This window comes from Cynocephalus volans, chromosome X (assembly GCF_027409185.1).
Source record: "Cynocephalus volans isolate mCynVol1 chromosome X, mCynVol1.pri, whole genome shotgun sequence".
In the NCBI taxonomy this organism is placed as follows: Eukaryota; Metazoa; Chordata; class Mammalia; order Dermoptera; family Cynocephalidae; genus Cynocephalus; species Cynocephalus volans.
In genome coordinates this window covers 37,421,935-37,566,113 of record NC_084478.1, presented here as the reverse complement: position 1 = coordinate 37,566,113, position 144,179 = coordinate 37,421,935, and the positions used below count along the sequence as shown (strand labels likewise).

The window sequence follows — 144,179 nt, the reverse complement described above, 5'->3', positions numbered from 1 at the left end:
GCTTCTGCACAGCAAAGGAAACAATCAAGAGAGCAGAAAGACAACCTACAGAATGGGAGAAAATATTTGTAAAGTATACATCTGACAAGGGTTTAATATCCAGAATATACAAATACCTCAAATAACTATACAGTTAAAAAAAAAGTAATAATCCAATAAAAAAAAAATGGACAAAGGAGATGAATAGACATTTTTCAAAGGAAGACATACAGATGGCCAACTGGGACATGAAAACATGCTCAGCATCATTAGTCATCACAGAAATGCAAATCAAAACCACCTGGAGATACATCTCACCCCAGTTAGACTGGCCATTATTAAAAAGACCATGAATAACAAATGCTGGTGAGGATATGAGGAAAGGGGTACTCTTCTGCACTGTTGCGGACTGTAAACTAGCACAGGCATTATGGAAAACAATATGGAGCTTCTTCAAACAACTATGGATAGAACTACTACCATATGATCCAGCAAGCCCACTACTGTGTATATACCCAAAGGAATGGAAATCATTATTTCAAAGGGATACCGGCACTCCCATGTTCATCACAGCTGTATTTACAATACCCAAATCATGGAACCAAATTAAGTGTCCATTGGCCCATGATTGGATAAGGAAAATGTGGTACACATACACAATGGAATACTACTCAACCATAAAAAAGAATGAAATTCTGCCATTTGCAGCAACGTGGATGTGTCTGGAGAAAATTATGTTAAGTGAAATAAGCCAGACAAGAAAAGAGAAATACTACATGTTTTCATTTATAACTGGGTACTAAGAAGGAAGGAAGAAAGGAAGGAAAGGAGGGGGAAAGGAAGGCTGGAAAGGAGGGAGGAAGGAAGGGAGGGAGGGAAGACCACAACAATTTGTTGAGCTTTCAGAAGGAGAGAACAAACCTAAGGATACTAGAGATGTGGAGGAGGGAGTGGGTTTGGGAAGTGATAAGTCAGATAAAGACCATAAAGAAAAATCATGATTTGTAATAATGAATATGATAATAATAATAACTAAAGGAAAGAGAAAAAACATTTTTAAATCATATATCCAATAAAGGTTTAATGTCTAAAATGTATAACAAACCCTTACAAATCCATAGCAAAAAAATAAATAACCAGGTTAAAAAATGAGCAGGTAACCTGAATAGACATTTCTCAAGAAAATACATACAAATTGCAAACAGCTACATGAAAAGATAGTAAACATCATTATTCATCACAGAAATGTAAATCAAAATCACAATGAGATATGACGTCAAACCTGTTAGGATGGCTATTGTAAAAAAGGCAAGAGATAACAAGTGTTGGCAAGTGTGGAGTTTACTATAAGGCAAATGTACTTCACAGGGCCTGGTTGTCCAAAGCCTCACAGTTTCAAATATTGACCCTACAAAAAACAGGAAATTTTCCCCCGGTTATTGAGTTTCTGTTCTAAGGTAAAGTGCTGTAACACAACAAGGTTGCTGGCTCAAAGACAGACAGGTTACTGATTGATATATAAAGATACTGGGAAATTGCTGCAAGAAGGAATGTTTGCGAAGATCAAGCTTTTGTTGGTGGACCACTTAATTGCCTTAATGGAATGTCATCTGACTTGTTTTTACTGAATGTTACCAGCTTCTATTGTTAAACTTGTTAAAACTTTAAGCCCAACTATGTCTCTTCCTGTAACTTCCTGGGCTGGAGAATAAACACAGGAAGAGAACCCCAATTTGGGGTTAATTTCCCAAATGGAAGGAATGCCTCTCTCTTGAGGGTTCTGGGATATTAAGCACTTTGGGGCTTCTCACTGCTCAGAAGATGGGCTTTGAGTAATCCTTTGTGGCTCCGTCACCCAGGGGAAAACAGGGTGACAAATCCATCGGGGGGCAAAGCAAAAAAATGGTGCCCTGTGTGAGGAAGTTCTCCATGGATCAGAGAGTGACCTGCCAAGCATTGGAGAGGAAAAGGATGTCCGACTCATCCCAGCAAGGGAGTCAAATTAAAGGGAAACGCATCCCGGTAAGGGAACACAGTTGGCTCTGAATTAGTGATTGCACGCCTGCAGCAGGTCAAAATTAGGTCTTTTCAACCCTGAAGGTATTTTTCCCTTCTCTTTACTTTTCTAATATGGATAATTCTTTAACAAAATGGGAGAATGAACATACATTACAACTCCAATGTCTCCTTAAAGCAGCAGGCTGTAAGTAACTGAATGGCAGCTTGTAAAACTGTTAGTGGATATTAACAACCATGCCCTTGATACCTCAAGGAAGGGAGCCTTAACATAAAATTTTGGGAATAAATTGGTCACTGGTTAATTATGCAGTGGGTCTCATTAAGGCTTCCCACCTAACAGCTATAAATCTATGTCAAGTCACTCTGAGACCTATCCAAGACCTTAACAAAAAACTAAGACATGTTTATGTCACCAAAAAAGGATAAAACTTAATCTTTGCCAGTGACTGAGAAAACTTTAAATTGGACAATCTGTAGTAAAACAAGTTAATATTTCTTTACAGTGTTGGTATTGTTTGATCATGCTTTTCTTTCTTATCTGCACAATGCTTCCCTCCTCTCTTAAAAGCAGTTGTTCTTTTCTTAACTCCATGTCCTACTCTTTTTTGCTGAAGACTCTGGAGTTTTATGACGAAAAGTAGCCATGGCACCAACCAGACCGCTTTTGGGTCTACTGCTCTTCTCCTAAAAACCTTGAGTCAAATGGTTTCATCTCTGATTGGTGGCTCAGCTCTTGAGCTCAGTAACCAGTTTAAAAAACAAAAACTAGAGTAAAATCTACCTGTTTAACAAGATGGTCTCAAATTTTCTGGCATCCACTTGGTTATCTTAAACAGACTTCTAAATTCTCTTCTAGTCTCATCTATGTATTTCTTTGCAAAATCCTATGGTAGAATCCTATGCTATTTTCTTAAAAGGATGAAAATCTATGCATCTTCTTGAAAAGGTGTGCATACTTTGCTTTACAATGTAAATTTGTTACCTTTCTATAAAACAGGGAGAGGAATCCCTGATAAGTCTTTTAAAAAACACAGTATAAACCTGACTGTCCTTTTTACTAGTGAGCTTTTCTATTACATTTTAAACAAAACCTATAAGATCCTTATTTGTTCTTGTTGTTTATGTCTGCATATATGCATATGTAAAATGTATGTTATATCTACATGTTCATGTCTATATATGTTTGTGTGCCTGCATGGTACCAAATTGGCTTATAATTAATGTGCACTCACTAAATATATAAGCATACTTTTCAAGTTCATGTGACTTAAATTTTTTAAAGTTTTGACAAAATAAATATATTTTCAAAATTTGATTTAAACCTTTTACCTAAATTTGCCTCTAGGTCAACATGTCTCCTTGTTATCTCAGCTCTGCCTCCTGGCCATGCTGGGAGAAACAATATCTTTTTAACATTATTTTTGTAAATACCACTCTCTGTCTTTAGCTCCCCATAGCTCCAAATGCCGCATGGAAACCTGGGACCCAAAATGGCCAGTGAAAAGAAAACCTATGCCCAATATCACATAGGCCCTAGTTAACATTAATTGATACCCTTTATAGATCTAATACACCAAGTTTTTGGCTGGGAAACCATAAATATGTATTTGGTAAAAACAGCTAAGTCTCAAACAAGGGTTTTGTATAATTTGCTCTGATAAACAGACACCTTTTTACTAACCTAAATGTATAAAAATGTTCTTATCAACACACATTGTTGCCTGAGTTTACTAATCAAAAAGGACTACATCTGTCTTTGTTAGAGGCTTTTAAGTTGTAAACCCCACCAAAACCAAGAAACAAAATAGAAAAAAAAATCCTTTCTATATATAATTTTTAGACAAATTAGGCCAATTTAACATTGATAAAAAAAGTATTTAAAAAGGAGGTGATTTAAAGAAGGCTATGAGTGTGGGATATTGTTATGGTTGGAGGGGCTAGAAAGAAGGAAAAATAATTTTTATGTTTGAAAGCATCTGGTACAGTGTATTTTTGTCCTAGAGTAAAATGACTGGCTATTTAGAAAGTAGGAAGTATAGGACAAAAACAGAATGTCTAAGTAAATCATGATAATGGTTTATGTAGATAAGTTTGTTAAAAGGGTTTTACAGTAAAAAAATTAACTGGATTTACAAACAAATTATGTGTGAGTTTTTCTAATTATTAATGTCAAAAGTATTCTGATGCAAGGTTAGAGTTTGCTCTCCTGCAATGGAACAACAATATTTTCTAAAATCACTTAACTGCTCTTAACAGAAAATTGTAAAAGGTTTTCTTTGCTTTTAGATAACTGGCCTAGGAAGCTTATTTCATGTTTTATCACGATAATTTCTTGCGCTCTCTGCCTTTGAAATCCTTTGTCATTGTAGTTTTATTTTTATAATGATTTGTGATCCTATCTAATTGAATGTTTCAAACCTTTATTTAACAAACTTTCCAAAACCAAATTCTGAAAACTCAACCTTTTAACTTAAACTAACTTTGAAAAGTTCCAAGAGCCCTGAAACTTCTCAAAGCATAGATAGATAGATAGATAGATAGATAGATAGATAGATAGATAGATAGATAAAAGATATATCAAAACCAAACAAACCAGTCACAGAAGGACAGATACTTCATGATTCCACTTGTATGAGGTATCTAGAGTAGTCAAATTCACAGAAGAAGAAAATAGAATGGTGATTGCTAGAGTCCGGGGGTGGGAGAAATGGGGAATTGCTTTTCAACAGCTATAACATTTTAACCATTCAAGAGGGAAAAGTTGTATATATTTGCTATACAACATTTGCTTATTGTTAATAATACTGTAATGTACATTTACAAATTTGGAGAGTAGATCTCATGCTATTTGTCTCTTTTCCACTATAAAAAAATATATAATTATAACAAGCACTGAAAGAACAATGAAGGGTAACAAAACAAAATGAGAGCAGTTACAAAACACACAGACACATAAACACATACAAAAATACATACTGAGTTCCAAACAGTAATGCTTCTGAAATATTTGTTCAGGAAGGAGAATCATTATTTGGTAAATCTGCATTAACTATTTTCCATATATATGGCCCCCATTCAGCAAACCAACTCTTCCCCAAAAGATTTCCTGAAATCTGTTATCTTGCACATACCAGTAGCAATATTATTCCATTTCATTTTTTAAAAAAAGACAAACATGATGTTTAATATATATTGTGTTTTTTTTTCCATTCCGATAAATATGGATGCATTTTCAACTCTGAAATCCTACTCTTGTTAGAGGGTCTTTTGGAAAGTAGGAAAAATATGTCTAGCTATGTGTGTCAAAAGTAAGATATTTGTTTTTCTTTTCCCATATTTATGAGATAACAACAATTTTGAATTATACATAAATGTATTCATGGTGTATCCTGTGAATATATTTATAGAACTTCTCAAAACATCAATTTTTAGCTTAATAGTGAAATCCTGTATTCCAGTTTTCACTGTGTTCTCCATAGTTTTCTGTGCAACTGTCAAAGTGTTCTTTCTTTTATCTTCTGTTGAAATGTTTTATGGAGAGTAAAGCTTAACTTCGTGACTTCAGAGTAAGGAACAGGGAATGAAATAGCTTGGGGGAGAGAGAGATGTGCGAAAACATAAGCTGTTTCTATAGATGTATGGCAAAGCAGAGGATTGAAAATGGAATGTGGCAACTTCGTAACAGACACATAGTTTTTCCTCATACGTCCAAATTTATTTTAGAAGATGTTTTTTTGAAAGAATTCTGGTGAAAGAGAAATTATTTGAAACTTGGAAATAAGGCAAAAATATGGACAGCATGTTCACTCAGTGTCACGTAGTAGTAAGGGCCATGCATAGATCACATAAGGGAATACATTTAGCTCATTTTTAATCCTTGTTTAATAAATGTGTGTGTATGTATATGAATAAATGAGTTGAATTAAATTAAGTTTACAATTATTGTTTTTATATTTTCATGAAAGACTTGAATTTACCTGTTCAAAATTTATACTTACACTGGCAATTGTTAAGGTATATTGCAGAAATATTCAGATGGAAATAAACTCTTTTTTCTTTTCCCTCTAGGGGACTGATAGTTTTACATTTCTCCTGACAAATCCTATATATTTTTATCAATACGCATAGCCAGAAAGTTCTCAACCTTAGAGAATAAAGCCTAGTTGGATTAAATTCACATTCTCACCAGAGATTCCTGGGGAGAGGATGGCTTACACTTCTTTACACTTCTGGCTCTGAAATTAGATAATAGCAATACATAGAGTATTAATGCAATTTCTCACATCTAACTTTATAACAGCAAGAGGTATTTTTTTATTATTTAACAGATACAATGTTATATACAAACAATCGTACACACATTCTGTCAACGTAAATGAAATAACACAGTAGTATTAATGGAAAACAAGACATTTGATGAGAGATAAGAGTTAACAATTCATACCTTAATGTAAGCATTTATGAAACTTGTAAAAATGCATTAACATTATTTGACAGGAATCATTTAGTTCTGCACTTGCCATTGATTACATTAATGTTCTCTCCAGCTTTTTAAATCTCTCAACATAATTCTAAATATAAATCTACTAAATATTAAATATTGGGGTTTAATATTCATGTTTGTGTCTTTATCTACTTACAAAATTAGGCCTTGAAATCAAGTTGTCTCTTAAAAAAATGTTAAAGAGAAGTTTTAAAAAATCACTAAAATAAATTTATTTTTCTTTTGGAGGAAAAAATGGTCAATTTGCTTGAACTTTTGTATTTAAACATTTGTTTTATCATCTTTTAGTGATAGAATTTCCCAAGTGAATATAACAAAACACATAAAATAGAAAAATATTAACTAAATATAAATAATTGTATATTTTTTAAAACTGAATTTTATATAAATATGGGAAAACCATCTTTCCTCTAACAGTATTTCAATATGTCCTACAGTTGAAAATTTGATTTAAAAAATTTAATAATATGATAAAAGTATATAATTAAAACATCATAATAAAACAAATTATTCACAAAAATTTTATTTTTAACCTTACTCCTATGCTTCCTTCACAATTGGCAAATAATTTTCACATTCATTGTCTCATTAATTTTTATTTGTATGAGCTGCCTATTAGATAGTCTGGACAGGTAATATTATCACCCTTTTCACAATTTGGATAAATAAGCTCAGGCTCAAAATTTATAAATGGCTTAATCCAAGGTCACTAAGCAATCAAATGGCAGAGCCAGAACTTATTCTTTAGTACCGATCTTCTATAGAAGGTCCTGGAACACATAGTTTGCATTTGGAAATGTTTTGTTATCATAACACGTTACCTTCTTTAAAGCACTGATAATTCATCTTTCTCCTAATTCGTTAGAGCATGCAATTATTCTATTTTTTCAATTTATTAAAATTATTTCATAAGTCGTAACTAAGATTTTATAAGAAGTTGAACTGTTCTATTCCACTTATGTGCAGAAATATGAACAGCTGGTTGAATGCACATGTAAAACATTTCAATCTGTTTATAAGGGAGAATTCTGATGATTTTAAGGATGAAAGAATTAAATCAATTTACTTTTGAAAAGGGAAACTGCTCTGGGAATTATTTAAGGTGGTTAAATTACATAGCTTTCCCTCTAGAAACTAGTAACATTAAAGAGATTAAGACTTCATTTGCAAGCTTTATCTTTAATGTTAAATGACAGTAATTGATGTTTAAAAACTGTATGGTACAATACTTTACATGACAAAGGCAGAAACTTATACAAATTTGGAGCATACCTCTTGAACATATTTGCTTCACTTGTCTATTACAAGACCTGGGGCATTTTTAGTAGTTCAATCTTTTAAACATTATGTTCTCTATTAGAATGCAAAAACCCTGCTTATGAGGATACTATGGAAAATCAACTTAAAGACACAGTACATATTACATCAGACTTTTCATCTGCCTTTAAAACGGAGAGCACTAGTATTGGGCATGGCTAATGTTGGAATCCTGCTGACGTCACCAATTGTTGGGCCCATTTTAGAGCTAGGGCTGGGTCTGGAGCTCACAGACCCCTCAAGCCCGTTGTTCAGACTGGGTCACAAACCCTTCACATGCTAGGCTGGGTCTCCAGACTCCTCACATGCAGGTCTATAAGCTAGGTAACCAGCCAAAAGGTCCTTGGAGCTGTAGGTTGGAAAGCATGGCCGCACAGAACGGATGCCTGAGGCAGATGCCAGCCAAGTCCCAGCACAGCACATGCACACTAACTCCACCCACAACTTATTTACCAAGAATGCCCCACACCAACCCTAACCAGACCCGAGGTGAGGGGCCCTGATTAAACTATTCTATTTTACCAAAAATCCACCCCTTCAGGGTCCCTTGCCATACAATCTATGTGTCGGGAGCCATATTTAACAATAGCCGCCATTTTTAACAAATAACAGCCATTTTATGTAAGCCTTTCTCTTCCTCCTCAGAAAAGCCCGCGCTTGCCAAGCCAACACCCCTCCCACCTCCTCTTCTCATACCACGCCACTATCACCCCCCTGCCTTTCCGCCTATCATAAGCTGCCACACTCTGTGACAGCCTGCCCCTTCTTCACTATGTATATAAGCAATCGCCTAACAATAAAATTTTGAGGCTTGATCAGAATCTTGTCTTGCCTCCATTCTGCGTGTCTCCTGTCCCTCCCCCTTTTCACCAGCTACAGGTAGCCCTCCTCGAGCCCACGTTCTTACCTGTCCCGCAGGACGGGACATTTCTGGCGCCCAAACGTGGGGCCCGAGGCACGGAACAACGTTGCTGGCACCTACTCGGAAGACGCCTGGCCAGGCATACCCTGAGCTCCTGAGCTCGTTTCGAGCCCGTGGGTGATCAATCCTCGGGACAAGACTCGATTTTGATCGTCGCTGGACTAGCTGCCCCAGCGGACATCGGACCGGTGAGTAGGTGATTATCATGGGACAGGAATTGAGCTCTCACGAGCTCTTCCTTAAGGGGCTTAAGGATTCCCTCAAGATACGCAGAATTAAGGATAAAAAGAAAGATCTCTGAAGTTTTTTCAATTTCTTAACTGATGTATGCCCCTGGTTTCCTCAAGAGGGTACCATTGATCATAAATACTAAAAACGGGTTGGTGACTGTCTCAATGATTACTATCGTACTTTTGGCCCCAGCAAGGTCCCTGTGTCTACCTTTTCCTACTGGAATTTAATTAATGACATTTTACAAACCCATTCTCAGGACCCGGATATCAAAAACATAATACAAGTGGGGGAGACAGCCCTTAAGGATGGTTCTCGCCCCCCCTCAACTTGCCCCTCTGTCGTAATAGGCATGCCGGAGGGACTTAGCAGCCATGATGCTGATCCCCCTAAAAAGACCCTTCAGACAATCTGTCCTGAAACTAACCCCTCTAAAAAGACTCGTAAAACAGCTCCAAAATTATATCCCCTCCCTCAACCACTTCCTCCTTTTGTGGGCCCCCTATGCCCTGTGCCTGAGAAACTCCTTCAAAACAACCCCCTACAACAAATAAATTCTTCCCTGACCCAACAAATTTCCTCCCTCAAATCCACGCTTCAACAAAAACGACAACACGTCCAATTAGTCAAAGAAATAAAAGCCCTTGACCATGAACTTAGTTTGCTCCTTCTAAAAGATGCCACACCCAAAAAACGAAAGACACCCAGTCCACCAGTCTTAACTTTTCCCGTCACACGCAGCCACGCCCTCATAGATTCCAGTCAAGATAAGGGCGAAACCGAAGATCAAAATGATCCTGACACCCAAGACCCCCTCTCCACCGAGGAGGCCTCCGATATGGAGGAACCTGAGGTTGAAACCCTGAGTAACTTCTCCCAAGGACAAAAATATCGTAGACTCAATCTTAAACATCTTAAAGATTTAAAAGCTGCAGTTGGTTTATACGGACCCACTGCACCCTACACCCTAGCACTTCTCGAGGGCCTCAGTGATCGGTGGCTAACACCAAATGATTGGTTTTCCCTAGCTAGGGCCACCCTCTCCGGGGGCGACTTTGTTCTCTGGCGCACAGACTTTGTTGAAAACTGCCGGGAAATGGCACAGCGTAATACAGAGAATAAAACTTCTAAAACTTGGACTAGGGACAAGATGTTAGGGAGACCTCCTTATCAAACTAATGAAATTCAGGCTGCTTTTCCCCCAGGATTGTTGTCCCAAATTCAGGTCGCCGGCCTAAAAGCCTGGCGCCGACTCCCACCCAAAGGGTCCGCCACCACTTCCTTGGCTAAAGTTCGTCAAAAACCAGACGAACCGTATTGTGATTTTATTAGCAGACTAACTGATGCAGCAGAACCATTGGTTGGGGAAGGCGAAAACGAAAGTGCCTTCAGTAAACATCTAGCTTACGAAAACGCCAACCCCACCTGTCAGGAAGCTATCCGCCCACACCACGGCGGTTCTCTTGCTGATTATATTAAGCTTTGCTCTGGGGTTGGGGCCTCCCACACCCTCGGCCTTGCTATTGGAGCTGCCCTAAAACCCCTTGTTGCCGCAACAACCAACAAGGGACAACAATCCAAGACTTGTTTTACATGCAAACAGCCCTCGGGTTTTAATCTCTCTGATTGCCTCCAGGAACTTTCACAAAATAATTCCTATGACGTTGATGTCGGATTTGTCACCTTTTCCCATTGTCATACCATAACTAACATTTCCACCCCCATCTGCCCTTCTCCAGGACAGGTATTCCTTTGTGGAGGCAACCTTGCCTACACCCTTCTCCCTACTAATTGGACAGGCCTCTGCATTTCAGCGAGCCTTCTCCCTGACATTTCTATCATCCCCGGAGATGAGCCTGTCCCTCTTCCTAGCCTTGACCTTATAACAGGACGCCACAGGCGTGCTCTCCAAGTCATTACCTTGCTTATAGGCTTGGGGATTACAAATGCTGTGGCCTCTGGCAGGGCGGGGATAGGGGTCGCTGTCGACACCTATAATAAGTTATCTCGTCAGTTAATTGATGATGTTCAAACCCTCTCTGGAACTGTTAATGATTTACAAGATCAAATTGATTCTTTAGCTGAGGTAGTTTTACAAAATCGCAGAGGGTTAGACCTATTAACTGCAGAACAGGGAGGGATCTGTTTAGCTTTACAGGAACGGTGCTGTTTCTATGCCAACAAGTCTGGCATTGTCTGAGACAAAATCAAGAAATTACAAGAAGACCTCATCAAGCGAAGAAAAGAATTGTTCGAAAACCCGCTCTGGACTGGACTTAATGGACTCCTCCCTTACCTCCTCCCTGTCTTGGGCCCCCTTCTTTGCCTCCTTTTACTTATAACCTTCGGTCCCTGGGCGTTTCGCCATCTCACCAACCTAATTAAGAAACAAGTTGATGCCGTCCTTTCTAAACCTATCCAAATTCATTATCAATGGCTGGCATCAAAGGACGCGGGAGAAGACTACTATGGCTCCCTCCCTACGGGGACGACATGATAACCAGAGGCATGTCTACCCTCTCCCTTTAGGGAGAACAGGGTATGAGCACCGGGGTGAGTGTAAAACAAAGTATTGCAAGGGAAGGTCACAGAACTCCGACCTCCTCTGGGTTTCCCTGTGAGCACGCCTGGCTTGCATAGGGGTTGGTATCTAATCTATCAAAAAATCAATTTCGGCTCTGCCCCTCCCCCCAAAAGATACCAAGAGCCAAAGATGGTGGATTCAAAAATCAATCCACGGGGGAGCCAGGCCCCTACTCCCTCACCCGGTTAATGCTCGCCTTCCCTTCTGTCTTTGAACAGAAAGGGAGGAGATATCGGGAGCCATATTTAACAATAGCCGCCATTTTTTAACAAATAACAGCCATTTTATGTAAGCCTTTCTCTTCCTCCTCAGAAAAGCCTGCGCTCGCCAAGCCAACACCCCTCCCACCTCCTCTTCTCATACCACGCCACTATCACCCCCCTGCCTTTCCGCCTATCATAAGCTGCCACACTCTGTGACAGCCTGCCCCTTCTTCACTATGTATATAAGCAATCGCCTAACAATAAAATTTTGAGGCTTGATCAGAATCTTGTCTTGCCTCCATTCTGTGTGTCTCCTGTCCCTCCCCCTTTTCACCAGCTACAGGTAGTCCTCCTCGAGCCCACGTTCTTACCTGTCCCGCAGGACGGGACATCTATGCATCCCGAATTGTCCACGATATTCCCTTAGAGAGGATAAATGACCCTTACATTTACATATTACACATTCCATCCCAGTCCCAAAAGTTTTTAGCTTGCTGCAGCACCAACTCAAAAGTCCAAAGTCTCATCTGAGACTAAAGGCAAAACTCCTTTCAGCCATGAATCAGTAAAGAGTCAAAAACAAGTTTATCTACTTCCAAGATACAGTAGGACAGACATTGGGTGCACATTCCCATTCCAGAGAGGAGAAATAGAAAGGAAAAACAGGCCCCAAACAAATCCAAAACCCAAACAGAGCAAACATCAAGCACAATGGGGCACCTGGACCCCTAAAGCATTGGGCAACCTCTCTCCTACAGCTCTGCCAAGTGCAGCCCATTGAGCTGCCCTGGTGCCTACAGCTTTTCCAGGCTGCCAGCAGCCCCACAGTTCTGGGCTCCTGGTGGCAGTCCCATCATCCTAGCTCCACTAGACATTTCCTCAGTGAGGGTTCTCTGTGGGGGTGCTGATCCCATTTTTCTGCTCCACATTGCTACATAGATGACCTCCAAACCAGCTCCACCCCTGCAGCAGGTCTCTGCCTGAGTCCCCCAGTTTTTTCATACATCTTCCAAAATCTAGGTGGAGGCTGCCATGCCTCCATTGCTCTCACATACTGCTGGCCTGCAAACTTAACACAACATGAACGTCACCAAGGTTTTCAGCTTTTGCTCTTTGGAGGTGCTGATGCAGGATTGCTCCAGCCAGAGTGGCTGGGATGCAGGGAGCAGTTTGCCAAGGGCGGCAGTGCCCCAGGTGTGTCCTCCAAAGAAACAGTTCTCCCAGGCCTCAGGGCCTGTGATGGGTGGGGCACCCTTCCAGACTTCTGAAAGGCCCTCAGGGCCTTTTCATTGTCTTGGCTATTAGCATCTAGCTGCCCCATCCCTGGCTCCTGAATTACTTGAATCAGCTCAGCTTACACTGGCTATTCACTCACAGTCTCAGACAGTTCTGCAGCATTCGCCCACAGTTTGAACAACTGCATTCACTCAGGCACTCTTTCCTCAGGTTTATATAGCACTTGGCCAGCCATTGGATTTAAATGGCACCCTCTGAGCCTTCTACCTTTGGATAAACGTGACATGCATTTATTACATTATCTCTAGAGCACATTACACCATCCACTCCTAGGTCCCGTAGCTGCAGCAGCCAAGGGCTCTCCCTGTTTCTGCTGCTTTACTGTCTCCCCAAGTCAACCAGTTCAGCCTGGGTATACAGGACATAGGTGGTGAACTGGGTCTCTTGTGGATCACCCCCCAGTTGTCGATCGGGTCTCATAAGCTGTTCATGTCTCAATTTCTTGTGCACAACAGGTCATGCCTGGAGATGCACAGTCTCCCCAAACTCACCACCGGGTTTGTCATCTTCCCTGGTGTGAGAGGCAGGAGTGGCCAGTCACTGCATGTCATCCGCCAACAACTCTGCTTTCTGCTTCAAATCTCAATCAGCTTGCAGCATAGTGAGCAGCAACCAGATCCCGGTCAACAGGAAGGTGCCCATAGGGCAGAGCTTATTCATAAGTAGACACATTTTCTCCTTCTTCCAAGGGGTTTCGGCTCCTTTACCTGTTCACAATCTTGTCACAACTATGCTAATTGTAGCATGCTGGTTAATGTCAGAATCCTGCCAATATTGCCAATTGGGCTCTTTTACCTGCCCATAATCTTGCCAACTGGGCCCATTGTAGAGTTAGGGCTGGGTCTGGAGCTCACAGATCCCTCAAGCCCATTGTCCAGACTGGGTCACAAACTCTTCGCATGCCAGGATGGGTCACCAGACCCCTCACACGGAGGTCTATGACCTAGGTAACCGGCCAAAAGGTTGGAAAGCATGGCCATGTGGAGCGGATGCCCAAGGCAGATGCCAGCCAAGTCCCAGCACCATGCATGCACACCAACTCCACCCACACACAACTTATTTACCAAGAATGCACCGCACCACCCCCAACTGGACCCAAGGCAAGGGGCACTGATTAAATTATTCTATTTTCCCAACAGCTAGTATTCTCAAAGTTCAACATTCTATAAATCAGTTAGTCCATTTGCATAACTTGCTTTTCAGTGCAAAGTATTAGGCCCTGACCCAGATTATCTCAAAGTGAACTGTCAGCAGGCCAATAAAATATTGAGTGCATGGATGTCATTTTTCAAAATTTGGCTTTCTTTGACAATAATCATTCTTGATGTTCTGAGATAATAAGAATCAGTAGGAAGAATTAATCAAGCATTTGTTTATATAAATATGTATATAGCTTACATAGAGGACAAAGGATGATTGACAAAAAGCATAAAAATCTTTTCTAGTTTCACAAAAATAATTTGGATACAAATATATATAGGACAATGCAGTTCCTCAAAGTCCAAAAAGATAATATATTCCTCCTTGCTAAGTGTTTTAGAGCATCCCTCTTTTTTATCCCATATGTGAGTCAGGGAAATTTTCATGCCCATTCTCAGTTTACATATATGGTATTTTGAAGGCATAAAAAAGATAATCATATTTTATAAAGAACAATCTGCCTCCTCAATTAATGCCCCATACTAAATTTGAAATTTACATCCTACACACCACTCTAGTTACAAAATAATTAATTAGATTCAGATGTTTAATTAAGCATGATGAGAAGGCTTTAGTTTTAAGTTAAGAGGGGAAAAAAAATGAAAGAGTTGTCTTGGAAAAGCCTGGAGCATATTTTGCAGAGCATCTTGGAACAAACAGTTTTAACTAAAGACTTAGCCTATTCCTTTGATGACTTCATTAACAAGTCAAAATCTTCAGCCCTACCAGACTTTGACAGAGAATACTCTCATGGCTAGATGTAGGACACAGAGAATTTTGAGTTTTTGATCAAATTGTAATAAATATCTTTAATTAAGCAGGCTTTGCCTTGGGTATTAAATAAAGAAAAAAAAGAGTGCCTCATTTATTTTTTGAACCATCTTTTCCTCATTCTTTTAATTGAAAGGATCTTTTATTTACAGATATTATTATGACTTCCATAAATAGTCAATACATCCATTGTACACATATTCACTCTCTTCATGCTCTGTTATGTTGTACAAACTCTCTTCGTTGATATTCTAAACTATAATTAAAGACAAGTCTTCATGTTTCCCCTTTACTAACACATTTTGTTGTTAGCAAAAGAACAAAACAGTGGAGCTTATCATGGTGATTTATTTGATTCTCAATTTCAGTGACAAGTTTACATCTCTACTCACATAGAGTAGAGACAAATCAGTGCACATTCACAGAAGTAGCATAACTGCAAACTTAAATTTTTAAAACTAAAATACTCATTAGGCGACCTGCAATTGGTTCCCTATTTTTTTTAAATTTCCATTTACAATAATATTTCCTGTAGAACTATAGTCTCAATTAATGTCAGACAATGTCAAATTGACTGACAAATGTTCTCATATTCCAGAATTACAGCAATATCTATGCTCAGAATTGAAAGAGATATTTTTTAAGTCAGCAGCTTTATACAGATCCTTACAAATTAATCATGGATATCAAGTCAGGAGCTGAACCTCAGTTCAGTAATATTCAACAAAGGGAAAGGAGGAAAATACAATGGGGGAGACAGAGGTACTTGACAGGGCTGAGGGAGATGTTAAAATGTCAGTTTCTGAGTTTCTCATATGCTCTATCTCTCCACTCTGGCCTTCTGAAGGCCAGTGAAAAGCCACAGTTACTAATGGCAGAATGTTGTATCTACTATCTGATAACTGAGAATGAAGAAAAAAAAAAAACTTATAAACGATTGCTCTATTGGCACAATTATTCCTGGTATAACAGTGTGTTTTGTGGTCATGGCCTATCTTCAAAGATGTCTGAATATTTAAACCTAATCTAATCTTCCTTGCAACACTAACTCAAAGAATTTATGGGTGCAGATTAGATTTAAGAAAATCGTCCTGAATACTATGAACGAGACCAAGCATATACCTCATTGCCAAGGTGGCTTATCAAATGATGAGTATTTAGTATTGATGAGATGCAGTTACACCCAAGAACAGGTACTACTGTTATAGCCACAAGCAGCTAGGTAGCTAGCAATGTAAAACAGGTGAAACGTTTTCAGAGCCACTGAGTTTTCAGAACTGAAGTGGTCTGTAAAAATCCAATCACATCTAGTGTGATCACAAATGTTCTAAGGATGGACTGACTGGAGAACGAGAATTTGTGCTTACAAATCACAAGATCGCCATTATGTTGTTGCTGTGAATGCTATGTTGCTGCCTGGCTTATACCCCCCTCTTAAAACTAAATGAACATTATGCTGGGTAAAAGCTAATGTGTTTTGTGAGTTTGACTGTCAATCCAGACTTGGACCACTCACTTTGGATGATCTGATTGGACACTGTACACAACTATTTCTTTGAGCTGCTACTTCATGTTCAAAGTGCACCTTTGGCTTTCACACCAGAGTGTGATTCTAGTTTTTCTCCTGCATCGTTTGCTGTTTTGGTTTTACTTGAACACCCCTTGCCTCTTCTCCCATCTCTTAAATATGTAAATTTACCACTGTGGTGGATAGATCAAAAATGTTAGATTTACCCCGATCTGAATTTGTATCCTAGCTCTGCTACCCAAGGGCAGTTTTATGTTGAGAAAATTAGTTAGCTCCTTGGAGCTTCAATTTCTTATTGAAGAAATATTGGTATACTAGGTCTTATATATGTTATAATGTTATTTAAATTATATAACACATATAAAGTTATTTTGAATTTGTAAATGGTTAATGAATGAGAACAAAACTAGTAAATACACTTACATGTTCCTATATGCTGCAAAAATTAAGAAAACCTGCCATCTATCCATCTATCCCTATTACAATATTTGTGGTAAGGGAGTCCAGAATGTATTAAGGACATATTGTGCCATATTTATATAGATTACAGCATACAAACCATCCATATAGACACTATATTCATTTTACATGGGAGAATTAGAAGCTCTGAGTGTTTTTTTATAATCTGAACTTTATTAGATATAATTGCTAAGAATCAAGAACATTTTATCAATTTTATAGACTGCTGTATCAATACAGTCATATTTAATTTTTAAAACAACTTTACAATATCAGCACTGTTATTATCCTATTTCATGAATAAAACAAATGGATATTTAGAAGAACTATAAACATGTGATGAAGCAAGTATAAAAATCCAAGTTTGTCTGACTATGAAGTCTATAATCTTTCTTTTGTAATTTTTTTTATTGTAACATAGCTGATTATACATATCTGTGGTGTACAGAGTTGAGTAGCAATACTCATGTGCAATATGTGATGCTCAAATCAGAATAATTATTATATTCAAAAATATACGCTGTCATTGCTATTTGTGGACCTTTACCAATCCCCCCCCCCTTGCTAAATTCAGTGACTAGACCACAATATATAAGTAATATATACGGACATGTAATACTTCCATAGTTTGCTCCTTTTGGGTAATATTTTATTCTCGCACTCTAGAAGGGTGCCATATCAATCAACCTGTGGTTTACAGGAAAATATTTGGCTGATATTCTAACTACTTTATATTAACATAGTCTATGAAAGAAAATTTCACAACACCTGGAACCCCTAAAAATTAGAATAAATTTCAGAATGTCCTGTGTTTTTCTAAGACCAGATACAACAAAGAAAAAATATTCTGATTTAACAAATAAAATTTGTAAATCCTTCTTTTAAATGGAGATGGAACTCTTATTATATTGAATTATATAAAGTAAGCCCTGCTACAACATTATTACAATCTTTTGAAAGTTACAACAATTAGAATATTGCAGATAAAATATGATAGTAGCAAATTACATTGCAGAAAAGCGTTGGATCAGAGAAAGTATAATTTCTTTGATTGGAATAGAAAAAGTTGAATAATGTAACAAAGCCAAAGATGAATGTAAAAGAAAAAAAGAAAGATCTTACAAGTCAAAGGAAAAAAATGCTATCTGTCATGGGTTGAATTGTGTCCCCCCAAAAGATATGTTGAAATCTTAATCCCAAGAATCTTTGAATGTGACTTTATTCAGAAATAGGGTATTTGCAGATGTAACGAAGTGAAAACAAGATCATTAGGATGGGCCTTAATTCTTTATGACTAGTGTACTTATAAGAAGAGGAAAATTTGGACACACACATACAGGAGGATGCCATCTCAAGACACAGACACATGAGAGAAGTCAACAATGTGAAGATGAAGACAGAAATTGAAGCTATGCTTCCACAAGCCAAGGAACACCTAAGGCTGCCAGAAGCTGTAAGAGAAAGGGAAGAAAGAATCTTCCCCCATAGACTTCAGAGGGAGTGTGGCCTTGCCAACACCTTGATTTGGAACTTCTTGCTTCCAGAATTGTAAGAGAATAATTTTCTCTTGGTTTTAAGCCACCAGATTTGTGGTATTTTCTTATGACAGCAGCCCTAGTGAACTAAATATTTTTTAAATCATTGCCAAAAAAAAAAAAAAAAAAAACCCTCCACATATCTTTTTCTAGGCCATAGAATATACAAAGTTATTTTACAGTACAGAGTTGTGTGAAACTCTCAATTTTCACTCCACAAATATCGTAACATGGGTATGTTCTCATTTTGACAAAGCTTTGATGTGAGAATGAAAGTTTTTTCACTGGTTTATAAATCTGTGATAACATGATGTTTCTCTGTCTTCAATGATAAACAAATGTTTTTCTCATTGCTCTGTTTGCTTTAATATTGATAGACTAAGAATTAAGAAAGTTTGTTCCAACCTATATTTCCCTCTGAACTGCCAAGATTACTTGAAGCCTTAGCCTCAAGTATTTGATAACTGCATTAAATTCACATTTCACTTTGATGCAGAATCCTAGCCAAAGCTATCACTAGAATACATCAGGTTAAAAAGCATGAATGACTTATTTGTATGAATTATTTATAGTTATGTAACAAATTACACCAAAATTTAATAGCTTAAACCGACAACAAGTATTATCTAACAGTTACTGTGAGTTAGGAATCCAAACATGACTAAACTGGATCCTCTGGATGCATCTCCAGGCTCAACTGGGAAGGATCTGCTTCTTTCTTTATTCATGTGGTTGTTTCAGTTACCCATGGGTCGTAGGACTGAAGCCCTAGCTCCTTGTGAGCTGTTGGCCAGAGGCTTCCTTGTTTCTTTGACATGTGGGCCTCTCTTCACAGATCCTATGAGATGGCAGCTTGTTTTATCATCAAGTAAGAGGGAAAGAGAGAGTACCAGCAAAAAAGAGAGTTCCAGCAATATGGAAGGCACAGCCTTTTGTAACCGAATCACTTAAGTAACATCTCACCACTATTTCCATATTCTATTTATTAGAAGCAAGTCACCAGTTCAACCCATATTCAAAAGGAGGAGATTACACAAGGACATGAATACCAGAAAACAAGGATCACTGGAAGCCACAGCAGAAGCTGCCTACTGTATGCAGTCAAATGATAAATATGCACAATATCATTAAATGGTACACCTATGTAATTGAAATCATACATAAATAGCAATAAATAGCTTTTCATAAGCTGAAATCAAGAAGTGGGTGTAATATTCCTGTAAAAATACTTTTCAACCAATAACAAAGAAATTGCATAAATTGTAATAAAAAAGTAAAAGAGAGGGAATGAGAACCTCAAGTTAGTATTTTGGCAAATTCACATATCAATGCCAAGTATTTACCCAAGAGTTTTATATATTCTGTATTGGATCAGAGCAAAAGCTTTGAAGTCATACATACATGGGTTCAAGTCCAGGGTCAACCACCACTTACTAGTTGTGTGACTTTAGGCAAGTTATTTAAAACTTCTGAGTTTCTATTCCTTCATTTGTAGAGTGAAGATACAAATGCATGCGCATCATATATTTAAATCTGTCCTTACAAATAAGGTTCTTAACCTGCATAAATAGCAGCCATTTGTTATTTTATGAGTTATACTATTTTAGGGTGATCATTTGCTCTGCAATGAAAGAATTAGGCGAAAGGAGAAAGTTATTTAATATAAAAGGAATGGTATTTCAATATCCATGAAAATGTAACTGTTGATGCCAAGAGTAACAATTGGCAGAGGTAGAAGCCTAATTTATTTCAAGCAAAGATACAAAAAATCATTAAACAGGTGACAAGTTCTGCACATAAACTAAAATAAAATAAAGTCAAAGTAAGTACAAGGAGCAAAGTTGGGGAGTAGACAGTACACTCAGGTGTAAAGACATCGTGAAATTTGACCTTGATTCCTGACAAAAACGTCTTTCCCCCCAGAGACTGGTTTTATAGATATTCACACATATATGATATTTTTTTGACCTATATCATTCCAAATATTCAGCTTGAAATCTGTGATAGATTGCTTGCCTCCATGAGTCAGTTCAGTCCAATTCTTCCTTCAACTCCACTGGTAGGGGTTTTTTTGTTTGTTTTTACTGATAAGGGGTTGGGTCATAGGTGAGCTGTAAACATTCTGGGTGATGAGACAGTACCAGAAAAGGACTTCTAACTACTTCCTTCTCAAAAGTCCCCCTTATTTGGTTATCCTTAGACTCACTGGCCCATGTACAGAAGACTCTTCAAAAAACAATAAAGTCTGGCTGGTTAGGTCATTTGGAAGAAAGTGGTGCTGACAGCACCAGGGTCAAGGGTTCAGAACCCCATACCATCCAGCTACCCCCAAAAAACCAAAAAAGAACAGTAAGTACCCATGTCTTATTATTTGCCAGACATTTTCATGAATAACACACACACATACATACGCCGTACTATGTTTGGCTTTATAAGTCAACAATTATGTCATTTGTACAGAAAAGAAATCTGACTACGAGAACAGTTAGGTGATATGCCTAATATCAACACAGCTTGTCATTATCATACGTTGGGCTTAAACATAGGTTTTCTAGCTCCAAGTTAAGTGAGTTTCCACTATATTCTTTGTGCCTATAAAATTGCTAAAATTAGGGTCCGATTAGACTGATCTAAATTTAATCATTTAGGTTAAAAAAAATTACTGACAATGTACATTGCATTTTATTTATATGTGTTTATGTTGCAACTTATTTTCACACAACACAATGTAATGGATGTTGCACACTGATTTTTGCAAGTTGCGTGGTAAAGCCAGAAAATTTAAGTTCTAAATGCAATCAATCAATGGGTCTATGTTTCCTCATGTGTAACGTAATGGGCAGGAAAATGCAATCATAAAATTTTATTTTGTTTCTGAATATCTTAAACTGTAGAGAAAGTAAATTATTTCTTTTTTCTATGTTTAATGAGTTCTTCTAGAAAACCAGGAAGGAAGAGTCTATACATGTATATAATCTTATACGACAGATGGCAGATAACCCACAAAACACATATTTACTGGGGCTATATAGGCAACCTAAAGTGAACTAGAATAGCTAAAATAGTTTTGAGAAAAAAAAAGAAAGTTGAAGGTATCATGCTTCCTGATTTTAAGACTTTCTATAAAGCTATAGTGTGGTATTGACAGAAAAATAGACACATAGATCAATGGAATAGATGAGAGAACAAAAAAATAGACCCAGACTAATATGTCCAATGATTTTTTTTTAAGTGAAAAAGCAATTTAATGGAGAAAGAATAGTTTTTTCAAAAAATGGTACATGAACAGTTAGACATTCCCAGGCCAAAATAAAAAAGAAAGAAAGAAAGAAAAAAGACCTCAACCTAAACTTCACACCTTATACAAAATTAACTCAAAATGGATCACAGACTTAAATGTGCAATACAAAACTATAACACATTTAGAAAGGAACATAGGAAAAAATCTTTATTACCTCAGGTCAGGCAAAGAGTTCCTAGATATGCCACCAAAAGTGCAATCCATGAAAGCAAAAACTGAATAGGTTGGGCATCACCAAATTCAAATATTTTTTTGCACTGTGAAATACCCCAATAAAAAAATTAAAAGACAAGATACAGACTAGAAAAAATATTGAAATGTCACATTTCTGACTAGGGCTCATCAAAAATATATAAAGAACTCTAAACTCAACAGTATGAAAATGAAAAATTCAGTAAGAAAATGGGCATAGACTTGAACAGACACTCCGGCAAAGATATCAGACATGGACTTTCCTGACTAATGAAAGAGAAGATGATGATGTTTTAAACATATTTGTTTTTCTGATATGGGCACCAACTCTTCTTTCTTTGCCTTCCTGCCTAAAAAATATATGCAATGTTTGGAACTGTGGTATCCATCTTGAAATCAGAACGACAAACTCACTTGATCAGGATGTTGAACCAAAAAGATACAAGAAAACTGGCTTTGATAACGTTATTGAATTATCGTATGAGCCTTTTTCCAATATGTAGAGTTAAATTTCCTGTAACTCCCTTGAACATCATTCCAAGAAAAAAACATAGAAAATAAATACATTGGTAATGTGAGTTTTCTGTGTTGCTTAAGAACATTCAATTTTGTTAAAGGGGACAAGAAAACAAATATAATACATAAAACTCATAAGAAGTTTCAAGCATAGAAATTAAGTTAAGCAATTAGCTTGTGAAATACAGGTGACAATTAGAGGATTTGTGAAGAATCAAATTAAGAAAGCATCTAATAATCCATAGGCAAACTTCATAAGATGTGTTAAATTTAGATACTAATTTAATGTCTGTTTGAAGAGCCTGGCTCCTTGTTAGAAATCTATGTATGATTTTTCAGGCCTGATCATAAGCTATTATAAAGACTTCACAGGACAGGCATTACAGGAGAATGCTTCCTTCCTGATGGAGTTTGGATATGTTGTCCTCTCCAAAACTTGTGGAAATTTGATCTCCAATGTGGCAGTGTTGGAAACTGATTGTGTCATCAGGGGGATCCCTCATGAATGGATTAATGCTCTCCCTGGGGTGGGGGGTAGTGACTGAGTTCTAGCTCTTTTAGTTCCTGCGAGAACTGATTGTTTAAAAGACCCTAGCACCTCCTCTCTCTCTCTCTTTCTCTCTCTGGCTTCCTCTCTCTTGCTTCCTCTCCCCATTTGATCTGCTCGTACCCACCGGCAGCCTGCCACTTTCCGCCATGAGTAGAAGCAGCCTGAGGCCCATGCCAGATGCAGCTCTCCCAGAATCATAAGTCAAATAAACCTCTCTTATTTATAAATTACCCAGTCTCAGGTAATTCTGTTACAGCAACACGAAATGGACTAAAACAGAAAATTGGTACCAGATGTGGAGTGTTGCTAAACAGATACCTGAAAATGCGGATGCAGCTTTGGAACTAGGTAATGGGCAAAGGTAGGAGGAGTTTGGGGGACTTAGAAGAAGAGAAAAAGATGAGGGAAAGTTTGGAAGATCTTAGAGACTTATGTGGTGAGCAGAATGCTGATATAAATGTGGACAGTAAAGGCCATGTGGATGATGAGGTCTCAGATAGAAATGAGGAACTTATTGGGAATTGGACAGAAGATCACACTTGCTGCACCATAGCAAAGAACTTGGCCTCATTGTGTCCATGCCCGTGGACTTTGTGGAAGTTGGAACTTAGGAGCTATGAACCAGAGTATCTGGTGGAAGAAATTTCTAAGCAGCAAAGCATTAAGGACGCTGCATGGCTACTTCTAACAGCCTACTCTGAGTTATGGTGGAAAAGGCATGATGTAAAGCCAGAAATTAAAAGGAATGCAGAAAGTAAAGTTTTGGATATTTGCAGCCCAGCCATGTGGTAGAGAAGCAGAGAGCAGGAGAAAAACACAAGGGTGAAGCAGATAAACTAGTTGCTAAAGATTTTAAATTGGTGGTGAGGCAGCCAGATGCTAAGAACCAGGGCAATGGAAAAAATGTCCTAAAGGCATTTGAGAAGTCTGGAAGGGTGCCCCACCCATCACAGGCCCTGAGGCCTAGAAAGACTGAGTTGTCCCAGAGGACAGACCTACCCTCAGGAACCTGCTCCCTGCATCCCAGCTGCTCTGGCTAGAGTGGCGCAAAATGTGGTTCGTGCAGCAGCCCTGGGGAATAGAGGCCTGAAACTTCGGTGGCGTCCAAGTTGTGTTTAGTCTGCAGGCCGGCAGGTCATGAGAGCAGTGGAGCCATGGCAGCCTCCACACAGATTCCAGAGGTTGTATGGAAAAGCCTGGAAGACCAGGCAGAGACCTGCCACAGGAGCAGAGCCAAAACAGAGGTCATCTACTAAAGCAATGCCGAGCAGAAAAGTGGGGTTGGAGCCCCCACAGAGAGCCTCCACCAGGGAAATGTCTAGTAGAGCCAAGGCAGCGGGGCTGCCACCAGGATCCTGGAACTGCAGGACCACTGGTTACGTGCAACACCAGCCTGGAAAAGCTGCAGGCTCCAGCACAGGGCAATGGACTGTGCCTGGCAGAGATGTGAGAGCAAGGCTGCCTGAGACTTTGGGGGCCCAGATGCCCAATTGTGCCCAGGATGCAGGACTTGGAGTCAAAGAATATTATTTTGGAGCTTTAAGACATAATATCTGCCCTGCTGGTTTTCGGACTTGTTTGGGGCCTGTTTCTCCTTTCTCCTGGTCTATTCCTCCCTTTTGGAATGGGAACGTGTAGTAGATAAATCGGCAGTAGATAAATTTGGTTTTGTTTTTCAGGTTCACAGCTGGAAGGACTTTTGCTTTTGGTCTCAGATGAGACTTTGGACTTTGGACTTTTAAGTTGGTGCTGAAACAAGCTAAGACTTTTGGGACTGTTGGGATAGAATGATTGTATTTTTTATGTGAAAGTGACATGAGCTTTGGGTGGTCAGGGGCAGAATGATGGAGTTTGGATGTGTTGTCCCCTCCAAAACTCATGTGGAAATTTGATCTCCAATGTGGGAGTGTTGGAAAGTGATTGCATCAAGGGGATGGATCCCTCATGAATGGATTAATGCTTGGGGGAGGAGAGGTGGTGAGTTCTCACTCTATTAGTTCCCGTGAGAGCTCCTTGCTTAAAAAGACCCTGGCTCTCTCTCTCTCTCTCTCTCCTCTCTCTCTCTCTCTCTCTCTCTCTTTCTCTCTCCTCTCTCTCTCTCTCTCTCTCTCTCTCTCTCTCTCTCTCTCCCTCTCTCTCTCCCTCTCTCTCTCCCTCTCTCTCTCTCTGTCTCTCTCTCTCTTGCTTCCTCTCTCTTGCTTCTTCTCTGCATGTGATCTGCTTGTACCCACCGGCTCCCTGCCACTTTCCGCCATGAGTAGAAGCAGCCTGAGGCCCATGCCAGATGCAGCTCTCCCAGAATCATAAACCAAATAAACCTCTTTCCTTTATAATTTACCCAGTCTCAGGTATTTCTGTTATAGCAACACAAAACGGACTAATACACCTCACCACACCAGATGTGATGAACAGCCAGTGCACTGCAGCCTCCTAAGGCAGTTACAATCAATGTGTCCTGATTACAAGGTCTCTTTATCTAAGGCCTTAGGCAGAGGCCTTCTTCAGGTATCTCTGCAAAGTTCTCCTTATCAGGGGAAGGAAGGGGAAATACTGAAGGCAATTTTCCCTACTCTAACTCAGTTCTCAGTTCTTTCCCACTCCTAGCCCTTCCCTCTTGCCCCTCCCCCAACCCCACCCCAGAGTCCATAAAACTGCTGGAGCCTTTTGTTCTTGGCTTTCTCAACAGGGAGATGACCCCCACATCTTCACTGATCCATCTAACCTCTGATCTGTGCACCGTTCACTGGGGAGAAATGGAACAGTGTGGTTAAGCGATTTCTCTAGTTTTAGCCTCTTGCATATACCATCTCAGTAAGTGATTAAAGGCTTAACTCATTTATTTTTGGCTTGTTGCAATAATTGACTTCTCAGACACCTAATCAGATACCTCACTGCTCATCACTGTTTCTCCCAGTTCAACTAAACTCCTGACAGTGGTAAAATACATAAGTATGGAATATGGGATAGAAACAACAAGAAGGTTACTTACAGATAGAAATGGATGGAAAGACAAAGTCATAATTATGACAAATTTTGGCTGATGGTTGTGTCAATCACCAGTGAATGATACCCAGTATGGTCCCACTCTGGCTCCTCATGACATTTGCCTAAGCAATATACACACACGCACCATAGATCTTCATGACGTTAATTGGTGAGCTTCAGCTGTTGACTAGGCATATTTGCCCCTGCACATCTCCAACAGAGCAAGCATGTATGTGGCATAGAAAATTTATTTTGACCCACTTACTCAAAACTCAATTATTGTCCTCATAAACAACTTTCAGGGAAAGCTGATGCAGTAGCAGAGAAAGACATATGAACACTGCACAAACCATGATTCAGGCAGCACCTGAATTTGGAAAGCAGTCCTTTCACCCCCATTTCATATCCTAAGATGTGAAACTATCTCTTCTCTCCCCTCTTACTTTTAACATTGTGATTTAAGTGGATTTAGCAAAATGTGATTCAATTACTTTAATTTGGTCTGTTAATCTTTTGGTTCTATGGGACATCCGGTAAAGCTAGCCTGATACGTATGTGGAAGCAACAATTGCAACTATTGGAACTATTCCTGCAACTATTGCAGGACTATTTCTCAGGTAATAACAGTAAAGACAATACATTTTCCTTTGAAACCCATTTTGTTTTTATATGTAGAATATTAACTGCCATTCATTAAACATTTTTCTGTAGTTACAGTTTTAATAGGCTTTTTAGTCCCAAAGTAAATTAAAAGACTTTGTTTCTCTCATAATTCTCAGGCCAATAGATTGGGTTTTGCTTTTCTTTGAAATGTTCAGTCTCCAGGTAATCGTGATCACAGAAATTGATAAATTTTCTACATGGGATTTATATCAAAACCCTGGGTGACATACCACGTGTCTGATCTGTGAAAATTCCAACACTATATGAAAATTAATTGTTTAAATATTATTTCCCCTATCCCTTCCTCTCTTTCTCTCAAAGGATGAAACTATCATTTCAATGATTTCTATCTTTCTTTAATTTTTTACCAATTGACATGTTGATTTCTAAATATTGATGTTCCCCATGATTGTTTAATTTTGTCTCTTACTGCATTTTTAATGGATTACATAGGCTCAAGTCATTAATATTTTTGTGGATGATACTATTTTAATTAAAATTTTTATTTTCAGATAATTGTAGATTTGCATGCAGTCGTAATAGATAATACAGAGACATTCCATGTATCCTTTACCCACTTACCTCCAATGGTAACATCTTGCAACACTGTAGTACATTAGAACAAAACATAAGAGAAAAGCTTTATGACATTGAGTTTGGCAAGAATTTCCTGGAAATGATACCAACAGCATAGGTAACAAAGGTAATAATAGACAAATTAGATAACATCAAACTAAAACGTTTCTGCACAGCAAAGAAAACCACCAACAGAATGAAAAAGTTACTCACAGAATGGGAGAAAATATATGCAAACCATATATCTAATAAGAAGTTAATATCCAAAATATATAAGGAACTCATACAGCGTCATAGCCAAAATATAAATAACTAAGTTAAAAAAAAAATGATCAAAGAACCTGAATGGAAATTTTTTTTTCAAAGAAGAAATATAAATGGCAAACAGGTATATGAAAAAGTTCTCAACATCACTAATCATCAGGGAAATGCAAGTCAAAACCACAATGAGACATCACCTCACAACTGTTAGGATGGCAATTATCAAAAAATCAAAAGATAACAAGTGTTGCTGAGAATGTGTATAAAAAGGGAACCCTTTTGCATTGTTGGTGAAAATGTAAACTGTTACAGCCATTATATAAAACAATGTAGAGTCTCCTCAGAAAACTAAAGATTGAATTAACATATAACCTAACAATTCTAATTCTGAATAGACATCTAAAAGAAATAAAATCCCTACCTTAAAGAGATACCTGCACTCTCACATTCACTGAGGCATTATTGACAATAGCCAAGATATGGAATCAAACTAAGTGTCCACTCATGGATAAATGGACAAAGAAAATGTGATTATATTCCCATATATAAACTAATTGGCCCTCTGTTTCCTCAGATTTCATATCCCTGGATTCAACTAATCTTGGATCAAAAAATATTTGCAGATTCACGGGGTCCTAAGTAGGAGTCATAAACAGACCCCTCCACACAGCAGAAGGCAGGAGCACACAGAGGGTCCTAGATTGGAGCAGTGGGCAGAAGACAGTAGCACACCAAAAACACCACTTTCAGGAGGATGGTCCACCACAGCCATGGCTGCCACAAAAGTGGTGCACCACCATAGTAGCAGCCACATCCACTGTGCAGGTATCCTGCCAGCCATCCAAGTGCATTGACATGAGGAAAATTAACAACAGAGAACAGAGAGAGAAGAGGAAGTCTCTCTCTTCAAAGCCCACTCCAAAGTAATAGAAGAATCTGCTTTACCAGATAATCAGACATAAACATAGAAATACTAGAAATATAAAAATCCAAGAAAATATGACACTATCAAAAGAATACAGTAATTCTCAATTACCATTATATAGAGCAAGAAGACCTTGAAAAGAAAGAAAAAGAATTCTGAGCAACAATCTTAAGAAAACTCAAAGAGACATGAGAAGACTAAGTTAGATAACATAATGAAATGAGAAAAAAATCCAGGATATGAAGGAGGAAATTTAGAAAGAGATTAAAAACTTAAAGAAGAATGTAGTAAAATCCATGGAACTGAAAGATTCGTTCAACAATATGAAAACACAACTGAAAGCTTAAGCAACAGGCTTGAACAAGCAGAAGAAAGAATTTTTGATCTCAAAGATAACGTTTTCAAAATAACCAAGGTGGACCAAAAAAAAAAAAAAAAGGAAAAAAAAAAATTTTAAATGAAGAAAATCTAAGAGAGCTAGCAGACACTCTTAAATACAACAATATTCAAATCAAGGGTGCTCCAGAAGTGGAGGAGAAAAGAAAAAGCATAGAAAACCTTTTCAAAAAATAATAACAGAAAACTTCCTAGGTATAGGGAGAGACCCTGACCTTCAGATCCAAGAGGCTCAAAGATCCCCAGATTCAATCCAGAAAGGTCCTCTCAAAGACAAATTATAGTCAAACTGGCAAAGCTCAAGGAAAAGATAGGATCCTAAAAGCAGCAAGAAAAAAGCATCAACTCATCTATAGGGGAGCCCCTAGCAAAATAACAACAGACTTCTCAGCAGAAACTCTACAGGCCAGAAGAAAAGGGGATGATATAGTCAAAATACTAAAAGAAAAAAACCCTGCCAGCCAAGAATATTATGTGTAGCAAGGTTATCCTTCAGAAATGAGGGAGAAATTGTGTATTTTCCAGACAAACAAAAACTGTGGGAGTTCATCACCATACAACTAGCCCTGCAAGAAATCCTAAAGGGAGTCCTGCATCTGGAATCCAAAATATGATAATCACTACCATGAATACATAAGAATGATCAAAACCCATTGATAGAACAAAAATGCAAATTAGAAAGAAAAACAAACAAAATCTTACCACCTCAAAAACCAACAAGCATCAAAGACAAAAAATAAAAGGGGAAGGAAGAAAGGAACAAAAAATATTTAAAGCCTTCAAACAAAAATCAATAAAATGCCAGAAGTAAGACAATACCTTTCAACAACAATCCAAAATATAAATGGATTAAACTCCCAGCTCAAAAGACACAAACTGACTGATTAGATTAAAAAGCTAGATCCAACTATATGATGTCTTCAAGAGACTCACTTCACATGTAAAGACATACACAGACTAATAGGGAAGGGATGGAAAAAAATATACCATGCAGATGGAAACCCAAAACAAGCAGGAGTAGCTATTCCTACATTGGATAAAATATACTTTAATCCAAAAACATAAAAAGAGACAAAGAAGACCACTATATAATGATAAAGGGATCTATCCAGCAAAAGACATAACAATTTTAAATATATATGCACCCAACAGTGGAGTACCCACATATATAAAGTGAATGCTGTTAGGCCTAAAGAAAGAGATAGACCTCAATATGATAATAGTAGATGATCTGAACACCCCACTCTCAGCACTGGACAGATCATCTAGTTAAATCAATACAAATCACAGGATTTAGACTATACCTTAGACCAACCTGCTCTGGCAGATACCTACAGAACATTTCCTTCCACAAGTATAGAAGATACATTCTTCCATCAGGACATGGAACATTCATTCTATAGGATAGACCATATGTTAGATCACAAATCAAGTCTCAAGAAATTCAAAAAATTGAAAAATTTCAAGTATCAATTCAGACCACAACAGATTAAAACTAGAAATCGATAACAAGCAAAACTCAGGATACTATACAAATACATGGAAATTAAATAACATGTCCCTGAATGAGCTGTGGGTCCAAGAAGAAATTAAACAGGAAATCAATAAAATTTTTTGAAACTCATGAAAATAAAGACACATCATATGAAAACCTGTGGGATACTGCAAAAGCAGTACTAGGAGGGAAGTTTATTGCAACAAATGCTTAAATCAAAAGAATAGAAAGATTTCCAATAAATATCTTAATGCTTCACCTCAAGAACTAGAATAGAAACAACAATCAAATCCAAAATTAGTAGATAAAAAGACATAATTAATATCAGAGCAGAACTAAATTAAACAGAGACCTAAAAAATGATAAAAAGATCAATGAAACTAAAAATTGGTTTTTGAGAAGATAAACAAAATAGAAAAGCCATTAGTTAAGCTAACTAAAAAAAGAAAAGACCCAAATAAGAAAAATCATAAATGAAAAGGAGACATTATATTACAAAAACCAAAAATGAAAAAGGAGGCATTATAACCAATACCAGAAGTACAAAGAATCTTTAGATGTTATTATAAACAACTATGTGCCAACAAGTTTGAAAACCTGAAAGACATGGATAAATTTTGTACACATTTCAAACTACCAAGATTGAACCAAGAAGAAACAGAAAACCTGAACAGACCAATAACAAGCAAAGAGATGAAGCAGTATTCAGCAAACTCTGAACAGAGAAAAGACCAGGACTAGATTGATTTACTGCTAATTTCCACCAGACCTTTAAAGAGGAATTAATACCAATATTCTTCAAGGTATTCCAAAAAACTGAAACAGATGATATTCTCCCAAATTCATTCTATGAGGCTAACATCACCTTGATACCAAAGGCAGACAAAGATACAACAAAAAAAGAAAACTACAGGCTAATATCTCTGATTAATATAGATGCAAAAATCTTTAACAAAATGTTGGCAATCAGAAAATACCAATATACCAAAAAATATATACAACATGATCAAGGTGGGATTCATCACAGGGATGTAAGGATGGTTCAACATATACAAATCAATATATGTGATATGCCACATCAACAAAATCAAGGACAAAAACCACATGTGATTATCTGAATAGATGCAGAAAAAGCATTTGACAAAATACATCACTTCATGATAAAGAGTCTCAGTAAATTATGTATAGAAGAAAATTATCTCCAACCAATAAAAGCCATATGTGACAAATCCACTGAAAATATCATCCTGAATGGGGAAAACTGAAAATTTCCCCCTTAAGAACAGAAAGAAAAGGATGCCCACTATCACCACTTCTATTTAAAATAATATTGCAAATACTAGCCAGCACAATCAGTCAAGAGAAAGAAATAAAGGTCATCCGGATCACAAAGATAAAGTCAAACTGCCCCTGTTTGCAGATGGTATGTATGATCCTATATGTAGAAAAATCTATAGACTATACCAAAAAACTCTTAGAGCAGATAATCGATTTCAGTAATGTTACAGGATACAAAATCAACATGCAAATCAGTACCTTTTTTTTATCTCTAATGAGAAACTAGCAGAAAAAGAAATCAAGAAAGCAAGCTCATTTACAATAGTCATTGTAAAAAATAAAATACTTAGGAAACAATTTAACTAAGGAGGAGAAAGGTCACTACAATGAGAACTAGAAGTCCCTGCTGAAAAATTAAAGAAGACACAAAAAGATGGAAAGACATCGCATCCTCTTGGATTGGAAGAATCAACATTGTGAAAATATCCATAGTACCCAGAGCAATCAACAGATTCAATGCAATCCCCATCAAGATACAAATGACATACTTCACAGAAACAGAAGAAAACAATCTTTACATTTATATGGAACAGCAAAAGACTCTGAATAGCCAAAGAAATTCTGAGTAAAAAAATAAATAAAGCTGCAGGCATTTTACTACCTGAATTCAAATTATAGTATGAAGCCATAGTAACCAAATTGGCATAAAAACAAACACTCAGACCAATGGAACAGAATAGAGAACCCAGAAATCAACTCGCATACTTACAACCAACTGAGGAAAGGACTGCATCTTCAATAAGTGGTGCTGGGAAAACTGGACATCCATATGTAGAAGAATGAAACTAGACCTGTACCTCTTGCCATACACCAAAATCAACCCAAAATGGATTAAAGACACACACACACACACACACACACACACACACACACACATTGCCGGAAGCTTCAAAACTACTAAAATAAAGTGCAAACACTTTAGGATGTAGGACTAGGCAAAGGCTACATGAACAAGACACCAAAAGCACAGGCAACAAAAGAAAAAAATAAACAAATGGGATTATTTCAAACTAAAAAGCATCTACACAGTAAAGGAAACAGCAGAGCAGTAAGACAACCACAGAATGGGAGAAAATACTTGCGAACTATGCATCTGACAAGGGATTAATATCCAAAATAGATAGGGTACTCAGACAGCTTAACAGTAAAAACAAACAAAACAAAACAAAAAACAAGTAACCAAATTAAAAAATGGGCAAAGTAGCTGAATAGGCATCTTTCAAAGGAAGATATACAAATGGTCAACAGACACATTAAAAACTGCTCAACATCACTCAGCATCAAGGAAATGAAAATCAAAACCACACAGAGATATCATCTCATGCCAGTTAGACTGGCCATTATCAAAAAGACAGAGGATAACAAACACTGGTGAGAATATGGAGAAAGCAGAACCCTCCTACACTGGTGGTGGGGCTGTAAATTAATGCAGACATTATGAAAAATGGTATGGAAGTTCCTCAAACAACTACAGATAGAACTGACAAGTGATCCATCAATCCCACTGCAAGCATACACAAAGGAATGGAAATCATCATGTAGAAGGGATACCTGCACTCCTATGTTTATTGCAGCTTTATTTACAATAACTAAGAGCAGGCCCCAACCCAAATGTCCATCAACTGACAGCTGGGTAAGGAAAATGTACATATACACAATGGAATACTACTCAGCCATGAAAAGGAATGAAATTCTGCCATTCACAGCAACATGGATGAACTTACAGAAAATTAAATTACATAAAATAAAACAGGTACAGAAAGAGAAATACCATATGTCCTCACTCATAAGTGGGAACTGAACATAAATAAATAAGTAAATAAAATTAAAAATGGGGAAAAACAATACAACTATGGAAATATTACTAATTAAAAAACACTATTACAACTATTTACATAGCATTTGCATTGTATTAGGTTTTATAAGTAATCTAGAGATGATTTGAAGTATATGGGAGGATGTGTGTAGATTATATGTAATTACTGCATCATTTTACATAAGGGACTTGAACATCCTCAAATTTTGGTATCCTTGGTGGTTGTGGAACTAATCCCCTGTATATACCAAGGGATGACCACATACACAAACATATACACAAACAAACAAACAAAAAAGAAATATAATTTAGCCTTAAAAATATGGAAATCCTGCCATTTGCAACAACATAGGTGAACCTGGGGGACAGTATGCTAAATGAAATAAGCCAGACACAGAAAGACAAATACTGCATGACCTCACTTATATGTGGAATGTAAAAAAGCTGAACTCAGAGAAGCAGAGAGAAGAGGAATGATTACCATGATTTGGGGATGGGGGAAATGGGTAGATGTTGGTCAAATGGTACAAACTTGCTGTTATAAGATAAGTTCTGGAGATCTCATGCACAGCATGGTGATTATAATTAATAATAATGTATTGTATACTTGAAAGTTGCTAAGACAGTACATTTTAATTATTCTTACAACCATAAAAAGGCTAAATATTCATGTTGATGGACATTTTAACTAGCTTATCATAATTATTTTACGATTTATATGTATATCAAAACATCATGTTATACCCCTTGAATATATATCATTTTTATTTGTCAAATATACCTCAGTAAAGCTGAAAAAAGCACAATGAGATATCACATCAAACTTCTTAGGATGGCCATTATCAAAATAAACAAGCTGAACATACCTAGCGTTGGTAAGGATTAGGAGAAATTGGAACCCTTGTGCACTGTTGATGGGATTGGAAATTGGTGCAGCCACTATGAAAAACAGTATGCTGGTTCCTCAAAAAAATCAAAAATAGAACTACCACATGATACAGCAATTCCACTTCTAAGTATAAACCAAAAAGATTGAACATGGTGTCAAAGAGATATTTGCAAACCTATGTTCGAAGCAGCACTATTCACCATAGCCAAGAGCTGGAAGCAAACCAAGTGTCTATCAAAGGATTAATGGATAAACAAAGTGTGGCATAAACATACAATGAAATGTTATTCACCCTTAAAAAGGAAGTAAATTATTTTTATTTTTATTGGTTATGAATGTTCATGAGATACAAAGCTGATTGTCACCCCTTGTGCCGATGATGCAGGAGCTGGATTCATACTGGCTGTATACCCATTACCACAAATTGCATTTGTACCCCGTGTCCCCCACCCAACTATCCCCAACCTCCCTCCCCCTCTAGCCTTCCTCCCAAGTCAACTTTCTACCCCATAGAATGGTCTCTCTCTCTGTAAGTCCAACACACTACTGTGGTCTTTCCTTCCTTCCTTCTTTCTCTCTTAGCTCCCGCATATGGGTGAGTACATGTGGTATCTATCCCTCTTTGCTTTGCTTATTTCACTCAACATAAGTTTCTCCAGGCTCATCCATATTGTTGCAAATGGGAGTATTTCATTCTTTTTTATGGCACAGTAGTATTCCATGCTGTATGTATACCAGTTTCCTTATCCAATCACCCATCAATGGACATTTAGGTTGGTTCCATGTCTTGGCTATTGTAAACAGAGCTGCGATGAACATGGGAGTGCAGGTATCCTTTAGGTGTGATGATTTCCATTCCTCTGGGTATATACCCAGAAGAGGGATTGCTGGATCATATGGAAGATCTATTTGTAGTTGTTTGAGAAACCTCCATACTGTTTTCCATAGTGGTTGTATTAATTAACAGTCCCACCAACAGTGTAGGAGTGTTCTCTTCTCCTACACCCTTGCCAGCATTTGTTATTTAGTGTCTTTTTCATTATAGCTAGTCTAACAGGTGAGGTGGTATTTCAATGTAGTTTTAATTTGCATTTCCCTGACGACTAGTGATGTTGAGCATTTTTTCATGTACCTGTGGGCCATTTGTATGTCTTCCTTTGAAAAATGCCTGTTCAGCTCCTTTGCCTATTTTTAATTGGGTTATTTATTTATTTATTTTTTACTCTATAGTTGCTTCAGTTCCTTGTATATTATGAATATTAATCCCTTGTCAGGTGCATAGTTAGCAAAAATTTTCTCCCACTCTGTAGGTTGTCATTTCACTCTGTTGGTTGTTTCCTTTGCTGTGCAGAAGATTTTTAGTTTTATATAGTGCCACTTGTTTATTTTTTTCTTTTGCTGCTTGTGCTTTCAGGCTCCTGTTTGTAAAGTCTGTGCCCAGACCTAGTTGTTGGAGTGTTTCTCCTATATTTTCCCTTTGTAATTTTTCAGTTTCAGGACTTTATTTAAGCCTTTAATCCATTTTGAGTTGATTTTAGTATATGGTGAGAGATGCATATCTCGTTTCATTCTTCTGCATATGGATATCCAGTTTTCCCATCATCACTTGTGGAAGAGGCAGTCTTTTCCCCAATGTAGTTTTTTGTTGCCTTTGTCCCATATCAGACAGCTATAAGTCTGAGGGGTGATTTCTGGGTTCTCAATTCTACTTCACTGGTTTGAATGTTTATTTTTATACCAAAACAATGCTGTTTTGGTTACAATAGCTTTGCAGCATAATTTGAAGTCAGGTAGTGTAATGCCTCAGACTTTATTTTTTTTGCTCAGGATTGCTTTGGCTATTTGGGGTCTTTTGTTGTTCCATATGAAAGCTAAGGTTGTTTTTTCCATTTCTGTGAAGAATGTCATTGATATTTTGATAGGGATTGCTTTGAATCTGTAGATCACTTTGGGTAGTATAGACATTTTCACAAATTTAATCCTTCCAATCCAAGATCATGGAATATCTTTCCATCTTTTTCTGTTTTCTTTGATTTTTTTTCAAAAGTGGTTTGTAGTTCTCATTGTAGAGGTCTTTCACCTTCCTTGGCTAAATTGATCCCTAGGTATTTTATTTTCTGTGTGTGAAAATTGTAAATGGGCTGACTTTATTTCTCTTTCTGTTAGTTCATTATTTGAGTATATAAATGCACCTGATTTGGGGGAATTTATTTTGTATCCTGCAACATTACTGAAGTTATTAACCAGCTCTAGGAGTTTTTTGATAGAGGCTTTAGGTTTTCTATATATATAGTATCATGTTATCTGCAAATAGAGATAGTTTGACTTCATCAGGAAATAAATTTGGACACATCCTACAACATGGATGAACTTTAAGGTTGTTATACTAAGTAAAATATGTCAGCCTCAAAAAGATATACTGTATAGTTTCATTTATATGAGGTATCTAGAGTAGTCAAATTTATAGAAACAGAAAATAGAATGGTGACTGCTAGGGACTAGAGAGAGGGGGAAACGGAAAGTTATTTAATGGGTAAAGAGCCTCAGATTTTCAAGTTGAAAAAGTTCTGGAGATCGGTTGCACAAAAATGTGGATATTCTTACCATTACTGAACTATACAATTAGTAGTGGTTAAGATGGTAAATTTTATGGTATGTGGGTTTTACCATTAAAAAAAAAAAAAAAAAAACTATAGTACAATACTATAACCAGGATATTAGGAAACTGACATTATTATAATCCAGAGTTTTAGTTGTACTCCTATGAATGTGTATTTGTGTCTGTGTACAGAACTAAACCATCACCCTAAGAATACCTTTTCTTGACTTTTCATAACCACACCAACCTGTCTCTTGAAGAAGCTTCCCCTATCCCAAACACCTGGAAACCACTAATCTATTGTACATTTTTAAAAATTTGCCTTTTCAAAATATTAGAAGTGTAATCATCTAAAAAGTTACTTGTTGTTATTGGTTCATTTTCAATCAACATAATTTTTTTGATACACATCCAGGTTGTTCTGTGCATCAGTAGATTGTTTCATTTTATAAAGGGGAACTTTCAAGCCTTTGTGGTGAGAATAAAAACAGATAAAACCACGTGTTCCAATGTCATCAAGATGGCAAAATAGAGAGTCCCGAGAGTCACTCTCCCTTACAATCAAACAATTTACAACTATTAAAAACCAAAGAATTCCAACCTAGGAACACTGGAGTTCAGGGGAAGAGGATAGACCCATGGAGTCTGAGAAGAAGGGAGAAGCTGTGGCAAGAGAAAGAAGAAATTGCTCCAACCACTTCAAGCCCTGGCTGTTTCAGGGATGACCCCTGTCAGAGGCAGAAAGAAGCTGCAGCACACACTGGTCAGGAGACAGCAGAAGCCACGGCTGAGTCCCTTGTATGAAGTTGCCTGGAGTCTACAGGGGAGAAGGGAGCTTTGGAGCAAACCATACCAGTCCCCAGGCCACTGACACTGTGGACCCACATAGGAGTGAGGAACAGCAGCCAACTGAAGAAAAAGACCACCCAGAGGCCATAGAGTCATCACAAGAGACTCACAAAGATCCCACTCCATGGGAAGCATTTGGTATACAGGAGGGAGGCTGGCCGGCTGGGAGAACATTGGGGTGCAGAGGGGCAGCCGATCTGCCTTTTGATTGGCATAAGCCCACTCAGTGGAGACTGTTCAGGACAACAGAACTGCAAGGGAAACAGTTTGCTGGAAATGCTCAGTACTGGTCCAGAATTTTCAAATAACCCAGGTGTATCTGAACTCACAAGACTGAAAAGTGATTAAAAGGTGAACAGTTAAAATCTAGTCTGGACAAAAGCCTTCCCCAGAGAATCAGCAGCAGAGCAGCAATCTAGCACACCACAGAGCTCAAGTGCTGGTTCCCACAGGAAGTTCCCTCAATTTTGGCATTAACCAAAACTAAAGACCAGAAATAAAACTCTGATATTAACCAGTGAAGATCTTACACCACCAAAGAACACCTATAGAACCTAGAAGAGGTAGTAGTCTCATCAAATGCTCAGGCATCAATGTAAAGACACAAAGATGGAGAAAGAACAGAGAAATTTGACACCACCAAAGGAAACAAATAAAGCACCAGCAACGGACCCAGAGGTATAGTAGATTTATGAAATGTCTGACAGAGCATTCAGAATAACCATGTTAAGGATGTTCAGGAGTCACAAGAAAATACAGATAGAAAATTAAATGATGTCTAGAAAACAGTCCCAGAGCAGAATGAGAAACTTGACAAAGGAATTAAATCAATTTTTAAAAAACCAAGTAGAAATTCTAGAAATAAGCAATACATTATTGGAACTGAAAAACTCAAAAGAAATCTCCATTAGCAGATTCAATCAAACATAGGAAAGTATCCGTGAGGTCAAAGATAGAACATATGAAATTATCAAATCAGAGGAGCAAAAAGAAAAAAGAATAAGAAAAAATGAAACAGAAATACATCAAGTATGGGACTCCCTGAAGCAAAATAACCTATGAATAATTGGCATACCTAAAGGAGAAGAAAAAGGAAGAGATGTAGAAATCATATCCAAGAAAATAATATCCAAAAATTTCCCAATTTGGAGGAAAAGAAGACAGCCTCCAGATACAGTTGCCAATCAAATTCAATCCAAGGAGGAACACCCTTGGCACATCATAATCAAATTATCAAAAATCAAAGATAAAGAAAGAATACTGAAAGTAGCAAGAGAAAAGAGACACATAATATTCATCAGAACCCTAATACATCTCTCAGCAGATTTCTCAGTAGAAACCCAACTTAGGACAGAAAGGCCAGAAGAGAATGGTATAATATATTCAGAGTTCTGAAAGAAAAAGACTGTCATCCAAGAATTCTATATACAGCAAAACTAATCTTCAAATATAAAGGAGAAATAAAGTCTTTTCCAGATAAATAAAAGCTAAAGGAATTCATCACTAAACCTGCATTATAAGAAATGCTAAAAGGAGTTCTTCAAACTGAATGAAGATGATGCAAAGGAGCTGCAAGAAAACACTTGAAGGTACATAACTCCTTAGTAAAGTAAGTTCACATACAACCTCAGAATTATCTAGTGTAGAAAGGGTGATGAGTAAACCGCTTACATCCTTAGTATGAAGATAAAAGGACAAGCCTGATAATGTAACAACAAATACAATAAACATGTAAGAGAAAGTCAATATTAAAAGATGAAACTTGAAACAACAAATTGTCAAAAAGCGGGGGAAATGACACCAAAACCTAGAGTTGGATTTGTTTTTCTTCTTTTTTCCTAGATGTCAAAGTTAAGTTGTTATTAGTCTAAAATACTATCACTATAACTTGTTTTTTTAAGCCTCATGGTCGTCTTTACACAAAAACTTAGAAGAGAGATATGCTAAAAATATATAGTGAAAAATCCAAATAAACTGCTAGAGAAAAATAATCACAAAACAAGTCAGTAAGATTAGAGAAAAGTAAAAAGAGATTAAACAAAAACAAGAAAAAAAAGGGAGAAAATGGCAGTAACAAGTCCCTGTACATCAATAATAACTCTTAATGTAAATGGATTAAACAAACCAACTAAAAGACACAGAGAGGCTCAGTGGATTATAAAACAAGATGATTCAACAATACTCTGCCTACAACAAACTCACTTCACCTATGAAGACACATACCATCTGATAATGGAGGCACGTAAACAGATATTTCATGCAAATGGAAACCAAAAAACAGCAGGAGTAGCTATACTTATATCAAATAATATAGACTTCAAGCCAAGGAAAGTAAAAAAAAAGATAAGGAAGGTCATTATATAATGATAAAGGGATCAATTCAACAAGTGGATATAACAATTCTAAATATACACCTACCCAATTCTGGAGCACCCAGTTATATAAAGCGATTACAATTACAGCTACAACATAATAATAGTTGGGGACTTTAATACCCCACTTTCAGCAAAAGACAGATCACCCAGATAGAAAATTAACCAGGAAACATCAGAATTAATCTCTACTCTAAGACAATGGGTCCTAATGGACATATATAGATAATTTCACCCAACAGCTGCAGAATACACATTCTACTCAACAGCACACAGAATATTCTCTAGAATAGACCATATGGTAGTATGCAAAGCAAACTTCAACAAATTTTTTAAAATGGAAATTATAGCAACTAACTTGTTTGAACAAAATGGAATCAAATTTTTTAAAATGGAAACTATAACAACTAACTTGTTTGACCAAAATTGAATAAAAATAGAAATCAATAGCAAAAGGGATACTAGAAACCCTTCAAAACTGGAAATTAAAAAAAATATTCTACTAAACAATGAATGGGTCAAAAAAGAAATCAAAATGAAATTAAAAAATTTCTGAAGACATATGAAAATGAAAACACAACATACCAGAACCTATGGGATATAGCAAAAGCAGTTCTAAGAGGGAAGTTTATACTAACAAATGCCTACAACAAAAAGAATAAAGATTTCAAATAAACAACCTAATATTACATTCAAAGAGCTGTAAAAACAGGAAGAAAAAAATCCAAAATCAGTAGAAGGAGCAAAATAATAACACCAGAGCAGAAATAAATAAATTAGAGATTTAAAAAAATTACAAATTGAAAATATAAACAAAATAGATGAAACTTTAGATAGACTAATGAAGGAAAAAAAAAACAGAGAAGATGAAAATAAATAGAATTGGAAATGTTGCAATGTTTATTTATTTCACATATGTAAATATGGAAATGGGCACATCTGTGGTGCATGTAATGTTCTTTTTCTTTCTCTGAGTGCTGGTTATACAAGGATTTTTACTGTGAAAATTCAACAAGCTTAAAATCACAAATTGTAAATTTTTTCTGTATGTATGCTGCATTTCAATAAACAGTTTATTTTTTTTTAAATGATGATTAAATGAAACAACAGCAAATTTCTTGTCCCACGGTAGAAACTCAGTCAATGTGTGTCAGTGGAAGGAAAAGCAGTTGTTGATAGTATTAAGTCTAACATTTCCCCCGGAGGAAAGAGAGCTGTTTTACCTTCCATAAATGAAAGGCACTTGGGAGAGGTTTGGATTTAGCTCGTTCCCTGAGAGGTGGATTCAATAGCTCCATGATCAGTTCTCCAAGAAAGGCACCTCAAAAAAAAAAAAAAAAAAAAAAAAAAAAAGGTCATTACTATTGATTCCACAGAAATACAAAGGATCATGAGACTACTATGGACAACTACATGCAAACAAAATGGAAAACATAGAAGAAATGGATAAGTTCCTGGACACATTCAACTTACCAAAGTTAAATCATGAAGAACTACAAAACCTAAATTGACCAATAATGAGTAATGAGATTTAAGCAGTAATAAAATGTGTCCCAACAAAGGAAACACCAAGACTGACAATTTCTACCAAATATTTAAAGAAGAACTAATAGAAATTATTCTCAAACTCTTCCAAAACATTTGAAGAGGAGGGAATACTAACAAACTCATTCTACAAGGCCAACATTAACCTCTGAATTAGTCCATTTCCATTGCTTATAACAAAATACTTGAAACTGGGTGATTTACAAAGAAAATGAAATTTATTGCTTAGTTTCTGAGGCTGAGAAGTCCAATTTCCATCTGGTGGTGGTAACAGTGACCCAAGAGTCTCACACTGCAAGATGGTGGAAGCAGAGAGAGCAGAGAAAGAGAAAGACAGACACTCCTCTTCTTTTAAAGCCCGCAGAACCACACCACCATTTTTAATCCATTCACTACTGCATGGTCCTACAATCCAATCAACTCCTTAAGGCTCCACCTTTCAATTACTGTATTAGGATTTCCCACCCTCTTAACAGTCACAGTGGGAGCTAAGTTTCTAATACATAAAATTTGAGAGACATTATTCAAGCTTCAGGAAGTTTTGGGGGGACATAATTCAATCCACTATATTATGCCTCTGGTCTCCCAGAAACTCATGTGCTTTCCACATGCAAATACATTCATTTCATCCCCAAAGTCTTAACTTGTTTCAACTCAAGAGTCCAAAGTTCAAAGTTCCATCTATGAAATAAATACAAGTTATCTACTTCCAAGATTCAATGGTAGGACAAACATAGGGTATGTGTTGCCATTCCAAAAGGGAGAAATAGGCCAGAAGAAAGGTATAACAGGTCCCAAACAAGTCTGAAACCCAGCAGGACAGGCACTAAATCTCAAAGCTAGTGAATCATGTGCCTTGACTCCATGCCCCACCTCCTCTGCATGCTGGTGTGGAGGTCATGTCTCCAAGTCCTTGGGCAGCTCTGCTCCTATGGCTTTCCTATTTGCAGGCTACACATCAGCTCTCCCGGGCTGGGGTTCCACTCTGGTAGCTCCAAAGATCTGGGGTCTCCATGGCAGTGCCTCTCTCACGGCTCCACTAGGTGTGGCACTAAGGGGGTTTCCCTGCTGCAACTCTAACACCATGCTTCCACTCAACATTGCTCTATAAAAGGCTCTATGTGGTGACTCCACCACTGTGACAGATGTCTTCCTGGGCTCGCAGACTTTTCCATATATCCTCTGTGATTGGGGTGGAGGTTCCCAAGCTGCCACAGCTCTAGCATTTTGCAAGCCTACAGACCTAGCACTACATGGATGCCACCAAGGCTTCCAGCTTGTATTTTCCAAAGCTGTACATTTAGCCACACCTGGGGCTAATTTACCTACAGATGGAGTACCCAAAGCAGCTGGAGTGCTGGTGCTAGAAGCAGCTTCTTGTGGTGGTCCTGGGCAGTGAGCTTGTGGAGGGCTCCTCAAGCCTGTTCCCCTAAACCATTCTGTTTCCCTAGGGCTTTGTGCCAGAAATGGAAGAGCTGGCCCCAGAGGCTTCTGCAATGCCCTCAGGGCCTTTTTCTTCTTCTCCTGATAATCCCTTTCCTTTGTACTAAACTTCTCAGGTAATGGTCACTGGTCTGCACCATTGAATGCTCTCTGATTTTCTACCACATGGCCAGATTGCAGACTTTCCAAATCTTTACACTTTGCTTCCCTTTTAAATTCTGGCTTTATGTCCTGCCTGAAATAGCTGAAAAAGAAATGAAGAAAATAATTCCAATTACTATATTTACCAAAAAAAAAAAAAAAAAATGAAATACCTTGGAGTAAATTTAACCAAAGAGATGAAAGACCTCTACAATGAAAACTACAAAACACTGGTGAAAAAAATTGAAGGGGACACAAATAAATGGAAAGATATCCCATGTTCTTGGGTTGGAAGAATTAATATCATCAAAATGTCCATATTACCAAAGCAATCTACACAGTCAGCACAACCCCTATCAAAATACTAATGATATTCTTCACAGAAATAAAAGAAGTGTTCTTAAAATTTTTATGGAACTGCAAAAGACCCTGTAGAGTGAAATATATCTTTAACAAAAAGAACGAAGGTTTAGGCATCACACTCCCGACTTCAAAATATACTATAAAGCTACAATATCCAGGACAACATGGTGCTGGCATAAAAACAGATGAATAGAGCAATGGAACGTAATAGAGAGCCCATAAATAAACCCACTCACTTATAGCCAACTCATTTTCAACAAAGATACCAAGAATATACTGTGCAGAAGGGACAGCCCTTTCAAGAAATGGTGCCAGCAAAACTGTATATCCACATGCAGAAGTTTGAAACTAGACCCCTATCTCTCACCATACACAAAAATCAACTCAGAATGGATCAAAGACCTAAATTTAAGACTAGAAACTCTGAAACAACTAGAAAAAAACACAAGAGAAATGTTACACAAAATGGGAGTGGGCAGTATTTTTTTGAGCAAGACTACAAAGGCACAAAGCAAAAATATTCAAACAGGACTATATCAAACTGAAAAGTTTCTGCACTGCAAGGGATACTATCAACAAAATGAAGAAACGGCCTTCAGAATGGGAGAAAATGCTTGCAAATTACACATGAGACAAGAGACTAATATCCAGAATATATAAGGAACTCAAACAACTCAATAGTAAGAAAACAAATAACGCAATTAAAAAATGGGCAAAGGACCTGATCAGACATTTCTCAAAAGAAGATGTACAAATGGAAATAAGCACATGAAAAAATGCTCAACATCACTAATCATCAGGGAAATTCAAGTTAAAACCACAATGAGATACTGTCTCACTCCAGTTAGAATGGCTATTATCAACAATACAGAAAATAACAAATTCTGGTGAGGATGTAGAGAAAAGGGAACCCTCCTACATTTTTGGTGGGAATGTAGATTGGTACAGCCACTGTATTGAGGATTATCAAAGAACTAAAACTAGAGCTACCCTAAGACACAGCTATCCCACTACTGGGTATATACTGAAAGGAAATGAAATCAATATATATATATATATAAAAAAACAAAACACCTGCACTCCCATGTCCATCGCAATGCTATTCAAAATAACCAAAAGATAGAATCAACCTACATGCCCATCAACAGATGAATGGATAAAAATACCGTGGTGTATATACACAATGGAATACTACTCAGCTGTTTAAAAAAACGATGTCCTATGATTTGCAGCAGCATGGATGGAACTGGAAATCAACATGTTAAGTGAAATAAGTCATGCACACAGACAAATACTTCATGATATCACTCATATGTGGGGGAAAAGTGGTTCTCATAGAAATAGAGAGTAGAATATGGCTACCAAAAGTGGGAGTGGAAAGGAGGAAAAGTGGTGGACTAATGGGTACAAAACCACCTACTCTAAGTGAGTCATTGTGCAGTATATGCATGTATTGAAACAATACACTGTACCCCACAAATATGTACAAGTAAATGTTAAAATACTTTGAATAAAATTTTTTAATAAAAATTATAGTATTATTTTAAAAAATCAGGATTTGTACAGTAAAAAGTAAAAAACAAAAAATCACTGAGAGTAACTGGAGATAATCTAAGTACATGGTGCAACATTACATGTTCATGGATTTGAAGAGTTACTATCATTAGATGTCAATACTCCTCAAAGAGATCTATAGTTTTAATATCATCATTCTCACAATGCCTGCCAGAGGTTTTAGCAGAAATGTACAAGCTGAACATTGGATGGAAATGCAGAGAATATAAAATGGCCAAAATAATTTTAAAAAGAACAATGCTGAAAGTTAACACTTCCAGATTTCAAAGCAAACTGCAAAACTACATCCATTTACGGAGTGTGATACTGGCATTGGCTTAGCTATATAAATCAAGAGTAGAGAACTGAGACTCATGAAGTAAAAGCCATTACATATTTAAACCATTTGTTTCGGAAAGTATTACCAAAGAAATTCAATATGTAATGAGTAGACTTTTCCGGAAAAAATGCCCCACTTGAATATTTACATGCAGAAAGTTGAATATAGACAGTTCACACCAACAAAATACTAACTCAAAATAGATCATACACATGAATGGAAAGAAAAAAATCTGTAAAATCTTCAGCAAAATCATTGAGTAAACACCTGTAATCCTGGGATATGAAAAAAAAATTTTGAATAAAGAAAAAGTACAAATAAAAGGTTAAACCATACTTCAGCAAAATTAAAAATTTTGAGTTGTAAAAGTCTATATTAGGGAAGTTTAAATACAATAAACATACCGGAAAATATTTGCAAATCACATAACAAGTAATGAAGAGTCCTGATTATATAAATATTAACTTCTACTGAATAATTAGAACACAACCAAATTTCAATAACTAGAAAAATTTGAAGTGACATTTTATAAAAGCACAAGTACAAATGACCTAGAAGTACATGACAAGATGCTGAAAAACATTAGTTAATAAGAAATTCAAAATAAAATAAAAACAGTACAACACTTTTGCCCAGAACCGCTATAATAAAAAACACCGGACATCGCAAATGTAGTCAAACATGTTGAGTCACAGGGGCCCTTCTACACTGGTGATAGGAATGTAAAATTTTGCAACTACTTGGCAAACAGTTTGGCAATTTCTAATAATGATTTCTGACAGGACACAACAATAGCAGGATTAGTGAACTACACAAAAGAAATAAAAACTGATATTCACCCAATAACATTGACACACAGGTCATGACAGCATTATTCATAGAATCAAATAAATGGAAAGAAAAAAATTTCATTCAACTGGGAATTATATTTTAGAAGGTTACATACAGTGGTAAATAATTTCATGGAGTAAAAACTTATGTTTATGAATTAGAAAATTCAATATTGTTAAAATGTCAATAAAATAAAGTAGATTTACAGATTCAAAACTATCACTATTAAAATCCCATTTGAGTTCTCTGCAGAAAATGACCACCTGATGCTAAAATTAATATGGCAATGCAAAGGTCCCAGGACAGCCTAAAGAATCTTGAAAAAGAACAAGAAAATGGGAGAACAAACAGTTTTTAATTTCAAAACCTACTACAAGCCTATAGAAATCTAGACAGTGTGGTGCTGGTATTAGGATAGAAATATTGGTCAATGGAATAGAATTAAGATCTATAAATAAACCCATATATCCTGGTTCAATTGAATTTCAACAAAATTGTCAAACTAATTTATTACAAAATGGTAGTCTTTTGAAAACATGATGCTTAGGAAATTGGATATCCACATGCAAGATATGAATGCAGACACTACATTCACAGCAAATAAAACAATTAACTCAAAATGAGTCATAGACTTAAATGTAATGTCAAAAATTTTTAGAAGAAAATATACATGCACATCTTCATTCCCCCAACATTGCAATGATTATTTAAATACAATATCAACGCACACTAAAAAACACATACATACATATATAATTTTGACTTCACAAAAAAAACCCCACAAGACTTTTTGCTTCAAAAGCACACATCAAGAAAGTACAACAATAAATTACAATATAGATATAATATTTGCAAATCATATATCAAAAAATGACTTGTCTCCAGAAAATGAAAAGAATCCTTTTTGTTCAGAAAGAACACAGATGGGCCGACCCCGTGGCGCACTCGGGAGAGTGCGGCGCTGGGAGCACAGCGATGCTCCTGCCGCGGGTTCAGATCCTATATAGGAATGGCTGGTGCGCTCACTGGCTGAGTACCGGTCACGAAAAAGACATAAAAAAAAAAAAAAAACAAAAAACAAGAAAGAACACAGATAACTCAGTTATATAGGAGTGAATGTTTTAATAGACACATTACTCAAGAAGATATATAAATAGGAAAGAAGAATGTGAAAAGATTTTCAATACCATTCTTTGGGCGAGAGGGGATGCAAGGTAAAATGCCAAGGAGATACCAATTCACACCCACTAAAATGATAATAATAAAACACTCATAAAATAGCAGGTATTGTTGAGGACATAGAGAAACTGGAACGCTCACACAATGCCAGCAGAAATATAAATTTTACAGCTACTTCGGAAAACTATTTGCCTGAGTCATAAAATGGTAAACAAATATTTAGTACAGGATTCCATAGTTTAAAATTTAATTTTCTACCCAAGTTAAAGACTTGTACCTGAAGTTTTCTAGCAGCTTTATTCATAATAGCCAAATATCCAAAAAAAAAAAAAAAAAAAGAAAATCAATAGAAACAGAAAGTAGCATGAAAGTACCTAAAAAATACTAAGTGAAAGAAGCCACTAAAAATTAACAATTATATGACATGTCCAGAAAAAGAAAATTTATAGTTGATTATTGGTTGGCTGAGGCTGTATGTGTGAATGAGTAGTGACTGAAAATACACCCAAAGCTTCTCTTTGATAAAAATTAGATTTTGGAGATGATATACAACTTTGTATATTTATTAAAATTGTACAGTAAATAACTGTGAATCTTATGTTCTGAAAACTACATATCAATAAAGCTGCTAAAAAATCAATTTTATTTCTCTATATCAGAAATGTAAAATCAGAAATAGAAATTAAAAAGTCATTACCATTGTCAGTAGCATGGATAAGAAGAGAATAATTGGTGTAAAGTAAATATAACTATAACATAACGTGTGTACTAAAAACTAAAACACGTTACTAGAAAAAACTAAAGATGATCCAAATAATTGGAAACACATTCCATGTTCATGGATTCAAAGGGTCACTGTGGTTTAGATATCAATATTTCTAAAAGAACTAAAGATTCAACCCCATTGTTATCAAAATACCACTTAACTTTTTTTGCAGAACTTGGTATGTTGAGGGTAAATTTCATATGACAGCATAAAGGGCACAAAATAGTTGAAACAATCTTGAAAATTAAAATGAATTTTTTTTTTTTTTTTTTTTTTTTTTTTTTTTTTTTTTTTAAAGATGACCAGTAAGGGGATCTTAACCCTTGACTTGGTGTTGGCAGCACCACGCTCAGCCAGTGAGCGAACCGGCCATCCGTATATGGGATCCGAACCCGGGGCCTTGGTGTTATCAGCACCGCACTCTCCCGAGTGAGCCACGGGCCGGCCCGAAAATTAAAATGAATTTAGAAATTCGCTAAAAGATTACAAAACTTACTACAAATCTACATTAGTTATCTAGGTAGGGTAGTACTCATGTTAGGATAAATATATAGATTAGTGGAACAAAATTGAGAGTCGTAGCCTGGGGAAAGTATTTGCTAATCATATAGCAGTTAAGAGAATTGGGTCCAGAATACGTAAAGAACTCTTTCAACACTAAAGGAAGAACACAAATAATACCGTTAAATGTGTGAAAAATAAGTGAATAGACATTTCATTAAATGCACAAAAAGCACATGAAAAGATGGGGTAATGGGTATATTCAAAAATTAGATTTTAATGATGGTTTCACAACTTAGTATATTTATCAAAAATTATTGAACTGTACACTTAAGATGGAATAATTTATGCTATACAGATTATAGCTCAATAAAATTTCATAATGAATACAGTTCAGTATAATAGCAATAAAGCTGAAAATGAAGTTGAGAAAACGCTAAAATTTAGAATTATAAATTTCTTTGTTATGAAACACATTCATATATGCTACTTTCATTTCAAATATTGAAATCACGTTTTTGACTCTTTGGGTATCCTTTTTTTATTGCTAAAAAAATATAGTGAAACATAACACAAAATTTTATAGTAGTTCATATTTTGATTAAGGCAGAATTCCTACTAAATTGAATTATCCTAGTATCAACAAAACTATTTTAATAGAATGCATTATATAAAAAAAACTTCTACAAGTTTTCTAATTTGCCACATATCCTATAGTGACTTCAAATATTACAATGTAAGATAATGCTTAATATATGGAGTTCTGATTAGAATAACATTTGATTCAGGAGTTTTTGGTGTCAAAGAATTATAATTAACAATTATCTAGAATTACTCATGTTGAGAGACTAAGCTAAATTTAGGATGACCCAACTATTAATGTTTAAAATGCTTTATTGATTCAATCTATTTTATCAACTTGTTTATTTGTATTCTTAATTACAGTATAGAATAATTAAAAATTGTAGGTTATTTTTACTTTATTCTTTGGCTTCTAGATGATAAAACCACTGAAGGTGGCTCAATTACAGGACACTGAACTTCAGCCCTTATCGACTTTTATGTCAACTACCTAATAATAAGAGCATTTAGCTGATGAAATTTGGCTCACAGCATGCCTTTTCTGTGGTTGTGTTTCTTCATCATCTCTGCTTCATTGTAGCTCACCAATATGAAGAGCCATAATATAAATTTCTTTAGATAATGCATGCAAACAATTGAATACATTCACATAGTAGCTCAATAATTTAATTTAGCAAAGCTCTTTATGTAACTTTACCTTTTCAGTTTTAACCACATGATTGAGAATAGCTATGTCTATGTAATCTCATAAAAATCGCTCACACTCACACACACCCACACACACACTATACTGTATCAACAACAGACTTGAGTCTTAAGGAAATGTATTTGATCATTTCCGTTACAGGTTCTGCATAATCATTTAAACTATTTTCTCAAGCTATGAAAACCCTTGAAATAAACTCTCTCTCTACTCAAAACCAAGTTATATTTGCATTTCAGTTCTCTTTATAAAGACATGACTCAAATTCCTACTGATTTCCTTTTTACAATTGAATTTTCTTCATTGGTTTTGCACTCATAACTTACATTTTGCCTTTGCTTATACTTTCTGCCTTGGTGCCTTTTTTGAATTTCCATTGTTCTCTTTCTCCTTCAATACATAGTTCACTTTAACTTGAGATTTTTAGAACAGCTTTTATATATAATGCATACTCTATATGCTTATGAGTCTAGTATAACAGTCTTTTTGCACAAAAAGGGACTCTTTTAAAACATACAAATAATTAAAAAATAATGTTTCATGCAAATAAACTGTAACTTACAGAGAATTCTCATCATATTCAAATATGTACTCATTGTTTCCAAATAAGACAGATCTGATTCTAACTCATTGTCAATGTCTTTGAAACATACAGGTGATAATTTATTTAGCTTAAACTAAAATCGCAATGTGTTTTGCTTTTGTTTTTATAATTATTATCATTGCAATTTGGATATATTGTTGATTGGTCATCACCTTGGGGATGAGGAGTTTCTAATCTTCAGGAGTCACATTTTCTGCTCCTTTCAAGTTAGTAAAATAAAAAGCGTACGACTTTTAAATACAAGAGGATTTGTGAAGCACTGGAGAAAGATTTGAATTTAATCTGAAAATCAATCACTATGAGAACAAAAATAATTTCAAAACTGTTTGAATTTCATGGAATAGTAGTTAATACATTGTCAAGAGTTGTGTGCTACACAAAGGCCTACCTATATCTATTAGCCTTTTTTGTTTTTCTCTCCCTGAACAAATACCATTTAATAATCCTCCAACTCTACTTGAAATTGTTAATAGTTGCTAATCTGCAATGCTAAAACACTCAATTCCTTTGATATCCTTATCAAAAAACAATTTTTAAAAGAATGTACCTAGATGCCAACAACATGCCTTCACCCTCAAAATGACATCCACTAGAAATGCCAAACATCAGAAATATCTGCTTGAATTTCTTTTTTTAAAAATTTTGTTTTACTTCTCAATATACATTGTAGTTGATTTTCATGCCCCTTTACCGGTTCGTCTCGCCCTCTCCCCCACAGCTTATCTGTTACATGACTTAAATAATTCCAGGAATTTTTGTGGTTATTCTGTATTCTTCTTATACATCCCTTTAAGGTCTTAACTCATTCACACTAATTTTTCACATTCTGAAGTACTCAACAATAGAGCTTCAAAATCCATGGAGGACCAGAGGTGGGAAAAGGGGAGACCGAGGGGGATAGTGAGAAATTGGTAAAGGACCACAAAAAATGATTACATTGCACAATGTTGAATATACCAATTATCCTGATTTGAGCATCACATGTTGTCCACAGGTATTGATTTTCAATGCTGTATCCTACAGATTTGTACAATCAATTATGTTCCAATAAGGAAAAAAATTTTTAAAAAAAAATTCATGGAGGCCACAGATCCTACCCTCCACAACTCCTATGAATTTTCCTGCTTAGGTCAATCCACTTGAAGCAGAGAATCATATTTTTATGGAGGTTGTCTGAAAAGATGACATCTCAAAACTTTTAAAAATGGTGTACAAACGGGAGTGGAAAACCAAATAGAAAGTAAAAAAAAAACTATTAATTTTTGCAACCAGCCTCACCTTTCACTTAAATACCCAAATCGTGACTGTGCATAGTCACATTCCAACCCTTATGCTTTGAACCTAAGTAAACCAAGCCCAAGTGGACAAAAGTAAAGTGGAAATAAACTGATTTAAATCTAGACAAAGATGTATTTTTCTATTAAATTACATAATTTAATGTACTATTATTTAACACCAAATTATAATTTTGTGTGAGTGGTTTTATAATAATCTTATGTGAATTAAGTCATTCAATTAATCTGATTTTCTTCACCATCACCAATTACAGTGCATTTTACAAAAATGTAAATAATTTTCATGTATTTACTACTTGAAAAATTACCTCTTAACTATGTCTTTTATTAATCAATGGTGACCATTCCAGGCCTTCTTGTATTTTTTTCTATGTGAAAGTACACATGTCTTGTCCTATGCATAGAAGTAGTCGAATGGTTTACTCTCTTCTATTTGAGGTGCAATACTATCTCTTCTTGACATGATTTTGCATTACTCACTCATAAATGTTTTACCAAATTTGATACATTAAACAGATGCAAAATGTTTAAGGTAAAACAAGTAGAAATATTTGGGTCAATGCAATGTTCTATTAAATGTTCTCTGCAGAAGCGTCTGCCAATTTAGAGATGACAGCTATTTGGAGTTTTATGTTGTCACTGAATTAATGAAAACACAGATAGAATGAAAACACACAGACAAGCAAACAAAAAACAAGACAGTTTTAAATTACTCTTTCAGGCACAGGGGACTTGCTTGAAATAGAAATAAGAGGCTATTATAAACGTGGACTAGTAATTTCAAAATAACAGATTACCTGATCTTGACAGATGTCATTGTTGACATATAGAAAAGAGTTGAGAATGTTAATGAGATGAAACTGGCATGTGAAATAGTCTAATAACTAAGACTCCAGGGAAGTTATCTTCTATACTTCCGAATTATTTCCACTAACAGTCTACCAAACTGAAAAATAAAATATTTCTAAAATACTTTTAGTTTTTATGTAAAGGAGCATTCTCAACGTAAGAAATATAACCATATTTAATAATTAGATTTTTGCTCCTGGTATTGCTGAAGTTGTTGAATGTTTCTAGTGACTTGACTTACTCTGATAATATTTCAGCATCATGACTTAAAGGTGAGTTTTGAAGGAAGAATAAGGATAAGAGGAAATCATGTCAAGAACTTTAAATGAGTAAAGGTAATTAGCTCTTTTTCATGGAACCCAATGGAGTTCGTATTTTCTGAGCACTGAAGTTTTGAATTAGCATTTGACTCATTGACTTACCTCTGAAACGTAGAAGATATTTGGTATTCTCTTTTTCCCTCATACTCAAATTTTTAGATAGAACTACACTGATCACCACAAACTAGAGTTGCATTACTAGAATTCATTTTTTTTATATGATTAACAATCTTAGTCTGGGAGGAGAAAAATTAGGTGTCATTCAGAATAACAAAACTCAATCCAAATTTCCAAAATGTTATTAAGCATATAGTACATGTCAAGGGATGTGGGAAAAAGAAAGACTAAGGTGAATAACACACGCTTACATAAAACTAAGCTTTCCAAATTATGTTATTTAAAAGATTTTAGAATAAAGGGCCGGCCCGTGGCTCACTCGGGAGAGTGTGGTGCTCATAACACCAAGGCCACAGGTTCGAATCCCTATACAGGGATGGCCGGTTAGCTCACTTGGGAGAGAGTGATGCTGACATCAAGCCAAGGGTTAAGATCCCCTTACCAGTCATCTTAAAAAAAAAAAAAAAAAAAAGAATAAAAATGTTTATCTTACCCAGATAGCATGTTTATCTATCTGGATCATAAATGACATATCTATAATATGTCCAGATTAACCATTTACTAGATGATCACCCAACTGAGCAAAAGTAAATAAATCCAGTTAAGGCAGTTATTAATTATAAGTTCAATACAGTCATCCTTACAAATAGTCTAAAATGAACTTTTTATCTTCTTTCCCAAATTCATTCTTTCTCTAGTTTTTCTAGCTCAGTAAATGACATCATCATTCACCCTTTTGCCAAGGATATTCATTTATGTCATCTTCCTTTATCTCATCTGACTTACCCCCTTACCCAAATCACTAATAAGTCCTTTCAATAGCAACCTTTATCATATAAAACATACCAAGGAAGGGGAGAAAATGTATTTGAGAGCAAGGAGGAAAATAACTGGCACACCCAGTTACATGCTGGTAAACATTCTCTAACTCTCTGATCTTCTCAGAACTCTTCACAATGAATGCCTGTTTCCCTAATAATGTATAAGCCATTTAGAAGATGAATCATAAATATCATTTTAGTTTTGTACCTATAATGCCTAGCATGGTCCTCAATAAATGTATTGAATAAATATGTTTAAAAATCATTTAACCAATAAAATAACTGTGGTGATATTTAAAACAATGTTTTAGCCACTATAACATATAAAATATAACTTTTAATATATTTGAGGACCATGAACCTTTTTTATATCGTATGAAAGTCATGAATCATTTCACCAGAAAAATGTGCATAAGTGCACAACATTTTACATTGATTTTTTCAGCTTACAAACAAGCTGAATCATATCCAGGGATTTCTTGTATTTCTAATCTGGAAATAATATGACTCTCTCCAGGTGGATGTGAAAATTTTTAGGTGTATTTTTGTTTCCACAAGGTCTGAGACCATCTACTATCACATAATGGAAGAGGACCAGATAATATAAACTTCTTGCACAGAAAAATCTCCTACCCAAAGTGCCCGCCGTGAATCCTGTGACCACAGATTAAAATTGTACTGCACGGCGAAATTACTTGTCCAACAAACTTGTTCAAAATAATATTTCCTCTTTCTTCGATGACAAAGAAATTCACCAAGAATACAATTTGATTTTAAAATGGCTTCTGGTCAATGGAACAGAATAGAAAACTCAGAAATCACATACTGACAGCCAACTGATCTTTGACAAAGGCAACAAGAACATAACATACATTGGGGAAAGGACTGCCTCTTTAACAAGTGGTACTGGGAAAACTGGACACCCACATGTGGAAGAATGAAACTAGACCCCTACCTCTACCATATATCAAAATCAACTCAAAATGGATTAAAGAGTTAAATATAAGATGTGAAACTATAAAACTCTTAAAAGAAAACATAGAGGAAACATCTCGGGAAGCAGGACTGGGCAAAGACTTTATGAATAAGACACCAAAAGTACTGGTAACAAAAGAAAAAATAAACAAAGGGATTATATCAAACTAAAAAGCTTCTGCACAGCATAAGAAACTATTAACAGAGAGAAAAAACAACCCATTCAAAGAATGGGAGAAAATATTTGCAAACTATGCATTTGACAAGGGATTAATATCCAGAATATACAAAGAACTCAAACGACTTAACAGTAAAAAAAAAAAAAAGTAACCCGATTAAAAAATGGGTGAAGGAGCTGAATAAGCATCTCTCAAAGGAAGATATACAAATGGCCAACAGACACATGAAAAAATGCGCAACATCACTCGGCATCAGGGAAATGCAAATCAAAATCACAATGATATATCATCTCATGCCAGTTAGACTGGCAATCATCAAAGCGACAGAGAATAAGAAATGCTGATGAGGATGTGGAGAAAGGGGAACACTCCTACACTGTTTGGTACTGTAAATTAGTACAGTCATAATGGAAAACAGCATGGAGGTTTCTCAAACAACTGCAGATAGAACTGCCTTATGATCCATCAATCCCACTGCTGAGTGTATAAACAAAGGAATGGAAATCATCATGTTGAAGGGATACCTGCACTCCCGTGTTTATCACAGCTCTATTTAAATAGCCAAGAGTTGGAAACAACCTAAGTGTTCATTGAGGGACAACTGAATAAGGAAAATGTTGTATATGTACACAATGGAATACTACTCTGCTATTAAAAAAAATAATGTAATTCTGCAATTTGCAGCAACGTGGTCAAACTTAGAGAAAATAGTGTTAACTGAAATAAGCCAGGCATAGAAAGAGAAACGCCACATGTTCTTACTCATAAGTGGGGGCTGAAAAATAAACAAATAAGTAAAAAAAAGACTCAGAACAATTCACTGAACTTTCAAAAGGAGAGAAAGGAATTGAGGCCACCAGATGTGGGAAGTGAAAAAGAGGGGGGGGTTAGTGAGAAATTGGTAAAGGGCCACAAAAAATGATTAAATTGTGTAATGTTGAATATACTAATAATCCAGAAAAGAATAAAATTAAAATAATAATAGTAATAAAAAATAATAAAATGGCTCCTGTGACTACATACAAGTTACATATTTATAAATGTTTAATTTACATAACAACTGTCACTGAGCTTTGATAAATTTACACACAATATAAAGGCAAATACTTAAAATACAAACAGCAGTGAAAATTTATTTGAGATTTTATAGCTATCTATTTCTCCTTAACAAATTACCTCTAAACTTAGTACCTTAACAACGCACATTTACACCCTACAGTATCTGTGGGTCAGGAATCTAGATACAGCTTACATGTGTCTTTTGGCCCAGGGACCACCAGACTGTATTCATGGTGTTAGCCAGGGCTGCGACCTCAGGTGAAAGCACTATTGGGAGAGGATCTGCTTTCAGGCTTACTTACACAATTGGAATCAAGACGGGGTTTCTTGAGGATGACATCAGACTAAGGACCTCAGTTTCTTGCTGACTGTTGGCCACAGGCTACCCTCAATTCCTTGCCACATAGGCCTCTGTATACGGCATCTTGCTTCATCAGAGCAAGAAGGAGGGAGGGAGGGAGGGACGGAGGGACAGAGAGAGAGATCACAATATTTTATAACTTCATCTTGGAACTGATTTCTCTTCACTTTTGCCATATTCTATTATTTAATCACTAGGTTGAGCCTGTACACAAATGCAATAAATTACACAAAGGCATAAAAACCAGAAGGCAGGATCATTGGGAATCATCATAGAAGTCTCTTACCACAGGGATGAAATCACAATGGCAAAATAACATAAGCTTCTTAAAAAAATGTACATTGTCTAACAGTAATTATATTTAAGCTAGCAAACAATCAATGTTTTTATTCTTAATTTTTTAAATGCTGAATTTTCTCTTCATCAAAAGACAAAAAATATGTATATCATCCAAGATTTCTCTTTGCTTTTGCTCTAGTAATTCCTACCTTTTCTGTATGCTGGCATTCTTTTAATGGCACAATTAAAAAGAGGAGATTATGTTCAAATTTTTAAGATAAAACAAAGTTAAATGAGTTATTACAGAATAGTTTGACTATCTCACTCTAGGAGTGATGATATAATTTTACTTTTGAGAAGACCTTAACTCATTAACTTATGAATTATGTATCTTTCACACAAAGAAAGCAAATGTAATCCTAACTCTTTATAGGTGAGACACCCTGTACTTATTTCTCTTTGAACTAACTAGAGATGTCTTCAGATATTTCATTACCCCTAAAGAATTAAATGGCTCTAGCAAAAGTCAACTTTCTCTTTTCAGCAGTCAAATAAAAAAGCACTTATTAATGCATAAATCTACTCTGCAGCTTGTATATGCTTTAAAACAACAAGAAATTTACTTTTTAAAAATGATCTTTAATTTTGTACCTCTGCCATAATTAGAACTGATACTGTTCAAAAAAGGAGTGGGTGCTAATACTTTATTTGAGTATGTGATTTATGCCTTACCTGGAGGTACAGAGTTAACAATATTTAGAGCTCCGTATATAATTGGGAGAGAAACTGCCTTCTTGGATATCAAGTGTAAAAATAGTCATCCCTAAAATTAGAGAATGACAAAGCAGAATTCAACACATGAGACTGAAATTTATTGAAAATTATAGTTGGGAGTGAACTCAATTAAATCACTGGGGTCATCACAACCAGGCCACATATCCCTACTTGGTGAGGTAAAATCCATACTCTAGAGATTTTCCTTCTAAAAATAACTGAAAGATTTAGCATAGAAGGCTTACTTGAAGTTTAAGACATGGAACATTGAATGTTTAAAGACCTGCATGATTTCTCACCTGGGCAAATCCATTTCAAAAGAAATTTGTGATGTTCACAGAGAGATGGAAAAATCAACTTCGCAGGGAGATTTAAGCCCAGGATGGCAAACTCAAGCCATCAGGAATTGACCTCTAAAACTCCTCTGAAGCTACTATCTTCAGCGGTAGTGGCAGCAGCGGTGGGAGCAGGGGAAGCGGCAGGGGTAGGAGCGACACCCTGTGGTACTGCCCCGTCACCCAGCAGCCCGGCAGAGTCCAAGCTGACCAGAGCGGTGGCTCCCTGGAGAGGCCCAAGACCTGAAGCAACCACACACGCAAGGCACAAGTGGCCAACTGAGTAGTCACTGAGGTAGCCATACCAAATTGGCAACCACTGCAACATCTTAGTCAGTCAATAGTGTCAAACCTGTGGACTGTGAAACCCCCTGCCACAATGAATAAACATCAAAGAAAAGATACCAGAAATATGAAAAATCAAGAAAGTATACCACCCAAAGATAATAAATCTCAAGGTCTAGATCCTAAAGAACAAGAAGCCCTTGAAATGACTGACAAGGAATTTCGAGTGATAATTCCAAGGAAACTGAAAGAGATATAAGAAAATTGAGCTAGACATCATGATGAAACGAGGAAAAGTATACAACCTGAAAGAGGAAATGTACAGGGAAATCAATGCCCTGAAAAAAATGTAGCAGAACTTGCCGAACTGAAGAAGTTATTCAGCTAAATAAAAAACACAAAGGCGAGTTTAACCAGCAGGCTTGTGGAAGTTGAAGAGAGAACCTCTGAACTTGAAGATGGGCTGTTTGAAATAACACAAGCAGACAAAAAGAAAGAAAAAAGAATCAAAGACATTGAAGAAAATCTGAGAGAGATATCAGACAACCTTAAGCACTCAAATATCCAAGTCATGGGTATTCCAGAAGGGGAGGAAAAAGGAGATTGCATTGAAAACATATTCAACAAAATAGTGGCAGACAACTTCCCAGGTATAGGAAAAATCACAGATCTTCAGATCCAGGAAGCTCAACAATTTCCAAATGTATTCAACCCAAAAAGGTCTTCTCCAAGACATGTTATAGTCAAACTGGCAAAACTCAAAGACAAAGAAAGAATCTTAAAAATTGCAAGAGAGAAGCATCAAATCAACTATAAGGGAGCCTCAATCAGGCTAACATCAGACTTTTCATCACAAACCCAAAAAGCAAGAAAGGAAGGGGATGATATATTCAAAATACTAAAAGACAGAGATTGCCAGCCAAGAATACTCTACCTTGCAAGGCTATCCTTCTGAAATGAAGGGCAAATAGTATATTTCTCAGAAAAATAAAAACTGTGGGAGTTCACCACCACATGACCACCCTTACAAGAAATTCTCAAGGGAATACGGGGGTTGGTTCCTGAAAAATAACTACCACGGCAATAAAAACCCAAGAAAAATCTAAACCCTCTACTATAATAAAAATGGCATTCATGAAGAGAAAACAAACAAACAAAAAGGCTATCTACAACCTAAGGAACCAACAAACACAGAAAACAAACAGTAAATCAGAAAGCAAGGAACAAAAGACACCTAAGACAACCAAACAACCAATAAAATGCTAGGAATAAATCAACACATTTCAATAACAACTCTTAATGTAAAAGGCTTAAATTCCCCAGTCAAAAGACACAGACTGGCTGACTGGATCAAAAAGGAGGACCCAACCATATGCTGCCTACAAGAGACCCACCTCACCCATAACGATTCACATAGACTAAGAGTGAAAGGATGGAAAAAGATTTACCATGCAAACAGAAAAGAAAAACGAGCTGGAGTAGCTATTCTTATATCTGATAAAGTAGACTTTAAACTAAAAACCATAAAAAGAGACAATGAGGGACACTACATAATGATAAAAGGAATGGTCCATCAGGAAGACATAACAATCATAAATATGTATGCACCCAATGTTGGAGCAGCCAGATTTATAAAACAAACTCTATTAGACCTAAAGAAGGAAATAGACACTAATACCATAATAGCAGGGGACCTGAACACCACACTGTTAATATTAGACAGATCATCTAGGCAAAGAATCAGCAGAGAAACACAAGATCTAAATAATACTCTATACCAATTGGACATGGCAGATATCTACAGAACATTCAATCCAACAACCTCAGAATATTCATTCTTCTCATCAGCACATGGATCATTCTCCAGGATAGATAACACATTAGGTCACAAATCAAGTCTCAACAAATTCAAAAATATTGGAATTATCCCACGTAATTTATCAGACTGTAATGGATTAAAACTAGAAATCAATAACAAACGAAATTATGGAAACTATACAAACACATGGAAATTAAACAGCATTCTACTTAATGACATATGGGTCCAAGAAGAAATGAAGCAGGAATTCAAAACATTTTTTGAAACTAATAAAAATAATGATACATCATACCAAAACCTGTGGGATACTGCAAAAGCAGTATTAAGGGTTAAATTTATTGCTTAAATGCTCACCTCAGAAGAATGGAAAGATGGCAAGTGAACAACCTAACACTTCACCTTAAATATCCAGAAAACCAAGAACAATCCAATCCTAAAGTTTGCAGATGGAAAGAAATCATTAAGAGCAGAGCAGTACTTAATGAAATTGAAACCCAAAAAACAATACAAAAGATCAATGAATCAAAAAGCTGGTTTTTTGAAAAGATAAATAAAATTGACAAACCATTAGCATGGCTAACAAAAAAAAAAAAGAAGAGAGAAGATTCAAATAACAAAAATTAGAAATGGAAAAGGTGATATTACAACTGATTCATCTGAAATACAAGGAATCATTCGAGACTACTATAAACAACTGTACGCCAACAAGTTTGAAAATCTGGAGGAAATGGATAAATTTCTGGACACACACAAGCTCCCTAAACTGAGCCATGAAGATGTAGAAAACCTGAACAGACCAATAAAAATAAAGGAGATTGAAGCTGTTATCAGAAAGCTCCCAACAAAGAAAAGCACAGGACCAGGTGGATTCACAGCAGAATTTTACCAAACATTCAAAGAGGAATTGACACCAATTCTTTACAAACTATTCCAAAAGATTGAAACAGACGCAAATCTCCCAAACTCATTCTATGAAGCAAACATCATCCTGATACCAAAACCAGGTAAAGATATAACCAAAAAAGAAAACTACAGGCTGATATCCTTGATGAATATAGATGCAAAAATCCTCAATAAAATACTAGCAAATAGAATACAGCAACACATACGTAAAATTATTCACAACAATCAAGTGGGTTTCATCTCAGGGATGCAAGGTGGGTTCAACATAAGCAAATCAATACACCATATTAATAAAATCAAACACAAGGACCATATGATCATCTCTATAGATGATGAAAAAGCACTCGATAAAATTCAACACTCATTCATGACAAAGACCCTCTATAAGTTAGTTATAGATGGAAAGTATCTCAACATAATTAAAGCCATATATGATAAACCCACTGCCAATATCATCCTGAATGGGGAAAAGCTGAAAGCTTTTCCTTTAAGAACAGGAACTAGACAAGGATGCCCACTCTCACCACTCCTATTCAACATAGTGTTGGAAGTACTAGGCAGAGCAATCAGAGAAGAGAAGGAAATAAAGGGCATCCAGACTGGAAAAGATGAAGTCAAACTGTCCCTGTTTGCAGATGACATGATCCTGTATATCGAGCAGCCTAAAGCCTCTACAAAAAACTCTTGGAGGTGATAAATGATTTCAGCACAGTAGTAGAACACAAACTCAACACACAAAAATCAGTATCATTTCTATTCTCCAATAGTGAACATGCAGAAAGTGAAATCAAGAAAGCCTGCCGATTTACAATAGCCACCAAAAAAATAAAATACTTAGGAATTGAGTTAACCAAGGAGGTGAAAAATGTCTACAATGAGAACTACAAACCACTGCTGAGAGAAAATAGAGAGGATACACTAAGATGCAAAGATATCCCATGCTCTTGGACTGGAAGACTCAACATAGTGAAAATGTCCATACTACCCAAAGTGATATACAAATTCAATGCAATCTCCATCAAAATTTCAATGACATTTTTCCCAGAAATGGAAAGAACTATCCAGATATTTATATGGAATAACAAAAGACCGCGCATAGCCAAAGCAACGCTGAGCAAAAAAAATAAAGCTGGAGGCATAACACTACCTGACTTTAAACTATACTACAAAGCTATAATAACCAAAACAATATGGTACTGGCATAAAAACAGACACACTGATCAATAGAATAGAATAGAGAATCCAGAAATCAACCCACACACCTACAGCCATCAGGTCTTTGACAAAGGCACCAAGCCTATACACTGGGGAAGAGAATGCCTCTTTAGCAAATGGTGCTGGGAGAACTGGGTATTAATATGCAGGAGAATGAAACTAGACCCATACCTTTCACCATACACTTAACTCAACTCAAAATGGATTAAAGAATTAAATGTACACCCTGAAACAATAAAACTTCTTAAAGAAAACATAGGAGAAACACTTCAGGAAGTAGCACTGGACACAGACTTCATGAATATGACCCCAAAAACATGGGCTACCAAAGGAAAAATAAACAAATGGGATTATATTAAACTAAAGAGCTTCTGCACAGCAAAAGAAATAATTAACAGAGTTAAAAGACAATGAACAAAATGGGAGAAAATATTTGCAAAATATACATCTGACAAAGGATTAATATCCAGAATATACAAGGAACTCAAACAACTTTACAAGAAAAAAACAAGCAACCCAAGTAAAAAATGGGCAAAAGAGCTAAGCAGGCATTTCTCTAAGGAAGATATACAAATGGCCAACAGACATATGAAAAAATGCTCAACATCACTCAGCATCCGGAAAATGAAAATCAAAACTACACTGAGATACCATCTCACCCCAGTTAGGATGGCTAAAATCCAAACGACTCTGAACGATAAATACTGGCAAGGTTGTGGAGAAAAAGGAACTCTCATACATTGTTGGTGGGACTGCAAAATGGTGCAGCCTCTATGGAAAATGGTATGGAGGTTCCTCAAACAATTGCAGATAGATCTGTCATATGACCCAGCTATCCCACTGCTGGGAATATACCCAGAGGAATGGAAATCATCAAGTTGAAGGTATGCCTGTTCCCTAATGTTCATCGCAGCACTCTTTACAATAGCAAAGAGTTGGAACCAGCCCAAATGTCCATCATCGGATGAGTGGATACAGAAAATGTGGTACATCTACACAATGGAATACTACTCAGTTATAAAAACGAATGAAATACTGCCATTTGCAACAACATGGATGGACCTTGAGAGATTATATTAAGTGAAACAAGTCAGGCACAGAAAGAGAAATACCACATGTTCTCACTTATTGGTGGAAGCTAAAAATAAGTAAATAAATTCACACACACACAAAAAAAAACTGGGGGGGGAAGAAGACATAACAACTACAATTCCTTCAAGTTGATATGACAAGCTAACAGAAAGGACATTGTTGGGTGGGAGGTGGGAGAGGGAGGAGGGAGTGGGGGAGAGAGAGGAGGTAGGGGAGAGAGGGAGGAGGGAGGGGGTTTTCAAAAAAGGGCCACAATAATCAACCACATTGTACATCGACAAAATAAAATTAAATAAAAATGAAGACACCATGCTCTCCCAAAAATAAAATAAAATAAAATAAAATAAGACATGGAACATTTACTAGGCTTGTTAGTTGTCTTTGAATGACTGTATAACTCATTTAACTTTGCTTACTAAAAGCCCATTGAGTCCCTCTCCTTCCATGTACACTGCATACAATAAAATACAGTGGCTATAGGTTTTGATTGCAAAATAGTTTTGGAGAAACCCATTTATAAAATAAGTGTTTAAAAGGGAAGCATTGAGTCAGCAGTAGAGCACTGAGCAAATGCCTTCATAGAAAGAGGTCAAAATAAAGTTCAAGCGAGGCAGCTAATAAGAAACACAGAAGCCCTGAAAATATGATTACTTTTTTCTCCATTTGTCCAGGAATCATTTCTGTTCACTCACTCTCTGAACTAGGAAGTCCAAGTTCCAGACCTCTTCAAGCCAATTACCATGCTATTTTAAATGCACTCGACGAAAACGGTAGGTTATGTCCTTCCTATACATTGCTCTTGAGACATTTCAGGAACAGAAATGCAATTCCAGCTCACATGTGTTTCCAGGAATTTAAAAGTGAGGAAAGAACACAAAATGTATCATTCTTCTTTCAATGGGTTTCTTACTTTCAAATTGTCCTGGGAAGAACTCTGCAATCAGTGAAAGAGAAAAGAGAACAACGATCCTCAACTTTGCTACACATAATTTATTAAACACAGTTTTATCTGTTTATATATTGAAAGAGTTTACCTGGAATTAAACAGAAATGAACCTTAAGAAAAAGGAAAACCATTGCTTTGTGTTGCTTTGCCCCCATGGATTTGTTACCCCACTTTCCCTGGGTGACAGAGACACAAAAGATTACTCAAAGCCCATCTCTTCCGAGCAGTGAGTGGCCCCAAAGTGGTTTGTCGGGTCCACCGCTGGCCGACCCGAACAGCCCTAGCCTCGTTCCTTTTGGTGGGCGAGCGAACGGCCCGAGATTCCTCTTTCCCTCCTGTCCCCTTTTGGAAGGAGACGGGGGAAGAGAGCCGTGAAGAGAGGTGAGCTCACCACTGGCCTCAAACCAGCCCAGTTAAAGGACACTCAGATGCGGCGGGGGTTCTGTCGAGCAGTTCCATTTATTATCACATAAGCACTTGCTTTTATAGGCAGATGGGGAGGGGAGGTTTTAACATAATCCTATCAGCTTAAAGGTCAAGGGCATGCATCCTGTCTCAATGCCTAGCTATTGCAACCACACAGTGTTCACGAGTGCAGAAGCACGTATTTGGCCAATAAGGGCTAAGGCAAGGTTCCCGCAGACACCGCCACCCTACTTCCTCCTGGCCACGTCTTACGCTGCCACATTAATACGCCCTTGTGGGCCTATAATGGTGCTGCTTGTAATGTCACTTAAGGTGATGTTAGTTTTTAAGGCCCGACATCTCCCCTGTTTTGTTTTAATAAGGCAGCTGGAGGCGGCTAACCTTCCCAGCCTCACCTCCATTCCCTCTGGTGGCTGTGCCTGTCTTAGGTTGTTTCCCTCTAGAAATCTTACCCATCATTGACTATCCAGCCAAGCTGGGGTGGGGCGGAGCCTTAGATATTGGTGTTGATTTCTTGAAGGGCCATATTGACCCAAGGGCTGTCAAGGCTTTCATTGTGGGCCACCTCCTCTACCACCTGGGTGAGCATTACGAGATCGTAAGGCCCCAAGATGCTAGGGGGCCTTCCAGGGAGGACAGCAGGGTGGTGAGCCACGGGGAACTTGAAAGCCAGCTTTGGAACCAATTACTATTGGCTTCTCGCTCTTTTTTTGCACTTTTCTAGCCCTTCTCTAAGCTTAGCTAGGGAATCTTTGACCACTCCAGAGTGGTCGGCATAGAAGCAGCACTCTTCTTTGAGGGTGGCACATAGCCCTCCTTTTTGTAGAAATAGCAGATCCAATCCGCGTCGGTCCTGTAGCGGCTTGTATGACCTCCCAGGTTTGGTTGGCTGGCTCGTGGGGACCTCCCCCGGTGGCAGAGGCTCTTGTCCTTGTTAAGCCAAGGAGGGCGGCCACTTGGAGCATCAACAAAAGGTTCATAATGCAGTCTGAAACATACAAACAATATACTCCTCAGGGTCCTCAGTACCCTGGGTGTCTGGCAAGAACTTAAGTTTTTTGGCTAGGACCCATATAGGGGTTGACTCACTGAGGGGGAAGACACAACCAAACCCTCGACCCATAGTAATGAGGGCTGGTGACTCCCCCTTTTTGTTTTAATAATTAATTTTTTAGGAATTGGTGATGCCGTTCAACAATGGCTTGTCTTTGAAGGCGGAGACCCATTTATTGTTGCCATAGTGGCTAAGGACTGTTCGATCTGCCCCTGTGTCAACAAGGCATCGAAGCTCTTTGCCTTGAATTTTAAGATTCATTTTTGGTCTTAAACCAGGAACTATAGGTATAGTCCAATGAGCCTGGGGTACTGGCCACCTGGTAGGACATGTAGGCGCTGGCTTTGTATCCCCTTGGAGTGACGGGGCTGAGGATTGCCCCTCCTCTAGTTTAGACCAGCACTCACGCTTCCAATGAATCCCCTTACCGCACCTAGGGCACAGCTTAGAGGGAAGGTTTTTATTTTTCCAGTTGGGACACTCCCTTTTGAAATGACCTTGTTCCCCACAGACATAACATCGACCCCTATGGGAGGGTTGGCTGGGGCTCTCCTTTGGGATCTTGACACTAAGAGCCTGGGTCATAGCACCTGCAAGGGTTTCCGCTTGAGCTTGTAGAGTAGAAGTTAAGGCCCTGGTTTGTTGTTGGTAGCTTCCAACGTCTCTACTGGCAATGACCCACTTTTCCATAGAATGATCTTTGAGCCCGGCACAGGCAAGCTTGTGGTCGGCAGTCATGCCATCCCACACTAGCATTTTTGCAAACTGGTCCCGGAGAGGACCTGGGGGAAACTTTCTCTGTATGCTCTGTTGCACCCGAACTATGAAAGAGGGCAGGTCCTCAGAGGGTCGCTCGGTGACCCCGGCCATTGTGGGCTCACTGGGCCCTTCAGCCAACTTTTTCCATGTGGCTAACGCTGTTGCCCTAACCTGGTCCTGGTAGGGGGCTGGGATAGCAGCCTGTTGGATTCCAGTACTAAATTGATCTGCTGTTCCAGACAGCATGCCGAAGCTGATAGGGATGGGTGGGTTGGCTGCTTGATTTATCTCTGCCTGCACATGGCACTCTTCTTCAAAGAAGGTGCAGAACTTGATAAACAAGTTTGGGGGGAGGACAGCCTTACAGAGCATTTTCCAATATTGGGTCGTGCAGGGTTGGTGCGCTAAGCCCTGGAGGATGGTTTCTGCCCATGGGGAATTGGACCCATCCTCTGTGACAGCCTTTTTCAGCTCTTTAAGGTCATGAGCTTCCCAAGGGTACCAAGCGGCCGGCTTATTTCCACCGGGAGCTTTGTCAAATTTGGACCTACAGTCCTTTTTCCAATGTAATCCTTTTTTACATTGGGGGCAAGGTGTGGTAGGGGTTTTTTTGCCTTTAGCCTTGGGACATTGGCTTTTAAAATGACCTTGTTTTCTGCAACCAAAACATTGTCCCTTGAAGGGTGGGGAAGTATTGTTTCCTGAGGGGATCAGGGCAGTAAATGCCTTGAAGGCTTCGGTTAAGTTTTGTGTCTGAGCCTGCAAGGCTGAGGATAAAGTCCTGGCCTCAGCAACAGCCTTTTTTAGTTCTTTTACAATGTTGACCGGATAGGCCTGAGGGGCCACTTCCTCCCACGGGCTGCGGACGGCTGGGGGTTCCTAGGGAGCCATAACAGGAAAAACCTGTGGCTCTACCGGGGATGTTTTTAAAGGTGGGCTAGCCTCCTCCACTTCTTCAGGTGCCGCTTTCTCTCCTTCGGCTAGGCTCTGGCGAGGTGAGTATGCCGGGAGAGGAGGGTACAGGGTAGGGGCATAGGTATCACTCAGTGGCTCAGGGCCTTGCATTGGCAGCTTTGTTTCCTTTTTTCTCTCCTCATCGAACTGCACCCAATCCCTTTCTGCCCCTTCCTGATGCTCAGGATGGAAGCAAAGCTTTAGGGCAGAGATGGTTGGATAGAACCCTAAGGGGGGGTCTAGCCCCTGACTAATCTCATTCTTTCTGGCCAGGGTCTGAACCTGGTCCCAAGTCTCATATGAGAACAAGTTGGATGAAGGTGCCAAAGGGGCCACCTGCACCACATGATGCCAGGCATTGGTGGCTGTGGAGTCAGATATTTCCAGGCCTCTGCTTTTTAACATGTGCTTTAGAGCTTTGCAGGCTGTCTCGTCAGATATTTCTAGGCCTCTGCTTTTTAACATGTACTTTAGAGCCTTGAAGGCTGTCTCATCACTCTTTCCACACACACCTCCCATGTTGCCCCGTGGGGAAGGGACAAAGGGAGCAACAGGGCAGAGAAGTGCAGGGACTTCCCCCTGTTATGGTACTCACACTGACACGCAGGTGGATTACTTCACGGCGACTACCGTGGTTGCGGGGGCCACTCTGCTGGTTGATCACCCTTCGTCAACCTTCTTTCAGGACTGAGCAGCCGGGGGCCTCTCTCACTCACCTTTCACCCATGAGTTTTAAAAAACACCTCACACGGGGCATCACTCTGTTGGGTCTGCCGCCGGCCGACCCGAACAGCCCTTAGCCTTGTTCCTTTTGGTGGGCGAGCGAATGGCCGGGGATTCCTCTTTCCCTCCTGTCCCCTTTTGGAAGGAGATGGGGGAAGAGAGCCGTGAAGAGAGGTGAGCACAACTGCCGGTCCCCCAAAAACAGCCCGGTTAAAGGACACTCAGACGGGGTGGGGGTTCTGTCAAGCAGTTCCATTTATTATCATACAAGCACTTGCTTTTATAGGCAGATGGGGAGGGGAGGTTTTAACATAATCCCATCAGCTTAAAGGTCAAGGGCATGCATCCTGTCTCAATGCTTAGCTATTGCAACCACGCAGTGTTCAGGAGCGCAGAAGCACGTATTTGGCCAATAAGGGCTAAGGCAAGGTTCCCGCAGACACTCCCACCCTACTTCCTCCCGGCACTGCCTTAGGCTGCCACGTTAATACGCCCTTGTGGGCCTATAATGGCACCGCTTATAATGTCACTTAAGGTGGTGTTAGTTTTTTAAGGCCCGACAGTGGTTAATCTCTCACTGGAACCCTCAAGCAAGAGGGGTAGCTTCTTGGGAAATTAACACCGAATTGGGGTTCTCTTCCTGCATTTATTTTTCAGGCTAGGAAGTTACAGGAAGAGAACAAAGGGGAGGTTATAGTTTAACAATATAGGCTGGTCACTTTCAGTGAAACAAGCCAGATGACATTCCAGTAAGGCAATTAAGTGCTCTGTCTTACCAACACAAGCTTGATCTTAGCAAATATTCCTTCTTATACCAATTTCTCAGTATCTTTACATAAGAATCAGTAGGTAGTCTGTCTTTGAGCCAGCAACCTGCTGTGCCACAATTCTTATCTTGCAACAGAGACTTATAGCCTGAGGAAAATTTCCTGTCCTTGCAAAGTCAATATTTGAAACTGCAAGGCTTTGGAAAACCTGGCCTGTGAGATACATATGCTTTGTAGTATATTCCATATCTCCTCCATTTTATTTATTTAAAAGAAAAAGCAAAAACTATAATTAATTTCCCAAGGAAGTGATCCCTCTCACTTGAGGGCTCCAGCAGGAGATTAACCACTTCGGGGCATCTCACTGCTCGGAAGAGATGGGCTTTGAGTAATCCTTTGTGTCTCCATCACCCAGGGGAAGTGGGGTGACAAATCCATGGGGCAAAGCAACACAAAGCAACAAGATGATGCCCCATGTGAGGACATTCTCCATGGATCAGAGACTGACCTGCCAAGCATTGGAGAGGAATAGGACGTCCAATTCATCCCAGCAAAGGGAGTCCCTAATAAGGGAGACAAAATGCATCTTGGTAAGAGAATCACAGGAGGCCCTTGATTAGTGACTGTACACCCATGGCAGGTCAAAGTTAGGTCTTTTCAAACCCGGAGATATTTTTTTCATTTTCTTTACTTTTAAAATATGGATAATTCATTAACGAAAGGGGAGAATGAACATACATTACAACTCCAATGTCTCCTTAAAGCAGCAGGCTATAAGTAGCTGAATGGCAGCTTGTAAAACTGTTAGTGGATATTAAACAACCATGTCCTTGATACTTCAAGGAAGGGAGCCTTAACATAAAAATTTGGGAACAAACTGGTCACTGGTTAATTATGCAGTGGGTCTCATTAAGGCTTCCCACCTAACAACTAGAAATCTATGTCAAGTTGCTCTGAGACCTATCCCAAGACCTTAATAAAAAACTAAAACATGTTTATTTCACCAAAAAAGAATAAAACTTAATCTTTGCTAGTGACTGAGAAAACTTTAAATTGGACAATCTAAAGTAAAAGAAGTTAATATTTCTTTATAGTATTGGTTTTGTTTGATCATGCTTTTCTTTCTTATCTGCCCAATGCTTCTCTCCCTTCTTAAAAGCATTGGTTCTTTTCTTAACTGTGTGTGCTACTTTTTTTCTCTAAAGACTCTGGAGTTTTATGAAAAAAAGCATCCATGGTGTCAACCAGACCCCTTTTGGGTCTACTGCTCTTCTCCTAAAAACCTCAAGAGTCAAATGGTTTCATCTCTGATTGGTGGCTCAGCTCTTGAGCTCAGTAACCCATTTGAGAAACAAAAACTAACCTAAAATCTACATGTTTAATTAGATGGTCTCAAATTTTCTGGCATCTTAAATGGGCTTCTAAATTCTTTTCTAGTCTCATCTACGTATTTCTTCACAAAATTCTATGTAGAATTCTACGCTATCTCCTTAAAGGGAGAAAATCTTCTCTGCATCTTCTTGAAAAGGTTTGCATACTTTGCTTTACAATGTAAATTTGTTATCTTGCTTTCTTTAAGGCAAGGTGAAGCCTCACCAATAAGTCTTTTGGAAACAACACAATCCAAACCTGACTGTCCTTTTTACTAGTGAGCTTGCTATTACATTTTAAACAAAACCTATAAGATCCTTATTTGTTCTTGTTGTTTATGTCTGCATATATGCATGTGTAAGCTCTGTGTTATGTCTATATGTTAATGTCTGTTTGTGTAATCATTTTATGTGCAAGGTACCAAATTGGCTTAAAATTAATGCATGCTCATTAGATAAATAAGTGTACTTTTCAAGTTCATGAGACTTAAATCTTCTAAAGTTTTGATAAATATATTTTCAAAATTTGTTCAAACCTTTTACCTAAATTTGTCTCTAGGTCAATATGTCTCCTTGTTATCTCAGCTCTGCCTCCTGGCCATGCTGGAAGAAACAATATCTTTTAGACATAGATAGTAAATACTGCCCTCTGCCTCTCTGGATTCCACATGGCTCTAAATGCCACATGGAAAACTGGGACCTGAAATGGCTAGTGAAAAGAAAACTATGCCAAATATCTCATAGGCCCTAGTTAGCATTAACTGATAAGGGTATAGATCTAATACACCAAGTTTTTGGCTGGAAAACCATAAATATTTATTTGGTAAAAATAGCTAAAAATCAAACTGGGCTTTGTATAACTTGCTATGACAAATGGACGCCTATTTACTAACCTGAATGTATAAAAATATTCTTATCAACATACATTTTTGCCTCGGTTTACTAATCAAACAGAACTACATTGGTCTTTGCTAGAGGCTTTTAAGTTGTAAACCCCGCCAAAACCAAAAACAAACAAACAAAACAAACAAATAAAACAACTAAATACAAAAAAACCTTACTATATATAATTTTTAGACAAATTAGGCCAATTTAACATTGATAAAAAAGAAACAAATATGTAAAAAGGAATAAGAAGGCTATGGATGTGGGGATATGGTTATGGTTGGAAGAGCTAGAAAAAAATAATAATTTTATGTAAGAAAGCACCTAGTACAGTGTATTTTTGTCCTAGATTAACATGACTGGCTATTTAAAAAGTAGGAAGTATAAAACAAAAACAGAATGTCTGAGTAAGTCTTGATAATGGTTTATGTAGATCAGTTTGTTAAAAGGATTTTACAGTAAAAAAATTAATTGGATTTAAAAACAAATTGTATGTGAGTTTTTCTAAAAATTAATGCCAAAAGTATTCTAATACAGGGTTAGAATTTGCTCTTGTGTGATAGAACAACCGGATTTTCTAAAAGAAAAACACTTGACTGCTCTTAAAACAAAATTGTAAGTTTTTCTTTGTCTTTTAGATAACTGGCCTACGGAGTTTATTTCTTGTTTTATCATGATAAGTTCTTGTGCTCTCTGCCTTTAAAATCCTTTGTCACTTTGGTTTTATTTTTTGTAGTAATTTGTGATCTTATTCAACTAAATGTTTTAAGCCTTTTGTTATCTAACACTGCTTTCCAACACTAAATTCTGAAAGTTGAAAATAACTTTGAGGAATTCCAAGGGCCCTGGATTTTCTCAAAGGATATATAAAAGATGTATCAGAGCTAATTGGCTTATTTAATAAATTAGACTATATGGGAAAGCATTGCCAGTACTGAAGGTGCTATGGATATGTGTTCCAAAATCTTGTAAGGTTCTTAAATATTTTTGTCTTGATATAAATGCTATGGGTCATAATCTTGGTTTAATTATAATTTTAAAATGTTATGTCTTCAAATATTTCATAAAAAACCTCTGATAGGTACAGTTTTCCTGACAAACTTTAAGTTCATAGCTTTAAACTGAAGTTCCAAAATTCTAATGAAGAAACTGATGGGTTTGTGAAATTGTTCACAAAGGTCAAAACAACAAAAGTTAATTGGTAAACTAATTAAAAAGAATTATGGGTTTTACAATTTCCTTATTTTAAAACACTGCTGGTTCTCCTAATATTTTCCAAACGTAAGAAAACTCCCTCTCTCTCTTATGCTATCTATAACTAACAACAGGTAAAAAGTCATTTAAAAAAGTGATAAAAGCATTTGTTTTCTCCCTATTTGATCCCCCTAAATTTAATAACTTTAAGTATTCTTATGATTACTATGGCAATGTGGCTGTTTTTATAAGTTCAATGAAAATGAACTCTCTCTTTATAATAGGATATAATTTAAAACTTTGGATATAAGAAAGCATGTCTCATTTCCAAGTTGCTGATCTCTCTTTACGTTTGCCAAAAGAATTGGCCTAAACTGCTTCATCCTGCTGTTCATCTTCCCACCCACCCCCACCCCCCTGACCTGGGACAAAACACAACCTGGGAAACAGTCTTCCCAGCAATGTGGGACAGATCGCTGAAAGAAAGTGAGCCGAGATGCTTCTTTCAATCACCACCTGGGAGAGAGCCTTCCCAACACCGAGAGATTTATGCAATGAAAAGTAAAACCTTTTCAATCTAGATATTGATCATCAATGCTTTTGTGAGGAATGCCTTGATCATAGAGGGGGAAATAGCGTCTTCTCTACAAAAGCAGTTCTATAAATTTTCCTAGCCTTAAAGAGGGTGTTTGTAAATTGGATGAGACATCCTGTTCTTAAGCAAAAGACTTGTAATTGATCAAAAATTTGACAAAAGACTGGACACTCTGAAAGCAGCAATGTCTTGGACAGTTTTAACATTAACAAACTCTCTGGACTCAGAATCAACTATTATGGGGAGCAGGATACTTTCAACAATTGCTAATTACACCCAATTCACAGCACCTGGAGTGATGCTGCTGCAGCCCCCTGAGAGATGATATCACCAGTCCTCACCTGAAGTAAATTAAAAGGACTTGACATGCTAAATGATACTAACTTTGATTTGACAAAATGCTTTTTTGTCTTAACTGTGCCAACCTGACCTATAGCTTTTGCTTTTCCTTTTAAATAAATAAAATGGGGGAGATGTGGAATATACTAAAAATCCTATGTTCTTCACAAGGCCTGGTTTTCCAAAGTCTTGCAGTTTCAAATATTGACTTTGCAAGGACAGGAAGTTTTCCTCAGGCTGTAAGTCTCTGGTTTAAGATAAAGAATTGTGGCACAGCAGGTTGCTGGCTTAAAGACAGACTAGTTACTGATTGCTATGTAAAGATACTGAGAAATTGCTATAAGAAGGAATGTTTGCTAAGATCAAGCTTGTGTTGATAAGACAGAGCACTTAATTGCCTTACTGGAATGTCATCTGGCTTGTTTCACTGAAAGTTGCCAGCCTAAATGGTTAAGCTATATCCCCACCTTTATTCTCTTCCTGTAACTTCCTGGTCTGGAAAATAAATGCAGGAAGAGAATCCCAATTTGGTGTTTATTTCCCAAGGAAGGGCTGCCTCTCACTGGAGGGTGCCTGGGAGGTTAACCTCTTCAGGGCTTCTCACTGCTCGGAAGAGATGGGCTTTGAGTAATCCTTTGCATCTCCATCACCCAGGGGAAGTGGGGTGACAAATCCTTGGGGGGTGAAGTAACACAAAGCAACAGAAAACAATGCTGCAAAAAGAGAAGTATGACGTGGTATGTAAAATTCACCTCACTTGCCAATTTTGCAGTGGTTCTTTATTATTATGCATTGATACCTCTCTCTTTAGCCTTAAGAGTTATCTTGAGCTTTTCTGGTGGAACAGCACTATGGCATGAAAATATTCAGCTCATCATTTCTGAAGTCCCTCCCCACTCTCTGCAGATCATCTATTTATGTGGATGTGATTGCATCACATCCTCATAAATAGAATGAAAAGATTAAATAATCATTGTATCATATCACAGCCCTATTATGATATTCCAACTGTGTTATGAGTACTTCAACTTCAATTTGTTGCAAACTAAATTAATCTTTTCCCCCTAAGAATGCCCTTCTTTCTAACTGAAAGACATCAGCATCTACCAAGTTGGTAATTCTTTTTTATTGTGTCTTCTACTTGTCCTTCTCACCCTTATTCTAAACAATCAGGAAGATGTGTTAATTAAAACCTTTAAATATCTCTTGAATTTATCAACTTCTTTTCCTCACTGCTAAAATTGTGGTTCAGATCACAACTATCTCTCACTAAGATTTCTGCAGCCTTTTCTACTAAGAACCTTGCCTGGTTTGCTTTCTCCATTTTTCAAACAGTTGTAATACAGATAGGATACTGCCAAGCTTATCCTTTCAAGTTTACTTAGTTACACGATTTTTATTATCTAGTATCTGCTTTTCTTTTCTCTCTAGCTGTAGCCCCTTCTCCTCTTGTCCCTTTGCCGGCCTCCCACACATACATCTGTAAGCATGACTTAATCATTATTATTATTTTTTTTTTTTTTTTGTCTTTTTCGTGACCGGCACTCAGCCAGTGAGTGCACCGGCCATTCCTATATAGGATCCGAACCACAGCGGGAGCGCCGCCGCGCTCCCAGCACTGCACTCTACCGAGTGCGCCACGAGCTCAGCCCTTAATCATTATTTTCTACAGTAAGACTTCTTTGATATATCTAGGTTGTCTTACATGCCCCTATAATGTGCTTCCACTACAGGTGTTTAATTGTCTCCCTTTCAAGACTAAAGATTCAAGAGGGACTCAGGGTGGGCATTCATCTTAGCATTCACATTTGAGTTACCAGCAAGTTTCCTGGTTTGTAGGAAGCACTCAAAAAATAACTCAGTGGACGCCTGAAATAACTTCATTCAACTTCCATAAATATCAGCTCCAGTTTTAAATGTCCAATCATTGACAGTGTGTTGGTTTGCATTTAAACACTACTGAGGCAGGAAGCTAGATAGAGATGAGAGCGGGAGAAGGGAAATTTGGTTATTTGCAAATGGGACAAACCGGTTCCTTGAACAGACATGCACATGTGCAGAAGTGGAGACTAACAATTCCAGGCAGGGAGCCCTCCCCACCTTGGGTGCCATTCGGTTAGACCCATGAGTTCCTGCCAGCTAGGATGCCGATATCTTTAACCAGTACAACAGAGATTGTGTTCAGGGCTCAACTAATGACCAAATGGCACGAATCCAACTAAGAGGACTTAAAACCCCAGGAGTGTAATCGTCGGGGCCCTTGAGCACTTTTCTCTTTCGCTCGGGCTCACTCCATCTTCTCCGGAGTATACTCTTCCCTCTTTTGTTGCTAAATAAAACTGCCTTTACCTTTCATTTCTGTTGTGACTTGTCCAATTCTTTGGCAGACCTAGCCAGCAGGACCTGGAATTCTCCTGCATATAATTCTACTGCAATTAATTTTGTTAGTTGAATATAAAATCCATTCTTTGATATTTCCAGCACTGGTATGGCAAATTTTTGGTGCAAAAATATTTTAAATTATATGTCCTAGGTCTAATCTCACAAGAAATGTCTTATTATTATTCCAATCACATTACAAAGGAAACATAGGCAAAGGAGGAGTTAGGTAACCTTCCAAAGTGACACTGTATCGTGGGAGCCCCAAATCTACACACTCGTGTAGTGTTCACCTATTCCAAAGAACTCACCCGGGCCAATAGGTAGAGACATCGGTTTATAAGACTTACAGGAGGTGCTGATGGCAGCCAGTCAGCTAGAAATCCGCCCAACCATGGGGTACATACAACAATTACTTAGTGAATAGATCAAAGGAAAGGTGTAAGTCATTCTCGTGCTTATGCGTAGACCCTCACCAGACTCAGACTTCGCAGGAGATGGGCTGAGTAGATAAGTTAACCCCTCTTGGCACCAGTGTTCTAACTACATTTACATGCTAATTCATTTATTCAGGGTTCATGTTTCCTATTGTTTTCCATTTGTCTTAAAGGAGATGTGCCTTTCTTTGTAACTACTTTGGCCAGGGGTAGTTTCCCAGTGGGGAGGAGGAATTCTGATGTGCATGGGGAAGGTGAAATAGGTCTATGTCCTGAACTTACCTTACAAATACTAATAATCCAAAACAAATCCAACATTAAACCTCTGAGTATTCAGAATTCAATATGATGGCTTAGCTGCTAAGCTGCTCTCTTTAACTTTCATGGGGGAAAAAAATACTTTGCAAAACTTTTACACCCTTTAAAATGAATGTTATTTTTGTTTAGAAAAATATATATAGTCTTTAAATATAAATTGACTCTAGACTGGAAACACCGAGCAAAATTTTTAAAATTTGAAAAGTGAATTAGTAATTAAATAACTTATACACAATTTGGAAAACTTAACTTTGTTGGTCAAAGTGCTCTTGCAGGAAATTTCCCAGCTCAGGGAAATTATCAGATACTTACCCCTAAAGGAAGTGGGTGTCAAAATTCTGATGTACTCAGCAATTAAAAGTGTTTTTTGTTCAGCAGTAACCCATGAAAACTTGAGTTGCACAGATTGATTGTGTTCTGGACCCAAGCTGTAAGTGAAATCAAGCAACTTGACCTATTTTCACAAGAAAACCAATTAAAACCAATGGTACTGAGAAATGGCAAGATAACCTAGAGCGCCACAGGTTTTTTTTTTTTTTTTTTTTAACTTTTATTTTGTCAAAATACATTGTGGTTGATTATTGTTGCCCCTTACCAAAACTTCCCTCCCTCCTCCCTCTCCTCCCTCCCCCCCAACAATGTCCTTTCTGTTTGCTTGTTGTATCAACTTCAAGTAATTGTGATTGTTATATCTTCTTCCCCCCCCTTCCCCGGTTTTACTCCTATTACACAGCACTCACCACCCAGCTCTAAAACACATACTTTAGACCAGCCACTCCTCCAAGCCACCCAGGCACTAAGCCAATCACAGGGCTGCTCTGTTTTGCTAACTTCGCCTCAGAGAGTGCCTGGGCTACAGAAGTACAGAGGGAGATTTTATGTCTCTAAACAGCTCGCAGGCATATGCAAGCCTTGATAAATTTGAATTTAACACCTAGCCACTCAGCCAACAATAACAAAAAGGCTTCAGTTTCTTGGACCCATTTTCTTTTATTGGGAGTAATGTGCCTTAAAGAGTACTTTTTTGTTGTTATACAGGTATAAGATTTAAATATGAACCAACATGTTTAAATAATGACTTCGCCAGTCACCTTGTGTTTTATACCTGTTACCTGTTTTAATCCTATAACAACCAAATGAAACAGATGATGGTTCCACTTTAGAGTTGCAGAAATTGAGGCCCAGACACAGTAGGCATCTTGTCCATGTCACATGACTAGTGCCTGGCAGAGCCTGGGTTTCAACTTGAACTATCTATTTTTGTGTTTTAGCTTTTAATCACCAAGCCTGCTTCCTCTCAGTTACAGACCCAGATAAGGAGAGAAATGTGGATCTGGATATGTACACAAATGTGTGTGGGATATAAATATGGATGCAAATATAGATGAATACAGCTATATGCCACTGTATCTATATATATATATCTTTTCAATATAAAATAAATAGTAAATATATGTCATTGCACTTTTTTCAATGTGCTCTTTTATTTTCATTTCTTGTAAGCTTTCTTCTTTCAGTTCCTTGTTCCAGTAACTAGGTGTCTTCCTTTCTTTCCTTGAGCTATATTCTGCATGGGGATAATTGCTTCTTGTACAATGAACAACTGACACTTCCCTGAAATAACTGAAAAGACCCCAGGGACAGATTTATAGTCAGATGCCTTAGATGTTAAAATACCATCGGGACTCCAGTTGAGCCTGAACATTAGAGCCCTAGAGACTGGATATGCCTTATCATTTTTCATTGCTTTCCTTTGATGCTTATTCTTAATAAATGGCAAAGACTCCCAAAAGTATGTGCCGAGAGCAACCTCAAGAATATTACAAAAAAAGGCATATTCTTCTTCTCGTATTTCCATTGTTGAATTAAAGTGAAAAACAGGCTAATATTGCTGAAGGCAACATAAATACATAGGACATTGAGATTGGATAATTAGGCATGTATAACTTTAGAATAATGGAGGGTTCTTTAAAGATATTTAGAACTGCTATATACTAGAAGTTTATTTCTCTTTGAGATATTCTGCTAAAGTTATTTGTTGTGAAGAGAGAAAATGCAACCAAGAAAGTCAGAAACCATAAATGCAATGGTAAGGTCAGGTGAGTTTGGCCTGGAGAAGACTGGCACTTAACTTCAGATGAAATAAAGCAACTCAGCATATGTGACCTCTCATTCTCTGCCTCTGCCAGTGAAAAGAGAATAGAAGAAATTACAACAGGAAGGTTTATTTAAGACAAAAGGCAAAAAAGGGTCTCACTGGTGCAAGTTGAATGGTATTAGAAAGTATTATCTATGTAGGTTGTCACATCTCCTTAGTTGATTATCTTTAATATCAAAGCAAAAAAAAAAAAAAAATCTGCTCAGGATAATAAAACCAGTACAGGTAATCTAATTCTAGCTATGGATGGCATGAGGAGAACAGAGAAAAGTATCAATTAGATAATCTCAAATGGAAAATTTTAAAAGGGGTTCTCCGTATACAGCTGCATTAAAAGAGATACAGCTTGAGCAAATGAGTGGCAGGCTTCATAATATGATTACCGCAAAGAATGATCCTATTGATGAGTGGATGGGACAAATGGCTATAAAAACTATGTTTACAAAGATCTTATATAAGTTCAGAGTGGATAAAATACAGAGAGAAAAAAATACATTTGGAAAGAGAAAAAGTTGTGAAAAGTGAAAGGGGCAAGATACTGCTGAAGGCAAATTCAAGTAGCACACATTTGTAAACTAGTGTTTCAACTGAAACTTAATAAAATCAGAGGCATGAGGAAAAAAGAAATAAACTCAAAGTTAGTTTACCTCTATTTAGAGCAAAAATAAGAAGTAGGATAAGAATGTTTGTATTTTGGAGACAAGTACTTTAAGGGAGAGAGATGACCAAGTAGAAGCAATTGATACCTAATTGCCTTCTATGCTTTCCATTAAAGAGAAAAAGAGTGGGGTGAAGGAAAGGAAGGGATATAAGGAGGCATGTATTTGCCTGTCCCTAAAAGCTTAGAATTCTAACGTGATGATTTTATAACATTGATATATAACTTGGCTTCAGCACCTACTTAAAGAGAAGGGAAAGAGAATGGTGACATGCTTTAGAGCAAAGAGCTTAACTACACAGGTTCTTGACTCTGACTATTGGATTTCAAATCTAAGCTCAATTTTACTGTGGAAACAATTTACTGTGGACAAGTTTGTTAACCTCATTACCCTTAGTAAGAAAGAAGTTGTGGGAAGAACCAGAAAAAAAAAAATGGATTATGAAACTAATACCGAATTAATAGATTTTAATAGAATGAGGAGGAATTTAACTCTTTTTGTAATGAAATCTTTCCATCATAGTGAAAAGAGTGATTTTTTTTCACATTCTTTTATGCCCTCATTCCTAATATTCACTGAATACCTATTGTCTTCTATGCAATGCAATACAGGGAAGAATAAGACTGGCCAGGATCCATCTTTGCCTTTGGCGGGGTGGAGGCAGAATAAGACAATAAAAGTAAACAAATGATGTGGTGATTTCAGATTGAGAAAGTTCTATTGATAAGCTAAAATAAGGTGATTTTAGAGAGGAGAAAGTGTTGCTGTCTTAGATTGTGGGCAGAGAGGTATTTTTGAGGGACAGATTTTGGAAACAAAATGTGAAAGATGATGAGGGGGATATGTGAAAATATGGTGGCATGGAATTCCAACCAGTGAAAGCAACAAGAACAGACAGCTTAGATAGGAAAGAGGTATGCAAGAAAGCCAGTGAGCAAGATGAGGAGTAAGCTGAGGGGAAAGGGGTTGGAGATGAGTGTGAGGAGGTGATGGAGTTTGGGTGTGTTGTCCCTTCCAAAACTCATATGGAATTTTGATCCGCAATGTGGCAGCATTGGAAAGTGATTGAGTCATGGGGGTGGATCCCTCATGAATGGATTAATGCTCTCCCTGGGGGAGGAGGGGTAAATGAGTGAGTTCTCACTCTATTAGTTCCCACAAGAGCTTGCTGTTTAAAAGATCCTGGCACCTCCTCTCTCTCTCTCTTGCTTCCTCTCACACCATGTGATCTACTTGTACCCGCTGGCTCCCTGTCACTTTCCCACCATGTGTAGAAGCAGCCTGAGTCCTGTGCCAGATGCAGCTGTCCCAGAATCGTAAGCCAAATAAACCTCTCTTCTTTATAAATTACCCAGTCTCAGGTAATTCTGTTATAGCAACACAAAATGGACTAAAACAGTGTAGAGGATTCTTAAAACAAATGTACTTCATAGGGCCTCATTTTCCAAAGCCTTGCAGTTTCAAATATTGACCTTGCAAAGGACAGGAAATTTTCCTCAGTCTATAAAGTGTCTGGTGTAAGATAAAGAATTCTAACACAGCCAGCAAGTTTGCTGGCTCAAAGACAGACTAGTTACTGATTGATATGTAAAAATACTGGGAAATCACTGTAAGAAGGAATGTTTGCTAAGATCAAGCTTTTGTTGGTGGATCACTTAATTGCCTTATTGGAATGTCATCTGGCTTGTTTTACTGAGAGTTACCAGCTTATATTGCTAAACTATAACCCCACCTATGTCTCTTGCTATAATTTCCTGGGCTGGACAATAAATACAGGAAGGGAACCCCAATTCATGGTTAATTTCCCATGGAAGGAATGCCTCTCACTTGAGGGTTCCAGGAAAGTTAACCACTTTGGGGCATCTCACTGCTCAGAAGAGATGGGCTTTGAATAATCCTTTGCAACTCCATCACCCAGGGGAAGTAGGGTTACAAATTCGTGGGGGGCAAAGCAACAAAACAGGAGGTGAGACCTGCTAGAATGTTAGAGTGTAGAAAGTGTGAAAGCTCTCCATGCAGCAAGAAAAGACCTGTAGGACGTCAGAAGGGGAGTTGCATTTTGAATAAACTCCTTGAGTTTCATTATTAACTTATTTGGTAGCTACTGTCCCCAGCAGACACCAGAGGTCCAGACATGAGACTCCTGGTGTGGGGTGGCAGTAGGGTGGCACATGGGCAGGGCAGCCTCACTTTCAGGGGTTGAATTGCTGCAGGGCTTCAATGACACAACTGCAATGTAAAACTTTTGAGAGTTTTTTAGTATTTAGAAAAGCTACGGGGTACAAGGCATGCCTGGAGGAGGCCACATATACAGGGAGGTCAGAGAGGGAGTGCAGGTGGGCTGAGGGGCGATCCTTGAGCCAACACTTTTATAGCGTCCAGGGCATTATCCAAACAGGTTTTCTGCAGGGAGTTTTAATTGTTGGATTTAAAGCAAGCAGGCAATAGTTCCAGGAGCTCATGCTGTTACTTAGGGGTGGCCACTTTGAGTTTGCAGGCAGATGTCTGAATGGTTCCCTTAAAATAAGCAGTTGGAAAGCAGGTAGCCCAGCCTGCTAGGTAGACAACATGCCCCTAAGTCTTTATCTCTGGCTACCAGCTGAAGCCATCCAGGCAGGACATATTACTAGAAACTGTGTCAAGGGTTACTGAGCTCTGTTTCTGGTATAAAAAGTTAAACTTATATTCGAAAATGGGTGCCAAGGCAACATAAAATTATAAGCACTCACTACAGGTTACTAAAACAAATTCCCCTTTTAATTATTTTCCTGGAGAAAGGCTTGATAATAAATGACACTTACTGTTTTATTATAAATGTGCAGAAATCCTGGTTAATAGAAATCACAAACAACAAAAGTTCAAATAAGCTGGTTTTACTATATCAGACATGAAATAAGAACTGTAAAATTTGTTTTTTTTTTAACTCTTTTTTGCATTTTTAAAACTTAGTAGATGATAAGAACTGAAAATTATTACTAGTAGTCTTTCTCGACTAGAAGTAATTTTGCTCCCCCCACCACAAAGAGATGTTTGGCAGTGTCTGGAGATACTTTTGGTTGTCAAAACTGGGGGTGATGGATGGGGTGCTGATGGCATCTAGTGGATAAAGAACAACTACCCTACTCCACCTACTCTAAATAATCAACCAACCAATCAATGTAGGCGTTTTTAAGGCATGAGATATTTATCAAAATTCACTTTATAGGGTCATGTTTAATGGGAAATATAATGCCTAAGAATCATCTAAGACATAGGAATACAGTTATTGCACTTATGAAGTTATGAAATACACATTGAGTACTAAAAACCATGATACTGTATGTATCACCTATAAATCTGATAAACCTCTTAAATAATACTTTTAAGTAACTATAAACCAAAGTTTGATATTTTTTGAGGGATTATAGTGTATAATTTTAAAATGCATTCCTATACCACCATACAAGCACTCCTGCCCAAGAAAATGATAGCAGATCACCTGGAAGTAACAAAACACAGAAGGTTATTTTTCAGGAAGAATGAACCAGATCTTCACACAAATAGCAATGTATCCAAAATCAGTACTAGCCAAGTGGTTTAGGATTTTTCCTTATTTATCATCAAAACATTTTTTTTCTGTTTCTGACTCAGTCCCATTCTCATGAAATATCAAATATATTATATTCAAGGCACTCTTTTAAATGTTAATGGAATTAATTGTTAAGTTGAAATCAACTGCTACCTATAAAATGAAAATTTATATTTTGACATAAATATATTTAGTGTTATTCTGAAGAAATAAAGATTATTTCTATCTGTAAGCAAAAGTTGATCAGTTTTTAACTCCAAATTAGGCTCCTTGCTGTTACTTATACAAAATGGTGACAGGGTAATGAGTAAGCAGACAGCTAATGTTATTCCCGGTGATTAAGGTGGGAAAAGGAAGTAGCATGGTCTATCCAGACAAAGAAGAAGAGAAGATCTATGAATTATGTAATTTAAAACAAAATTCAAAGTGCGTCTAGAAGTAACTATTTGAACAGAAGAAAAAGAGGAGAGCATGGCACTGAAAGTCAGATTCTAAAATTTACATGAGGTCAAGAGAACATTTTTCTCCTTTTCATTCCTCTCCTAAATCTATGAGGTGTGAGGAAAAGATTATGGAGCTTCCAAAGAAGCCAAGCACACAACTGAGAATATACTATTGCTAACAGAAACTGCCTACAGATCTGAGAAAATATTTAAGACTGATTCTTACTTCTGATACTATGGGAAGATGAGAGCCAGTACTGCTACAATGCACACATAACAGGATGATGTTTTTAGTTGAGAATAAAGGTTTTAAGTGTTCACACATTCTAATACTGTATATATACAGTGACCATACATCCCTCTTTGTCCAGAAAAGTTCTGAGTTATACTTGTTGTCCAAGCTTGTGGAAGATTGCATCATTGTACCCAATTCTTCACCCTTCCCTCTACCCATGTCCTTTGCTACATAACTTTGCTATGTTACTCCACCCTAGGGGCAGCATACATTTTTATCCCTTGATTCTGGTCTTGGCTATGGATTTTCTTTGGACAAGATACGACTCAAACAGAAGCTTGAAATACATTGAACATTTTAATGCTAGAATTAAGGTTCTTTCAGTACTTGAGAGTGGATAGAAAAGCCACAATCTCCTTCTGAAATTTCAAAGTTAGGGAAAAAATAATTGACAGAAAATGGAGGAAAACATCCAGCTGTTTCAATTCACTAGCTTTTCATTCAACTAAAAGCTGACAACAGGAGAATATTCTTTCCCTGGTCACCATCAGTAAGAAATAAACTATCCAAGAGGGTGGAATAAGAGCAGCAGAGAAAATGCCAGACATATCTTGTAAATTAAAAATATCTCCTGATACAACTATCTATCTATTCCATAATAGGATTGGACAGAAAAGTTCAAGTTTATTGTTTTATTATGGTCAGTGCCTGGTATAGGGCCTGTACGTGGGGCTGCTCAATGACTATGTGCAAAATAAATAAATGGATTATTGGAAATCATCCTAAAAAAATGCATATTCATTTATTTATTTATATCATAAATAATTGTTGAGAAACTACAATGAACCATGCCTACAGCAGGTGCTAGAAACATAGCTTTGAGCAAAATAAAAAAAATTAAAAAGTAAAATCACAGCCCTTATACAGCTGATAGTCTGGTCTCAAAAAGCAGACTAAGTGAAGTGCAAAGTGATCAGTTGATACTAAGTGCTATGGAGAAGAAAAAAAAAAAAAAAAAATATATATATATATATATATATATATATATATATATAAAAGGGATGGGTAGGTTGGGATGGGAGGCCATTACAATTTTAAAGAGGTGGTTAGGAAAGGTCTCACTGGGGGGGGGGGGCATTTGAATAAATTTTTGAAGGAAGTGAGGGTGGGCCATGTAAATACGATATTGAGAAATAGAGTGTTCTGGGTTGAAAGAAGGCCAGGTGCAAAGCCCCTGAAGCAAGAGTGTGTTTGATGTACTTCAGACACAGCAAGGTGGCTATTGGGGCTGGCGTAGAATATGGGAAAGAGAGACTATTAGGTGAAGGGCTTGGATAGTTCAAAGGGGCCAGATCTTGTTAGGCTGTATATACCGTAGGTAGAACTTTGGCTTTTATTCTAAGTGGGCTAGAAACACATTTGAGAAACGAAATGGGAGGGTATGACTTCTGTTTTAAAAGTATCCCCTCTCGTTATTGTGCTGAGAATATACTAGTAGGGCAAAAAGGTAGAAGCCAGGGGAAGAGATTATTAGAAATTTCGAAATTAAAGATGATGGTGCTTTGACACTGGTGGTAATGGTGAGAAGCAGTAGGATTTTGAATACATTTTGAAAGTCTGACAAACAGCATATATTAGAAAACTAAATGTAAAGAGTAAGAAAAAGAAAAGTTGAGAATAACTCCGTGTGGTTTACAAGAACAAAAGGAAGGATGGAGTTGACATTGCTTGCCTTGTGTTCCTACTATGTAATTCTCTCTCTTCTTACAAATAGAATATTTAGACATCTAAATGTTCTACCCGTATATATTTGTTTGGGTTACCTATTTCTAAACTTCAGAAACACATGACTCATTTCTTTAATGTCTTCTAAAATAATTCAGGAAATATAAAAATTAAACTCTTAGTAGTCATAAGATGTGGATGAATTACAAAATCCTTATGTAAAAGTATTTATTTTCAGAGCAGAGACATCAAGAACTACCTTTTACTACCGTAAGTTCTTGGGGAAGAAGTGTGAAAAAGGCAGACATCCAAAATAGAAGAAGGATTCTGAGTCTTAAGATTGATACTACCCATTTGGATTTTGAACTGCTCTTAACATTTTTCCTTCAAAAAATAAAATGGAGAAATAACAAATAACAGTGATAGTTGGGGTAAAAATTGCATTGTTGTAAACATCTGCTGTAACAATTTATTAATAGTCTGAGAAAGAGCATTACATTTTTGGAACAGCAAAATGGAGAGTTGGAACTACTATATAAAAGGCCTGGTTTCAAACACTGGTGCCATCACTTACTGTGAGGGTTTAAAACGAATACTTGATTGAGTTTGGATTTTCAAATTTTTTTCTCTCCAATAGTATAGTAATAATATCTTCCTCATGCCATTAGTGAATGGAGGTTAAGTTAAAAAAAAAAATAATAATGCATACAAAAAATGGTTTACACAGCTCCCAGACTATGGCAATTTCTTATTCGTATTACTTTGCTCCCTGTCAAACAGTAACAACAAAAACAACAAAATAATAATCTTAGGTAGGTATAAGTGAGGAGGCAAAAAAAGGCACTATTCTACTTTTCAAACCAAATATACAGGAACTGAAAAAAATTGCTGCAGAAATACCAATAAGAAATATGGACTTGAGGCTTTTTTAGGTTGTAAAGAGACTCTGTTAGACTAATTAAGATAAAGGGACCTGAACTGGCCTAAGGGAAACTCTCAGTGATAAAATTGTGAGAACACACAGATTTGTGCTGAATACCTCTCAAAGAACAGAACCTGAGGGCATATTCAGAGAATTGACAGTATTATAATTGATTCTAATAGATACTTTAGTATAAACACAGCAGAGAAAAAAATTGGGCCATTAGCATCCATGTCATTATTATTAATGTGTATTTGCACATCTTGTCATTAAAATTTCTTTTAAACTAATACATGTGTTAGTTTTTCTATTAGTCATTTACTAATTCTTATGTTTAAACATTATTTATAATTTGTAAATGTTCCTAAACCAGCAGTATCCTGGCATTGATTTGAATTTTATCATGAAATGATTGTCCAACAAAAAATAAAATAAAGAAAAAAGCAAATAAATAAACAAACAAGGCTGTTTAGCTCATTTGGTAGAGTGTGGTACTAATAACACTGGGGTCAAGAATTCAGATCCCATACCAGATAAAAATAAAAATAAAAAATAAAAAAATAAACGATTGTAATTTGCATTCAATTCCCCAAGTGCCCCAGCTATACCTTCTCAGGGAACATTCTCTGTACTACAATCTTCTGGAGGCAACACTGCAAGAGAGGTGGGTGGAAGTTTTTCTGTGTTTCACTTGAGAATTGTCATACATCTCCAATGCTATGTAAAATGAAGTGATTGTTGCAAATAGGACTCTTCAAGTCCAAATGTTCTTCATGTGGCCCAATTCTCAGTTTTTCCCTTGCAATAACAGGGTTAAAGTCTTGGAGAAATATTTTTAAAAAGAACATTGCAGAAGTTGCTGCTACATCAAAAATCAACTTAGTTACTATTAAAATTATATTTAACAGATTTGCTACATCCAAACTTCTATTTTTCAGTTGGTTATACACAGATGTGTATCTAAAGGAGGAAGTGCGTGACTTTCATCTTGTCTTGATAATTTTATGTTGATTACAAATTATATAGATGGAAGGAATGTGAAATAAAGTGTGATGAAAGCCAAGAAAAGAAGGGGATAGCATAGTTCAATGGCTGAGAAAATCAGTTTTGGAATCAGAAAGACATGTGCTCAAATCAGAGTTCCTCAATTTATTAGCTGTGTGACCTTTGGCAGTTTACTTAACTTCTCTAAGTCTGTTTCCTGATCCTAAAAGGATTCTTAATACTCCTGTATCACTGGATTAATATGAAAATTATGTAAAAAATATATATACAAAGTTCTTGTCACAGTGTCTTGAACATAGTAAGCACTTAAATATTATACTTGGTCAATCAATTATGTTATTGCCTTCTTCATAGTAATAATAAGCACTAATTATTATTAACTGTTTGTTGTGGGTGTTATTTTTATCATCCTTAAGAAAAGAAGTAAAATAATTTATCTGTGATTGTCAATATCCACTCTTGGCTAATTTCAACTCCCAGTTCCCTTTGGCTCAGTCCTTCCCTAAGAATAAGGAGCGTACTTATGAATTGGAAAAATGTAAGAAAACCTGTGCTAGAAGATGGAGCTTTAGGCCGAACTGAACAGAGGAAAGGGGCTGACCAATTCCCTCTTGGAACAATATCCTCTCTCAAAGATGAATTAAGAGAGGGATACAGGCTTAGGCCAAGTCTTATGGAGGAGACCCAACCCTATTCCTCTTATTCTGGCTAATGGTCTATAGGTCACTTGCTCCTGCTTCTTATTTGGTCCAGCCTTTTCTTGTCATAGAACGTCAGATGTGGACTTGGTCAGGACATAGGTGATTAAGCTTTCCTTTTGTCAAAGGTCCTAAGTCTCCATCCCTACACACCTGATGAGTAAAAATGTTTCTGAGGGACAAAAATCCTTTATGCAAGAACATCCTCTAATTTCTAAGCTTCCACGTGTATATTAAGCAGCAGCTCCCTTTAGCAAGTATAGTTATTTGTTACATAAGCACATTCTTGGGTGCAGAATCCTGTGGGGATCACAAGATTCCTTCAGGATCGAGGCTATTTTAGACAGCCTAGAGAAGGCCCAGAGACTCCCTTTTTAAGAGATAGTAGGTAAGGGAGGGCAGAAGGGAGAGATGGAGGTTGGGGGAGATTGAAGTGGGGACAGTGGAAGACAGCAGGGCCGCCGGGAACCCTGCTGATCTATGGCCTCCCAGGAGCCGCTGCTGCCCCTGTGACCACTGCCGACCCGTCATCTATTAATGAACGTTTTTCCGAACTGCCACCTCGGCCACCGTAGCTGTCCTAGTCGCCGCAGCTACTGTTGCCAGGATACGCAAAGCGGCGGCTGGAGCCAACCTCAGGTCTGGTGTGGTGAGGCTTGAGATGCACGGGTCGAGCAGATGGCGCCACGTCAAAGTCTGTATTCCGGATGAAGACCAGCGCTGGGACCACGTAGGTCCCGGGGACGTGTCATGGGTTTCCACTGAGGTGGTCCAGCTCCCTAACTGTGAACTCAATGGGCTTGAACAAATCGCTGCTTTAGTTACCTCGGTTCTCCCCTCGCCTATCGGCAAGGAAAGACTGACTCCAGTCTTGGAAAATGAGGATTATATTAAAAAACTATTGCAGCTGTTCCACACTTGTGAAAATCTAGAGAACACTGAAGGCTTACACCATTTATATAAAATTATTAGAGGAATGTTATTCTTCAACAGCATACCTCTGTTTAAGATCTTGTTTTCTGATGAGTATATCATGGATGTGATTGGATGCCTTGAATATGATCCTGCTTTGGCTCAGCCAAAACGGCACAGGGAATTCTTGAGCCAAACTGCAAAGTTCAAGGAAATTATACCAATAACAGACTCTGAACTTAGGCAAAAAATACATCAGACGTACAGAGTACAGTACATATATGACGCTTTTGTGCCTCAACCACCCATATTTGCAGATAATCTTTCTTCTCTTCAACATTTTATTTTCCTCAACAAGGTTGAGATAGTCAGCATGCTGCAGCGAGATCGCAAGTGTTTGTCTGAAGTTTTGGCAAAGTTAAACGATAAGACTGCAGATGATGACAAACGGCGTGAATTGGCATTTTTTCTCAAGGAATTCTGTGCATTTGCTAAGGTATTAGAGCCTCAAAGAAAGGAAGAGCTATTCCAAATGCTGACACAATTGGAAATTCTTCCTGCTCTTAAAATCATAATGAGTGCTGATGATTTGCTAATAAGATCGGCTGCTACAGATATATTTATTTATCTAGTTGAGTACAGTTCATCCATGATCCGAGAACTTGTAATGGAGGAAGCAGAGAAGATGGAAGATGATGACCTTTTCATTAACATAGTAATTAAACAAATGATCTGTGATACTGATCCTGAGCTGGGAGGTGCTCTGCACTTGATGGGATGTCTTCGTACTTTGCTTGATCTCAACAACATGCTGTCAGTATCTAATAAAAATGTAAGATGTAATTTTCTAAATTTCTTCTATAAACATTGTATGCATAACTTCATAGCACCACTTTTGGCCACTACTTCAGAAGACAAACGTGAAGGAGATAATACATTTACCGAAAGCAAAACTTGCCCCAATAATTATCAAACAGCACAGCTGCTTGCTATAATTTTAGATCTGCTCACATTTTGTTTACAACATCACACATATCACATAAAAAGCTATATTTTGGTAAATGATTTGCTAAGAAGAGTCTTGATTTTGATGAATTCAAAGCACACTTTCCTGGTCTTGTGTGCTGTTCGCTTTATGAGAAGGATGATTGGCCTTAAAGATGAACTTTACAATAGTTACATCATCAGCGGAAATCTTTTTGACCCGGTTGTAAATGCTTTTCTGCGTAATGGAAGCAGGTACAATATGTTGAATTCAGCTATTATTGATCTGTTTGAATACATAAGAGTGGAAAATATCCATTCTCTTATTGCACATATAGTCGAAAACTTTTATAAGGCTCTTGAATCGATTGAATATGTTCAGACATTCAAAGGATTGAAGATTAAATATGACCATCAGAAAGACAAAGAAAGTCAAATACAGAATCACTTACATTCCATACCATATAGTAAAATACCTCGCGGAGATGCCGAAGTCTCAGAGGTAAAGGAAGAAATGTATTTTAAAGAAGATGTGGAAGTAACAGTCATGCCATCTTTGGAAAATAACTTTCCAGATTATTATGATCAATTTATGGAAACTAAAAGAACAAAAGAAAATTGGAACAAGGTAGGCCTTCCCAAAAGAACATCATCTGGTGACTTCAAATTTTTTTCATCTCCTTCTGCTGGTGTTGCTAATGGAACAAGGAGCCCAAACGGTAGCAGTGTAGGTTTAGTGGATTATCCAGATGATGAAGGTGAAGAAGAAGATAAAGAAGAAGAAACATCACCCAGGAAAAGACCTTATCTTAGCAAATAAAATCTTTATGAAAGACCCTCAACATGTGCTTCAACTAAAATTCTATAAATTTCAATGAGCCAAAAAGTCTGATTCCAAAAGCTTTTTCATGTGAGATATACAATAGCATATATGATGAGCTTAAGAGGGTTCAATTCTGTAAAAAACAAGGTTTTCCATAATCTTAAAATAAAAAAAAGAAAAGAAAAGTATTCAGACTTGATTTAACATGTTAGCAAGAAAGTCTTAGTTTGGGGGAAAACACAGGTTGATAAAGTAATATTAATGTAGCTTTGTTTCAAGGGATTATATTAGAAACAACTGCAACAGTTCTTGCAAAGTCTACTTGCATAATGGTTTTAGCCATGGTATTCTTCCCTTTAGTTGCCTTTTTTGAAATAAACGTTTATGTTTATATGGAAAACAAAGTCAACTACAATAAAAAATAAAGTTATGCTGTCCAGACATTTCTGCAAACATTTAACAAAACTTCATCCTGATGGGTAGAAGGAAGTAACTTCCAGAGTGTATTTCCATGAATAAAAAAAGCAAGCTGAATTCAAAATGTGCAGTTGTTGATATAATTTTTTTCTTAGATAAGAGATGGCAAGAAACAGTTTGGTGGTATTCTCAAAGGGTTTTCTCTAGGACCTTGGGAGTGAGTAGAACTGAGTACTTTTAACTGCCTAGATTGTGAAAGATATTTTAAGTCATTTCCTGATTCATTAATGAAATTTGTCCTTTCTAGAACAGAGGCAAGATTTAAAGTGTAATTTATAAAGACTATCATACAAAAAAAAAATAAAATAGTGCTGAAAGAAGTGGCATTTCATATCTTGAAGCCATTTTGGGCCAAAAAAAGCAACTTAAGTGTCAAAGTCAGCATACAGCACATGAAGTTTTTTTCTGTAAACAAATAAAGGTATAATATAAAAGATACTTTATTAAAGAGTATATGCAAATGAATCTCTAAAAATAAGTTGTAGCAAAGAGTTAACAGGATTTATTTTTAGAGGAATAAGTTAACTTATTCTGTTTTTCTGGAATTGCTTAAACTGAAAAGCAGTTTCTCATATTTTGAAGATTTCAGAGTTAATGTTAATTTGTGCTGTCTATGTAGATAGAAAGTATAGTTTTCCATAAAACCGATATTAATTTTGCATACTAAAAATACCACTGTACTTTTTTGTACTGTTGGTGATATTCATGCTGAACTATAAAATTTAGGAATTAAAATGTGACCCTGTAATTCCAAAAATAAAAGCGACCATATTAAATTTACTATTGTGCCAACAGGAGACACAGCTTATGCAAAACTAAGAGACTTGTGGAAAAGTTACAAAGAGACTATATTCCTAAGAACAACAAACAATAATTTCATCAGATATAACATCTACTAAAGTGTGGACATGACCTCAGGAGATATAATTGTACATTGCAGAGTACACAACACAGTATGGAAACTTCATTTTTACACTTCTTAAGCCAAGCTAGTTAAATCAAATGTTGTACCGGGATTATTTACATTGTGATTGTATGTTAAAAAAGATAGTTTGTGGGCCGAGCCCGTGGCGCACTCGGTAGAGTGCAGCGCTGGGAGCGCGGCGACGCTCCCGCCGTGGGTTCGGATCCTACATAGGAATGGCCGGTGCACTCACTGGCTGAGTGCCGGTCACGAAAAAGACAAAAAAAAAAAAAAAAAAAAAGATAGTTTGTGAGAAAAGAATTTTGTGTTTTCCTTCTGGCTAGACTGTCGTGGGGATGATTTTCTATAGTACACACATACACAGAGTTGTGCTTTGAAAAATATGTTTTAACTCTTTATTGTGGTGGGTGTAGCCCAAGATCCTTAGCAGAGCAGCTATTCACAACTAGGCAGAGAAGAAAATTTCTGTTTTGACGTTATTTCTGTTTATTCTGTTCCTAACAGCTGGTTTTAGTTTGCCATAAAACACAAACAAACAAAAAACGGACACTGTAGGATAAAAAAAAGAAAGAATACTGGCATTTCTTGCTGTCTTTTTCCCAGTGAATTTGTAAGGAAAGATAAAAAGGACTTAGAATAATGGGAAGTAAAAATAAATACATACATAAATAAATAAAATGTAAAAAAAAAAGAAAAAAAAAAGGACAGGCATTCTATTTTGCTGTTTAACCTTTGTGAGCCCTTTTCTAGTCTCAGCTACTTAATGTTAGTGGAACCAGTGTGACAAGCAAAATGGTGCAAAGGCAAATTGCCCACCAGATGGCATAACCTACTATTAAGGGAACATTTAAGAGGGTGACAAAACACAGAAGAGCAATCCTTACTGTCTACACACTGAGTGAAAAATTGATCAAAATGTTCGGTCTCTCTAGCTGTGGTGTGTGAGAAGAGAACCATGTCAAGAATGTTTAATTTTATCATTAAGTTTTTTAGAAGTAATTTCAAAAGGACCCTTACGTAAGTCATTTATGATGTGAAAAGAAGAAGCAGTTTGACATGGCCCTATATTAACTATAAAATTCAGGCAGGCATTTTTGGAGAGATGCCCTGGACTCATCAAGGTTTTGGCTTTAAACACACAACTTCCGGTAGTTTTTATGGCTTGGTGACTTTCTAAACCCACCAAAAAGAGAAGGGTGATATAACAGATAAAGCAAAAGCTTTATATTCAGACAACCTTTGATGATAATGCAGGCTCGGATGCTTACCAATTCCACGACCTTAGCCAATTTACTTGTTTTCTTCTCTAGCCACAGCTTCTCTATTTTGTCTTAAAAATTAAAAACTATGTATAAATTACCCAGAACATATTTAGTACTCAAGAAATAGTTTTTAAAACTCATTTTCAACAATGGCAGCAGTATAAGCATTCCTAAGAAGATGAAGGATAAAGCCAGCTATAACCATTTATATCACAAATTATGCTTAAAAATTAATAATCTTATATTCTGGATCCAATTGACAGCAACATAATAAATTAAAAATTAATGAGTTCAGTTCTGGTTGGCGGAGAAGTCTATGTGTATGCATTGGGCCCTGCTGAGGTACAAATGAAATTTTAAAAAGTAGATAGAAAAATAAGCCCTCATATAGCAATGAAGACACTTGGATAGAGTGGTATCTGGCATGTTGAACAAGGAATGAGAGATGAAAGGAGTGAAGAGTGAAACTGAAATTAGGGGAGTAGGAGGGGATGTGGGGAGGGAATTGAAGATTTGTAGAAGTGACGAGAGTTACTAAGCCTTCTTCCCTCCATGCCTCACCCCAGCAGGCAGAGCAGTCAACTAGAACGTATCCCTAGATAACAGAGTAAAGGTCCTTTCCCAAAAGCAATTGAAATAACAGGCAAAGCTGAGGGCCTTAGTATGGCTGTCGTTGCCTCAGAGTTAAGCCCTTCTATTTAGAGTGTTTGAGGGTCTAAGATGATGAAAGTTTACTACCCCTAAGGTACAACACAGTGTTTTCGGGAGCTGGGAGGTATAGCATTAGTCTGTTCCATGAAATGACTGAGATTGGGAGAGGATTGTGTGTGAGAGTGGGGAAGAAAGTACAGGATCTAGAAGCATCCCCTGCTGCTTCTGATAGACCTCTCAAAAGGTAAAGGGAACTGGTGGTCAGAGCCATCTGGCTGAGGGTGGCAGACCCAACAGTCAGTTAAATTGACGGTTCTTGCAACAGTTTAGAAGAGCTGCACCAGAATGTTCCTTGGGGATAAGGCTCCAGCGGCAGTTCTAATAGACAAAAGTTATTAATGCCCTTCCTCCCTTGTACAACCCTAGATGCTGAGTTGTTGCTCTTTTTCCACCCTCCACAATACCTGTGTCCCATTTCAGTAACTATAACTTTGATCATTTTCCCCCCAATTATACTCTACACTGACCTAAACCTTTCACCTAGAAAGATCATGTGTAAGAGGGACAAGAACATTTTAATAAAAGGTAACCAGAATTAAGTTTGGATCTCATAGGCCCCATTTTTGCCAGGCTGCTATTCACAGGGTGTACCAATTAGGCTGGCCTGGAGAAAAAATTATGCATCATGCCCAGGAATGGTCAGGATAGAATTCTAAATTTTTAAAATAAATCTATACAATTTGCCACCCCTTTAGTCCTCATCACTAGCTGGGAAGTGGCTAATATGGAGTGATCCCTTTCTGGGGACAGACACATTCAATGACCAAATTGTCTTACTCTGAGGTAGGGTTTCTCGACTTTACCACTGTTGACATTTTGGACCAAATGATTTGGTGTTCGGGGTCTGTACTGTGTATTGTAAAATATTAGCAGCATTCATGACCTCTACTTACTACGTGCCAGCAGCACAAGCTCAGTTGTGACAACCAAAAATGTATCCAAAATATGTTAAATATCTCTTGAGGAGGCAAAATCACCCTTGATTGCGAACCACTGGTTGAAAGATGTGTGGAGATTGATTCAAAGGCTTCTCTTATTTTGTGGATGTTGGGTCCACTTCCACTAGCCTGAGTCACCTTCTCTATTTCCCTTCTACCTACAAAGGCCAAGTACATACAAGACTGTATAATGTACTTTGATGTAAAGAGAATGTACCCTGCTTAGAATTAGAGAGATACTGATTTTGCTTTTCATTACAAGTGTAACCGTGGCATCTTATTTGACACCTATGGTTCTCAGTTTTCTTGTTTGTAAAGAATGCCAATAACATTGTTACAGATAATGTGCCCCCCGCCCCTCAAATTCAAATGTTGAAGTTCTAAATCCCCAGTACCTTCGGATGTATTTGGAGATAAAGTCTTAAATAAATAATTAAATTAAAGTGAGGTCATTAGGGTAGGCCTTAATCCAATATGATAGGAGTCCTTATAAGAAGAGGAGATTAAGGCAAAGACACAAAGGGAAGGCAGTGTAAAGACACAGGGAGAAGGCAAATGTCTGCAAGCCAAGGAGAGAGGCCTCAGAAGAAACAAACCCTGCCAACACCTTGATTTTGGACTCTTAGCCTCTAGAACAGTGAAAAAATAAATTTCTGTTATTTAAGTTCCCAGTTTGTGATAATTTGTTATGACAGCCTTAGAAAACAAACACAAACACCGGATAGGAATGAGTTTGTGAGTCTTAAAGAATATTCTATGAATAAAGAGTTATGATGAAAAAGAGTTCACACATGAGATATGACAATAGGTATTCTTTATTCTTTATGTGTCAAGCACGCTGTCCGAGGCCATTTACCTACATTATTTCTAATTTCACAATAAACCTGCACGATGGGTGGGGTGACCACAAGAATGCACCTTGTAGAGAGGGCGTATACTTGACTAAAGACCCCAACCACTGTGCTCTGAAATCATTGCCCTGTTTTCTCCCAGGTCGCGTTTCAGAAGGGAGGCTTCCAGCCAGTGATTAGCATTGCAGGGGTGCTAAGTCAGGCTCATGCCTGGGAGATGAGGAACTCTTCTGACTGCAGACTCTCGCTTAAGGGCTTTCTGAAGGTCCTCCTGAACTTTCTTTGCATTGCACGTTAAGCGAGGATGTTTCCATCATAGCTTTATTCCCTCTCTTCGGCACTTGGACTCAGGTGTACCTGGTGGCTCTTCTCACCTCCTCCAGCTCACTCCCCATTGCCTCTCATTGGCATTTTCCCTAAGAAAACCCCTGCACACTAAATCCTCACATGGTGACTGCTTCCTGGAAAACTTGGACCAACACAGTATATGACTCTACTTTTTAGAAGAAAAAGAGGCACATAACTACTACTAATGAGCCTGCATTCAGCTATAAGTTCGTCTGACTCCATAAACTGAGATCTTTCCCCAATGTATAATGTCTCAAAATCTATAGTGAAAGTATGTTAAGTATTAAAACCATTAAATGCAGCTACTTTGTATATTTATTAACAATAAAATAGAAATATTGAAACAATATATAAGGTCTATGAACAATCTAAGCACATAAATAGTAACTGTCCTTCTATCTCCTTTACCCATGCTTCCAAAGGTCATGTTAAGTTAACACTGCTTGAATTCTCCTCCAAAAAATCACAGTACTCTGCAAATTATTGTCATCACATTCACCACCAGAGTTGCTAAAGAGGTAGCTAGTAAACTTTTCACTGTTACCTTTGAAAGGAAGAGAGGAAAAACAGCTAACTTTTATTGTGTGCCAAGCACCATGCTAAGGACAGGACTTTATATGTATGGTGGGATACTTCAGTAGTAACAATGGAGGTCCATATCCCCATTTCTCCTCATGTGCCCCCATACTGGATTTTAGTTGCTAAGTTAAGAAAAATGTTGGGAAAGAAAACTTAAGTTACTGAGAGTAAATTTCAGCCCCACTAAAGGATGGTGGCTTGAAACAGAAGTTATGTCCAATTTTGTAAAACTTGAAATTAAATAACTTGCACTTCTAAGTGCATGAACTAAGTGCCCCAGTCACACATGTTCCTATCTAGCTTTCCATTGGATTGCTTGAGTGTTTGTTTCCCTTTTCCTCTTTATTGCTTTGGAAGTTATTTTTTTCTATTCTAATCTGGTTAGTTACCCGTAAATTGTAACACACACTTCATTTCACACAGGTTAAATTTAATCAGTCTGTCTGTCCTTCCCTTTTATAATTAAGGAAATTATTTTATATCCATCAGTCCTTTATAGTATTGCATGTGATTGCTGTTTTAATATATCTGACATATTTAACTGTTTTTACTGGAAGGTTTTTGGTTTCCAAACTGTTAGAATCAGAAGCAAACCATATTTCAGATACATTATTTCCTGCCCTACTGCAATGACTAAATTGAGAAATTATGTGGGCACTGTTTAGAGAAAACTGCAGAAAACTACTTCTGTTGGACAGTTGCTAAGGCAACCCTCTGGGAAAGGCAGACGTACTCATATGAATGGGTTGAGGAGCCTGTTAAGCTACCCAATAACATTGGGATTTTTCTGCTGTACACATTTTCAAAGATACTCTGCAAAATCCAAAGAGTGCTTTAATCTATCACATTTGACAGTGGAGAACGTATTATATTTTAGCATATTTCCAAACATTGTGAAATATCAAAGAATGGTACATTTATTTCATGCCTAAAATAAGATATGCTGTGGAAAGCTATTCACATTTTTATTTTTCATATTTGTGGATTACTCTTTAAATGTAATTAAATTCTGTACAAATTTATTGATCTTAAGTATTATGAGGAAAGTTACACTATGCTACAGTTTAGAAAATACATCCATTTCCTGTACTTAAATACATTTTTAAGAATTGGATTATACATGATGTTTTATATATCTTTACTAATATTTTAGACATAGGTGAAAAGTTTATTGTATTGGATATGGATTTAAAATAGTTGGGATTTTGTCAGTATCGAAGTACTTTCTACCTATTGGGTTTCATTCAGATCACTCATTTAACCTCTGGGTCTCAGGTTACTTATCTATAAAATGATTCTGATGCTTCTATAATAACGTAGATAAATTTTTAAATACCACAGAGATGTTGATGAATAGTATTTACTTAGTTAATCTGACATTATAACAGTTTCTCTTTTATATCTAACAACTAGTGCATTTCATTATTATTTCTCAAATGAAATATTGTATCACAATACTCAGACATGTAACCCCAAGTAGGTACCCTGAAGTTAGACTGTAAGCAATAATTTACAGTAACCTCTTTTTTATCTTTTATAAGTTATTTGACTCAAATGTAAGAGAATTGGCACATTTTTCTTTTTTTTTCCTGTCTTCCTTTGAAATTTATAAAGTGTTACTTCATACATGAATATATTATTCTTATAAAAAATACCTACTAATAAGATTTAAATCTCCTCTTACCATCACTTGTATTCTAAAATCTATCAACCCTACATATCACTCAGCAACCCATCTTCATCAGTCTGATGTACATAAATTTTGTGCTCCATGGATTTATATACATGGTATACCTATAGCAAATCCACATTATAGCTATATGTGTATTTACATAAAATGTGTATGTTGTTATGTAACATTAGTAGATTTTTGCTTTTTGTCTTATCCATTATCCCTCGCCTTCCTTGAGAAGTATTCTAAATTTCTAATAGGAAATTTAACTCCCAATCTTAACGAAGCAGTCTGGCTCTGTGGCAGGCTGAAAATGATATTTCTCCAAATGATATACACCTCCAAATCCCTGGAACCTGTGAATATAACCTGAAATGGCCAAGTCTTCGTATGTGTGATTTAATGATGGCTTTTGAGATGGGAAGATTATCCTAGATTATACTCGTGGGCCCTAAATGAAACCACACGTATCCTTATAAAAGGAAGGCAGAGGGAGATTTGAAATACACACAAAGAAGAAGACAATATGAAGACAGAACAGAGAGAAAGATTTGAAATCCTACCCTTGAAGATTACAGTGTTGTGGCCACAACCCAAAGAATGTTGGCAGCCATCAGAAGCTGGAAGAAGCAAGAAACAGATTCTCCCCTAGAATCTCTGGAGTCCTGCTGACATCTTGATTTCCACTTAGTGATAGTGACTTTTGGACTTTTGGTCTCTAGAACTGTGAAAGAATATTTTGTTGTTGTTATAAGCCACCCAGTTTGTGCACCCACAGTAAACTAATACATGTACACTCTGTAACAATTAAAAATATAAATTAAAATAACAATGACATATTATTCTGCACAGATCTCATAGATAAATACTTAAAATGTTGATTAAATATGGTAATGGAAGGAATGTGGGGTACTTTTATTCTATTCCACTGCAATTCCTAAATATGAATAGAAATAAACACTTAACCTTCGATTCATGTATTATCTTTTTGGAATTTTTCCTACTAACATATTTAAAAATTGTGAAGAGACAAATGTAATTTGATATTTATTGCAGTGTTGTTTAGAGCAGCAAAGTCTGGAAACAACCTAAGTGTGTATCACCGAGTGATGAAAATTACACATTATAGTATAGCATAGTATAGTATACATATATGTAAGATAATTTCAAAATGAGATTTTTTTTCTCTGTTCCAGCTGAGGTCCCAAAGTTGGAAAACAAAGCAAAATAACTATTGTCCAAGTAAGGCACTAGTCCATTTCGGCAGCTCATATAAAGAAGTTATATAGAGAAAGGTTGCCTGACCTTTAGCCCACACCTGAGACCCTGAATGGGGTTTAAATTGAAGTGAGGTCAAGAGAGTTTTTCTTTGGAGATGTTTGCCGTAGTGCTCTGGTACTTCCTCTTATCTCACAATCACACTTACCTCTTGGAAGGGGGCAGGGGGTGGCCAGTGGTGCTTTTCATTGCTAGTCTAGTGAGAGGAGCTTTATTTAAAGAAACCAACCGGAGATTTTGAATTTTCTGACTTTGTGTTTCCTGAAGTTTGGGGGACACAGTGTTCTGCTGTTTGACTCTTACCCGAGACTTCTAAAGAGGCTGTGGAATTACCCAGAGAGAAAAAGGGTCATTTTAGGAACAAACTGCACTTCTACCTACAGAATAAGCAAGGTTGTGAGTGTGTTTTCCACAAACTGGTATGTTAATGTAGTACCAGAGAAATAGAAAGAAAATAGCTTGAAGCCACTTTACAGTAACTTGGCCAAATAGCTACCTGAAAGAGAGATGGGGCTTTAGTCTTGAAAGTCTGCTGAGCAACCTACCAGACACCAAGGAACATGAGAGCCATTACACACATCATGTGGATGAATTTCTCAGAAATCCTTAAAACAGCCCTGTGAAAGAACAAGCTATCTTTGAACAACTGCCAAACCCAGAGATTGCTGGCTGATAAGTACATACTCTAAATCACTTCTCTTGGAATTGTCAAAAACCATCAATAGTTAGGAAAATAGGAGATGGGAGAGAGAGAGAGAGAGAGATTGAAAAGGGTGGCGGGGGCGAGGTGGATGGTGCTGTTTCTCTCTGCAGGTTTCCCACCTGAAACAGAATCAAGCTAGACTAAGAGAGTACTTTTGAAATTCATCTCTGGAGGTTCATCACACTAAACAATTTATTATTCAAATAAGATGAGTATATTTTCTAAAATGTACAAGAAGATTATCACCAGTGTTATCCGAAAGTGAGTGGAAAAAGACAGAAAAGAGAGTCCATAAAGCTGGTATGAAGGCACCATGGTAATACCTATACCCTGTCAACTTGAGCCTATTTAATGACTGTTAAGTTACAGAATACAGGCCATCTACATATGTAGAGCCAAGAAAATATTTCAAAGATACATTTTTAAGTAATAGAAATAACAAATAGATTCAGAAAAATGTGAATAGTAATATCCATATATGTATTGCTATAAAAATTAATTTATTTTCTAAAAGAAGATTTCAATGAGAAAGACAACAATAATAAAGAAGGCTGTAGTGAAGATAATTACAAAGAAGAAGAAAAAGAAGCAACATATTCTACTCTTGGCTCCCACATAAATGCCCCTTTCAGTCTGTGTTTCCACAATACCAGGTTTACTGCTTCTGCTTTAAGAGCCTGGACAATAAAAGTGAACAGGCTGAATACCAGACACCATTCCTTCTAAGTTCCCTGTAATCTTTTTCAGCGGTTCTTTCCCCAGCCTTGAGTAGTGTGTTCTCATGAAAATTTGCTGATCAGCATACCTATTGGAATAGTTGAGTAGCGCCTTTTGCAGATTTCTGGGGTCTTTTCTCTGTGCAGCTCTTTTTGTGTTCAATACCTTTTCCAGAGAACAGAAACCATGCTGGTCTCCCTGGATTGTCAGCTCCATCCCAGGGAACCTACAGGGCCATGCCATGCCTGGATTCCCCGTCCCTATGTTGCAGCCAAGAAACACTAGGCTTCCGTTTGTTTGTTTTCAGTCTCTCAGGAATCACTGTCCTTTGCTTCCTCAGTGTCCTGAAACTGTTATCTGTTGTTATGGTTGTTTCACATGAGAGGATCAATCCAGTCCCTGTTCTTCTACCTTGGTCAGAAATGTGATTCAAGTTTTTAAAGTAAAACTGTCAGGCAAAAGTATACAATAAAATTCCAAACAAAACACAAAAGAGAGCTAAATCAAATACATTTATTCCATCTCTGATCCAAGAGGCTTTTGAAAGGACAAAAAACAAAACAAAACAAAACAAACAAACAAAAAAAAACAACTCACAAATAGAGAATCCCTTGTTGTCACCTAGTTAACTCTTTCTTCAGATCTCAGCTCACTCTTGCAAGATTCATTTCTCTCTTTCTCCTACTTTCCAATCTCTGTATGCTCACACTTCATAACATATGCCTCAGGTACAATTTTATTTTTATGTAAGTGATCATTTGATTAATGTCAATTTCCCTTCTTAGACTATAAGCACTATGAGTATAGGAGCCTAGGCATTTTTGCTCACCACTCTCTCCCCAGTGCCTGTTTCTCGCAGTACTAGAGAACAAGGAACTGTGTCTCCTAGTTATTTTGACAAATTTCAAGAAGATGAAAAGTATATAGAGTCACATTGATGGAGAAATTAGAACAGAGGAAAAAATTGCTGAACATAGGCCATCAAATATATTTGCTACTATCTTCCCTCAAAGAATTTTTTCAGCATGATTTGAAATCATTATGAAGGATGTAATTTCTGATATCCTGTAAAAATTGCAATTTTAAATCAAACCATAACATCAATTTAAAAATTTTAACTAATGAACCTTAAATATAATGATGAGTTTTTACTCATCACCATCCATTGAAAAGATACACAAACAAGATCTTTACATTTAAAGATTCTATAATTTTCCCTTTACTTCTTGAACATTGCCCCAATATATTTTATATTTGAACATATTTTGTTGATTGCTGTTAAGAGAAAATTACCAAAAACTTAGAAACAGAACAAATGGATGACTACATGTTTTCAATACCTGCAGCATTGCCTAATTGGTTCACCTAGGATTATTTGTTTCTTCAAAGAATTGTACCTTTCCTTGGTTTACTATCTATTATTTATTAGGACCTGGGCTCTGTGAACTTGCATGTTGACTTATAGATGGTATTCCTAGAGATACATTATTCCTCTCAGGTAGAGAAAAATAATCCTGGAGAACAAAACAAGGATGGCTGTTCTCACCATTCCTACTTAATATAGTATTGGAAATACTTGCCAGAGCAATTAGAGCAGAGAAAGAAATAAAGGACATCCAAGTAGGAAAAGATGAAGTGAAATTGTCCCTGCTTGCAGATGACATGATTCTATATATAGAAAACCTGAGAGACTCTACCAAAATCTCTTAGAGCTGATAAACAAACTTAGAAAGACTGCAGGATACAAAACCAATATACAAAAATCAGTAGCATTTTTATACTCCAACAGCAAACTAGCAGAAAAAGAAACCAAGAAAGCAAACAAAAAGTCACTCACACACACACACACACACACACACACACACACACACACACACACACACACACACACAAATACCTAGGAATAAATTTCACCAAAGAGATGAATGATCTCTACAATGAGAACTACAAATCATTGCTGAAAGAAATTAAAGAGGACATCAAAAGATGGAGGCATTCCTTGTTCATGGATTGCAAGAGTCATTGTAGTGAAAATATCTACAATACCCAAAGCCATCTACAGATTCAATGTGTTCCCTGTAAAAATACCAGTGACATTCTTCACAGAAGTAGAAAAAGCAATCCTAACATTCATATGGAACAACAAAACACCCCAAATAGCTAAAGCAATCACGAGCAAAAAAAATTAAAAATAAAAATAAAAAGCTGGAAGCATTACACTTCCTGACTTCAAACTATATTATAAAGCTTTAGTAACCAAAACAGCATGGTACTGGCATAAAAACAGATATGAAGGGCAATGGAACAGAAGAGAGAACCCAGAAATCACCCTAGTATTTACAGCCAACTGCTCTATGACAAGGGTACCAAGAACATGTAATGAGGAAAGGAGAGCCTCTTTGATAAATGGTGCTAAGAAAACTGGATAACCATATGTAGAAGAGTGAAACTGGATCTGTACCTCACACCATATGCCAAAATCAACTCAAAATGGATTGAAGACTTACATATAAGACTTGAAAAATTAAGACCCCTTGAAGAAAACATAGGGGAAACACTCTAGGATGTAGGACTGGACAAAGACTTTATGAATAAGACCCCAAAAGCACAGACAAGCACCACAGCAAAAATAAACAAATGGGATTATATCAAACTAAAAAGCTTCTGTACAGCAAAGGAAACAATCAACAGAGTAAAAAGACAGCCTACACAATGGGAGAAAATATTTGCAAATTATGCATCAAACAAGGAATTGATATTCAGAATATACAAGAAGCTCAAACAATTTTACAGTAAAAAAACAGTCCAATTAAAAATGTGCAAAAGAGCTAAATAGACATTTCTCAAAGGAGGATATACAAATGGCAAACAAGTATATGAAAAATTCTCAATGCCACTAATCATCAGGGAAATGCAAATTAAAACCACATTGATATATCATCTCATCCCACTTAGACTGCCTATTATCAAAAATACAGAGAACAACAAATGCTGGTAAGCATGTGGAGAAAAGGGAACCATTCTGCACTGTTGGTGGGACTGCAATATAATACAGCCATTATGGAGAAGAGTATGTAGGTTCCTTAAACAACTACAGATAGAACTACCATATGATCCAGCAATCCCAATTCTTGGTATATATGCAAAAAATGCAAATCACCATGTCGAAGGGATGCCTGCACTCCCATGTTTATTGCAGCTCTGTTTACAATGGCCAGGTTATGGAACCAACCTGAATTTCTATCCATGGGTGACTAGATAAGGAAAATGTGGTATATATACACAGTAGAATACTACTCAGCTATAAAAAAGAATGAAATTCTGCCTTTTTCAGCAAAATGGATGAGTCTGGAGAAAATTGTGCGAAGTGAAACAACCGAGGAGCAGAAAGAGCAATACTGCATGTCCTCACTCATAAGTGGCAGCTGAATTCATAAAAAAAAAAATAAAAAGAGAGAGAAAGAACGAACAATCACAAAAATACATTGAACTCTTAGAAGGATGGAATAGAACTGTGCTTACTAGAGGTAGAAAGGGGGAGGGGAGCTTGAACAGGAGGGGGTTGATGAGAAATTGGTTAATGGACACAAAGAATGATTACTATTGTAATGATGTATAAGCTAACTATCCTGATTTGACCATCACACTTTGTCCGTAATTATTGAGAGTCAACTTTGTACCCCACAAATGTATACAATAAAAAAAGGAAAAAAAGAACCCTAGACATTTGTTTTCACAGTAAAATATTAAACTGCTGTATTAGTCCATTTTTGTAATGCTTATAACAAAATACTTGGAACTGGGTAATTTAAAAAGAAAATGAAATTTATTGCTTACAGTTTCTGAGGCTGGGAAGTCCAAAGTCCATCTGGTGATGGCAACAGTGACCCAGGGGTCTGACATTGCAAGATGGTGGAAGCAGAGAGAGCAAGCAAGATAGACTCTCGTCTAATTTTAAAGCCCTCAGAACCACACCTCTGACAACCATTTTTAATCCATTCACTACAGCATGGTCCTACAATCCAATCACCTCTTCAAGGCTCCACCTTTCAACTACCCTCTTAACAGTCACAGTGGGGGCTAAGTTTCTAATACATAAAACTTGGGAGACAATTCAAGCCTCATTGAGTTTTGGGGGGACATAATTCAATGCACTACATCCACCCCTGAACCCCCAAACTCATATCCTTTTCACATACAAATACATTTATTCCACCCACAAAGTCTTAACTTGTTTCAATTCAAAAGTCCATAGTTCAAAGTCTCATCTGTGAAATCAATACAAGTTATCTACCTCTAAGAGATAATGGTGGGACTAACATAGGGTATATATTCCCATTCCAAAAGGAGCAAGTAGGCCAAAAGAAAGGGGTAATAGGTCCCAAACAAGTCTGAAATACAGCAGGGCAGGTATTAAATCTCAAAGCTGGCAAATCCTATACCTTGACTCCATGTTCGACCTCCTCTGCAAGCTTGTGTGGTGGTTTTCTCTTTTTCTAAAGTAATTCATGAAGGACTGAAAAAGAGAGCTGGGGATAGTCGAGGCCTGTTTTCTAATTCAGAGACACGCAACTGATGGCTCAATATTGTACTTTAAGAAGTGGGTGATTTTCTTAGAGAGGGCTCCCAGTGAAAGAATTCCTAGCGAGGTCTGAGGAAAACAAAACAGATACTTGTTTATGAGAAACATGTTTAGGATTGCAATTCTACTAATGGCAAACTAGTCTATGAATAGAATTCTAGTTTCTAAAGTAGAGGAAGTTGGTCAAATACCAAGATTTGGACTTAATCTATAGCCAACTTTCAAATGGCAATGTACATTTTACAGAAACTATGCAAGGTCTATATGAATAAACTATAATCTTTGCTAAAGCACAGAATAGAGCCTTTCCATAAATGGAAAATATTTTCTTATATGAGAAGACTCAATATTTATTAGCAATTTCTCCAACATTAATCTGTAAATGCAATACAATTCAAAATAAGTTTACTTTTATTAATTAAAAATAATTGAAAAAAATTATTAAAAACTTAACACAAAATAATTTCCAAGGAAAAAATTACAAAAACAGAAATGAACAGGGAATTTCTTTCCAGATATTAAACTACTTATAATGTGTATGGTGGCATGTGTTACTGGCTCAGGAAAAGACAAATCACTGGAATATATTAATATATGAAAATTTAGCTTTTTATATTAATTGGGGAAAACAATAGATTTCTCTCATTGTCTCTTAAATATGACAAGTATTCACTAATTATGTGATTTTGAGAAACACTGTATTTAAGCTAAATGCTACAACTTTAGGTTTCCTGGGTAACGTGTGGTTTCATAAATGGGGAAAAAAAAAAAAAGAGCCCTGAAATCAATAGATATTATCTGACTATAACATGGTTAGGCTCAGGATGTTAGGAAATCCTGTTCAGTATATATAGAAAAATAAAACCTGATCATTCCTTTATCAAATATAAAGTTGTGAATTCCATATGGTTTAGAATGCTACACATGAAAGACAAAATTATAGTGTTAATAGAGAACAATTTAGAAGATATTTATCCCCTAATAATACGAGAGAACTTATTAAATAAGGCTCATAAAACATCAGTCAAGAGGCCCAGAAAATAATGGATTTAGTTACATCAAAATAAAGATTCCCTACCAATGAGTGACATTCAGTATAAATCTAACATACAAATAAAAGACGAGGAAAGATATTTGCAACATCTAAAACCAATGAAAATATAAACAAAGGATATAAATAGCTCTGCAAAGAGGGTGCCACAGAAGTGAGTGCATATATGAAAAGATAATCAGGCCGGCCCATGGCTCACTCGGTAGAGTGCGGTGCTGATAACACCAAGGCCACAGGTTCGGATCCTATATAGGGATGGCCGGTTTGCTCACTGGCTGAGCGTGGTGCTGACAACACCAAGCCAAGGGCTGAGATCCCCTTACCGGTCATCTTTTTTTTAAAAAAAAAGATAATCAAACCCATTAGTAATTTTAAAATGTATTTAAAATAACAAGAAAAATAATGCTTTACACTGGCAAATAAGAGAAAGTAGCAATATTGCAATTATTGGTGCAGATGTGATAAACAGGAGCCCTTGTGTCCTGCTGTTGGGTATATTGACTGTTGCAAATCTGGATATCAATTTGTCAGTATTTAGTCAAATTAAAGTTGAATGTACTCTAAAATCTAGCAGTGCCACTGAGCACATACCTGGAAACAATGCAAATGTCCATCAGTGGTGAAAAGATAAGCAAATTGTGATATATCCACAAAATGGAAAGATATTCTGATATATGCTGTATTAGTTTACTATAGGTGCCATAACAAAGTACCCGAAATGGGTAGTGTAAAAAAAGAAAGTTATTATCTCAGAGTTCTGGAAGCTAGAATTCGGAAATCAAGGTGTTGGCAGGGCAGGCTTCCTTTGAAACCTGCAGGGGGCAATCTTTTCTTCTGCCTTCTGGTGGTTTCCTGGCGATCTTTGATTTTCCTTGGCTTATAGATGCATCACCGTAATCCTCCATCTTCACCGTGGGGTTCTTCCCATGTGTGTCTTCAACATAATCTTCTCTCTGTGCATGTCTGTGTCTGTGTCCAAATGTCTCCTTCTTACAAGGACACTAGTCATATTGGATTAAGCCCCACCTTGCAGCTGCAGCACTTCAATCTCTCCCTTTCTCATCACATGACATCTTTCTCTCCCATGTATGTGTCTCTCTTTCTCTTCCTATAAGAACAATAATCATAATGAATTAAGGGTCTACCCCACTTCGGTGTGACCTCATCTTAACTTAAATAATTACATCTGCAGGAACCCTATTCCAAATAAGGTCAAATTCTGAGGTATTGGGGTTAGGACTTCAATATATCTTTTGGGGGGACAAGATTCAACCCACAGTACATATTATAACATAGATGAATCTCAAAGCAATTATTCTAAGTGAAAGAAGACTGACAGGAAAAAATATCTACTTTATGATCCTATTTATACAAAATTTCAGGAAATCCAAATGAGTTTTATATATATATATTTTTTTTGGTTTTAGATGTTGCAAATATCATTCCTCATCTTTTTTAGTATGTTAGATTTATACTGAATGTCACTCATTGGGAGGGAATCTTTATTTTGATGTTACTAAATCAATTTTTTTCTGGCATAAAGCAATTGAGTGGTTTCTTAGGGATGGGGGTGGGGGGCAGATTTGAGAGTTAAAAGGAGGGATTGTAAAAGGCCATGAGGAAACTTTTGGAGATGATTCACATGCTCATCATCTTGATGGTTTCATGGATGTGTACATACGTCAAAATTTTTCAAATTATACCTATTAAATATGCATAGTTTAGTCAATGACAATTATACCTCAATATTGTTGTTAAAAATATCAGCACCACACTCTCCCGAGTGAGCCACAGGCCAGCCCTCTTGTTGTTAAAAATAAATGCAAGTTTTTGTATTCTTAAAAAGGTATGAAGTGCATTTCAGGATTCTAAATATTATGTAAGCTTGGAAACTATGATATGAAGAAAAAAGGTAAGATAATGCTTTACTTCATAATTTGTATATATATATTTTGCCCCAGGTAGACAAACTTGCTATTGGAGGGAAAGTATGTATTCTTTTATCCATAACTCTAAGTAGCATGTAATAATTTTTTTAGTCATATTGTGATGGCCTAAATATAAATGCCTGGACCAAAGTTACCCCTAACATTTGCGCCCAGGAAAGTTTTAAACCAACTCTACTTTCATTAAATTCAAATGAGTTCCAGGCACTTTAATTGATTTTGCCTCTCAAGTAATGAAGCAGATTTTTACTGTGTGAATATTAATGGTGGTTCTGGTCTAGAACTTAATACTTTTTACACTCTTCATTGCTTGTATGCATATTCTGTCACAGTATTAGTGCGACAGTCAGGTAACAGGCTGTAGATTGTGCAGACTGTTTAACCACAATGGCAGGAAAGGGATCCATTTATATCACAAAGCCAGAGAATTTTAAATCCTCTTGTTTTAACACACAGTGTTATTTAGCAATGAGTTTTCTCCTGATAGTTCCCTTTAGCTACCCTCAAAAACTCAGGAGAAAAGGGGGAAAAAAGGAATTTCTCTCAATCTTTCTCCACGTTCTTTCTGTTTTTTCTCTCTCCCTCCCTACTTTTTTCTGGATTATTATTTTGCCCCCTCCCTCATTTTTTCTCTCTTTCTGTTGAAACGCCTTCCTCATTTAAAAAAAAAATATTTCTCCTGATCTGGTAAAATGTCAAAAAAAATAAAGCATCAAAACAACTTCAATTGTATGGCAAGGTGGTCTCAAATGGTTAAACTGACAGCTTTAAAAAATACGTATCATTGTCCTCCTTTCCACGATCCAGATCCAACTGTTTGTTCTTATTTCAGCTTTCAGAGTTTATGCTCTCACAGGGTATTTGTTACTGATGAACTCTGTAAATGGTAAGTTTGAAGAAAGGAATTGGGAAAAATGTGTGATTTTAGAACACATCTAATGATTACTATTTATTTAATAACATGTTTTACAAATAAAAAAAAACCTTAATCATAAAGTAGGTTAGGACTTAATATTTTATGTGAAAAATGATGGATTTCCGATGTCTGAAATATCTAGCAATTCTATAAAATATTCTAGTTATATAGAAGAAGGGGAGAAAACTATGAACTCAGCCATATAATTTTCCTAACTTTTTATTTGGTAAGACAGTATAGTCTTTACTCCTCATGAAAAAAAGACTAAAACAAAGCATCAAAAAAACTCAAAAATTAAAAAATGAAATTCCTACTGAGTTTATAGTTACCTTTGTCAAGTACAGTACATCTTATATATCTCATATTTAATATGACTCATGTAAAGTATCCAATTTTTCCTCTTTAAAACCTCTCAAATAGGTGTTAGAATTTTTTTAAGAGTCATTGATTTTTTTAAAAAATTTAGCATTAAGTAGTTTGATGAAACTTTACAAATAGCATGTTATCTTTTATTTTAGAAGTCTTTCAGCTTTTTTTTTTTTTTTTTCTTTTTCTGGGGCATCGAGTGGGTAGTTATTGAGCTAATTATCTTCCCCTTTTCTTTCTTGCTATATTTCAATCCAACTTGCATTTCATTTTATTTTTTACTAATCTTTTTTCCCTTCTAAATTGATTATTTACATCCAACTTTTTTTGTTTTGGGCACTTTTCCCTGATTAAAGCATACACGGTATACAGATCATACAGAGACATATTGTGATTATAAAGGTGAAGTATCAATATATGAACACTTAAGTGTCACTTCTGAAAAGCCTTATTCTAGCATCCCACTTCATATACAAGGCAGAATAATTCACACGCTCTACTGAACCCAGTTTGTTCTTACTATGGGTATAATGTCTTTCATTTTTTAAAATTAGTTTTATATATGCATGTCTCTCCTGGAGATAACAAGCTTCTTATGGACTAGGTCTGGATTTTACTAATATTTCTATGCCTGGCAGATAGAAGAGCCTTTGATTGAATCAATGCAGAAATACTCCATGGACTTCCTTTACATATATCCATTAATAACACTGTTTTATATTTGTATGGGCTGTTATAAATATATTATTTTAAAATGCATATATTCCCTCTCATTTCGTGGAGTTTTAGTCAGGAGTTGGGGATATATAAGTGCTGTGTCTGACAGCAGACATGCTTTCTCACAAAATATATTAACAAAATGAGAATCTTGCAAGTAAGATTTTTTTCTTGTAGATTTTTATTTTAAATATATGGAAAGGGAAAAAGAATATGTTTATAAAGAAAATATAAATAAATATGACAAATGGCTTCTTTGGTAGTCTATTTTTAATTATTACTAATTTGGATATGTCATTTTAGAGAAGGAAATACATAGTATATATCTTTGCAGATTCAGAACTCATCTTGCATTTGTGTATGCATGTATGTGTGGGTATGTGTGTATATATGCCTATAGCTGTATCTATGCATACAAATTATGGTATTTGTAATTTTCTAGTGATTCCATGAATTACAGAAATTAATCATTCATGTTATGGTAAGTATAGTATGATTTTGAATTACATTCATTGTTTCCTCACCATCTGCTTGAATAAATAATTTGACTATGGTCATATAGATATACATCATTTTTCTTATCCACACAGAGAAGATAAGTTATCATTTTAAACATACATATCTTTATATGCCCCCTTTCCACAACCTTTTTTTCCACAATAGCTTCCTTCTTATCTCCTGCAGTTTAGATTGTAGAAAGAGTCATTTGGACCTTTAATTTTTTAGGAAAATACAGTGGTCACTTGCATTCTCTTTTCCTACCCCCCACTTATGAGAGAGTCAAAACTCTTTTCCTAATGCTACCCTAACTTCTTATTCTGAATAGAAGTAAAGAATTTTTGAATTTGGGGCACACTGGGATTGAGGAGATTTAGAGCTCTCTAGACTGGTTGACTTGTTTCTATTATTTTCTTTTTCTTTTTAATATATTTTTAAAAATTTTTAAGTCTTAGAAACTAGACCGTGCCTATGTATGTAGGAAATTTGATTTGAAATCCTTGGAGAGGCTGGATTTAAAACAGATCAGTCTTGTAGCAAATGGAGGAAACCACTGTGAATGATTTCTACGTCAACCTGGAGCAGAGTACCCACCTAAGACTGTGCCAAAGGAGTGATCGGTATCACAGCCAATGAATCCGTTGTTAAATGATGATTAAATTGTAATGTTAATCCCAGGCAACCTCTAATATCACCTTTTGTTTGTTTTTTATAGGAAGAAAAGGAACTGCTATTTAATGATCATCATGTGGGAAGATTTGTCAACTAATTTATTAAATATTTTCAGAGAAAGAAATAGCTCTGCCGTGTGGATAGCCACCAGCCCCTTGTGATGCACCCGGCTGCTGCATTACCCCTAACCTGCCCCTCTTAGTCCCATCTTGGCCAGGATCCCCTGACCTTTTTTTCAGTTTACTTATTTATTAATACTATTTTTTTTACATCCTATAATGTTGTTGTGGAGCGGTTGCAGGGAGGGGGAGATGGGAAGGTGGAAGGAAATAGGGTATGGGAGAAGATGGAAGGAGGAGGAGCTAGGTTGAGGCCTGTGGCACCCCCCTCATTCCTGCATGGGAGAACACGGGGCTTCCAGTTGTGTCTTGGTCATTTCTGGGCTGGTTGCAGATTGTCGGGTCCCCCCAGCCGACCGGAACAGCCCTAGCCTCGTTCCTTTCGGTGGGCAAGCAAATGGCCCGGATTACTCTTTTCCTCCTGTCCCCTTTGGAAGGAGATGGGGGAAGAGAGCCATGAAGAGAGGTGAGCACACCGCCGGCCCCAACCAGCCTGGTTTAAAGGACACTCAGATGTGGCGGGGGTTCTGTCGAGCAGTTCCGTTTATTATCACACAAGCACTTGCTTTTAAAGGCAAATGGGGAAGGGAGGTTTTTTACATAATCCTATCAGCTTAAAGGTCAAGGGCATGCATCCTGTCTCAATGCCTAGCTATTGCAACCACGCAGTGTTCACGAGCGCAGAAGCATGTATTTGGCCAATAAGGGCTAAGGCAAGGTTCCCCCAGACCCCCACCCTACTTCCTCCCAGAGCCGTCTTACGCTGACACATTAATACGCCCTTGTGGGCCCATAATGGCACCATTTGTAATGTCACTTAAGGTGGCATTAGTTTTTAAGGCCCGACAGCAGATGTCAGGGGACATGGCTAAGGCCTGCAGCCCTCCCCCCTCCCTTGCTTGGTAGCCCAGGAGATTTCTGGTCCTTCTAGGTTTTATAAGTGTTCTTTGGTGATGGGAGACTTCTGCTAGTTGATATCAAACTTTGTCTCTGGTCTGTGGGTATTTTCTTTTTTCTTCCAGTTCTGTGTTGGATTATTTGCTGTTCCTACCACTTAAACTCTGCACTGGAACTAATTTGTTGCCCTTTGCTTACTTCTAAAATGGAGGAACTTCCAATGGAAACCAGCACTTGAGCTCTGTGGTTGAGCTAAATTTCCACTTTACTGCTGATTCCCTGGGGAAGGGTTTTTGTGCAGCTCAGGTTTTAATGGTTGACTTTAAAGGTACTTCCAGCTCTCATGAGATTTGGTACACCTGGGTTGTGTAGACACTCTGGTCTGGGCCTGAGTCTTTTCAGCAAACTGCACCCCATGCAGTTCTATATTCCTGACTGGTCTCCTCTGAGTGGTCCTGCACCAATTGGGGGACAGATCAGCTGTCCTTGCTGTGCCCCAATGTTCTCCTGGTTGCCCATCTTCCCTGCTGCCCACACTCCAAATACTTCCCATGGGGCAGGCAGTGTGGCAGGCCCTTTCAATGACTCACCAGCCTCTGAGTGGCTCCTTTTTACAATTGTTGTGACTCCTTGCTCCTATGTGGGTCCACGAGAACTCTATTAGTAGTCTTACTGGCCTGGGGGCCACCAAGGCCCTCTTCTCCCCTGCAGCATCCAAGCAACTTCATCCGAAGGGCACAGCTTGGCTTTTGCCAGCTCCTGCTCTGTGCACGCACCAGGGCCAGCCTTGAAGCACCTAGGGCTCAAAATGGTTGGAGAGGATCTTTCTTTCTCTCATTGTGGCTTCTCCTGCATTCATGCACTCCACATGAGTCTCCTCTTCTTCCCCTGAGCTCTAGTGGCCCCAGCTTACTTTTTAATAGTTGTAAATTGGCTGATTTGTGGGAGAGTGACACTGGGGACTGTCTATTCCACCATCTTGATGGGAAGCCAGATCCCCTGATTTTATTAGTGGCCTGGATCACCCTTTTCCATTCACTGTGAGAACAAAAGACAGAAAGGAAGGGTTTGTGACAAAAGCAAGCCACATAATGCAGTTTGGGGCTCAGGTTGTAATGAGCCTGCTTTCTCTGGAGCTGAGCATTGGGTAGTGCCATATCTGTCTCAAGACCAGCTATATGATTAGGGTACATTCATCAATGAATGAACATATCCTTCAGTTCTCCAGTGTACTTGGCCACACATTTATGGACTTTCTGAGGGACAGTGGGGATTGCTGCCAGGCCCTGCCCAACCTCTACACAGACTAGTGAACTCCAGAAAGTGGTTCATATTTGAGAAGTTCCCATAAGAATGAATAACTGGGACACTGAATAGCTGAACTCGATGGCAGAACATTATACAAGGGTTCTGACAGGATGAGGTAAACCTGAGTGCACTTATTATCTGTTGACTCAGTATTACTTGATTGAAACAGCAATGCTTTTTGTTTGGAGGTTCATTTCATTTCCTATTACTCCTAACTTCATATTTGACTGGACTATTTTGAAGTAGAAGTCTGTTATTTTAAATCCTTTCTGTCTTTTTTAAAAATTTAATTACATAATCATGGCTGGAATGAACCACCCTGCTCCTGTAGAGATTGTATACAGGAATATGATATTTCATATTATGCACAACCCAACCAATGCCCAACACATTCTTACAGGAACTTAAGGGTGGAGTCACCACCATAGTAAGAGTATGTGAATTAACTTACTACTCTGTCATTTTGGAGAAAGAAGGCATGGAGGTTCTGGACTGGCCTTTTGGTGATGGTGCACTGCCATCCAGCCAGATTGTAAAAACTAGTAAAAAAAAAAAAAAAAAAAAAAATTTGTTAACATCTCAGTGTTTGTGTTGTGGTTCACCATGCTGAGGGTCTTGGGAGAGCTCCAGTGCTGGTTGCCTTAGCATTAATTGAAGGTGGAATGAAATATGAAGATGTGGTACAGTTCATAAGACAAAAGCAAGGTGGAGCTTTTAACAGCAAATAACATAAAGTTATTTTGGAGAAATATCATAAAATGTCCATGCCCTCTATAGTGGATTGAATTAAGTCCCCCAAAAACTCTCAGAAGCTTGAATTGTGTCCCCCAAGTTTTATGTATTAGAAACTTAGCCCCCACTGTGACTGTTAAGAGGGTGGGAAATCCTGTTATGGTAATTGAAAGGTGGAGCCTTGGAGAGGTGATTAGATTGCAGGCCCTTGCAGTAGTGAATGGATTAAAAATGGTGGTCAGGGGCGTGGTTCTGAGGGCTTTAAAAGAACAGAGAGTAGAGTCTGTCTCTCTCTGCTCTCTCTGCTTTCACCATCTTGTAACGTGAGACCCCTGGTTAACTGTCGCCACCATCAAACGGACTTTGGACTTCCCTGTCTCAGAAACTGTAAGCAATAAACTTCATTTTCTTTATAAATCACCCAGTTTCAGGTATTTTGTTATAGGCAACAAAAACAGACAACTTCAGAAAAGTGGGCAAGTCCCATGTGGTAGAAAAGCAGAGAGCATGCAATGGTGCAGCCCAGCGACCCTTAACTAAGAAGATTAGTGCAAAAGAAAGGGATTATTAACAGAATGGGGAAAAGTCCCTGAAGGTATTTCAGAAGCCTCTGGGGCCAACCCTTCCATTTCAGGCCCAAAGACCTAGGGAAACAAAATGGTCTTGGGGAACAGGCCTGAGGTGCCCTCCACAGTCTCACTGCCCAGGGCTGACTTGGGATGCTGCTCCCCACACCAGCACTCCAGCTGATTTGGCTACTCCAACTGTGGCTAAATTGGCCCCAGGTTTGGCTGGACCCACAGCTTTGGTAAATATAAGCCAAAACCCTTGGCAGAGTCCATGTGGTGTTAGGTCTACAGGCTTGCAGAGTGCCAGAGCTGGGAAGGCTTGGGAGCCTCCACTCCAATTTCAGGGGATGTGTGGAAAAGTCTGGGGACCCAGGAAGAGATCTGTCACAGGGGCAGAGTCACCACAGACAACCTTTGCTAGAGCAATGCCCAGTGGAAACGTGGGGTTGGAACTGCAGCAGAGAAACCTCAACAACGCCATGTCTAGTGGAGCCTTGAGAACAGGACTGCCACAGTGACCCCAGACTTGTGGAGCTACCAGAGTGTAATACCAGCCTGGGAGAGCTGAAGTGTGGCCTGATACCAGGAAAGCCATAGGAGCAGAGCTGTCCAAGGATGTAGGGACTCAACCACCACACAAGCTTGTAGAGGAGGTCGAACATGGAGTCAAGGTATCTGATTCACCAGCTTTGAGATTTGATGCTAGCCCTGCTGGGTTTTGGACTTGTTTGGCACCTGTTACTCCTTCCTTTTGGCTTATTTCTCTCTTTTGGAATGAGAATATGTACCCGATGTTTGTCCCGTCATTGTATCTTGGAAGTAGATAACTTATATTGATTTCACAGATGGGACTTTGAACTTCAGATTTTTGAATTGAACAAGTTAAGACTTTGGGGATGAAATGAATGTGTTTACATGTGAAAAGGACATGAGTTTTGTGGGGCCAGGGGCCGAAAGTAATGGATTGAATTATGTCCTCCCAAAACTCATTAAAGCTTGAATTGTGTCCCCTAAATTTTATGTATTAGAAACTTAGCCCCCACTGTGACTGCTAAGAGGGCAGGAAATCCTATTATGGTAATTGAAAGGTGGAGCCTTGAAGAGATGATTGGATTGTAGGACCATGCTGTAGTGAATGGTTTAAAAATGTTAGTCAGGGGATTGGTTCTGAGGGCTTTAAAAGAAGAGGAGAATCTGTCTTTCTCTCTCTCTGATCTCTCTGCTTCAACCGTCTTGCAATGTGAGACCCTTGGGTCACTGTTGCCACCACCAGATCGACTTTGGACTTCCCAGCCTCAGAAACTGTGAGCAATAAATTTTGTTTACTTTATAAGTCACCCAGTTTCGTGTACTTCTTTATGAGCAACAAAAATGGACTAAATACAGTAGGGTAGTGAATAAAATATCGTTCAATAAATATATGTGTATATTTGTAAAAAATTATAGTCTCATTTTACTAGTTGAAATATTCTTTATGTATTGAATACTTTATAAACCCTATACCAAAAGAAAAGCCCTGGGCCCCCTGTGAGGGTATGATCATGTAATGAACTTCACAAGGTAACAATATTGTAAAGAATAATACAACTTAGTGAAAATACAAGTACAGCAATAGATATAAACGACCTCAGGACCACAAAGGTGAAACTTAGCCATCATCGCTAACGTTAAAAAGACTGATCAGACATTGTTTACAGAAAAGGGCAATACCAAGAAGGGATATTGTGGTATCTTGAATCATTGGTTCCATTTCTAACCTTCCATTAGTATAAATATTCTTCCATCCTATTACCAGGGCCTCATAGTGGTTGATGTGTATTTCTCTGATTGATGAATTTGTACTTGGCTATGTGTTTTGCTTTGGCCAATGGAATATTAGCTGATGTGATGTATACAAAGGCTTGAAATACTCTATCACAGTTGGGCTTGTCCCTCTTGGAACTTCTGTCATCCCCACCAGAAAAAATGCCCTAAGTATCTACTACCCCTTCAGCTTGGGTTGCAGAATGAGACACATGGAGCAGACTTAAAATTGGTTTATTATCTGGAGCCAAGTCCAGTTGAACTACTGGCTACCAGCTAAGCAAAACCTAGATCGGCAAACCTTAAGCTACTGATAAATTGACACTTTTTATTATAAATCATTACTGTAGCAATAGCTAATCAGTACGGGCTTTCAGCAGGTTGAAAAAAAGTGTGAAATGCAGAAATCATTTGTGAACATGCTGAAAAATCCCAGAATTTTAGATGTATTGATTGTACTTCATTATTAATGTAATATAAGGTGTGAAGGACTTAGTGTACTTTAAAAACAAAGTTTGAGTTTATTTGAATGTATTTAAAATTGTTTCCTAAAGGACAAAGATTATATCTAAGTTTTCATCGTATGTCAACACGACGTTGTGCCTGACACAGAGCAATTACTCAAACTTTGTTGAAATAAAATAATCTAGACCCTCTAAATCAACGATCTGTAATTGTTGTAAAGATCATTCAACCTAATCCAGTGTAAAATCACTGGATTGTAAAATTTCATATTTTGTGGCCCACAGTATGGTCAGCAGGTTTTTGTTTAGTTTTGTTTTAATATCAGGACCAAAAATCTTGACAAATTACAATGCCTGAAGACTGAAGTTGTATTACTGTCCTTACTCAAATTTATAACATACTTTTATACCTGGTGCAATTTTTTTTTTAATTCTTTTCCCTCCCACCTGAATCCAAAATGACACATTTTCCAACTAATATATTCTAATATATTCTTATATATTCTTTTATACAAAACTTAAAAATGGTAATGTATTTTTCTTTTTGAAGGCAATAAGCAATGTAAAGTAGTAGTGATTCCCAATTAATTCTGATGGTGATAAATATGGCCATATATGTAAATGCTATTTTTGTCATCTGAATTGACATCAGGACTACAAATTGACAACAGCACAATAAAAAACTCATCCAAAATACAGATTATATGAGTTTACTGTACATGCATTCTTGCTATGATAGGCATAGCTGACTTACTGCAAATTTTTCATATTCTATTTTAATAACAAACTATGAATAATTCATTCAAAATAATGCCTAGAATTTCAAGTTTAATTATTCTTTAAATATTGTCCATGTACTATGATTGGGCATTTTATACACCTTAAGATTTCTTAATTTGATTATTTTCTCCTTCCATTGAGTTTATGTAACCACTAAAATTGTTTGGTCTTTTTCTGATATACTAAACTTATGTTTCCTTCTGAACACAAATTATCCAAGCTTCCAGAATTAAGTATCAACCTGTATCAGCTGTGCTATTCTTACAAGATTTTTTTATTGAAAGGTTACATTTAAAATCAAATTTCAAGGGCATGCCTTTCTGAATTAAAAAAAAGGTATACAAGCAGCCAAAATCATTGATGTGTTACCTCATCCAGAAATGTATATGTAAGTATCTAAGAAAATATTTTTTTTTCATATGTTTGGCTCAGTGTCCATGTTTGTGTGTATTTTTGAGTTTGAGTTTGAGCTTGTGTTACATAGGAAGTTAAAAGCAAGTATTTTCAAAGTACATTTTATCAATGAGTTTTCTGTTTTGGTATATGTATCAAAATTGTAGTAAGTTTGCTCCAATCAGAGGCATTTTGTAAGACACAATGATGTAACAATGGATTGATTGTTCAGGTTATGCTAATTGATCTACTATTTGGAGGAATACAAGTTTATTTTAAGCTATGATAAACGTTATGGTCCTTCACTTTTATTTATTATATCTAACTTAACAAATATACTATCAAAATTACAGAATACATACTTATTTAGATATATAACAAAAACATTTTCTTAACTGTCTTCTAACAACGCTTGTACTCAGATAACTACAGACGTATATCACAAGAGCATTGCTATTAAAAATACAAAAAGAAAAGCAATGTATCCTGGAGTTATTTATGTATTTTCCCAATATTTTAGTATTTTAAAACAATAATTATGTTGTTAAAATAAAATTAAATTTAGGGCTGACCCGTGGCTCACTTGGGAGAGTGTGGTGCTCATAAAACCAAAGCCACAGGTTCGGATCCCTATATAGGGATGGCCAGTTAGCTCACTTGGGAGAGTGCAGTGCTGACAACACCAAGTCAAGGGTTAAGATCCTCTTACCAAAGTGTTTCTCCTATGTTTTCTTTAAGAAGTTTTATTGTTTCAGGGTGTATATTTAGTTCTTTAATCCATTTTGAGTTGATTTTAGTATATGGTGAGAGGTATGGGTCTAGTTTCATTCTCCTGCATATTGATGTCCAGTTATCCCAGCACCATTTGCTGAAGAGGCAGTCTCTTCCCCAGTGTATAGGCTTGGTGCCTTTGTCAAAGATCAGATGGCTGTAAGTGTATGGAGTTTCCTCAAACAATTGCAGATAGATCTACCATATGATCCAGCTATCCCACTGCTGGGAATATACCCAGAGGAATGGAAATCAGCAAGTCAAAGGCATACCTGTTCTCCAATGTCCACTGCAGCACTCTTTACAATAGCTAAGAGTTAGAACCAGCCCATATGTCCATCATCAGATGAGTGGATACGGAAAATGTGGTATATCTACACAATGGAATACTACTCTGCAACAAAAAAGAATGAAATACTGCCATTTGCAACGACATGGATGGACCTAGAGAAAATTATATTAAGTGAAACAAGTCAGGCACAGAAAGAGAAATACCACATGTTCTCACTGATTTGTGAGAGCTAAAAATAAATAAATAAATACACAAACAACTGGGGGTGGGGAGGGAAGCAGACACAACAATTACAATTCCTTTGAGTTGATACGACAAGCAAACAGAAAGGACATTGTTGGGAGGGAGGGGGGAGAAGGAAGAGGGAGGGAGGTTTCAGTAATGGGCCACAACAATCATCCACATTAGATATTGACAAAATGAAATGAAATTTTAAAAAAAAGATCCCCTTACCAGTCATCTTTAAAAAAATTAAAATTAAATTTAAATTTAAGTTGATCTTCAAAGTTATCTTTGAAAATTTGTATACCCTTTTGATTGAGTCATTAGCTATTATTTTACAACTATTTTGATTAAGATTATTTGCAAGTATCAGCAAGTTTGGATCAAGTAATTCTCTCTCTCGCTCTCTCTCTCTCTTTCTCTCTCTAACACACACACACACATACACACACACTCACACACAAACAAACACATATTACTGACTCCTTTAAAATATTTTTGCCAACTCATAGCTCATCGTGGTGGTCTATCATTGGATTGATGCACGGCTTTATTCCAATGCTTTGTATTTATATAATATGCAGTAACCAAACGACAAGTTAAATGTTTTGTTTTTTAACTACAAGAGGATTGCCTGTTTATAACAAATGAGCTGTAGAGCTTGAAAATACCTCATAGAAAGCATTACCTTGAGGAACATAAACAGTCCTACTACTTCTTTGGCAAATTTAAATGCTGTGATCAAATCCAGCACTTATTCTTCTTTATCAACAGGTATAAAGGGCTATCCATGTTGGAACTTACTAATCTTGGTTTAATTGACTGACAAAATTTAAATATGTTATTGCCTCTCCATATTGGTATTTTATACAATTGCAGGACTACATATGGTTCTTCCTGAAGAAAAGGTAAATGTGTTTTTGGTACAGCAGTCAATTTATAGAAATAAAGTCAGATGTAAAATTAATATAAATTTGTGTTTAGTAATTTTTGCAATTTTGCTTTATTGAAAACATGGTCACAATGATTAAATGAGCAAAGATTACAGTTGTACCTTGTGATATTACTTGACTATTGTTGAAAATACCAAATATTTAAACAGAAAGACAACATGTCAGCACCATCACAGTGAAACTAATTAATTCTCTATGGTCCGAGTTGTGCATAAATTGAGATGGACCTATCCATAAAGGACAGGTCAGTCTGCCTCTATATCTACTATGAGTGCATTATTTGCCTCTGGATTAAATATCACAAAGCACTTAATAATCAAAGTGCAAATTAACATAAAGCCCCAAGAAGCCATCATATTAAACTCAAATAATAAAGTTGATGCATACCCCCCTTTTTGTGCTCAGTTTTTTACATAGTATTTTTTTTCTAATAGCTTTATCGAGATTTAATTTACATGGTATACAACTCACCCATTTAATGAGTATAATTCAATGGTTGTAAGTATATTCAGAGTTGTACAGCCATCACCAAAATAAATTTTAGAACATGTGAGAATATTTTCATCACCCCAAAAAGAAAGCCTACACTTTAATATCACCTTGTAGCTCCAACCCCTCATCCCCATCCCTAAACAAACACTAATCTACCTTCTGTCTCTCTATATTTGCCCATTCTGGGCCTTTAATACAAATGGTATCACACAATATGTGCTTTTTTGTTAGTGGCTTCTTTCACTTAGCCTAATGTTTTCAAGGTTTATCCATGTTATAGCATATATCAGTACTTCATTCTTTTTTATAAGCAAATACTGTTCCACTATATTAATATAACACATTTTGTTTGCCTTTTCATCAGTGATGTACAATGGGTTGCTTTTACTCTACTTTTTGACTATTATGAATAATGCTATGAATATTTGTGTACAAGTTTTTGTGTTTTTGTTCCTCTTGAGAATAAACCTAGGAGTGGAATGGCTGGGTCAAATGTGTGAACTGCCAGATTGTTTTCCAAAGTGCTTGCATCAGTTTGCATTACAATTGCAGTTAGTGAGGGTTTCAGTTTTTCTACATCCTTCCAACCCCTGTTATTGTCTGACGTTTTTTATTGTAGCCATCCTAGCAGTGTGAAGTGGTATCTCATTAGTGTTTTAATTTGTATTTCCCTGGTGACTAATGAGGTTAAGCTTATTGGCCATTTGTATATCTTCTGTGAAAAAATGACAGTTAAGTCATTTGCTCATCTTTGACTTGGGTTATTTATCTTTCTAATTATTTAGTCCTAAGAGTTATTTATGCATTCTAGGTATAAGTCCCTTATTAGATATATAATTTCAAATATTTCCTTCTATTCTGTCAGTTGTCTTTTTACCCTTTATAATATACTTTGATGCAAAAAATTTTCAATTTTGATGAGGTCCAAATTATCTATTTTTCCTTTGTACTTTTTGTATATCTAGGAAGCTAAATCCAAGGACAGAAAATGTACCCTTAGGTTTTGTTCTATCAGTTTTATAGTTTAGACTTTTACTTTTAGGCCCTTTATTTTTAATTAACTTTTGTATGTGATTTGAGGTGAGAGTATAACTTTATTCTTTTGTGTGCTGCAATACAGTTGTCCCAGCACCATTTGCTGAAAAAGCTATTTTTTACTCATTAAATGATCCTTGTTGAAAAATATTTTCATAAACATTTTTTAATTTTGTTAACATGTATCAGGTTTACCATTGCTATTTTTAAATAAATTGATTAAGAATTACACAATTAGTTTTAATCTCAATATTAATAGTATATCAATAATAATGTATATAATCCATATAAATAAAATACTTTGTGGGTATCCAGTAATTTTTGAGTATAAAAAAGTACTGAGAACAAAACGGTTAAGAACTGCTGTTAGGTTATGGTAAAGGCATTAGAGTCTGGAAACAGCAGCTGTAGCAGTGATTTTCAGGTTATGGCAGAGAAACCATGGTTTGAAAACAGACAGACATGGAATTATAGCTTCCCATTTGATAGAAGGCTTCCCAGTTCTTGTTGCCTGACCTTGGCAGAGTCTGAAGTCTCCTTGTTGAACCATTTCTGTTTTGTGGCTTTGAGATTCAGCCATTTTCTATTTGTCAGCCCTTCCAGTTATTCAGTAATACATTTAATGTTGTGCCACTAATCTGATTCCTCTTGTAATAGCCACAGAGAACTAGAGACCACATCTAAGTAACAGAGCAGTTTCTTAAAAGAACCAAATAGAAATTCTAAAACCAAACAAAAGTGAAAGAATGAACCTTGGAGAGACAAAAAATAATGAAAATACAGAAGAAAGGGCAAGATAAATAGCATGCAGGAAAAAAAACTGACAGTTATTTTAGTTGGAGCTCCAAAGGAGAAAAAATAAATATTAAACCAAAAAAATTTTGAAGAGGCAATGTCAGGGAATTTTCAAAAATGAACTTAGAAATAGGTGTTTACATCCAATGGATCTTTGACAGAGGCACCAAGAACATACTTTGGGGAAAATACAGCCTCTTCAGTAAGTGGTGCTGGGAAAACTGGATATCCATCTGTAGAAGAATGAAACTAGACCCATATCTCTCACCATATAACAAAATAAACTCAAAATGGATTAAAGACTTTAGTATAAGACCTGAAACTACAAAACTCCTAGAAGAAAACAGGAGAAACACTTCAAGAAGTAGGATTGAGCAAAGACTTTATGAATAAGACCCCAAAAGCACAGGCAAAAACAACAAAAATAAATAAATGAGATTATATCAAACTAAGAACCTTCTGGAGAACAAAAGAAACAGTTAACAGAGCTAAAAGACATCTTACAGAATGGGAGAAAATATTAGCAAACTACACATCCAACAAGGGATAAATATCCAGAATATACAAGAAATTCAAACAACTTCACAGTAGAAAAACAAATAATCCAATTAAAAAATGGGCTAAGGATTTGAATGGACATTTTTCAAAGAAAAACAGACAAATGGCCAATAGATGCATTAAAAAATGCTCAACATCACTAATCATCAGGGAAATGCAAATCAAAACCACACTGAGATATCATTTCACCCCAGACAGACTGGCTATTATCAAAAATACTGAGAACAACAAATGCTAGAGAGGATGCAGAGAAAAGGCAACTCTTCTACACTGTTGGTAGGACAGTAAATTAGTGCAGTCATTATGGAAAATAGCATGGAGGTTTCTCAAACAACTACAGATAGAACTGCCATACCATCCAGCAATTCCACTGTTAGGTATACATCCAAATGAATGGAAATCATCACATTTGAAGGGATACCTGCACTACCATTTTCATTGCAGCTCTATTTACAATAACCAAGATATCAAACCAACCTAAATGTCTATCGACAGACAACCAGATAAGGAAAATGTGGTATATATACACAATGGAATACTATCATCCATAAAAAAAGAATGAAATTCTGCCATTCACAGCAATGCAGATGAGCTTGGAGAAAATAATGTTAAGTGAAATAAGTCAGGCACAGAAAGAGAAATATCTCACTTATAAGTGGGAGCTAAGAAAGAAAGAAAGAAAGTTCACAATAAAACATTGAACTTTCAGAAGGAGAGAACAGACCTAGAGGTGTGAAAGGAAGAGGGGAAGGGGCATTAGGGAATAATTTTGTAGGGGATACAAAGATGAATACTATTTGCAATGATGAACATGCTAATAATATTGATTTGATCATCACATACTGTACACAAATACTGACAGTCAACTATGTATCCCATAAATATGTATAAATAAAAAAAAAGATAGAGAATGTCTATAAAGTTCAGGGAGGATAGATAGATAGAAAAGAGCAACAATTAGACAAAAAACTATTATTTTGACATAAACAATAGAAATTTGAACACAATGGAATTTAAATTTTAGCCATTCAGATGCGTGTTTAAGTGTTTAGAAGTATCCCACTAAATAACAACAATATTTAGAAACCATATACTTTTATTAGCTTTTTGGATCTCCTCCTTTGTGAAGTGACTTTTGCATTCCTTATCCATTTTAAAAATTAGGTTTTCTTTCATTTACTTTTTGACTTTGAGGAAGAATTATAGAGTACATGGTCTTGTCAAGCACATATTGTAAACTTATAAAAGTTCATAAAACAAATTTCAATGACTATCAAAGAAATAAAAACACAGAGCTTCTTCTTTTATCAGTACACACTGTTTTAGAAATCAATATAAAAAGATAACTAACTTCCTCACCATGTTTGAAATAATGTCATTTAAAATTACCTGTAGATCAAAACCAGTATTACAATGGATAGCAGATAGTACTTTAATAATAATAAAATATACTGATAATAAAGATACTAAAATTATAATAAAAATAGAACATTGCAAAGCATGCTATACCCAAAACAGGAGAAGAAAGGGAATAATATACACTAGGAGATAATCAATAACACAAAAAAATAGTTAAATAATCAGAAAAACAAAGAAATAAGACAGAATACCTACAAGCATTAGAGATAAGAATATCCGTTTAAATCGACAAGATACCAAAAAAAGGTAATGAGATGATACCAAGAAAACCCTATGATAATAAATTGGAAAGTTTAGATGAAATTAGCAAATTCCAGAAAGATACCAAAACTGGCCGCATAGTTCTATAAATATTAAATAAATTTCATCAATTATTAAATTGGAGAATTCAATTGGAGAATTATAACAAACATTTGAGAAAAATATAAAAATAATTACACAGACTCTTCCAGGAAACAGAAATAATTGGAACAATCTCTGCTATAGCAAGAAATGCGAGTCATCCTTTTCTGTTAGCAGAGGGCATTTTCTCTTATCACTCTCCCAGCTCATATAACGGGACTGGTTTTACCTCCATTTTTTTGAAGTACTGCTTTACTATCAGCCTATTCTATATCATCGCTTTGAACATAATTCTCCATTACCTTGTAACAGCTCAAGTAGAGATAAATAAGGGATACATTAAAGAAATAAGAGAATGTGAAACTCTGTTTATGTTCTTCCTTATTCCGTATTCATTCCAGTCTGATTTTTTTTTTTTTTTTTCACTTGGATCTGCTACCGAGGGCATTTGTGCCATAGCCTAAGTATTGTACATGCATTCTGGTAATGCCAAGACAATACAAATACATTGAAATATACACTTTGATTTAGTTTCCATTCACTAATTAAATTCAGCCAACAAAATGTTGAGAACACTAATAATTTAAACAACTGCCTAAGTCAGGTTTGCTCTGGATATTCTCTTACATATGAAGTAGAAAAATAAAACAAAACAACTTATTCATTAAGAAAATGTATCACCAGGACTCCTATTGTAAGATCTAGTGGAATTGTTTTGTCCTGTCTTTCAAGTCATTGCAGTATAAGGAGTAAAATTTAATAATCAACATAAAAGTGATTTTCACAGTTCCCTAAGGAAAAAGAGCTAATAAGGGACTAACATGAAAAGATTTTTTGCTATTTGTCACTGATAAAAGTAGTGAGCTCTTCAAGTACCTGCTGTTATTAATCCCACAGGTTTAGGCAACAAAATCACTATAAAGATGAACAGACATTGTTAATGAAAATGACGATTACACAGTAACTTCAACAAGGGAACTATTATATATAAAGATTGACTTTAATCTAATCAATGAATACCTGGGTTGGGGGTGGGTTAGGGGGTATAGAGGCTGGTTTGTAACAGTAAGTTATTTGACTTTCCAGATTCCAGCTGGTGACCCTTAAAGAATGAAAACGAAAACAAACTAATAAGGATTAAGAAACTAACTCTATTTCTACAGTAATAGTATATACAAATGCATACTTTCAAATTTTTACATGATCAGTTAGTTTGAAAAAGCCATTTGATTTTGGAATTATGGCACAATCAAAGAACGGAATCCTTTTAAGAAGACTCCATACTGAGTTATTCTAGTATGTTATGTATAAAATTAAGAAATATATTTAGTGGATGCTGACAATGGACAGTATAAAAGCAATTTTTTCTCTAAGGACTTGAATAAGTGATATTGCATCAATCAAATTCGATCACCTTTATTAACCACCTTTATTTTTGTTAGTGTATTAATATGGGCACAGTTCTTTATGATTAAGATTCAACTGTAATTTATTTTGAAATAATTATTTAGCATATAGTGTATCATGAGACGGCTGAGCTTTGCTTTATTCTTAGTTTTAGATTATTGTATGAATTAATATAAGCAAATTTTATAGAGGGGGAAATCATATATGGAATCAAGCTATGCAGTATATCTACTAATTATATGTTCCAAATTGTCTTATATTTTACTTGTCACTATCTAACTATCATTATACAGCTGATAACTTTACAAGTTTTTGAAGTTCACTTTAAACTATAGTGCACATGCCCAAACTTACAGACTCAAATTAATAATTATAATATGCCTACTTTACAACTAAGAATTCATTTTATTGGCAGAGTCCTTGATCAGACAGAATTAATTCAAATTGCAAAGTGAGAAGTGAATTGAATTTAAGATTGAAATTAATAAATGCTGCTACTAGAAAGTTAATGTGACAGTAGGTTCTTAATAAATATCCATTGTGTGTACCAATTGCACAAAGTAAAATGCTATAATTATGTCATTGATTATGCCAGTTGCAATTGATAAAAATTATATTTCATGTGGTGTAATAATTAAAATAATTTATAGCTGTCAAATATTCATCCACAAATATGTATAATTTAATATTTAAAATCAAAATTTTATAAACAGTTAAAAATTGGCATTCTAATTCCACATTAAAATATCCTTCTTTGAAATACTAGTAAACCCTTTACACTTTCCCTAAATAATGGCTATCAAAGGGTTTTAAAATGTAAATCTCAACTGCTTGATATTCAAGGCCATATAATGACACACACAACCTTAGACTGAAAGGTTCATAAGGATTTTGAAGAATGCAATATATCACTTAAAGTATAATTTGCAGAACACATGATGTAGTAAAGGTAGAAGGCTACTTAATTAAGCACTCATTCTATGCTGAATAGGAGGTTATTCTATTCCATGCTGAATGGAAGCTGGTAATGGGTCAGTTTCTGGCAACTCAAGTGAGATGTCAACTCTACTATAAGTACTTATGGATCTCTGTTCTGGGATATATCCCAGAGCACAATTCATTAATAGAATAACTCCAGATAAAAATAACCTATTATGTCACAAGGCCTGATCTTGTAGCCAGCTTAGGAAAACAAGCCCTTAAATCTTTTTAAGAGCACAGATAAGGGTGTTTTATACCATCCTGCTGGGTGACAATTTCAATGCTATTTTTCCAGGAGGCTTCTATACATGTCCTATTGTAAGAAACAGGCATTGGTTAGTATTCTGCCTAGGCCCATGATGATTCTTACATATAAAATCCAAGTCCCAATAGACTCTTTCATTTTGATCCATACTGATCACTATGAATGAAAAATTCTGGGAAACGAAGTAAAATAAAGCCTTTTATTTATCACTTCGCAAGTGAAATTATGATTATAGTAGGAGATGGGAGTTCTAAAGATAATAAAGCATATACAAATGTTTTTTGAGTAACTAGAGTGTTCCAAGTATTCTTCTACATATTATAGTATTCTTTCAATACAAAGATATGTATTTGAAATTCATGATGTGCCAGACATTCTTGTAGCAGCATAGATTACAATAGTGAGGAAGATAAGCTCAAATGCTGCCTTAACAGAGAAAAGGTTAAGTGACAGAAGACAAACAATTTAAAAACTCAACATTTGATGAATGATGTGACAGAGAAGTACAGATTTCCAAGAGCACCTAACAAGGCTATTCAATCTTATCTGGAGAGAAGGCTTTTCAGAATAAAGTGATATAGACACCAAACTTGAAAGATGAGTAGGATAGTGTTCAAGGTGAAGAGAAATCACACATTTGATAAATAGGAAGAGATATCATGGTGAATTCAAGTGTTTATAAAATTTCTGATCATATATAAAAATGGTAGATCAAGCTTCATGTAAAGTACAAGAGAATTACATTGTTTATTTTCCATATTCATGTACTGTCTATATAATGAACAGTTTATCTCCTAGTTTGGGATTACTGTGGCTTACTGTGTGCTATTTGCTAATACAGGAAAAAAATATGTTCTCTTATTAGTATTAAGAGGTAAAATAGTGGTCTATTAAGTGTACAAAAGATATATATGTATATATATATATACACACACACACACATGCATATATATTTATTAATCAAGTTAAAATTTCAATATTAACTCCATTTTTTGGTCCCTTTGGCCATATTCTTCTTTAGTAAAATGTATGACTTATCTTTTATGATAAGATTATAATGCTAAAATTTTTCAATAAAGGTTATGATTAATATTTACAGATATTTTTAGGTTTTGGGGGGATGGGCTCCCCATATGTTACTAAGAAAACTTAAGAGACAGCTTAAAAGAAATCCTGGAGTCCAGCTGTTCCTGTGGCTTATAAAATGCATGTGCATCCTTTCTTGTGATAAATATCTACAGCAATGTGGGAGCAAATGGATTTAACCCTTCTATTCCCTTCCCTCCTTCCCCCTCCCCCCCAGGGGTATGCTCATCTATTACTTAGGTATGGTAGCATTAAATAAAATAATTAAAACATGACCAAGTATTTTTCAGATTATTATAAATTAGGTAGATGCATCAAGGCAACAGTGTAAAATAGCACAGCTGAACAACACATGGATGACATAGTGCATTTTATTAGTTGGTGTATTAACAGGGTTTCCTGATTCTTTTTTCTTAATGAAAGTTAGAATCATTCTCAAACAGAATAGATTTTCAGTGTGACAGCGATTTGTATACTGATAATTTATTATCATTATTTGTATGTTGATAATTTATGAATTAATGTATACAAATATAATTTATGCAAGACCCAAGTTACCTAATGCCTTTATCTAGTCAATAATATGTGCAGAATTTCTGTAGAAATGATTATATGATGTAGTGTCAGCACTTCATATGATTTAAAAATATGTTAAAATCAACAGTATACACATCAGTCAAAACCTCTTCAGAAAATTACAGTGATTTTCATAAAAGGATGTTCTTCAAGACTCTTGCTTACTTGCTTGTTTGTTGTAGGTAGAGTTAATTCTCCTGACCGCAGTCAGTCTTCTCTGACTACACCTTCCTTTCTTGACATGGGGCAATAATAATTTTTTCCTTTCAATGTAGATGGTTCCATTCTCTCAGCATGTGAAAATTGAAGTGATGTAATTTTTTCTTTGTCTGCAGTGGCACATATTTACGGAAATATTTTTTCATTGTGTTCTATAACTTTAAGTTGTGTTTCATGTGACAAATAGGAGTAAACAAAGATTATTGTCCCTTGATTGCTTGATCTGAGTGTAATGAATCTTAATAATTTTAGAAGTAATTTTGAAAAGCTATTTGTAATTCCCAAGATTTAGGGAAATTTTGACCAATAATCAAGGAACATCCTTTTTTCCATTCAGATCTCCAAAGTGATAAGTACATATTGTCTGTAAGTCAGGGAATGGATGGTTCAGTATTCTAAGAGACAGGCTCTCAGCCAAAAGGGTTGCTTTATTTTCTAATTAAGTTAATTTTACATGACAATCAGATATTATCAGCTCTGGTTTCCAGCACTTCTTAACTATTGCACTTTCAATGATCCAAACTCAGCTTCAAGACATACCACAATATGACTCCCTTCTTCTATCTCTTAAGGTAGAAGTTAGTTTTTAGGGGAGGTTTGCCCATGGTCAAACCTTTTATAGGGAGTAAATTGTTAAATTTCTGTAGATGGCTTCAAAAAGCAGCCACCAAGGTCAACAATCAAAATGCCTTAATTCCAACTATTTATGTAAGCACTTAACATTTTATATAAAATAAACTAGTGACCTCTTCTCTCATTTGAGGTGGCTTGCATTTTTCTTTTCTCCAAAATGTTTGACAATGATTACATCTAATTTTTTCTCTTTTCCTTCTCATTTTGGACATTGATCAGGAAGTTTCCACTGTTCATCAAAAAAGATCCAGTGGTATTTCAAAGTAGCAAGCCGAAAGAGTTTCTGATGACTTACCATTGAACACAAAGAAACACCTCGTGCTTGCATGCATTCTTATTATAAATTTCACAAAGTATTTTGAACACTGTGGCATGGCTTAAACTTGCTCTCTACGTAATAGGCTGGCAACTCTTCATGTTCACAGGAAATTCGTATTCACAGAGCTGGCGAAAAAGAAAGGCCCAGTTCCATTGCCACAGTCTCAGGCTCAAGTTAAAGAATACATTTTGAAAATTTTTCTTTAATAATTTGATCAATAACATTAGTAACATGATAACTGATAGACTTCATTTATTCACTCATTTTTTCAATACATACTTATTACTGGCATAGTATACAAAAATTTAGTTTTAAATACTGAGGATAAAAGCTCTTTTTTCTATGAGCTCTGGGTATGCTAATCTCGAACTAATCCTTAACAAAATCATTATTTTACCCGTAGTGAGGCTTGTATTTATATAGAGATCTACAAATTTTAGTCCTGTCTGTTTTTTGTCATCAATATTTAGATTACAACTTGGACTTTATTATTCATTTATTAAATAGGTAAAATTTATCAAGATCCTGTTATGTGCTTTCTACTATGGGGATACAGAGAAGAAAACTTATCACTACATTTCACAAATGTTCAGAAAATATGGAGGTATTTAAAATATATCTGTGTGTATGTGTTTATATATTGTGCCACACACACATACACATATATACATATGCACATGTATATGTATATAGTAAATCCTCCTATGATAAACATGTGTAATGGTGGGTTAGGAACCCACTGATTTGGCTGTTAAATCTGGAGTTTCAGGAAAGGTGCCAGGAAAAGAGAAAATTTTGGTTATATATTATGAGGTATGTAGAAATTACCCAGCTAGAAATGTGGTTGAGGAAATTGTGATTATAGATCATCTTTTTGTAGACGTGTACAAGAGAACTTTAATATTTTGTAATATAACTATATGAGTGTTTTACTCACACAGTGGAAGATAAAGATTCAGATGTAAGGGGCAGATCAGAAGAAATTAAGACATTTCTTCCGAAGAGTTTTTAGAGTGAGTGAGAAAATGTCTTTTGTTAAAATGTGGACGATGATTAGTAAGTGGCAAAACTGGTGCTGGATAGTTTTAGGAAAAGCATTGCCATAATTCAGAAAAGTTATGAGGACTTCAGTAAGCCAAAGGGGATACCAAGATATGGATAGCTCTGAAAAGAATCAAGGAGAACAATGTGAAAAGATTTTTGTAACTGTCTTCCTCAGTCCCCCTATTCAACCTGTATCCCATGGCCAATTCTATACTCGCTCATAAACGCCCTCTATTCCCCTAACTATATCTTCCTTTTATATGGCAAACTCCAACTTTGGTTAAATGCAACACCCCATTTACTCTATGCCTGCACCTGATAACTGAGCTTTTCAGGAGAAACGTCACACCTAGGAAAGACCAGTCCGAATATCTACTCTATTTCTTAAACCAAGTCACAAGTCTATTATGCAAATCTATGACCCTGCAGAGGTAGCTCCATATCCCGTAGACCCACCTGAGTTCACCAGCAGTGGAGGGAGAAAGACTCCTGAATTTTGAAAACCTCCTACTTCTAGTGATTATATATCACCTCTTCTTGTCTGTCACAGGGCTTTCTCCAATACCATGGGGGCTTGCACTGACATAAGCAGGTACAAATTGGGCATGAGGGAAGTTAATAAACTGAATCAATGTGGATGACAATTGGTAGACGAGTGCCTCAGCATTTAGGTCCTCCGGTGGGGTGATCCTGAGGTGTGTTCCACATGGCTTCTCAGAGAATCTGCAGTGATATTGAGCTCACAGTGGCAACTCCCCATTAATGTGTCCTTTATTATTAGCATGTTAATTTGAGAACAGTGGGAAGAATAATATGTCACGGACCGACATATTTAAAAGCCCAATCAGAATAGTCCAATGAATAGAATTTATACAGAGGAAATAAAGCAAAATATATGTTTGTATTTTAATAATTTATTTCAATTTACTGGCTAAACTACATTAGCCACTGACTGAATTTTATAAGATTAAAGGCATAGAAACAAATATTTGTTGCTCTCTTCCCACTTTCTCACTTGTATTTCTTGGGATCAGTTCCCAAATAATCTACCTGCAACCAAGTTCTTGTTTCAGAATCTGCTTTTGAGTTACCCAGTGAAGCTGTATTGCCATTCTGCATCCTTCAAACATCTTCTCCCACCGAGAACCAACTGATTACTTCATCCCAATTTAACACAGACAAGTAAAGTTATCAGAGTAATACCACCAGCAGTGTACATATACACTAACCTGCTCTTCTGAAACCATATACTCTGTCTTTTTTCCATTACAAGGGATAAATTCTCCCTGTTATCTAACACCAGCTATTCCATTTAACCAGTTAAACTCATTTTCTATCATTTGTGTAAGGATTTTGCTGTTGCAATTACCTCCTACCTTTTCTGCACCATTATTTGTAATTCTTTGTATTACCATTCCATTAAAACACCTGAGATACTTTTTATCTAGGGAAGAAAAGAAAATCTTTCTTAACTTTGCATCCTTTTTAGCTAAGTGCTCCTTTCTTCCCTCCCCTTTTATAGAAAACTTCTGTAGAGTGTTTATCTGTGCTTTTTCTCTTCACTTCCTCACTTCCTTTCACTCCAGAACACACTCCTATCAGACTTGTATTCCCACTATGCCACTGAAATCGATCACTTTCCTTAAAGTTACCTGATGACATATCCATGACCAAAGTCAAAGGAGAATTTTAAGTTGTCATTCTATTCAAATCTTCAGTAGCATCTGAGTTATTTTCCAATATTTGACATTTTATTAGTATATATTTGTTTGTTTTCTCTTCTCCCACTAGAAGGTAAGCTCCATGAGGGCAAGAGTATACATTTTTTTAAATTTTATCATTCAATCCCTAGTGCTTAGGACAGAACCTGGTGCCATTAATGAATAAATTGCTGTATTAGGCCATTTCTGTTGCTTATAACAGAATACCTAAAACTGGGTAATTTATAAAGAAATAACATTTATTTCTTACAGTTTTGGAGGCTGGGGAGCCCACAGTGAATGCATCTGGTGAGGGTCTTCTTGGTGGTGGTGACTCCATACAGTGACACGGGGGAAACATTGTGAATAGCCTGAGCGAGAGAGAGCTCACCTGCTCACTCATTCTCCTTATAAAGCCATCAGAACCATGCCCATTGACTGCCCATTAAACTATCAACTTATTACTCCATGAATGGGAACAATCCATTCACTAGGGCATGGTCCTCACAATCTAATCACCTCTTAAAGGTCCCACATTTCAATTATTCTAACAGGATTTCTCACCCTCAACACTGTTGCAGTGGGGATTAATACATCAGCTTTTAGGGGACACAATTCAACCCATAGCAATTGCTAAATAAATGAGTAAATCTGTACAATGTGAATGGTCTAGAAAGCTACAAAATTTCTAACTTTGATTTATTTAATGATATTTAAAGAAAAAGCCACCTTGTCATTATAAATCAGATGCAAGAAAATGATGCTTCCCTAATCTTTAAGCAAAGTGAATTTCCTGAAGTATTCAACAAATCATCAGGTAAGTTACAGAATCAGAAATTCTAAAAGGAAAAGTCATTTTAAAGAACTTTTAAATAATGTTTGATAGTCCCATTTGGGAAACATTAATGTGACTAGTGATGCATATTAATATCAAATTTAAACATAATAAAGAGAACATATTACTAAGGACTGTTTATCATAATCATTGTCATCATTATTTTAAGTTCAACAGGCTGGAAAGAATAACTTGTATCATAGGCCAACATATGCAAAAGCCCAATCACAACAGGCCAATTAATATCATTTTTATAAAAGAAATAAAGCAAAGCATATGCTTATTTTAAAAATGTGTTTAGATTCACTATCTGAATTGCTTTAGTGGTTGACTGATTTCTACTCGCATAAGATTCAAAGAATGGCAACATAGACTATTTGCTTATCTTCCAAAATAGCTATTCAATAAGTGTGCATTTTTAAACGGTTAGCAAGAAGGATAAAGTGTTAACTTATATGGAATGTTCATAATTTGAAGTCAACAGGCTTTTGGAAGTCTGCCAAAGTTTCTAGCTATGATTTGAAGAAAACCAAGAGACAAGAAAGCAGATGTATCTCTTATCAAATCTTGACAAAATTTGCCTCCTAATTTTCATTTTTCTCAATCAGCTGCTAAAGACACTCATTTTCATCTCCTTGATTAGATGCTGTAGTGACTGATTACTGGATTTAATAGTTCTTTATAATGGAACATTGTTATTTGCTTTTCTATGATTAACTTAAAATACCACACATCATCCATTAGTTTTTTTTTTTTCTCTTTCTTTGCCCAAATTGTTAGTTCCCTTATTTAGTTCCAATTTATTTTCCATATATTCCAGCTCCAACCTTCTAGCCCCCAATTTCTGCCAAACCACTCTGGTTGCCCAGAGCAATCTTATATTCAACATTCCCTCACCATCTACTTAAGTTTATGTCAAATCCAGCTTGGGCCATAAAACTTCCCTTTAATTTATAGGAAGCTATGAAAGTTACCTACTTTTCTTAAAGCAATTCATAAGCCTTGCTAGCTAATGTTCAATATCTTTTTAATGTAAAAATGGTGAAAAGAAGAATTATTTTATTTCTTCTTGATACCAAGATTACTCTATTCACAGAAGTAATAATAGCTTGCAGTTTTTACAGTATTAGTGGGTAGAGTCCTGTAAAGAAGATAGGATTGCTATCATTTCTTTTTTCAGCAGAAGAAAGTACAGGTCATCAGGAGTACAGAACAAAGATCATTTACTTGCTAATGGTAAGTCTTTCCATCAGAGTATATGAATAATCCAAATAAATGTTTATGAGTAATACATTTCTTTAAATCATTGATGCTATTATTATTTGTATTCCGTGAGACTATGCAATATACATGAGTATAACAGGGCTTTCTACAATATACTATTATAGTTTTTTATTGTTATTCACCATTTCCTTAAAAAAATCTCATCTTGATAATGTTAAACATTTACATATTGACGGCGTATTCTCAATTATAAAAATTACATCCTGAATAAATTTGAGCTTTTTTGAGAATTTGATATCCCGTGGCTTTGCAGCCTGCACTTAAAATTCAAATATCTAATACCTGTGCCTTCTTTCTGAATTGAACTCTGTTACTGATATTTGTATAGTAAATATCATTTTAGAGAAAATGTAGACTTAAAGAACAGTTAGCTATTGAATGACAACCTCTGCATGGTCTGTAATATAATATAAACACAATTTATAGAAATTACTTGCAGAGTTTAAGACTCATTTATATATTGTCTTTTTTTCCCACTGTAAAATTTAATTCTCATAGCAATGCTGCTTGGTGGGTAAGCAAATATTATCAAAGTTTTAAACATAGAGTAACTGAGGTTCCAAAATGTTAGGTAACCTGTCTAAGGTCACAGAACAGGCATGAAAATATAAAAAAATAAAAACCTAATTCCTGACCTATAAACCCAGTGTTCTTTCTGTCGCATAACTAAATCTGAAGTGCTAGAAGGGATTCCCATGTTAATTAATTCCACATCTCTAGCTTTTTAGATAAATAATGTAGACCCAGATGAGATAGGGTCTGCATTAGGTTTTCCTCCCCCAGCCTCTCCACATATTAAAATTAATCATTTGGAAGTTGGATTTTTTTTCTTCTGTATATTATATCGTAATTTTCATCAGTTTTTGTAAACTTTTACATGTCATATATTTTTTTCTTGACTCAGTAATGTTAAATCTTTTTTCTATCTTTCCGCTTCCAATTTCCCTTCATCATCATTATCCTTCTCCTGCCCTTTCTCCTCCTCCTTCTTCTTCCTCTTCCTCTTCCTCTCCTGTATACGTCTTCATACTCTCTTTTATTGCACTCTAGTTAATCTTTGATTGCTATCTGAAACACGAACTGTCCATCTTTCTCTCTTAGCAAATCTGTTAAGCCTAATTGTTTCTTAAATTCATTTTGATTTGATTAAAAGAAAATATTAGAATTTGTTTTTTAAAAATGTCAACTGCAACATTTTGCTTTAATAAATAAAAGTTTCCATAAAAACATAGTAAGCATACAAAAAGTACATAATACTTAATTTAAAATTGATTAATTTTCACAAAATAAAAATACCCATGTACCTAGCACGCAGAAGAATTTTATCATCATTAGAAATGATGGGATTTGAGCTAAATCCTATTGAATCTGTGACTCAGCGTGGGGAGAATATATCACTTTAAATATGTTTAATCTCTAATCTGCAATGGTTTTACACCATTCCAGTTGTTTATGTAATCATCAATACCTCTCAAAAATCCACCACAGATTTCTGTGTACAGATCTTGTATATTTTTCATTAAACTTCCATTTCAGAATTTGATGTTCTTTGATGCTGATGCAAAGGATATTTTTTTAGTAATGTGATTTTTCAATGACTTGTTTGTGGTATCTAGAATTACACTTGATGCTTTTCTTGAGCTTGTATCCAATAATCTAGCTAAACTGACTAATTAATTCTAATACACTAGCTATAGGAGTCTTTTAGGTAGTATAGATACATAATCTCATGATCTATGAACAATGGCAGTAGCATGCATTCCTTTCCAATTTTATGTCTTTGTTTTGTTCTTTATCCTGCATTATTGCTCTAAATAAGACCTCCATAAAATGTTGAGTAAAACTGGTGATAGTAGACATCTTTGTCTTGTTCTTGATCTCAAGGGGGCAAGTTTTCAATATTTCAGCAGTAGTTATGATATTTGCTTCAATTTTGCTAGTTTTTTTTTATCATAAGTGTGTGGTAAATTTTGTTCAGTGGCATTTTTGCGTGTTTGGGGTGTAATCACGTGATATTATTCCTTTGTTCTGCGAACTTCGTTTGATTTCCAAATCATATAAAACATAAATTTATTCTTGGATTAAACATAATTTGTTCTTGTGTATTACAGTTAATGTATCTTAAATTTAGTTTGTTAAGCATCCTTTTTTTTTTTTTCTCTCTTTTTGCATTTGGTGTTAAAAGAGATAAACCTTTCATTTTCCTTTCCTATAAAATCTTTGTTAGTTTGGTGTAAAATTCGCATGGGTTTCATCAAACATTTTTGGGGAATCTTTTTACTGTTTCTATTTTCTGGAAAAGTTGGTGAAAAATAATTTTTTTTCTCAATTATATGGAAAGGTTCATGGCTTTTGGGGTACCAAAGTATAGAATTTGTTTATAGGAAGATTTCTCATTAGAGACATAATTTATTTAATAAATATATGGATATTCATATTTCCTAAGTTGTTCTGTAGTCTTAAGTTGTGTGTGTGTTATTTTTTTATTTTGTCGTTTCACCTCATTTCAAATGTATTAGATACAAGTCCTTATAATTTTATGTCTGTGCCTTTGGAATGTGTTATGATGTCTCCTTAATACTCCTGGTATTGATAATGTGTGCCTTTTCCTTTTCCTGTATCAGTCTTGCTAGTGGTTATCAGTTTTATTAAGAATTTCAAAAGAGAAAACTTTTGTTTTTTTGTAGAGATATATTCATTTGTTTTCCTTTATTTATTTCATTTTACATTACCATGTTTTTCTAAATTCTTGAGATGATTAATTAGATTCTAAATTTTTCAGCATTTTTTCTTTTGCATTTAATGTGGGAACTTTTCTTTAGTTGCACGTTGAGGCTCACTCCACACTTTTGAAAAAGGACTTATTGAAGTATAATTGACATTCAAAAAGAAAATGCAGTCTTAAAATGTGCAGTGTGATACAATTTATAATATGCGTTTACTCATGAAATTATCAGCACAATCAAGATAATGAACATAATTGTTATCTGCCAAATTTCTGTGTGGAGTTGTAAAATCACCCCTTCTGACCCTCTTTTTAAATTCAGTGTTATTGTTAATATAGTTAGTTTTAAAGTTGACCATCTTGCCATTTGTTTTCTGTTTTTCCCATCACTTTTTATTTTTCTGTTCTTCTTTTTGTACCTACTTTTGTGTTTCTTAAATCTTTAAAATCATTCGATTTAAATATCTCTTTTGAATTTTTACCTGTGGCAGTTTAAAAACATGCCCACACAATCTTTGGCATTCCTTCCACCAAGAGATGGGGTTTAGGGATGGCCGTTAGCTCAGTTGGTTAAAGTGCAGCCTTATAACACCAAAGTCATGGGGCCAGATCCCCGTACCCACCAAAACAAAACAAAATAAAACAAAACAAAGAAAGAAAAAAAAAAGTTATGAAAAGAAAAAGGAGATGATGCTATGGCCCCTGCTTGGATTCTGGACAAATCTTAGTGACTCTCTCATGACCAGTAATACAATGCAGCAGTTCTGATGCTGCATAAATTCTTAGACTGAAATTCCAACCAAATGCCATTACCAACTTCTGTCAGCAGAGGGCGCACAATCTCAGTCTTTCTGCCCAGGGTTTTTCTGGCATACCGGATATTCTCGGTTTCCATCACATGCCACTTCCTGCAGCCCGTAGAACTTCCCGTAGCAACAGAAATCACTGACAATTCAGTGACAGACTGTCTCAGGTTTGTTTATGTGCATATGTCTTATTTCTTAGTTTGGAAAGAATATTTTGCTGGATATAGAATTCTGTTAAGAGTTGCATTTGTTCTTTCAGTATTGGAAATATTCTTCTCCATTATTTCTGGTATTCCATGGATTCTTTTAGTAAGGCAGCCATCTTTAAATCATCATTCCTGGGCAGGTGAGGTGTCTTTTGTTCTCAGAGAGTTTCCATTTTGAATTCAATTGGTATCACCCCTCCTAACCTGCTCCTTTTAAAGCCAGTGTTACTATTAATATAGTTTGTTTTAGAGTTGATTATCTTGCTGTTTGCTTTCTATTTTTCTCATTACTTCTTTTGTCCCTCTTTTTGTACCTGCTTTTGTGCTTATTGGATGTTTTTATTATTAAATTTAAATTGCTATTTTAGATTTCTATCTGGCAGCTTAAAATTTTAAAATCTCAATTGCTATTTTAAATAGAAACTCAATTCAAAGTTTTCTATTTGTGTTAATAAAAGGACAATTTATTTCATTGACAATAGCAACAAAAACAAAAGCCAATAAAACCCCACACAGAAAAAACCAAAAGCCAAAATTCCCATTTATAATTTCTCATTAAAATATATTAAAAATCTGCATAGATTATATGTATACACATTAAAAGAATGTAAATACATTCACGAGCAAATATTAATATGAATTGTTATATTGATGATCTGATGTTAATGTTGAACAGGATGAGAAATTGTAAGATAACACAACACTTACTAAAAAGTAATGAAGTGACACTTGTGTTACCCATAGTAAAAAATATTTTACATTATATTAATTATATAATATATAATAAATTTATGCTTTGGAAAACATTTTCTGTTAGTGAAATGATTTATGTAAATAGAGTGCATATCAGAACCAATTCAGTAACAAGGAATGTATAGAATGTAAGTGAAAGTAACAATTTATGCATATATTTATATACATAATATGTAGTAATTTGAGTATTCAAATAATTATAAAATGACATACTCTATCAAATGATATTAGTAAAATGCATGTATGATATACACAATAATAAGTATTAGTTGGCTATTAGTATTAAAATACTTAATAATTAGGGTGAATTAAATAACAAGATATCACATTGTTATCCATTGATACCAGAGTTTGGAGACAGCATAAATAGTACTATTTTTGGAAATTAATTTGGTATTTTTAAAGAATATTTTAAATTCACCTACCTTGTTCCACAATAATTGCCTTTCTATGACTGTATTTTACAGAACTTTTCAAAAGTACATAAAAATATGGATATAAAAGGTCAAAACAGCTATTTTAGTGTAATAAACTGAGTTCATACCATAAATACTATGTGGATTTTATACCCAATCAGGTAAATCTTTAATTATTACAGAAGATAACTTCATGACATACTGTTAGTAAAAAAACAAGCAAACTGTAATTTATTCACATGTGTTCCTATGTATATAAATATATTATTTATGTATATGTATATTGATATGTATGTTTGTTAAATTATGCACTTCATTGCTAACCATGATTACTCCTGTGAAAGAATATGAATCTGTATTTTTTGGAAATTTTACATTGAGTGAACATTTGTTTGTAGTTAATAAATGAAAATAAAATATTCACACAACAGCATATCACTAATGATTCTTTTCGACAATCTGTTTGTTTTTTTTAATGACTGCATTACAGTAGAGGTAAAAAGTTATGCTTTAAGGCAGAATTAGAACAGAGTTATAAAGGGAAAAAAGTAATAGGAAAAATATAGAAAATTTATGTGGATAAATAATTTAATTTAGTTGTGACCGATTTATAGGAAGCTGACCTCTAATTAGTCAGCGAAATCATTAAAATGGAGGCCATAAGAAAAATTGTCACAAAGAATGATCTTTTTGTTGTTCCACTAGGATTAAATGTCAAGTGTAAGCTAGAGTTTAACTAATATTCGTGAGCCACTGTTACCATGATATCAGAAAAAGTGACAATTTTTAGGGTTAAAATCTTCTCAGTTTTTATCTGATTTGTATATGAAAAAAGACTTAAAATATAGACTTGGTGTGTAGGGTTTTCATGCCATTTCTTATGATATCTATAAAAGTGAGATTGCTATTCTCAGATAAGTGTGTTTAGATTTAACTGTATGAAATCCAGCAATTTTGCTGGATGCAGTTATTAATTCTAATTTATTACCTGTAAATGGCTTTTAGATATTCTAGAAACATAATCATAAAATCTGTGAACAAGAGTGGGTTCATTTTTTCCTTTCCAGTCACTATGCATTTTTTCCTGCACTTTTGCCCTGGCTCTGACCTCTGTAAAATGCTGAATAGATGGAAATAGTGAACACCCTTGTCTCAATCCTGATCTCAGGGTGAGGTTTTCAATATTGCATCACTAATTATATTTGCTGCAGTTTTCTGAGTTTTTTCCTTAAACCATAACTAGATAGTAAATTTGTCAAATGGTTTCTGTGTATTTGTTGTGATCATGACATGATTTTGCCCTTTGTTTTATTAAAGAGATTCAGTATGTTAAACAAGTAACAGTCCATTGGATTAAACCCAATTCGTGCATGGGGTATTATAACTGAAAGTGTTTTTGGATTCCATTTGTCAAACATGAGCATTTTTAAAAAAATTGTCATGATGAATAATAGTCATTGATTTTCTTTTGTAATAGTGTCCTTATTAGTTTAGTGTAAAGTTTATAGTGGTCTTACTAACATTCTGTGGAGTGTTTTTACTGTTTTTATTCTGTGAAAGAGGTTGTGCATGTTTGGTATTCTTATAGAAATGTGGGGAAAATTTCAAAAAATCAGACGTTCGGCTGTGGAAACTTTGCAGGAATGATTTTCACTATGTATTTCAATTAATATATATAAGGATCATTGAGATTTTCTGAATTTCTTATTTTGTTAAGATGTATTTTTTTTTTTTTTGGTATTTTGTCATTTTGTATAACTTCAAATATTATATAAGCATCACCAGCATCTTTAATGATTATCTACTCTACATTTCTGGAATTGATAATGTATGTCTTCCTTTTTTTTTTCCCCCATCAGTCTTGTCAGGATTTATAATTTTGTAACCTTTTCAAAAAGAAAGCAATTAAAAACAAACCAACTTTTGGATGTGTTGGTTTTAACTTTTTTCTGAGTTTCATTAACTGATTCTAATTTTTTTTTTTATTTCTATTATCTGTTGGTTTAAATTGACTCTTTTGTTCCCAAATTTTGAGGTCGGTTGTCAGATCTTAAATTTTCAGGATTTCTTCTTTTGCTTTTAATGCTGAAATGTTTCTTTAGACACGTATTTTGATGGGTACTACACATTTTTAGCAACTTTATTTTGGTATAGTTGGCATAAAATAAACTACATAACTTTAAAATAATATTATGTTTTGAGATATCTACATATTTGTGAAACCATCATTATGATTAATATAATGAACATGTTCATTCTTCACCCAGGTTTCCATGTGCACCTTTGAATTTACCCCTTCTGGTCCTGCTCAGACCCTTCCCCATTTTTCATGCTATGAATATTTTAGTACAATTCTTCTGTGCACAGACACTTTCATTTTTCTTAGAGAAGTATCAAGGAATAGAATGGCTGAGTCACATGATATTTGTATCTTTAAGATATTTTGGAAAATGTCAACCCTTTATAAACAGTAATTTTCCTTCTAGGACTACAGTCAACAAAGCGACTCAGAAATGTGCATAAAAGTTTGGTTAAAAAATGACAAAAATCTGTTTGTTAGTAAATTGTGTTGGAAGCATGACTATTATGGTTTACAGCCTTTACAGCTTTGCAACCAATCAGGTAGTTCTTATATATTTGCAGAAGATATGTTCAAGTTATACTGTTATGGAAAGAATTCGGCGAGGAAACAATTCCAGTCACTTGGAGAGATGGAGAGTTGGGAAGTTTATTACGCTAGTGGGGCAAGAACACTAGTGGGACTCAGCTGGACTTGTGTCCTGAGATCCTGGGACCCTGAGTGCAGGGAGAGCTGTGGTTATATACTTTTCTTGAGCAGGCATGCAAACCTTTTATTGGCCCTGTCTGTATCTAGGCAGAGTCACACAAACTGGGTCCTTCAAGCAGGTTTACAAAAATAGGAAGTGTGGTTAAGTAGGTGCTGTTAGTTTCAATTTCTAAACATATCTTTGGCAAGCAGTTTTGCGAAGTT

The 144,179-nt window shown here is 36.3% G+C and overlaps 1 protein-coding gene, 1 long non-coding RNA gene and 1 pseudogene across 2 annotated transcripts in view; all 3 read left to right on the top strand.

Annotated features, from left to right (window-relative positions):
* Positions 1-24,421: 24,421 nt before the first annotated feature.
* Positions 24,422-90,776, top strand: LOC134367881 (serine/threonine-protein phosphatase 4 regulatory subunit 3B-like). The gene is made up of 5 exons (XM_063084544.1): positions 24,422-24,553; positions 28,216-28,417; positions 85,674-85,705; positions 88,827-89,934; positions 90,094-90,776. The coding sequence occupies exons 1-5, from the start codon at positions 24,422-24,424 to the stop codon at positions 90,774-90,776; spliced, it is 2,157 nt and encodes a 718-aa protein (XP_062940614.1).
* Positions 90,777-114,612: 23,836 nt separating this feature from the next.
* Positions 114,613-115,089, top strand: LOC134367880 (protein tyrosine phosphatase type IVA 1-like; annotated as a pseudogene).
* A 24,829-nt stretch (positions 115,090-139,918) lies between these two features.
* LOC134367674 (uncharacterized) overlaps positions 139,919-144,179 on the top strand; it is a 21,938-nt gene continuing 17,677 nt past the window's right edge. The window contains exon 1 of the long non-coding RNA XR_010022428.1: positions 139,919-139,979. This is a non-coding gene — a long non-coding RNA (uncharacterized LOC134367674). The remainder of the gene's footprint in view (positions 139,980-144,179) is intronic.

What these genes read in the sequence shown, in the direction of transcription:
- LOC134367881 (XM_063084544.1), top strand. Translation starts at nt 24,422, where the DNA reads ATGTCTAGTAGAGCCAAGGCAGCGGGGCTGCCACCAGGATCCTGGAAC. An exon ending in CAGCCACATCCACTGTGCAG is followed by an intron (nt 28,418 to 85,673) that starts GTATCCTGCCAG and finishes ATTTATTTTCAG; the next exon opens with AGCAGAGACATCAAGAACTA. An exon ending in CGAAAGCAAAACTTGCCCCA is followed by an intron (nt 89,935 to 90,093) that starts ATAATTATCAAA and finishes TCCTGGTCTTGT; the next exon opens with GTGCTGTTCGCTTTATGAGA.